Here is a 144,179-nt window from a genome sequence, read left to right on the forward strand (position 1 = left end):
TGAAAAGGGTGGTGACTGCCTGGGAGAGCCAGTTCCAACAGAACATGCAGTGACTGCAGGATATGTGTTGGGACCTTCACTCCATTGCCCTGGCCGTGAGTGCAGGACAACAATGGCTGGGTGAGGGGTGGGGTAGTTGGTGGTGAGTGGGCGAGGCAAAGACATCCGACATACTGTTCCTCAGTGAGGTTAAAGAACCTGAGTGGATAAGGCATCCTGCTGGGAGTTCTTCTCCTTCTACCTCTCCTCCTTCTATGGGGAGCTTGTTGTCCTGTGAGCCGTTTCTGCTCATTCTCCCTGATACAGGCCCAGGGAAATGGTGACTGCAGCGCTCATGACAGGGAACAAGTGGCCTGACCAGAGCCCAGGTTACAACCAAAACCTTCACCATATGCAGGAACACTCCCTGTCAGTTAGAAGATGGAAGAATTATAGCAGCTCAACAAATTCAGATAGAGCTTGTCAAATCTGCTACTAACCCACAAGTTGTTGATGATCCCTGTAAATAGCCCTGGTGCAATCTCCTCCCACTGCCCAATGCATGTTCAGTTTGAGCAATGAGTGTGAAAATGACAGTGTTTTGTGATGAATCAGTGTCACATATTGGTTGATGTCCCAGTCTGTTGGCTGTGTATATTTCTGGTGCATGCTGCTAACCCACACTCACACTAAAACATCATCCAGCACAGTCATGCCAATGGTACAGATGCCACAGGTACAATTTTCACATTGGGAAATGGGAAACAATGTTGAAGTGGAAATTTTCCTGCTTCTTGACTATGATAGAAAGACTCAACAAAATTCGTTCTGACCAAATAACCAGTCTTTATTTACAAAAGACTACACGCCGTATTGGCAAAAACTTGAGTTTGGAGAGCAGTCGTTATGACTTGCTAATTTCTTCTCAAGTCTGCACTTACATAAAGAATCAGATCAGTATTTATACATAATCTTTATCAATTTGCGTGACCAGAACTTATTCAGGAATTCAATCAGTGGTAGCATCACAAGCAATGTCATAAATCATGGTACAACCTGCTGACCTCCTAGAACTCTCTGTCTCATCATTCATACCTTTATCTTGTCCTTTGATAGAACAGAAGAAGGTTGGTGATTCCTTCATCCCTGACCTTATCTTGTCTTACTCATGCAGCCCTAGGTTTTGCGGAGTCAGCCTTATCAGGTCTTGACCTTCTCTGGTCTTATTCATGTCTTAGGTTATGCAGAGTCAGTTTTCCTTATTTTGTACCACGAAGTTGACCAATTTTCCCATCATGCCATTACTTCATTCGTACAACTTCACAACAAGAGTCAGGACTGTTTCTGGAAAAACAGTCAATGTCCTGGGGTTTTCGCCAGACGCTTCCTTCATTGGCATGGAGACAAGTTACCTGCCAATTAAGGGTGGCAAGTGGGTTTTCAAAGAGCCCAGGTGGTTCTCCAACTTCAGAGGAGCTGTCAGCTGCAGCGGAGGGTAAGGAACTGAAAGAATGCTTCAACAAGAACGGTCCTATCTTTCATCAACTTTTTAATAAATTCAAGTAAAGAACAGAAGGAGCAGACAGGTCACCACAATTGGGTAAATCACTTTACGGGGCAGCCTCTGGCTGTATCCATTCCCATGCAGACAGGACAGGTTTATAGACTTTCTGGAACACTGACACTCTGGCCTGCTGCTGGGAATGCACCCCCAAGCAGTTAAACTGGCCCCTGTTGCTCTGAGAAATGACTGAAAAAATCACAGTTGGACTCCTATAATTGCTTTTACCAAGGCTCTTAATGGGTCTCATGTCCTCATGGCAGACCTGCCGGGACCCAAGCCTGCTTCTCCTAAAATGGCCGGTGCAGGGATTGGGAAACAAACATGCCGGCTAATAATGGGATTTTCTGGCCTGCTCATCCCTCTACCTGACTTCAGCAGGGTGGGAGAATTCAGCCCCACTCTGCAGCCAAAATGGCGCATGTAGCTCTGAAAATACAGGCATGGGAAAGAGCCAATGCTTGATTAGTAAAACCAAGTATACAGTATATATATTTTTAAAAAGTCTTCATAACTTCTTCCAGCTCATTCAAAGATTTGTGCACATATATCCTTGAAATTTCTCTTGTTCCTGCACCCTATTTAAAATTGCACTATTTATTTGATACTGACTCTTAATCTTCCTATGAAAATACATCACTTGGCACTTCTCTGTGTTCTATTTCGTCAGCCACACGTCTGAACGTTTTAGCAGCTCTACCTGTTTGAAGAATGCATGATTTTCCCTTGTTCACTATAGGAATGATTAGACATCTTAGGAAAAGAATGATCAGGAATTCGGAATGTTTTGTTGGGGTGAATGGTGGGTCTTATGAAAAGGAGACATCCAAAGGTTAGGAAATTGTGAAATGAGGGGAGGCAATGGCCTGGTGGTATTATCGCTAAACTGTTAATCCAGAAACACAGCTAATGTTGTAGAGATTCGGTTTCGAATCCCATCACGGCAGATGGTGAAAATTGAATTCAATTAAAAAAATCTGGAATTAAGAATCTACTGATGGCCATAAAACCATTGTTGGAAAAACCCATCTGGTTCACTAATGTTCTTTAGGGAAGGAAATCTGTAATCCTTACCTGGTCTAGCCTACATGTGACTCCAGAGCCACAGCAATGTGGCTGACTCTAAGCTGGGGATGGGCAATAAGTGCTGGCCAGCCAGAAATGCCCATGTCCCACAAATGAGTAAAAAAAAATTCTCTGGAAAAGAATGGAGTGGAAGAGAATACAAGAGCAATGAAGATATTCTCAAGATCATGGAGAAGCAAGGATAGTTGGCGAATATCATCAAGAAAAGGCAACAAGACTTGACTGGTCATATTCCAAGGCAAGGGAAGCTGCCAAAGCAGGTGATTGAAAGAAGATTACAGGGATATAAACCAAGATGGAGAAAGAGATTGACAAAGTTTCAAGTTGAAAATGGGAGGTATTGAGAGCAATTGAAGAGGAACGTACAAGACTGTGCAGTATGGAGATAACCTGTCCTTAGGCAAACCATGACTACTACCATCGTTGCCCCTCTTCTTACTTCATCAAAGAATTCAATCAAGTTAGCAAACCACAATTTTCTTTGAACAAATCCATATTGACTTTTAGCGGTTAACTCAGACTTGGTCAGTGTCAGTTCATGTTATCCCAGATTAATACCATTCAGCTGACTGGCCTGATGTTACTGGGTTTATCCCTCTTTGTTTTTTGAACATGGGCATGACATTGGCAATCCTCCAGTCCTCTGGTTCCACCCAGATTCCAGGACTGGAAGATTGTGACCAGAGCCTCTGCAATTACCACCTTTGCTTCACTTACAAATTGAGGATGTATCCCATCCAGACTGAGTGACTTTTAAGTACATTCTGTAACAGGGTCGGGCGTAAGTGCCAAAATTGGCAGCCTGTATGCCATATTTAAGTCAATAATCAAGGATTACTTAGGCTTGTTACAAAGCCAGTTGACCCTAATAGTACACTGCCCATGCAATAAAATGTTTGACATGGGCAGTCAGATGGGAGTGGGGCTGCCTGATTTAAAAAAAAATTCTTCAAAGGGCAGGAAGATGGGGTTCCATCTTTGGGGGTTGCCCTTTGTCAATTGAGGGGGGCCAGTCACCCTAAGAAAGAACTCCCCCTCCTTTGTTGCTATTGGCCCACAGCCTTAAACCCACCGTCAGGCTGAAGATCCATGCGCTGCCTTCATCCTATTCTTCGTGTTCTGGCAGAACCCACTAACATGCTTTTGGACTGAGAGGGCTAATGGAGCTACCGACTAATTGGACCTCAATGAGAGGCAGAAGTCCCACTTAGCCCTTGTTTAGCCCTGCTGTGACTCCTTTGCATTATGAAACCCTCATTTCAACTTTAAATCATCCAGGAAACTGTAGGCCTGTCTCATGGAAGACTGGAAATCTTTAATCAGAGACTGAATTAATACAATCTTTAAATGTGTAACATCTATGGCCGAATATTTGGGTAGGGGTTGGACAACTGCTCCCACCCTCTCTCTAACACCCTAGAAACAAAACGACAGCCCACCCTGTAGCCATCTAGGAGATTTGTTCATGGATTGAAATCAGTTTCAATTACATGACTAATAGATTAGCACTGCTGCGGTCCACCCAGTCTAGTTTGGATGAGGTAGATCATCATGATGCAATGGTGGGTTGATTGTGGCCACTGAGTTTCAATCTTCCCTTTTATCCAGTTTGAAGCATGGAGACAGGTAGTCTATAGTGCAGGCTTTTTCAAAGTTGGGGTCACGAGATGTTGAAAATGTGTTGCCAGGTAAATTCTCACTGTCCTATAAACTGATCCTGTTCAAAACAACACAGGATGTTCTGTGATCCTATTAAAAAAAACATGCAGGATGCTCTGTGATCCTGTTACAAAAATGTGGTATGTTCTGTTGATAGCGTACATATTGTAGAAGGGGGTATGACAATGAGGAGCTCTCAGACAATAACATAGCCACTATGAGGAATTGATGTGGAGGAAAAGCTTACTGTTGCTTGATACAATTCAAGTTATGTGTACTTTATGAAAGATAAGAATTGGGAGAGAGGTATATTTCTAAATTTACAGTAATTAGATTGCGAATTGTGGCAGCAGTACTGCAACCTTCCTGGTCAGTGGAAACCATCCGAGTTTTACATTTTTTGCCACGAAGGCAGGCTATAACTTCAGTGTTTGACAAATATCTCACAATCCTACTCATTATTTTCCCCGTGTGCACAAAAATGTTTTACTGTTGAATCAAATTCAAAATGAGATGACTTCTGAGAAGCAGGAAAACCACTGAGGTGTTTTATTATTTTAAAAACATTACTGCTGTCTATGAGAAAGGATAATCGACGCATTAACTGCAGACCTCAAAGGATGCAGTAAAATTATTGATGTTCCATTTCCCATCTACCAGGGAGGTTTATTGATGGGATGGTAACAGAAAGAAAATTGACAACTGCCCTATTACATTTCCACATAAAAGCAGCACATTAATTTGGTGAGCTCTGCATTCCAAAGGTGCAACTTAAATGAGAAATCTGTCACAAATAAATGGCAGTCAATTTTCTGTGGATGCCTGATGCACATAAATGAGTGCATTGTCAAATTTTGGGCATTTATTCTGAATGTACATGTTGACAAGAGGAGTTTGCAAAATACTGACATCGATTTCCTTCTAGAATATGGCCCAAATAAATTTGAAAATGGATCTGAAATGGACCCTCTGATGTTTAATATAGTGTGCAATGTTAGTACAAAGTGGAAAGATCATATTTCATTACAGATCCCCATATGATGTGAGTCGTGAGGGGTGGTCATTTGGTGAAAGTGAGTTGCTGGAAAAGAAGTTTGAAAAACACTGCTGTAGATTTTTGGTATTGGTCCATCCCTAAACAATGAGATGTATGAAATGTATCCTCACTCATGTCCATACTTAATTAAGTATTCATTGGAGACTTGATGTTGCCTGAGGTCCAAATGTCAGAAGCCTCATGATTTGCAGCAGCCATTCTAACAGCTTGTTTAAGTATTGACTGAAAGTTCATACAAGACATACCTGCGCTGGACATGACACCAAGTTCCAATAAATTATAATCCTTTAGAAATCAATTTTATCTGCTATTCCTGAACTACTGTTTTACGCCAATAATGTTCTTTCTCCTCCATCAGCTGCTTTCCAGCACCACAGCATTCTAAACCTTTAAAATCTAGTTCAAGGATTTAGGCCCGTCCCCTATATATCATTCTCACAGTTCAGGAGTCACACAGCAAATAGCCTAATTACAACGCATAAATCCCACATCTTTATGCTATGGCATTGCATAGATATAAATTAATACTCCTCTCCCAAAAATCAGGTTTTCATGATACCTCCAGTCCTTTTTTTCATTATATAGTATATTCTTCTTATGAAACAATATATCTTCTAACATATTCTCTAACAAGAGTTTAAGTATTGTAATTAAAATGGTATGAATGTCCCATTCATTTTTGCCCTTCAGTCCTAAAAGTTAGACTTTTGACATTATAGTGAGAACTTGACTATTGTTGTTCTTCCCATTTCATCAATGCTAGAATCAATTTCTTAGCCCACTAGTGAAGATTAGTCTCTTGGGTGACATTTTGCTAACTCATCACTAACTTTTGATTGCATTGTGGATTTTTCTGTTCTTCCAGCTCAGTACCATACCTCCTGGGGAATATTCTCGCTGATCCACTGCAACAGCTCTAATGTTTTAGCCTGGATTTTAACACAGCTTAGCTGGCATGAGTAGAGCTAATGGGGCATTAATTCTTCTCCAAACACACCCCTGGCAAATGCTCATACTTTACATTCAAAAGTACAGCTCAATAATGTCATTGGCATTGCAATGCAATTTTAGCTCAGAAAATCTCGAGCCTCAGAAGGGGAGAAATCCAACAGCCGGACCTGGTGGGAGTGGATCAGCCCAGTTACCAGAAGATGCCCTGCAAGGAGAGTTTGGGTCTTCCCAAACCCTTGGCCTTGCCTGATCCTCCCAGCAAAGCACCTCGCTAGCCAAGTTCTCACTGTTATGTCAAAAGTGTAAACCACAGAGCTGAAGGGCAAAAGTTAATGGGACATTCATACCATTTTAATGACAATTCATAAAACTCTTGTTAGAGAATACGTTAGTGGTGACTAGTGGAGTGCCCCAGGGGTCGGTGCTGGGGCCTCAGCTTTTTACCATTTATATAGATGATCTGGAGGAGGGAACCGAGTGTAGACTGTCGAAATTTGCTGATGACACCAAGATTGGGGGAACGGCAAATTGTGCGGAGGGTGTGGAGAGTCTGCAGAAGGATCTAGATAGGCTGGGCGAATGGGCCAGGAAATGGCAAATGGAATTTAATGTTGGCAAGTGTGAGGTGGTCCACTTTGGTAGGAAAAATGGTAGGAAGGACTATTACTTACGAGGTGAAAAACTGCAGCAGGCGACGGTGCAGAGGGACCTCGGGGTCCTTGTGCATGAGTCGCAAAAACCCAGCTTGCAGGTGCAGCAGGTGGTCAGGAAGGCAAATGGGATGCTGGCCTTCATAGCGAGGGGGATTGAATATAAAAGTAGGGAGGTCTTGCTGCAGCTGTATAGGGCATTGGTGAGGCCGCAACTGGAGTACTGTGTGCATTTTTGGGTGCCGCACCTGCGCAAAGATATTTTGGCCTTGGAGGGAGTGCAGAGGAGGTTTACTAGGCTGATACCGGAGTTGAGGGGGTTGAGCTATGAGGAGAGGCTGAATAAACTGGGCTTGTACTCATTAGAGTTTAGAAGAATGAGAGGAGATCTCATTGAGACGTATAAGATGATGAATGGGATGGATAGGATAGAGGTGGAAAGACTCTTCCCGCTCAAAAAAGACAATAGGACTAGGGGGCACAGCCTCAAGATAAAAGGGGGGTGGTTTAGAACGGAGTTGAGGAGGAACTTCTTCACTCAAAGGGTGGTGAATCTCTGGAATTCTCTGCCCGTTGAAGTGGTGGAGGCTGCCTCGCTAAATATTTTTAAGACGCGGGTTGATGGGTTTTTGATAGGAGAGGGGATTAAGGGTTATGGGGAGAGGGCGGGAAAGTGGAACTGAGCAGCGACAGATCAGCCATGATCTTATTGAATGGCGGGGCAGGCTCGAAGGGCTGGATGGCCTACTCCTGCTCCTATTTCTTATGTTCTTATGTTAGAAGGTTTTGTTTTATGAGACCATATAATGAAAAAAAAGACTGCAGGAATCTTGTAGTCCATGAAATCTTACTGCATACTGATTTTGGGAGAGGACTCTTAAGAAAGAAGAGATTAAAATGGAGCACTAATCTTATGGCTCTTTGAAGGCATCCTCAGTAATCTGCCCTTCAAAATTTAGTTGTTGTGTACAGCCATGTTTTTCTCAGTGCATGGTTCATTTAAATATTTTTTTGCAGCTTCTCTGTGGCTGTGTACATGCAGTTTTTACTCCAGAAGAAAGCAGTGTACTGTACCCCCATGGTCTTACACTCATCCAACTCACTGCAACTGTTGATCCTCAGCAGAACCAGGCTTCTGCCCACTGGCCCTCATATCACTCCCGCTGGATTCTCTGATGAGGCCCAGGAACTAAAATGGCTTGGACCTCACATTCAGTTATCAATGGGAGCTTGCCATCCATCAGTTAAAGTTAGGACTGGATTCATTTTCCTTGCTATTCTATTTTATTAAAATGAATAAAATTCCCCATTTATAGCAGACATCAGAAACCTCAGCATGTACAATATTTAAATAGTGAATGGATAAGACTAAAGGAAACAAATCATTTATTCATCCACTGGGATAGATCAGCACTGCAATGCTATTTTAAATTCTGGGCTTGCCCAATCCTAACAGGCAAACCTTGTTCAGGGGCCAGATGATACTAAGGAGCATTGAAAAATATAACTTTTCCGTGAAATCCATCTCTATCGGAGATGGGAGTACTTCTTCAGAAGGAGTCCTTTGGCCGGCCCAATCCTGCCTGTTCAATCCAGCAACAGCTGCCAATTCCTCGTTTCCATCTGCAGCCCCTCCCTTGATCAGGTAGCGACCTGATTCCTGATTCCCCCTGCCAGTCATGAGGTGTGTTATACTCCTGTCAGTTTGGAGAGGAGATGGTCATGCTTCACTCAGATAAGGTCACAAGGTTTCCCTCCTGTCCTGGACCCTCTGGTTCTTGCAGACATACGCCCAGTTAAAAGCTACTCCAATGTTTCAGTACTGAGTCACATCACAGAAAAAGCTCATAATATTTCCATGTTTTCCTTTGTTGGTTTTAATACGAGAGCCTTACTGTCTCTATGTTAGATTTTAAAGTAGCTATCAGGCATCACCATCAAAATTGTGTACACCATAATAACCTTCAATGAACTGAAAGTTCTGCTGAGAGGCTAATCAGTTACATTCAATGAATGTACCATTGTAAAATCAAAGAATTTAATCCTTGCCAAATTATATATGTACTTCAAAAAAACTAGTTAAAAAGAATGAGTGTTTTTATACATATTTGCCATGGCTTTTTATAGCGTTGACCCTTTCTGCTTCAAAAACACAGAAGGCATTGCTGTAGAGAATAATCTGAATTCCAGTTAAATTAGTCCTACTAAGTTCCTCCTCCCTTTAAAGAGCATTTTTATGATGCACACAGTCCAAACAGACAAGAACTTCTGTGCCATAGTGATGGTGATCCTCCAACATCTAAAGTCTTTGAATGGTTTGATCTTTGAAATATTAACAACAGAGTATAGATAGTTAGTGACATCAACTGTAAAGGAAGATCTCCAGATTACTGAATGAGTTTAGTAATTTACTAATGTTGGATTAACCAATGCTTTCATTGAATACAAAACAGGTAGCCATTCTGATCTTGATCGGCACATTTAAATGTGTGTCTGTGTCTTTTAAAAACTTGCTTGAAAGAAAATTAAGTTGATCTTTTTCTAGACCCTGGCTGTAACAACACATTCTGCACCTTTTCCTTTCCTTCGAGAACAGTATGCTTTGTCTGTTTAGCGCACAAGAAACTCTCACCAACTTTTACAGATGTACCATAGAAGGCATTATTTCTAGTTGTATCACAGCTTGGTATGTCTCCTGCTCTGCCCAAGACCACAGGAAACTACAAAGAGTCATGAATGAAGCCCAGTCCATCACTCAAAGCAGCCTCCCACCCATTGACATTGTCTACACTTCCCATGGTCTTGGAAAAGCAGCCAGTATAATCAAGGGCCCCACGTGCCCTGGACATATTCTACTCTGTCTTCTTTCATCAGGAAACAGATACAAAAGTCTGAGATCACATACCTGCTGACTCAAAAACAGCTTCTTCTCTGCTGCCATCAGACTTCAGAATGGACCTATCTCGTATTAAATTGATCTTTCTCTACACCCTAGCTATGACTGTAACACTACATTCTGCACTCTCACCTTTCCTTCCCTATGTACAGTATGCTTTGTCTGTGTAGCATGCATGAAGCATTTTTCACTGTATACCAATATGTATGACAATAATACATCAAATCAAATCAAGTAGGACCCCAAGCAAAGTAAAAAAGAATTTTAAAAATGCAACTGCCATTCTTATTTATAAGTAAGATTTAGAAGCTACTTCAGGTAGCAATAAATTACATTCATTCTTTGCTAAAACTAGTCTGAGCTTGTTACTTCTATGGTTTGCATATACTGAAATTCAGCATTACCTGATGCACTAATTTACATACTTAACACATTTCAATATTTCTTCAGAAACAATGTAATCCAGTCGTCAGGTCAATGCAGAGCTCAATTTTATAATCACCATTTGGTTTCACCTAAAGCATGATAACATCAACAGTAATTAATTGTACTGAATGGTGAAAGTTTCCACAATCATTCATGACGATCCTCATGATCATCCTCAACAACAGTTTCCCACAAGGTTGTGTTCTCAGCCTCTAACTATACTCCTTATACACATATGACTGTGTGGCCAAATTCCCCTCCAATTCGATTTTCAAGTTTACTGACAAGTCCACTGTAGTGGGTCGGATCTCAAAGAATGACGAGACAGAGTACAGGAATGAGATATGACTGGTGCGACAACAATAATCTCTCCCTCAATGTCAACAAAATGAAGGAGATTGTCATTGATTTCAGGAAGCATAAAGAAGAACATGCCCCTGTCTACGTCAATGGGAATGAAGTAGAAAGGGTCAAGAGCTGCAGGTTTTTAGGTGCCCAGATCACCAACAACCTGTCCTCATGGCCCCATGCTGACACTGTAATTAAGATCACCAATGCCTCTACTTTCTCAGAAGACTAAGGAAATTTGGCATGTCAGCTACGACCCTCGCCAACTTTAACAGGTGCAACATAGAAAGCATTCTTTCTGGTTGTATCACAGCTTGATATGCTCCTGCTCCACCCAAGACCGCAAGGGTTACAAAAGGTTGTTAATGTAGCCCAATCCATCACACAACTCAGCCTCCCATCCATTGACTCTGTCTACACTTCCTGCTGCCTTGGCAAAGCAGCTGGTATAATTAAGGACCCCACACACCCTGGACATTCTCTCTTCCACTTTCTTCCTTCAGGAAAAAGATACAAAGGTCTGAGGTCACATACCAACCAACTCAAGAACATCTTCTTCCCTGCTGCTGTCATACTTTTGAATGGATTTACCTTGCATTAAGTTGATCTTTCTCTACACCCTAGCTATGACTGTAACACTACATTCTGCACTCTCTTGTCTCCTTCTCTATGAATGGTATCTTTTGTCTGTATATCGCACAAAAAACAATACTTTTCACAGTATGATAATACACAACAATAATAAATCAAATCAAAGTCAAGAAAGTTTAGGATACATGCCACTGTCTATTGTGCAAAGCAGTAATGAGCATTTGCTTAATAAAAGGAGACTATGGATATTCCTCCCAGTGTTACATATTTCAGGAAATTTGTCCAACTGAGGTTGGAGTTTTTTACTTGGCTTTCATCAAAAAAAGAAAATTTGTCATTATCAAATGTATTGTTTTCACAACAACATCAAATGTGTGATGCTTAAGTTTAAAATTTATTTATTAGTGTCACAAGTAGGCTTACATTAACACTGCAATGAAGTTGCTGTGAAAATCCCCTAGTCGCCATACTCCAGCGTCTGTTCAGATATACCGAGGGAGAATATAGCATGACCAATGCAACTAATCAGCTCAAATGTGGGAGGAAACTGGAGCACCCAGAGAAAATCCACACAGACACTGGGAGAACATGCAGACTCTGCACCGTCAGTGACCCAAGTCAGGAATCGAACCTGGGTTTCTGGTGCTGTGATACAGCAGTGCTAACCACTGAGCCACCACATCATTTTTGTGTGATCAGAGTTTCTGTTTTAGGTTGTTTCAAAAGCATCCATACTTCACCTGAACTGAAATGTCTCTGCCTCTCGATTAAAGGGCCCTATTTTACCATTTTGATTCTAAGTACTAGACAGACATGAAACAGGGAGTATTTCAGGCCTGTTCTGAGGCACCCCCACATGCACTGTGCCTGCAAAAATACCAGTGATTCTGAATCATGCTGCACAAGCCTGTGGGCGGGGCTTAATGCACCCAAAATCCTGTAGCTCTGATCGGTGCCTCCAACTGCACGTGCGCAGAAAAAAATCAATAGAATGCTGGACCCCTGCCATATCTCTCCCGGGCCGGATAATGCCTCCCCCAGCCCCCACAGACATAGCCCCACCCTCATAATATTACTGACCCCGTTATCCCCCCCATCCGTCATCCAGACCGATCAGGGACCCCTCCCCGCTTTCTCCCTCACCGATTTCAGGCAGAGAAGCAACGAACCCTGTCCCCTCCACTGATCTCAGGCAGAGTGGTAGCAGACCCCCTTCTCCTCCACCGATCTCAGGCAGAGTTGCATTGGATCCTCCTGTCCCTCTGCTGATCTCAGGCAGAGTGGCAGCAGATCCCCTTCTCCTCCACCGATCTCAGGCAGAGTGGCAGCAGACCCCCTTCTCCTCCACCGATCTCAGGCAGAGTGGCAGCAGACCCCCTTCTCCTCCACCGATCTCAGGCAGAGTGGCAGCAGACCCCCTTCTCCTCCACCGATCTCAGGCAGAGTGGTAGCAGACCCCCTTCTCCTCCACCGATCTCAGGCAGAGTGGCAGCAGACCCCCTTCTCCTCCACCGATCTCAGGCAGAGTGGTAGCAGACCCCCTTCTCCTCCACCGATCTCAGGCAGAGTGGCAGCAGACCCCCTTCTCCTCCACCGATCTCAGGCAGAGTGGTAGCAGACCCCCTTCTCCTCCACTGATCTCAGGCAGAGTGGCAGCAGACCCCCTTCTCCTCCACCGATCTCAGGCAGAGTGGCAGCAGACCCCCTTCTCCTCCACTGATCTCAGGCAGAGTGGCAGCAGACCCCCTTCTCCTCCACTGATCTCAGGCAGAGTGGCAGCAGACCCCCTTCTCCTCCACTGATCTCAGGCAGAGTTGCATTGGATCCTCCTGTCCCTCTGCTGATCTCAGGCAGAGTGGCAGCAGATCCACCCCCCACCCCCAACGATCTCAAACAGAGAGCCATGGGACGCTAGGCACCTACCTCCTCACTAACTGAAGCACCTGAAATCAGCGCGTCTGTTTTGTACTGATTCCGGATTGGTGAATGCGGCAATAAAGGAGAAGAAGTGTCAGTAAACCTGGGCGTGCAAGCCATTAAGTCAATGTAAATACATGGAAATGCATTTAAATGGCATGCCATTTCAGGCACAGTCCCGATCGCATTCATTTTCGGGCCTTTGTAAAGGCAAACCGATGCACAGGTGGACACAGATCGTGTTACTCACTTCACATCTGACTTTACCAAGTTTTTGCGCCCAAAAACGGGTGCAATGCAATGGCAAGATCTGGCCCAAATGTTCAGGTTTCTATAACCAGCAACAAGACAAAATATCTGTGATTTTACATGTTACAATGGAACACTATTTATGCTGTAAGATCAGAAGATATAAAATCAGGCTGCATTACCATATCCAGGAATGAACGTGTTAAAATATTATTGAAGTTTCTTTTCTCCTTAAAAACTCAAAAGGCATGCTGGATAATTTCAATTCGAATTAAAATATTTTACAATCACTTAAACTGTGTTTCAACTGTGCTCTGACATGTCTGCTGACTGTGACAAAAGTTACTGTTGTTTAAATCTTACCATTGTGAAAAAATTAGTTTTAATATGGAAGTTTTATTAAATGTGACCTTGAGAACCTATCTCACACTACAGACATGAAGATTCACATTTAAGTAGATGTCAGTGCTTAATACCCCAATTTTTTGTGATTGCATCAATGTTGTACAATGTCAGCAATGAGCAGCACTCCAGACACAAGTGATGAGTTACTGAGTGCTACAAATCATGGCAGGTTAAAAAGAATGACCCAACGAGACATTGTGATGTTGGCAAATATCATTCTCCTTTCAAATGAGGTGTTATAATATTGAAGATCCTCTTCACGTTGTTTTGCCTAGCACAACACCACAGCACTGCCCCTTTCCATACAAAATGCAAAGTTGCTGACTTGAGCTGCTGGAGTGTATTGTTTAAAATTAGGCCACCATTCCAATGCAATAGCAAAGTATTGAAACTCTGAATGTCTCAAGCAAAATACTGAAAATTCTCACCAGGTCAGACAGCATCTGTGTAGAGAGAGAAACCGAGTTAATATTTCAGACCCTTTCATCTGAACCATTCCCACAGTTTGGTCAAAACTCTTGCTTTGTTTGGAAGATGCAATTTTACTTCTATAGAAGAAAACCAACATCAAACATCGGCAGAAGACAATCCTGACCAGATTCCAAAGATTGAGGGCGGGATTCTCTGTTCTCATAAGTTGTGCCACCAATGCCAGCGAGAACGGAAAATTTGGCGTTTGGCCAAAACTCCATTCACCGCAGCAGGACTGGAGAATCCCAGCTGTAGGTGAGATCGGAGAATTCCAACCTTAATCAGGAAAAGTTTCGGACTTCAGTAGGTGACAACCTTTCACTAAGCAGCAGTACTACATGATGCACACCTGTAAGCGAATCCCATGTGCCTTAAACAAAAGTTTACCTTTGCTGCCCAATATCTCATTGCAGAATAAGATCATACCGGTGGTAGTTTTATATCCCATGTGTTTTCATGGGCACCTCACAATGCTCTAATGCAGGCTGACAACAATATGATACATTTTGCAATTATAAAGAATGAACTGTGAAGAGTGAGCTGTGAAACATTTGTAATAAGTTCCATAAAACTTCAATTTGCTTCTGCATCGCTCCTCATAATGAGGACAATACTACAGTATGCCACACTATTCCTCTCAACAGACTGAATTTTGATTTTCTGCCCAAAGCCCTGCTTTAGGTCCGCCTGGTTTTATTCTTAAGGAAGGCACCTCTCCTGCCTGCACTCAGCAAGCTTTTTACAAATCCTGACAATGCGTTCAGCTGGCTTTTCTTTCCTCAGTTGAACAGACAGCCAGCAGCCGGACCTCTGACATTATCCCAGATGAAGCTTTAAGGGCTGGTTGGTAGAACTATTAATTCAAGCTTTGAATGTGGCATGGAGTGGTTATATTGTTCTGATACATTTGGTGCCATTCTGAAATTGTTTTTGATAAATCATTGTTTCGTAATGTGGCACTGATTCAAGTTGATTTGTGTGAAAATATCACTGATGTGAATGACAGAAATGGTAAAAAAAAGTTGAGAAATATTGTTGAAAGCTAAATATTCATTGTGAGCCCAAAAAAAATCCACGGAGGGGAGAAAGCCTTCAAGACCAGAAAAGTCAGCAATGCAGGCTGAGACAGGAGCCAAAATTTTAATTTCCCATGGCAGAGGCAGAGGTTAAATTAGTGGTGTGCTTGTGGTGCGTTGGTCCTCAGACAGGAATGTGATGTAATACTCTCCCTTTGTCTGAATGAGTCAAGAAGCCTGACACCATTCAGGACAAAGCAGCCCACTTGACTGCTACCCCTTACACAAACATTCAGTCCCTCCACCACCATTGAACAGTGACAGCAGTGTGTACCATCTACAAGATGTAATACAGGAACTCACCAAGATTTCTTCGTCAGCACATTCCAAACCAGTGACCAATACCATCTAGAAGGACAACAGCAACGGACATTTAGGAACACAGCACCTGGAAGTTCCTCTCCAAGCCACTCATCTGCCTGACTTAGAAATATATCTTCACTATTGCTGAGTCAAAATCCTGGAATCCCCCCCTAAGAGCACTGTGAGTGTACCTACGCATCTCATGGGACTGCAGTTGTTCAAGAAGGTAGATCACCATCACATTCTCCAGGGCAGTTGGGGATGGGCAATCAATGCTGGCCTATCCAGTGATACCCATATGAATAATTAAAAATAAAGTCTGCAGTGAATAAGAATTTTGGGGCACCTAATCCACAGAACAATCAGCTTTGTGCAGTTGTGTCTGAGTTTTGTGTTTCTCATGAGGGAGAAGGGCAAGAGAAGTGCAGTTTGCATGGAGGCTCAGGACTGGCAAGGGTAGGTGGGCGGCAGGGTATGGAGCAATGGAGGAAAGATGAGCTTCGAGTTCAACTACATCATTTCAATTACCTTCACTGAGAGTGATCTTGGCCAATATCCATTACAATGTTTGGAAGAGAGGGCCAGCTGAGCCTGCAAGTTCAGCCATGTCCCACAGAGTGACAAATACAACACTGAACATTAATATGAGCATTCAATAAAGGGTGAACAAAATAACACATTGTTGTTTCTTCCACAATAAAGAAATGTCAGGTTCCCCTGTAACTATCAATGCATCCAACAGCGAGATGTGCCAATGCATTTAGTTCTCTGACTGAGTTCTCAGCAAGCAATAATGAAACACACATTAAGAAAGTGAAACTAATGTAATGACATATTTACAAGTGAAATTTAAATTAGGAAAAAACCCATGTCACCTTGTGCTCTCAGTAAGTCTTATGTTAATGACAATGGAGTTGACCAGGAAAGTTGTGGCCATTTTGATTTGATTTATTATTGTCATGTGTTGATATAGAGAAAAATATTGTTTATTGTACAGTATGCAGACCAAGTATACTGTTCATAGAAAAGGAAAGAGTGAAGAATGTAGCATTACAGTCATAGCTAGGGTCCAGAGAAAGATCAACTTAATGTGAGGTTGGTCCATTCAAAAGTCTGTTGGCAGTAGGGAAGAAGCTGTTCTTGAGTCGGTTGGTACAAATTCCCAGACTTTTGTACCCTTTTCCCGACGTAAGAAGTGGGAAGAGAGTATGTTCGGGGTGTATGGGCTCCTTGTTTATGTTGGCTGCTTTTCCAAGGCAACGGGAAGTGTAGACATTGTCAATGGATGTGAGACTGGTTTGCGTGATGGACTGGGCTGTGTTCACAATCCTTTATAGTTTCTTGTCGTCTTGGTCAGAACAGGAGCCATACCAAGCTGTGATGATGAAGCTGTGCTCTCCGGTTGACCAGAAGGTTCTTCTGTAGCCCGCTGGTACCTGCTGCATTGTCAGCTGACAGCAGGTGTCACCACAGAGAAGCATCCCCTGTTGCGTGGTAGTACATGTCGCCCATGCGCAGTGCTGGCACTTTAAATTTTAATTGTAGTCGTGTGGGAACAAGCAAAAAGCAAGAGAGCACATAAGACACTTCCTGTCCTGCTGTTGGAAAATGGTTAAAATTCCACCCCACATCTTTAATCAAATATGATTGAATCACAATCTTTCTATGACCTGCTATTGCAATTTGCTCATGGGGCTACTTGAAGGAAATGGAGAATTGTTCAAAATGGCTATCAGTTATGTGTAGGGGACGTATGAGGTAGCAATCTGAATGGGTGAGTTGTTATGAAAGAACTGCATATGTTGAATTAGCAGCAAGTTAGGTAAATTACCTGTTTAGTCTTCAGCTCTAAGGTACTTGAACCAAGGACAAATCTGTTCCATAAACAGATTTAATTACATTTTAGTACTTAGTTTGCCACAATGTACTTTCTAACTAGGGCAGCAATCTACCCAACTTTACACAAGCTGCTCATTCCTTATCATCTACTGCACTCGACTCCAGCCACTGCTCTTCCCTTGTTGTATTGTGTTTTACAACAAACATCTAAATCACATGGGGTTACATACTAGTCAATATGTAAACACTCAGGTTCATTTCTGGAGGAACTGATTTGAAAAACTAAAAGATTATCTTAAATTGGTCTCTATTACCGAAAGGATATGCAGAGCACTGGAGAAGGTGCAAAAAAAAGATTTATGAGGTTATAATTTTTGGGAAAGGCTGATCAGCCATGAACTCTTTTCTTGAGACTTAAGTGGCTCGGGGCACACCTATTGGAGGACTTTCAAACCATGAAAATACAATGGGGTAGATGTGGAGAAAATGTTTCCACTTATGGGAAAGTCATAACATCCAAAAGCCATAAATAAAATATAATCAGTAATAAATCCAAAAAGGAATTCAGAAGAGATGACCTTACTCAAGAAGTGGCTATGTGGAACCGTCTACAACATGGAGTAACTGAGGTGAATATCGTTGCTGTATTTAAGGGGAAATTACTAAGTACATGAGGTAGAAAGAAACAGGAGATTTTGATCGGTTTATGATGTGGAGACGCTGGTGTTGGACTGGGGTGGGCACAGTAAGAAGTCTCACAACACCAGGTTAAAGTTCAACAGGTTTATTTGGAATCACAAGCTTTTGGAGCATTGCTCCTTCATACTCAATTGATTTAGAAATTGTAGGGTGGGGGAGGGGGAAGCTCATTGGGAGCCTAAATGTCAGCATCTATCTATTGGGCTGAATGGCCTTCTCTGTGATGTACATTCTATGTAATTGAACCAACTACAGTTTTACTGAGCGCAGCTCCAAAAGGAGGTACTATAAGAAGAAAGGTAACATAATTAATCCATGGCCTGAATTTTTAAAAAATGGCTGGGTATCGCTTCCCATCTTCAAACAGTTAGCAGGGAACACATCCCTAATGACCCCTGGTGCCCCTTCATATTTGATCGAGTGTTAAGTTTCCACAGGTGGGACTTGCACTCCTCTCTTGAGAGGAAGCCCTCATCTCACAACAGCGCTGTAGTGGACAAAATAAGAAATGCAGGAGATCACCTGAGATGAAGTCTGGGCAGTGGAGGCCAGGTAATTTCACTCGGCTCCAGGATGGGGCTGACAGGGAAAGCCTGAGGTTGTTGGGGGAGAGGGGAGATGCACAAAGTGGGTGATCGGGGTCTGGGAGGTCAGGAAAGAGAGATCTAGAGGCCACTGGATCTTAAGAGTTAAGGTCCAACTTCAGAAGGGGCTTCAGATGGAAATGCCCCATCCCCCTTCCCACCCAAGATGTAATGCTCTTGGTTTTCTGCCTTCTCCCACACAAGTTCAATTCTCCCTGCAGCCTAGAAATTGAGACTGGGCAGTGGCCAATAATTGGAGGAGGAAGTGAACCAGATGATTAGTATCTACTTTGGTGATGGGTGTTTCAATACCTTCCTTGGATCAGTTAATGATCCAATGTGGGTGACATGGAGGGGTGGGGATGGGGGTAGCATGTAGTATTGAGAGCCATGGAATGGCCACGCACTCAGATGTCTACAGTTCAGTCAGGTGATAATACAACACTGCAAAATATGGCTGGGTGTTGAAGACAGTGGTCAAAGTGTGAGTTTATAACCGTCGGTCAAAATAACTAATCATAGCTAAATTCTACTTGTGCCTCTAACAGGGGGCAATGCTGGCCAGACAGTGGGTAGCTGGTGAGCTGCAGGAGCTTCACCTGTTCAGGGAGTGTTCAGGACCAGCAGGAAATCAGCTGGTTTCCACACTGAACCAGATGGCAAATCAGGTTTTAGGCCAGAGATCTTCTGGGCTGGGTACAGCAAGAAGAGTGAATGCTTTAAGGATCGCTGGGCCTCTCAACAGCTGGTACGATACACAAAGCACAAGATTCAGCCTCATTTAAATCTGAATTGTTCATTTGGCTGATATATTTTGGAGCCATCAGCTGTTTCAGGTGTGTGTCCTGAATGACTAGAAGTTACTTTTACCAACGTCCTGTCTAACGCAACCGGTACAGTTCAGCCATCTTAGATAATAATGTGACATTTAAAGGGCTACATTGGCTATATGTGGGGGGAAGAAAACGGTAGCTGTGAGTTGAATTCTCCCCTTAATGTTCCTGAAAATGACCAAGAAAGTTCGTAATGAAAATTATACAGTACAAAATGATAATTAGTTTAATCTCAATTATGAATTCTAACCTATTATAACAATGTTGACAGATTAAAAACAAAATTATATCTCACTAAACTGAAGCCGAATCTCTCTTCATCTGATAATTTTAAACTGTATTTCATTCCTGAGTTCAATGATTTATATGAAGGCTGGAAGCAGTTTTGTTTAATCTTACCAACTTACTTTGCTTGTCCTGTAATTCTGGCTTAATCATCAAACTTTTGTGTGGATTTATGGCATGTACACTTCTGTGTACATATTTAAAATTCACAAGGAGATATTTTTCTGGGATGACAGAAAGGTCACCTCTTGGGTTCAACACTTGCCACTCCACATCCCTACAGAACTGGTGTCTAAACATTGTGCAGCCTTTAATCAACTGGTAAATTTTCTCACCAATGTTTACACTGGCAACTGAACTTATATTCAGCATTGCATTCGTAACAGCATAAAGTGTTGTGTGTAAATAAGGCTGCAGAGTTGCTCAATAAAGCATTTTAAAAGCTATGCTAGTAGATTTCCTGTGATATTCCACACAGATCAAGGTTACGGAGCTGAGAGTGGAGCAAACAAGTGGTGAGAAAGGTACCGCTGGTGAATACAACACAGGGAAAACAACGAGATAGTGAATTGCAGCCTATTTCCAGGCGGAAACTCGGTCATTGCTGCTGATGCTGCCTACTACAGGGGAGAGCAAGAAGAGGTGGTAGCAAAACAAAAGGTCGTAACAGAGGCGGAGAGCCAAGGAGCAAGCAGGAAGCTGACTGGTGTTATGTTGCTATGGCAATTTGATTAGCTTGTAGTATCACACTTAGCATGGAAAAGTCGGCAATATTACAAGCTCATTGATACACTGGCACGTTACCACAATCTGCAGGCATGAGGTATTTATTATCATAAAATGATACAGGTTAACAGATGCCATTCATCCTATTGCATTTGTGCCACCTCTTTGGCAGACCTTTCCAATTAATTCAACTTACCTCCACTTTTTCCAGTACCCTGTAGTTTGTTTCCCTTTTAAAACATGTGTAGAATCCTATTATCTATATCTGCTTCCACCATTCTTTTGCCAATTACCTATAATTTGTGCCTTCTTACTAATCCTCCAGCAATAGTTTTTCCCTTTCTCTAATCTTTTCCAGCCCCACAACTCTCCAGGATATCTGCACTCCTCTAATTCTGATCTCTCAAACATCCCTGATAGGGTTGCCAAACCTTCTGAAATGGATGGAAGGTCCCTCAGAGTCAGCTTCATTCTCCCAATGGCCAAACAAAGCATTCTGTCAGCCATCGACCAGCCAATCACAGTCTGGGCTTGCGTACCACCTGACCTTCCCTAAGTCAGGTACCTACTCGTCCACCAATGGAAAAGTTGCATTGAGAGAGGCCACTTGATGGAAATAGCCAATATAGCCTCCACACCAAGTGATCAGTGCTCCAATCAGTTGAGGAGTTGTCCACTTGGGCTGCAGAGCTGGAGGAAAGGGCACTGATTATGATCCAAGATTAGGCTTAGCTGAGACTGGGTAGATGTTGATATAATGAGCAATTAGTGTTATTAATTAGTGTTAATTAAATTGGTGGTGGTCTTTTGGGTGAGTCAAACCAAGTAAACAAACTTAAATTACGTTCAGACAAAAAAAAGGGGGCAGCTCCCCAAAAGGAGGGGGAATGGCCCGAACAGAAACAAAAGGTACAAAGGAAACTTAAGACACGTCAAATCAAAATGTGATTATCGGGGTCTATAAGGCACCTCAGCCCCTGCGGTGCCCAACGGGCACGGAAGGCCTCGACAGTGCCCGCGGACACCGCGTGCTCCCTCTCCAGGGACACCCAGCCGCGAACGTAGCCGCAGTAGAGGGGCAAGTAAATTGGTGGTAGTTGAGTAGATTGGGGTCCGCTACGGATTCGCATACCCCATGAGAGTAACTGACAGGGAGAGGAATTGTTCCAACTAAGTTGTGGAATTTAGTGGAGACAGGTTCATTCCCCCTCACTCAGCGACACAGGCTTTTCTCAAGCTTCATATGCTCGTACCATACCACTGACATTCCATGACATCACTTCTGCTAGCTTCCCAGGACTTCACTTCCACGGATATGTCCCATAAGATGACAAGCCAGAGTTGGTAATGCTAATGTCTGATTTTAAGTGCTCCATCATTGGTGGCTACGGCCTTCAGCTGCCCTTAGCTCTGGAAGGGAAGATGATGGCCTAGTGGTATTATCACTAGACTATTAATCCGGAAACTCAGATAATGGGTTCAAATCCCACCATGCCAAATGGTGAACTTTGAATTCAATAAAAAATATCTGGAATTAAGAATCTATTGACCAAGAAACCATTGTTGTAAAAACCCATCTGGTTCACTAATATCCTTTAGTGTAGAAAATCTGCCATCCTTAACTGGTCTGGCCTACATGTGACTCCAGAGCCACAGCAATGTGGTTGATTCTCAACTGCCCTTGGGCAAATAGGGATGGGCAATAAATGCTGGCCAGTCAGCAATGCCCATGTCCCATGAATGAAAAAGAAATCCTTCTTAAAGCTTACCTCTTTGACCAAGCTTTTGGCTATCTGTTTTATTTGACTTGATGCCAAATTTTGCTTCAAAGTTTCTATGAAGTGCCATTCATTACTTTAAAGATGCTACATAAACACAAGTTGTTGCTGTTGTACCTTGTCGCCAGGAATATTATGTTCCCTTTCCCCTTCTAGCCCAGGTATTTGGTATTACCACTATGTCTAAGCCCCAGGGAGCAACTTGCAATTGAGCCTGCAGATCACTAAGTTTATTTACCACACACCATGCATCTGTCTACAAGCACATCCAACCCATCTCTGATGGCTCTGCATTTGCTGTCATCACAAAACTGAATGGAAAACAGCCTCAGCTCCTATCTATACTAATACATGCCCACTGAATAAAACTGACGTAAAACAAATTTATCATCGTAACATTGATGCATTTGTGAATTAAGTATTACTTGCCTGGTCCAGTCACTAAATTACAGGTTGCAGTAATCAACACCAGCTTGTAAAGAATAGAACAAACCCATTATGGTTTAATCCATATCTCTTTCCAAGTAATTAATAGTCTCTGTCAATTAAGTTATCTGCCAGCAGTACCTTTGATGAGGACAATCTCTGGCACGTGCCTGGAGCACTGAAAACCTGGAAAGTCAATGGCAGGAGTTCCAAAATATCACAGACATACTGATAATAGCAAGTACCTCGGCTTAGAGCAGAGGAAGGAGGACCATAACATTCCTATCTACAAGGTACAGCAACAATGTGTATTCCATACAAGTGACAGAGGTCTTGGCAATGACACAGGCTGAAAAGTCAGCAAAAGAAGAAATATGCATGAAGCTTAGTTGCTGCCATTTACATAAAACCTTTATGGGGATAAATGTTGAGCAGTTCATATTTTGGGCACAGACATGGGCCGAGATTCTCCAGCCTCCCAGCTGCACGGTTCCTGCTGGCGGGAGGTGGCACGTTATTTGCTAGCAGTGGGATTCTCTGATCCTGCCACTGCCAATCGGAATTCCCATTGATGTTACCCCACGCCGGCGGGAAACGCGTGGGCAGGGGTGCACTGCTGGCAGAACCAGAAAATCCCGCCGGCATAAATGGTCAGAGAATTCCGGCCAGAGGGTTCAGAGTCATGTCAGCAACTCCTGTTGGCCTGTAATGGCTACATTCATTCCAATATAGTCACAATTTTAACCCCAGATGAACTGGATGGTAACAGCCCTTTCGAAGGCAAATGTTCATTAGGATTGCAAGCTGGATAACTTTTTCAAAAACACAAAAAGTGAAACTTTGTTGAGAGCTATTATCAGTTAATTGTGGGCTTAAAAACATATTTCCATACAGTACAAATTCAATGGTTAAAAACTGTTTAACATTCTTATTACCCTGAAGTAGGGTTTAAATCATCTCTCCTTATCTAAGTTGCAACACCTAAAAAGTTTTTTTTATTTTATTTATTAGTGTCACAAGTAGGTTTATATTAACACCGCAATGAACTTATTGTGAAAATCCCCTGGTCATTACACTCTGACGCCTGTTTAGTTACACTGAGGGATAATTTAGCATGGCCAATGCACCAGGCGTGTCTTTCAGACTGTGGGAGGAAACCGGAACACCCAAAGGAAACCCACGTGGACGCGGGAGAAGGTGCAGACACTGCGCAGACTGCAACCTAAGCCGGGAATCGAACCCGGGTCTCTGGCACTGTGAGGCAGCAGTGCTCACCACTGTGCCTGCCATTGAAGAATTCAATTTATCTAGATTAAAAATGATGGCTCTCTAACTATTATAGTCATGGTGATAAAGAGTGTAGTCACATCGTGAACTCTGTGCAAACTGTTACATTTTTCAATGAGATTTTAACTTAGTTTTGCTGCATGGCATCTAATCTTTATTGCCAGCTATTCAAACATAACCTGCACAAGCCCAATTAAAAAAAAGAGTTTTTAATTTCATATTTTGGAGATAAATCAAAGACAGGAGGTCATTTAAATAAGTTGCAGCATCAAATCTAAATTATTTGGCTGACCACGTTCAAATCATTTTGAACACTAATCATTGAAATTATCAAGCAGATTGTTTGCAGTGGACATTAGTTGCCAGCATTCCTGAGTTTATACCTGAACCAGATGCTGCCAAATTTGTCACTAACCAACTTATGAGTACACCAAGACACTTGATACTGAACAAATTGGGTTACTGATCTCACTTTTGTCTCCATCACAAGGCCGCCGCTAATGAAAATGCTGAGTTTGGGGACAGCACCTCAGCCTACCACTTGAGGTTGCAGCACATAACTGGTAAATGCACAAAAAAGCTAGGTGGAAATGTGAGCTATAAGGAGGACACAAAGGGGCTGCAGAGAGACATAGATAGGATAAGTGAGTGGGGAAAAAAGTGGCAGATGGAGCGTAACGTGGGGAAGGGTGCAGTTATACACTTCGGATGTAAGAATGGAAAAGCAGGATTTTTTTAATGAAAACGGCATAAAACTTGTGAATGACAGTTAGAGGGATTTGGGTGTACTTGTACAAAGAACACAAATTTAGCAGGCAGGTACTGCAAGTGATTTGGAAGGCAAATGAAATGTTAGTCTTTGTTGCCATGGGATTGGAATACAAGAGTAAGGAAGTCTTGCTTCAGTCATATCTACATTATTGAGACCATACCTGGAATACTGTGTGCCGTTTTGGTGCCTATATTTAAGGAAGGATATGCTTGCACTGGAGGCACTTTAACAAAGGTTCATTGGATTGGTTCCTGAGATGAGAGGTTGAATGAATTGTTCTCTGAGATTTAAGAAAATGAGAGGTGATTTCATTGAAACAAGAGGAGAGCTTGTTTCAAAAAGCTGGGGAATCTACTCCACAGAGGCACAGTCTGAGGATAATTAGGCTATCACTTGGGACCAAGATGAGGAGAAATCTCTTCATTCAGAGGGTTGCACGTTTGTGGAATTTTCTACCGCAAAGGTTGTGGATTTTGCATTGTTTAAAGTTTGGTTTAAAGTTTATGTAATAGTCTTACAAGTAGGCTTACATTAACACTGCAATGAAGTTACTGTGAAAATCCCCTAGTTGCCACCTGTTCAGGTACACTGAGGGAGAATTTAGCATTGCTAATGTACCTAACCAGCATGTCTTTCAGACTGTGGGAGGAAACTGAAGCACCCAGAGGAAATCCATACAGATATGGGGAGAATGTGCAGACTCCACACAGACAGTGACCCAAGCCAGGAATCAAACTCAGGACCCTGGCACTGAGAGGCAGGAGCGATAACCACAGCACCACTTAATACTTGCAGAGTTGAGATGGGCAGATTTTTTGGTCTTTTAGTGAATTAAGGGATGGGGGAAATGGGTGGGAAAATGGGAGTTGAGGCTGAAGATCAGCCATGATCATATTGAATGGTGGAGCAGGCTCAGGGAGGCTGTGTGGTCTTCTCTTCCTTTTTCTTATGTAAAATGGATTCCAACTGGAGGAAGAGGCACTCTCCCAATAACACAGTTATTTTTGTTTTGTGTTGAGCAGTACACACTATTCTCAGACATCAGGAATGGGCCATGGGTCAGTAACAAAGTGAATAGCAATGCTCAGGCATGCACAATTATTTATTTGTTGGGCTGCTGCTGTGGAATCCAGCACACAGCATAAAAGGAATGGATTTGACTGCAGTGGCAGCCTTGGGTCATAATTCCAATGAAGCTGTTTTACAATATAAAGTGGATAGTCTTCTTCAACTATATTCGGCACACACATCTGATGTCAGCAGGGGAGTAGTTGTAAATCAACAACAGTAACTTTATCATAGTGCAACGTAACTGGCTATTTTAAATGTGTTAGTGCACGTTAATTAAGAATTAGGAGGAATAGGCCATAGAGCCCCTTAAATCTCCTTTGCCATTCCACAACACCATGGTTGATCTTTTGGCCTCAACTCCACTCTCCTATCTGATTCCAGGCTCCAAAAAATATAAATTGCCCTTAAAAGATACTCAATGATTGAGCACCCAGTACCCTCTCTGGGATTGGCATTTTAAAGATTCACAAACTTGAGTGAAAAAACTCTTTGAGTCTGTCTTAAATGATTTTATCTTATCCCGAGACTGAGATACCGTTTCTGCAAGTTGGAACGTCTAGAATTCAGTCTCTCAACATTTACAAAGAACAAAGTACAGCACAAGCTTGTGCCAACCATGATGCCCAAACTAAACTAAAAAAACTTGCCCTTCACTTGATCCATATTCCTCTATTCCCTCCCTATTCATGAACGCATGCTGAAGCCTCTTAAATGTTGCTAATGTGCTTGTGTCTATCACCTCCTCGGGCACTTACTATATTAAGTCCCTTCAGAATTTCCTGTGTTTTGGGAGGCTGATGGAGGCAGGAGGTATGCAATTTCCTGGCTTGTTTGCCAGTTTGCAGGCACCATCCTGCCTCAGAGTTAATTTTAGCAAGGCAGTAAGCCAGTTGAGATAAGCCCCTTTCCTGCATGGACTGGAATTTTACAGTTGGCAGGAGAACCCCAGGGAGCAGCTGAAGCACAGCCAGGTAAACAAGGTGGCCTTCTGGCAAGAGGTATTGTGGACCATGTTTCGCCCCAACTATTTAGCTTTTAGGCGCTCAGTTCATCGGAACATTTCCACAGCTACTAATCTGTTCAACCCCACCCTCACCATCTTTGATGCCGTAGACCCCTTAAAATAATTACTATGCCAAATTGAACTGGTAAGGCAGACAAAGGATATAGCCATTCATTGCCAGGTCTGGCTGGACCACATGGAACATTATCAGGTCCCGCTCGCGACCACTAAAACTGCTCATTATTCTAGGATCAACCTAGAATACATAGCTTTAACCCCCGTTTTCCGTTCCCCACTGCAAATCTATTTCTTCAACATGTATGGCAGCATGGGAGCACACTGGTTAGTACTGCTGCTTCATAGCTCCAGGGTCCTAGGTTTCTTTCCTCTCTCAGGTTACTGTCTGTGTGGAGCTTGCACATTCTCCTCGTGTCTGCGAGGGTTTCCTCTGGGTACTCCGGTTTCCTCCCACAGTCCAAAGATGTGTGGGTTAGGTTGATTGGCCATACTAAGAAATTGCCCTAGTGTCCAGGGATGCATAGGTTAGAGGGATTAGTGGGTGTAATATGTAGGGATATGGGGATACGGCCTGGGTGGGATTGTGTTTGGTGCAAACTCAATGGGCCGAAGAGTCTCTTTCTGCACTGTAGGGTTCTATGATTCTACCTCTGTCCTGCCTTGGTATTGAAATAGCTATTATCAAAGTCACAGTGACATTCAATATGACTGTGATAAAGTTAAACCTTTTTTTATATACAAGTTGTAGCCATCATTGATTGGTCCACATTTATTGTCCATCCCAAATTGTGTGTGAGAGACAGTGGTGGTGAGCCGCCACCTTAAACCATATAGAGTAGGTACAGCCATTTTGCTGTCAGGGAGGGAATTCTGGGATTTTGAGCCAGCAATAGCAAAGGAACAGCAATATATTTCCAAGTCAGGATGGTACAGTACTTCCAGGAGTTCCCAAAGAGCAGCTGCCCTTGTCTTTCTAGATGGTAGTAGTCATGGAAGGTTCTGCCTAAGGAGGCTTGGTGGGTTCCTGCAGTGCACTTTGTTAATAGTACACACTGGTACCACTGTTTGTCAGGCTGGAGGCAATCAATGTTTGTAAAAAGGAGTGCCAGACAGGCTGCTTTGTTCTGGATGTTGTCAAGCTTTTGAGTATTGGTGAAACAGCACTCACCCAGGCAAGTGGAGAACATTCCATCACACCCCCGATTTTTCACAGAATCATACAGTACAGAAACAGGCTTTTTGGACCCACTAGGTCTATGCCAACTATCAAATACCAATTGATACTAACCCCATTTACCAGCCCTTGGTCCATAGCCTACTATGCCTTGACAATTTAAAATGCTCATCCACCTGCTTCTTAAATGTTGCCTCCACCACCCTCTCAGGCAACATGTTCCATATTTCTATCATTCTCTTAGGGAAAAGGTTTTTCTTCAGATCCCCTTTAAACCATTTATTCCTCAATTTAAACCTATGCCCTCTGGACTTAGACACCTGTCATGGGGAAAAGATTCTTATGATCTACCATATCAATGCCTCTCCCCTCCCCCCTCAGTCTCCAGGGAAAACAAACCCAGCCTATCCAGTCTCTCCTCTTGCTGGAACTTTCCATCCCAGGTAACATCCTAGTGAATGTCCTCTGCACCTCCTCCAGTGCAATCAACCCTTCCAATAGTGTCGTGACCAGAACAGCATACAATATTCCATCTGTGGCCTAACCAATGTTTTATAAAGTTGTACCAAGACCTTCCTGCTTCTATATTCTATGCACTGATGGAGGCCTCCTTCACCACCCTATCTACTTCTGCTGTCACCTTCAAGGTTCTATGGCTTGCACACCAAGGTCCCTTTCATCCTCAATATACCCTAGGGATCTACTGTTCATTGTATATATCCTATCTCTATTATCCTCCAAAAATACATCACCTCACACTTATCAGGATTAAATCCCAGCTGCCATTTCTCTGCCCGATTTACCAGCTGATCAATATCAGTCTGTAGCTTAAGACGATCCTCCTCACTATCAACACCACCAGCAATTTTCATGTAATCGACATGAAATAATTTCACCTTCTACATTCACATCCAATCTTTACTATATATAACAAACCACAAGTGACCCAACACTACTTGTCACAGGCTTCCAATCACAAAAACAACTTTCCACCATCACCCTTTGTCTCCTACTAACAAGCCAATTTTGGCCTTGTAGATAGTGGACCAGCTTTAGTGAGTCAGGAGGTGAGTTACCCACTGCAAGATTCCTAGCCTTTGATTTGTCCTTGTGGCCACAATATTTACATGGCTAGTCCAATTCAGTTTCTGGTCAACGGTAACCCCGAGGATGTTAATAGTGGGGGATTCAGTAATGGTAATACCACTGAATGTTATGGGGTGATGGTTAGATACTGGCTTGTTGGAGATGGTAGTTGCCTGGCACTTATGGCATGAATGTTACTTGCCACTTTTCAGCCAAACTTATGTTCTTTATCCTCCTCGATCTGTCTTCAGCCCTTGATATGGTTGATCATACCAACCTCCTTCAATGCCTCTCCACTGTCAATGGTTAGGTGGGCCTGTACTCACCTGGCTTCCTTTATTATGTATCTAATCATAGCCTGAGACTCCTCATCCATGTCATCTCTTCCTTCTCGCACCATTTTTTCTGATGATGTAAATGGATAACATGTTAGTTTTCACATGCGTGCTAATGACACCCAGCTTTACCTCATTGCCAGATCCTCCACTGCAGTTACATTATCAGACTGTTTAACAGAGCAGAAGGTTCCTCCACATATTGGAAAGACTGAAGTCATTGTTTTCATCCCCATTCCAGACTCCATTCCCTAGCTACTGACTCCATCCCTCTCCCTGACAACTGTCTGATGCTGAACCAGGCTATTTACAAACTCTGCATCATATTTGACAAAGATATTTGACCACATATTTGCACCGTCACTATGACTGCCTATTTGCGCACCCATAGCATTGGTTAACTTTGTCCCTGCCTCAGTTCATCTGCCGTTACAACTATCATTCATACTTCAAAAACCTGTCTTCATTAATCCAACACGCGGCTGGCTGATGTCCCACATTCTACCTGTAAAGTTCTGTAAACATTGAGTCATCCAAAACTCTGTTGCCCATGTCCTAACGATTACCCCCAATCTCGTTGACTTACATTGGCTCCTGCCAAACATCTCAATTTTTAAATTCTAATTTTTGTTTTCAAATAACTCCATAACTGTGCCCCACTTGATGGATTTTCCAGTCCTGCCAAAGATTTCTGGGCTTTTGGCTACCCTTCAAATTTTCCAATCTCACCTTTGAGGATTCCCACTGCTGGTGGGAATGAAAAATCCCAGCCTCCCTTCCATTACAATCTCCTGCAATCCCGTAACTTGTCATGATAGATGTGCTTGTTTAATTCTGGTCTCTTCAGCACCACAATTTTAAAGTCAAAACTGGGGATGTTCACTGATGATTGCATAATGTTCAGCACCACTTACAACTCCTCAGATACTGAAGCAGTCCATGTCCAAATGCAGAATGGCTTGGGCTGAAAAGTGGCGAGTAAAATTTGCACCACATGAGTGCCAAGCAATGACCTTCTCCAAAAGGGAGAATCTAATCATCACCCATTGATATTCAATATTGAATCCCCAACTAACAACATCCTGGTGTGTGTTGGGGGCGGGGTAGAAGGTGAAACCAGGCATTAATCTAGGTCAAAGGCTATAAATTCTGCAGTGACCCCCTCCAAAGCCTGTCCACCAGCTACATGGCACAAGTCAGGAGTGGAATGGAAAAGTCTCCACTTGCCTGGATGAGTGCAGCTCCAACATCATCAAGAAGCTCAACACCATCCAGGACAAAGCAGCCTGCTTGATTGCTACCCCTTCCACAAACAAACTCACAAACAGTGGCAAGAACGTGTACCATCCTCAAGATTCACCACAGGAACACACCAAGGCTCCTTGGACAGCACCTTCCAAATTCATGACCATTACCGTCTAGAAGGATAAGATCACCATCTGGAGGTTCCGCTACAAGTCACTCACCATCCTCACTTAGAAATATACCACCATTCCTTCACTATTGCTTAACAGCACTGTGGTTTTATCTCAGGGACTACATTTTTTTTAAAAAAAGGCAGCTCATCAATATCTTCTGAAGGGCAACTCAGGATAGGCAATAAATGCTGACCTAGTCAGCACTGCCCACATCCTGCAAATGAATAGAAAAGGACCATGGAGTAGTCTAGCTTGGAATGAAACTACATGACAGCACTAGCTGATCCAAACATAGAGCACTGATGGACACTGTTTGGACTTCCTTAGCAGCAGAAGAAGCCTTGCAGTGATGCTGCATAGTGAAGCTCAGACTGAAATTTTGGCCTGTTGCCACGTGAGTCTACACTGCTGCCATCATGGCAAAAGCTCCAATGCTCAGAGAGACTTGCAAGCTCCCACGGCACCACTATCCTCATAGGATTGCAGAGGAGTCACTCGAGGATTAATAGCAAAAGTGGCACCAGAGAAAAATGATTGATTTGTGTTCTGACCAGTGCTATTCTGCCAGTGCCTTTGCCCATCATTCAGCCAGTCTAGACTGTTGACCTCCCATGCCAATGTGATGCAGTCCAAAGCTGGGCCTTAAGGCCTGCATGGCCAGCTGCAGTCTCCCCTGTTGATTTTATAGGAGCACAAGGACAGACAAAATCAGACACTAAAAATAAGTAGTCATTGTTGTTTGCATAATTTGATTTGTTGTTGGAGGCTTGTTGTTGTTGGATGGTGGTCAAAGGGCAGCTATAATGGGTCAGTTTATGGGGAGTAGTTTCACTGAACACAACATCGGTGACCTGCTCTGACAGGTCATCTGATTACAAGGGGTCAGGGGCCCTTTGCCTTTTTCACTCTCCGCATTGTTTACATCTTTCCACGGTCACGTTACAGACAGAGACACTGCTATCACGGTTCCTTTATCTGGATCAGGTACCTCTCTGACTTAAGCTTGATATTTTGACATGGTTGCTCATCAGTCCAACGTCCTCAACAAGATCCTAGGGATTCGGGAGAAGTAGAATAAGAAATGAGCAAGTATGGAAAAGTGCTTTAGAACCAAAGGGGAGTATGCCAATTTCACCTGGCTCTACATTTCGGTATTGTGATGGGCTGGGAGGGGCTTTTAATGTTAAGGGCACAATTTTACCCGCACATCCGCCCGAGGGTTGCACGATCACACCCAATGCCAACAAAGAATGCTATTCTCCAAGCCTTGCCCACTCCCAGAATTGGGGCAGGCCTGTCGATAAAATTCCAACCTATAAGTTAGACCAACGCAAGAACAAAAACAGTCCTGAGCAGTGCAGACCCTGTGCTAACGTATGAATCATTGGACAAGTATCAGAGAGGCCTTGGAAGCAAGGCATTGCCCTGCAAAATAAATATTTTTGCCTCCATTTTGCAGAGGCAAAACAAAGAAAAGATGGTGGAAGAAGAGGGGGAGGGAGTAGAAAAGATCAGAGTGGAAGACAGGAGAGCCAGTTACTGAGCGACAGACTCTCAGAAATATTTTTACATTTTATCTCCTAAGTGATGCCACAGGACGTGGACTAGTAAGGAATGAACACTTTCCCAAAACATTCAGCAATCAAATGAATACAAACCATGAGCAAACTTTAATTAACACAAAAGTGTTTTATGTACATACATTTGAGAACAATTGCAACTCACTGTGGTAATAAATGCTTCAGTAAATTTTGTGCAGAAGTTTGAACAATTAAAAAACTTAAACGCTCCTAAAAGTTTGGATGTGTTAAGAAATGTAGTTTAACTTTTTTTGCCCTTTTGATTTTACACTGACATTTGGTTAACCCACATGTGCAAGGCAATTGACAGAAGTGTATGTTTAGGAAATCTTCAAGTTCAAAATAATTTTTCAGATCAGTTCCCTGAAGGGAATATGTCAGATTCTTTTGACAGTAGAAATAATATTTCAAGAAATTATATAGGAAAAGGAGTGGTTTTTGCAACTGAGCACCATAATGTGGTAAGAGTGTGTCGTATCCAAAATTACGTTGACAGGAAATCACTCAAAATTTGGGGGGTGGGGGCTTTTTAAGATTAAAAATCCCTGATTTCTAATGAGTGGGCACAGCACAGATATATCCTTTGGAAGCGTGGTCTTAAATTACAGCCAGGTACACCCTGATAAGTTAGTTCTTATTTGGTAATTTAGTTCTGACAATGAGGTTTCTATTATATCTTTTTTTAACATTATTACATATCACTAGTGTGAAATCTAAACCACCACAAGAGTAAATTTCAATTGCTAAATGGCATATGGAGTTTTTTTAAAAACAAACAAACCAGTGAAAGTGATTCCGACTGGATTAACATTCTACTCACCACCCAAAAAAATGCAATCGCCATGCATACGCTTGGATCGTTTCTAAGGCTTTGTTACCCAAATCATAGAATCTTTATACGCGGGAGGCCATTTGGTCCACTGAGCCTGTGCCAACCTATGCCCTATCCCTGTAGCCCCGCATATTAAAACCTGCTAAACCCCCCTGACATTGAGGCAATTTAGCATGGCCAATCAACCTAACCCGCACATCTTTGGTCTGTGGGAGTAAACGGGCACACCCAGAGGAAACCCATGCAGACATGGGGAGAATTTGCAAACTCCACACAGTCGCAGCTGGGAATTGAACCATGTCCCTGGTGCTGTGAGGCAGCAGTGCTAACCACTGTGCCACCCATGTGAATTGACCATCTTAAGAATTCAATTTGCTGCTTCCTCATAAGAGAAAATTGCCAGAAGGAAAAAACATCTTTGTCATATTCTGCAAGTGTCAACAGCAAAGCCATTCAAAAATAGTTCAATTTCATGACTAAAGAAGTGTGGGGATGAAATTTGAATGTCTCAAACACATGCCTTGGATCTCAGCTCCTGTGCGCACAAAATTCCAGCAAAATCCATCAGGAAGTTAATTCTGATCTGGTGTATTTCAAAATGGCTGACTGGTTCATTGTATCATCTAAAACATTGATTATTTAACACTAAGTAAAAGACAAATGCACAATTTGGAAATCCGAAGTAACAAAGTATCAGAACACAGAATAGTTAACTCAATTGCCAGTGTATGTCTGATAGACACTTACAAGGATATCAAGGAAGAGATTCTCTGAAAACAAACGAACAGAATCAGGTGAACAGTTGGAGATCAGATAGTGGTTGTGATTAGTCATTAAAGTTGCAGGTTCAAGTGCCATTGTATAAACAGCCAATCCTTTAAACAAAATTCAACGCAAAATTAATTTAAAAATCCTAAATTTTACTGGAGAGTATTTAATTCAATTAAATAGTTGAAAAGACTTTTTGCAGTGTTACGGCAGTAATTCTCACTAAGTGACTTTGGCACTTGGCTTGTTTGCTAACTTGTATAAAACAAAACTGCATACACATCCCAAGCACAAAACAATTATTTGCTTCTTAATAATGTACCAGAGATGATAGAAAATCTGTGTTGTACTTGATAGTTTTCTCCCATTGAGGCTGTTAATTAACATGCTTCACTTATCCTGCAAGTGAGAGAGCAGCCATGTATGGCCATTGCACAGTTGTACAAATATTTAGAGGCCTAAATTTCCCTCCAGGGTAGGTTCATTGCCTGAGGAATGTATGAGGCTGGCCTTGCATTTTAATGGGTTCAGCAACGCAGGCATGGTTTCTGGCAGCAACAGTGAGCCTGCTACTACCAGGAGGGAATGATGATACTGCAGTGCACCAAGTGACAAAGTTAAAGGCCAAAGAAAGAGATGCTTCCACTACTGGGCCCCATTCCCTCCAGGAACAATTTCAACAGGCCTTGCAATGCTGCCTCAAAATCTCTACTATTAGCCATCTCCTAGCAGGCATCAGCATCTGTAGCAATAGAATCCAGGAAAATTGGACAGATTTCTTGGGCTCTTCTTCTGCCATCATTAATGTGGTGAGGTGATGAAGGGGCAGCCGGCTGCCTTCCCAGCTTGGGCAGGAGGATAATCCATAGTGTAGTTCAGGGCGGAATGGGCCTCTTTCACTCAGTTTCATTTTTCCATGCAGAGCTCCTAATTTAGGTCAGTTATCGAGGAAAGAGAGAAAGCCATCGATCTTATTCCCCAACTGCCCCTCAGCGTGCCAAACAGGAGGAAGAGACAACCAATAAGGCCCCTCATTCTGTGCCTCCGGTATAAGTAATAACATTGTGATAAACCTGGAAACATGTTTGTTTTTATAACTGCTTAACCAGGGATAAGTGTCTTCCACTGGAGTGCCAATAAAGGACTAGGCAATGAAAATTGTTAAAAAAAACAGCCCACCTCTGACCGTTTAAAAAATTTTTTAAAAAAGTTATAGTTCAAAAAAAATGTGTCGTATGTAGCAAGTGTAAGAAAATCAGGATTTACTGGGCAATGCTACATCACACGGAATTACTTGCTCCAGCAGCAGTCAACAATTTAGTCTGACCTTTTCATTGTTTCTTTAAAACTGCACTAATTGCAATCTCGCCTTAATTTGCATAAACTATACTGATGCCAAAGTAAATGTTTTTGTACCAAGATCAGATAGAATTGTACTGCACTGGACTGGGCTGCATCAAGATCAATCTTTCTTTAGGGTAAATTTCAACCCCTGCAAGTTCAGAGACAGTGGTTATTCCCTCTCAATAGGGTCTTGGGAATGCATTGCATATGACGGAACCTCTGCCCCTCTCTCTAAACGCTCCAGAAATAATATCTTCTGTTACAAGTCTGTATAGCAGTGAAACTATTGGTCTCCCTTTCGAGCCAGCCAGTCTTTTATCCACGCTTTCCAGAATGGTGTTAACATTGTTCATTTTACTGATTTCAGCCTTTGTAAGCAAGCTGGTTGAACTTGGCACTCTGCCCAAATTGATATTTCACTGCAACTTTGAACTTGAATACCACAGAACAAAATCCCCATCAACATTACTCCTCAAAAGGACAATATCCAGTTTACAGCCTTAACCCAAGGATAACCTGAAACCACAGTAATGGTGACTGACCAGCAGAGACCAAGGAAACGTCGCTGGTGTTTTACCTTCTCTAGGCAGAGATGGTCAGATGTTGAGAAACACTGGCAGTATCTCTAAAATATCACTTGCTGCACATAAGAAATAATTAACAAAAATCACACTGACATTCCCATAAAGTGTTTTTACCCCATTCGAATACCGGAACATGGCTTTTTTTTAAAAAAAACACAAAATTACAATCATTGCACATGTTAACATTCTAATAAAGACAGGACACCTCCTCAACATCTGCTTTTTCTTCCTCCCCAAATTGCAGACAGTAGGTAGTTTTTGCAGTTCATCCAATGGTCACCCTGCAATACTGCAAGAGATCGGCTCAGTCCGTGCCCATTGGGATTAACCTGTGTTGCTCGTATCTTGGTGTAATTTTCTCCCCAGTGCAGTATAGAGAGGCACACTTTCCGATTGCACAGGCGAGAATTCCAATCAATAAGGCGATACCAATCCCGTATATCAAAGGCATCTTAAAGGAATCTAGCACTGGAGGGGAGGAAAAGGAAAGGATGAAGCAGGAGAGAGAGAGAGAGAGAATATGTTAGTGAAAAAACAGTTAATGCTTTTATTTGGTCTGCCCTCCCGACCCCCACATTATGCAAATATTTTTTCTATTTTAGCATCATTTTTATGCAGTCTATCTGAATTGTATTTTTGAGCCCTATTTGTATTCACCCGTTCTCAGCTGCCTGATCATCCTGTTGGTCTTTAATATTGCCTTTACACTTCATTTCCCATTAAGTGCCTATGTTTTAACTATTTCTCACTGTTTTACTGGATTTCCCTTCTTTCTCAGCCATCTGCTTATTATCTGTTATTACTCAATCCTGATTGGAGGAGGAAGAACATGTTAACCAATGGCTTCACATTGACATGAAAAAGGCACTTCAGAATTAGGAATGTCTTGTACAACAATGTCTGATAATTGAATGATCACAGAATAATTATGGCTAAAAGGCAGCCAGTTGACTCATCCCCCTCTATATGCACTTAAGGTGTGCCATTCAGCCCTTTGAGTCTGCACCAACTCTCAGACAGAGCACTCCGCCCAGGCCCTCTGCAACCCCACACATTTTCCGTGGCTAATCCATCTAACCTACACATCTTGGGATACTAAGGGGTAATTTAGTGAATCATATGTACTGTCAGACAGGCCAGTTGGATCTAGGATTTTATCTGTGGAAAAACAACATGACAAAAATCAGAGAAACACAAAGGGAATCTTTTGTGGCCAAAAGCTGTAAATGTGAGGATTATGTACTTTATCTTGTGCGTATGAGCTCAATATCAATGTCACAGTGTAAGAAATCCCAGCTATGTAATCAAACCCGCTTTTATTACATGTTTACTTTCACGAGATGAGCAATTACTGTGTTGTCATAGGAACGTTCTCCTCACAACACTGCTTAACTAACTGCCTTGAGGATGTCACGATCTTAAAATAGACTGGGACAGAAAAAAAGGAGCTATTCTGCCACAAGTATCCTGAAGCACTAGACTGCCAGTGACAGTGAATTCCAGAACCGGGGAGAGGTTGGATTGGAAGACATTATTAAAAAAAAACACCCATCCTTCCGGCATTCACATTAACTGAGCAAAGAAGCATGCAGTCCAACCTGCTGGATTTTTTAGCTTTTGCTGCACTTGGTCAATTCATCGTTTATGGATTCAGAACATCTCGTTCCTAAAGTGGCAAACGGTGGCTCATAAACATTGTATTCTGCACAGAGTCAAATCTGTAGCCAATATATGCACCAATCATACAATCCCTATAGTGCAGAGGGGGCCATTCGGTCCTTTGAGTCTGCACCAACTCTCAGACAGACATTCCACCCAGGCCCTCTGCAACCCCACACATTTTCCGTGGCTAATCCATCTAACTTACACATCTTGGGACACTATGGGGTAATTTAACTTGGCCAATCAACCTAACCTGCACAGCTTTGGTCTGTGAGAGGAAACCATGCAGACACTGGGAGAATGTCCCACACAGTCATCCAAGGCTGGAATTGAACCTTGATCCCTGAACCTGTGAGGCAGCATTGGTAACCACTGCGCCACTCTATCCAAAGAAATCTGTAAATATTTTGAGCGTAACCAATCTCTGCTTATTTATAAAAGACACTTTTGATTTATGTTCTGAACAGCTTTTACAGATTCGTGAAGGGGAAGTCGTGTTTAACAAATTTACTGGATTTTTATGGAGACGTGACTAGTGTGGTAGACAGAGGGGAACTGGTGGATGTAGTGTTTTTAGATTTCCAGAAGGCGTTTGATAAGGTGCCTCAAAAGGTTGCTGCAGAAGGTTAGGGTGCACGGAGTTGGGGGTAAAGTATTAGCGTGGATTGAGGATTGGTTATCTAACAGGAAGCAGAGAGTTGGAATCAATGGATGCTTTTCTGGTTGGCAGTTGGTGACAAGTGGCGTGCCGCAGGGATCGGTGCTGGGGCCTCAACTGTTTACCATATACATAGACGATCTGGAAGAGGGGGCTGAGTGTAGGGTAACAAAATTTGCTGATGACACGAAGATGAGTGGAAAAGCAAATTGCGTGGAGGGCGCGGAAAGTCTGCAGAGAGATCTGGATAGGCTAAGTGAGTAGGCGAGGACCTGGCAGATGGAGTATAAATGTTAGCAAGTGTGAGGTTATCCACTTTGGTAGAAATGATAGTAGGAGGGATTATTATTTAAAGGGTGAAAAGCTGCAGCATGCTACGGTGCAGAGGGACCTGGGGGTCCTTGTGCATGAGTCGCAAAAACCCAGTCTGCAGGTGATCAAGAAGGTGAATGGAATGCTGGCCTTTGTAGCGAGGGGGATAGAATATAAAAAGTAGAGAGGTCTTGCTGCAACTGTACAAGGCGCTGGTGAGTCTGCAACTGGAGTACTGTGTGCAGTTTTGGTCCCCTTATTTGCGAAAGGATATATTGGCCTTGGAGGGAGTACAGAAAAGGTTCACCAGGCTGATACTGGAGATGAGGGGGTTAGCTTATGAGGAGAGATTAAATAGACTGGACCTGTACTCGTTAGAGTTTAGAAGGCTGAGGGGGGATCTTAGAGACTTACAAGATAATGAAGGGGCTAGATAGGGTAGAGATAGAGAGATTCTTTCTGCTTAGAAAGGAAAGCAGAACTAGAGGGCACAGCCTCAAAAAAAAAAGGAGGACGCCATTTAGAACGGAGTTGAGGAGGAACTTCTTCACTCAAAGGGTGGTGAATCTCTGGAATTCTCTGCCCATTGAAATGGTGGAGGCTACCTTGTTGAATATATTTAAGTCACAGGTAGATAGACTTCTGATAGACAAGGGAATTAAAGGTTATGGGGAGAAAGTGGAACTGATCCACTTCAGATCAGCCATGATCTTATTGAATGGCGGGACAGGCTTGAGGGGCTAGATGGCCTACTCCTGCTCCCATTTCTTATAGTTCTTAATGAAAAAAAAACTACTGCCTGAAGATCAAAAGGGTCAAGAGATGTAACATCACTGGCATAAGGGCCAACTGCAATCTGCTAAACCAGCCTTTGGAGGTTGAACTTGGCATTCTGAAGTGAATCATGGCCTTTTCTGAATCATTTGATGTTTAAAGGTACTGCCTGGTTTAACAACAGCTCCAGCCGTCTGAACTTTGATCTTTACCAAGTTAGTCATTCTCAGTCAGGTGTTACCATGGGCTTTAGAGTCCTCAAGCTGGGAAGGGAGAAGAGGAACAATTAAACAGGCTTGTTGCTCTTGCTTCCCATCCACAGGGGATTTTCACAGTAACTTCATTGCAGCGTTACTATAAGCCTACTTGTCACACTAATAAATAAACTTCAAACTTGACTCATCTGGCAAAGTAAGCATGTGTGTGAGCATCTATGAACACTGGGTAAAGAATTGGAATGTGGACGTGATGTCATTAACAGTCAGTAGCCTGTCCCCTAGATTCACACAAAGAAGCAGACTGGTTTCAGAAAAGGACATGAAACTTACACTAGAAATAAAACAATCATACTAATGACGATGGTAAGAACAGAACATTCACCACAAAAATCTATTTCCTTGATAATTTTACAACTGTAAGACATTTTCCCCCCTCAATTTGCCAACACATACAATTCCCCAAATATGAATATCATATCATTGCTGTGCATCTATCAGTATGGACTTGGATATATGATCTTATATAAAATGATGCATCTCATTTCCAGTTCCCAATGAAAGTCAGACAATAAGTTATACTGGAGTTCTATGAGGATGTGTCTAGGGCAGTGGATAGAGGAGAGCCGGTGGATGTGGTCTTTCTAGATTTTCAGAAGGCGTTTGACAAAGTACCTCACAAGAGGTTATTGCAGAAGGTCGAGGGACATGGAGTTGGGGGTAGGGTGTTAGCGTGGATAGAGGATTGGTTGTCAAATAGGAGGCAGAGAGTGGGGGTCATTGGGTGCTATTCGGATTGGCGGATGGTGACTAGTGGAGTGCCCCAGGGGTCGGTGCTGGGGCCTCAGCTTTTTATCATTTATATAGATGATCTGGAGGAGGGAACCGAGTGCAGGGTGTCGAAATTTGCTGATGACACCAAGATTGGGGGAACGGCAAATTGTGCGGAGGGTGTGGAGAGTCTGCAGAAGGATCTAGATAGGCTGGGCGAATGGGCCAGGAAATGGCAAATGGAATTTAATGTTGGCAAGTAGGAGGTGGTCCACTTTGGTAGGAATAATGGTAGGAAGGACTATTACTTACGGGGCGAAAAACTGCAGCAGGCGACGGTGCAGAGGGACCTCGGGGTCCTTGTGCATGAGTCGCAAAAACCCAGCTTGCAGGTGGTCAGGAAGGCGAATGGGATGCCGGCCTTCATAGCGAGGGGGATTGAATATAAAAGTAGGGAGGTCTTGCTGCAGCTGTATAGGGCATTGGTGAGGCCGCAGCTGGAGTACTGTGTGCAGTTTTGGGCGCCGCACCTGCGCAAAGATATTTTGGCCTTGGAGGGAGTGCAGAGGAGGTTTACTAGACTGATACCGGAGTTGAGGGGGTTGAGCTATGAGGAGAGGCTGAATAAACTGGGCTTGTACTCGTTAGAGTTTAGAAGAATGAGGGGAGATCTCATTGAGACGTATAAGATGATGAATGGGATGGATAGGATAGAGGTGGAGAGACTCTTCCTGCTCAAAAAAGACAGTAGGACTAGGGGGCACAGCCTCAAGATAAAAGGGGGGCGGTTTAGAATGGAGTTGAGGAGGAACTTCTTCACTCAAAGGGTGGTGAATCTCTGGAATTCTCTGCCTGTTGAAGTGGTGGAGGCTGCCTCGCTAAATATTTTTAAGACGCGGGTTGATGTGTTTTTGATAAGAGAGGGGAATAAGGGTTATGGGGAGAGGGCGGGAAAGTGGAACTGAGCAGCGACAGATCAGCCATGATCTTATTGAATGGCAGGGCAGGCTCGAAGGGCTGGATGGCCTACTCCTGCTCCTATTTCTTATGTTCTTATTTGTTTTGAAGATATGGCATAACTTTTCAACAAACCAATTTAACAGCAAAATGTTCACCAGGTTAAATTAAGCATTTTAATTCCTTCCCTCATCTAAAGACCATAAGACCAGCAATAGGCCATTTAGCCCCTCGAGCCTGATCTGCCATTGAACAGGATCATGGCTGATCTGACCTCTCTCACTTTCCTGCCCTTTCTCTGTAATGCTCGATTCACTCACTGATCAAAAATCTATCTATCTCAGCATTAAATGTACACAGGGACTTTGTCCCCACAGCTCTCTGTGGGGAGGAGTTCCAAAGACTCTCAATGCTAAAAAGAAATACCTCATCTTAAATTGGTACTTCTTTATTCTGAGACTATGCCCTCTGGTCCTAGACCGAGCTATGAGGGGAAACAGCCCTTCAGCATTTACCCTGTCAAGCACCTTAAGAATCCTATATGTTTCAACAATATCACCTCTCATTCTCCTAAATTCTAGTGGGTACAGCCCCAGCCTGTCTAACGTTTCCTCATAGGACAATCCCTCCATATCAGGGATCATCCTAGTGATCTTCTCTGAACTGTCTCCAATTAAATAACATCATTACTTAAATAAGGGGATCAAAACCGTGCGGGCAGCGCAGTGGCACAGTGGTTAGCACTGCTGCTTCACAGCTCCAGGGACCTGGGTTCAATTCCCGGCTTGGGTCACTGTCTGTGTGGAGTTTGCACATTCTCCTCGTGTCTGCGTGGGTTTCCTCCAGGTGCTCCGATTTCCTCCCACGATCCAAAGATGTGCGGGTTAGGTTGATTGGCCATGTTAAAATTACCCCTTAGTGTCCTGGGATGTGTAGGCTAGAGGGATTAGCAGGTAAATGTGCGAGGGTAGGGCTTAGGTGGGATTGTGGTCGGTGCAGACTCGATGGGTCGAAAGGCCTATTTCTGCATTGTAGGGTTCTATTCTATTCTATTCTCAAACTGATCACAGTGCTGCAGATGTGGTTTCACCACTAACTTGTACAGTTGCAGCAAGACATCCTACTCTTATATTCCAACCCCTGTGAAATAAGGGCCAACATTCCATTAGCCTTCCCGATTAACTGCTGTACGTGTATGCTGGATTTCTGTGTTTCATGCAGAAATGCCCTCAATTTCCTTTGTGTTGCAGCTTTCTGCAGTTCTTTTTTCCATCTAAATAATATTCTGTTTTGTTTTCCCTTCTGAAATGAACTTTACATTTTCCCACATTAGACAGCATTTGCCAACTTTTTGCCCATTTACTTAACTTATCAATATCTCTGCGAATTCTTTGTATCCCTCTTGCAACTTGCCTTTCTGCCTACTTTTGTGTCGTCTGCAAATTTGACTGCAGTATATTCGCTGCCTTCCTCCAAGTCATTAATATATACTGTAAACAGTTGCAGTCCCAGCACTGATCCCTGTGGAAACCTGTTGGTTACAGGTCGCCAATCCATGTCAATGTACTACCTCCAACACTATGGATTCATCTGGCACGTTTTTAAAAGAAACACCCAGGAAACCTGTAAAGTAGCCCCAACCACACTAAAGCACAAAGCACTTCATGTTTACCCAACAGCATGGCCTCAATGAGCAAAGCAAACTCACCTGAAATATCAACGCGTATGGAAAGTGAATCAGATTGCTGCGGGGGCATTTTCTGCCACATTCCAGTCTCTGATTTTACCCAAGGTGTGACTGCACAGAAATAATCCCCGGTAGCAGTCTTCTCAGAACAGTGTAGTCGCAGCCGGAATTCATGCGTACTGACTCGTTCAACACTGATGTCATTGGCGCTACCATCCTTCAGATATGTCACCACTGACCTCTGATCCACTGACACCAGAGGACTTTGGGTTGTGTCATTGGAGAACCGTTGGGCCACAAACCATTCGACCTCATACAAGACATCTAAGAGGAAGATTAATTGATCCAAACAAGTTATTATTGGGTCACTATAATCACTGGCATATTCAAATTCAATTCAACACTTTAAGATTCAATTCCTTCCCTGCAACCTGTTTCTATGCTTTCAGTAAAAACAGAATTTGACTGAAACATTGTGCTGTGTCAAAGAAATGAGTAGATACTGAAATTTAAAGGCTGTGAGTACTCAAAAGATAATCCTTAATGATTACAATCAAAAGAGAGAGAGAGAGAGAGAGGAACACACAGAGAGAAAATGATTGGACAAAAGCAAATTATTGCAGATGTTGTCAAAGCTTTGACAAAAGGCTCATCTGGACTCAAAATATTGGCTCTTTTCTCTCCTTACAGATGCTGCCAGACCTGCTGAGATTTTCCAGCATTTTCTCTTTTGGATAAAGAAAGATTAGTCTATTATGCAGGCAGAGGAAGGGAGTCAAAGCGAGGGTGTTAGTTCCCTGCAAAGAAACCAAGAAAACTGCACCATGCTCATAAAATGCTTTTCAGCAATTCTTCCATGCTAAATCAACATAATACAGACCAAGGGACACACACACACTTTGCTGCAGGAGCGAATCCATGTTGTGAGACCTACCCGTGCCTGTTTAATCTCAGCAACATTTTGTATGACAGGTTGGTCTAAGTGCGAGCTGGATGTTGCAGTGAGAAAAAACAGGCATCTTGGCTCTGTGTTAACAGAGCAAGCAACTGTATCTAGTCAGGGGGCACAGAGAAAGTGAAAAGTAGAGTGTGTGAATTCAGGTATAGAAAGAGAGAAAACAAAAAGATTGGAGTACAAGTGCTTTGTTAGTTTAAATTTCATATCTTTAAATATCTGACCATTAAATCCTGAAGGAATGGGACTGCAGAACTTCAACAGTTAATTTTTTGGTGCCAGAGATTAATTGGCAAGTAATTAACACATGGTTTTAAAAAAAATTGTTTCGCTAATCCGGGTTTACTTGTGTACGTGCTGAATTTAAATGGCCCCAAACAGACTTTCTGCTTCATTTCAGATCAATTCTAACTTTGAGGCAACTTTAGCTTGCACGTACCATGACAGCTGATGAACTTTTAAGCTGCTCAATGGATTGCAATTGGGAGCTTGGATAGAATGATAACATCATGTGAATGCTACGCTGGAATGACACACCTCAAGACAGCTACTTTGGGATTTCTGCTTTTTATTGTGCACCTGCCTTCATCTGCAATTGTTATAATATTTGCACATAAACATACAGTGAAGTTTAAGCCGTTTACATTGCACTGAATGAGCTCCAGACTGCTAATATCATCAATTTCCTTACCTATTGGGCTGCTGAATAGAAACATGGTATAGTTTTATATGTTTTGCATTAGCAGCAAGTTATTTTTGACAAGGCTATTTGAAAGTTAGAAAAGGTCAGTAAGTTTTTAAAACATCCTGACTGCAGCAACATAACTCAAGACCTCAAAAAGGTTACGTGGTGCCAGAGTGATTAAAGATTAAACTCGCACAATATCAAGCCAAAGTTAAATACTTCTACAAAAATCTCAAAGTCACAGGATTTACACTATAAATAGTCTGTTCATTGGTTGCAATGAAAATGGAATAGGATTTGAGTAGAAGGATTTGGAATGCAATGTACCTCTCCAGAAAGAAACCCTTATGTAGACAGCGTCTATGCGGGTGCTTGAGAAATACCACAAACAGGTGCACTGCCCCTCTCTCTGAGGAAGTATTTTAAATGACCTTTTGAAGCAAAGTTTTACCAAGGAAGGGGAGGGGTTAGGGTGAACAGGAAACTAGTTCACATAGAATCCCTACATAGAATCACTGAAACCCTATAGTGCAGAAAGAGGCCATTCATCCCACTGAGTCTGCACTGACCATAACCCCACCCAGGCCCTACTCCCATATCCCTACATATTTACCCACTAATCCCTCTAACCTACGCATCTCAGGACACTAAGTGGCAATTTTAGCAAGGCCAATCAACCTAACCCGCACACCTTTGGATCGTGGGAGGAAACCAGAGCACCCTGAGGAAACCCACACAAAACACAATGAGAATGTGCAAACTCCACACAGACAGTGATCCAAGCTGGGAATTGAAGCCAGGTCCCTGGCACTGTAAAGCAGCAGTGCTAACCACTGTGCTATGGTACAGTTCGGCCCATCGAGTCTGCACCAACTATAATCCCACAACTTTACCCTGCTAGCCCTCTTGACACTAGGGTCAATTTTAGCACGGCCCATCAACCTAACCCACACACCTTTGGACTGTAGGAGGAAATCAGAGCACGTGGAGGAAACCCACACAAACATGGGAAGAAAGTGCAAACTCCACATAGTGACCAAGGCTGGAATCAAAGCTGGGTCCTGGCACTGTGAGGCAGCAGTGCCAGCCACTGTGCCACCCTGTGCAAGAGTAAAGTATCCAGTGTTATCCTGCATAATAGTGTGATTAACAATAACTGACACGTGCCTGCAGTCAAATGCAAAAAATTATACTTGCATGGTGCCTTTTAACGTAATAGAAAATCCCAAGGCACTTCACTGGAGTATTATAGAACATTCAGCCACATAAGGAGATTAGGTCAGATTATCAAATTCTTGGCTTTTTTGGGAGGAATGTGAGACAGAAAGAAGCATAGAGGGTATTCCAGAGGTGGGGGCCTAAACAACTGAATGGATGAAGACACGGCCAAGAATAATGAAGAAATTAAAATCAGGGAATCTCAGGAGGCCAGAGTTAGAGGAGTACAGATATCCCAGACTGTTGTGGGGTTGAAGGAGATTATGGAAATAGTGACAGGCCAGGCCAAGAAGAATTTGAAACTAAGGATGAGAATGCCAACAATGTTTATCTAAAAAAGACTGATTATGTTTACAAAAAAAGGCAACTTCAACAATGTAACATTCTCCAAGCATCACAGACATTGACCTCAAGGGAACAACTCAGCCAAGGAGAAAAGACATTTTCTGTTCCCGTCTTTCAAGAATATCTCACAGGACGTTCCTGCACCTATTACCTCAACCATTACTATCACTCAATTTATATTTTTCCAAGACCCCACCAATCATTTGCCAAGAGATCAGACTGGAAAACAAACCATGTCTTTGCTTTTAAAAAAAAACTACATTTTTATTCAAGATTTAAATTTCCATTTTCCCCTCAATAGAGCGACATTTGGCTTCAATCACCTCTGCCATGGCTAGAACTTTGTCCCAACTACACTGTTTCCATCAGTTTTCTGTAAAATTTCAACAACATTTAATTTGAGATGCAAGACTGGAACAGAATAACTGAGAATCTGATGTACTATTAGCAGGGACCAAGCAATAGGATGGGAGACTTCATTTGAAGAATATTATTCTTTCAGTGAGGTGTTCCTATTCAATGTAGCACATAGGTACTGTACACAGAGGACAGGAGTCAGGCTGTACGAGTAACAAACCATAGCAGATTCCTAAGCAGAGGCAGCTGTTCAGTGGAAGCAGTCACCATGGCTGCCTAAAGATTTCAAATGTAATCTGCTTGAAACCTTGAGTCCTTCAGTCGAACCTATTCTTGGGAAATCAGTCTGCACCCATGATGCTAAAATTACCTGAGTTGTTAGGTATGTCAGACAGATCGACAGTGCAGTTCATTTCCACAGTCTCGCCTTGGAACACGTGAGGCCTCTCAGACAGCAAAGTCACATTAAACCGGGGAGCTGCAGAGATTGACAAGAACATTTATTATACTATTATCAATTTAAGTGCAGCTTTAAACTTTGAAACAGCACTTATGAGAAGGGGGATAGAAACTAGAGTCAAAAGAATTCCTACAGTGCAGAGGGAGACCATTCAGCCCATCGAGTCTGCACCAACTCTTCAAAAGAGTATCTTATCCAGGATCTTCACTCACCTTTACTCAGAGGGTAGTAAGGGCGTGGAATGCCCTGCCTGCAGCAGTTGTGAACTCACCAACTTTAAGGGCGTTCACATGGTCTGTGGATAGGCATATGGATAGCATTGGAATAGTTCAGGTTAGAGGGTCATTAGATTGGTTCCACTGGTCGGCGCAACATCAAGGGCCGAAGGGCCTGTACTGCGCTATAATGTTATATGTTCTATCCCCATAACCCGGAGCATTTATTATGCTTAATCTACACAAAATAGATATCTTTGGAACTACTTACTGTGTGGAATTTGCGCATTCTCCTCGTGTCTGGGTGGGTTTCCTCCCACAGTCCAAAGATGTGTGGGTTAGATTCATTGGCCATGTTAAATTGCCCCATAGCATCAGGGGGAGTAGCAGGGTAAAAATGTGGGGTTACACGAACAGGGACTGGGTGGGATTGTGGTTGATGCAGACTCAATGGGCTGAATGGCCTACTTCTGCACTATAGGGATTCTATGATACTTTACATGCATGACTCTTGCACTGAACAATTAAAAAGGAGGGAAGGTTCACTCTTTTTTGCCGTGCAGCAGTGAGCCCAGGTCACACAATGTCAAATTTAAAAATCTGTTTCCTCCTAACCTGCCCTGAAGGCACTGAACACTTGCTGGCATCAATTCTGTTGGCACAGGGTGAACTCCCAACACTTCATCTTTAAAAAAAAAAACACCTTTTCGGTAATTAGAACTGCAATATACCTGGCTATACTAAAAGTTGAAACTAAATTTACTTAAGAGTTTTAACATCGAAAGTCAATGGGTATCTCGTGGTCACATGAAGTGAAACCCATAATAAGCCATTTTGTATCAAATCTGCAACACTGGTGGCTTAAGAAGGATAATGAAGCATTAAGGTCAATACTTCTTCACCAAGCTTGTTTAAAACCCAGGCAGGGGGACATGGTTACTCCAAAATACAACATCTCCACAAGATGTGGAAATCTTTGTAAAAAGAGAGATAACAGCTGTCTAAATGGCAGTACTGGGATCCTTGGTCGAGTTTGGATAAATGTCTAAATTTCAGGCCCCCTAGTCTACATTACCATTTGGATGTCACAACAGCCCATGGACCTCGCACAGCACGGGTCAGGCCATTTAATTCTACCTGTGCTTCTATTTTGTACTCGTGTGTTGACTGACTTTTTGAAACCTGGGAGGAGAATCTCTTGTTATCTGACATTGTTCCGGGAATGGGTGGCACTGGTGCCAATTAACTCAGATGCATGGCGTGTTCCGCATTTTCATCCAATCGGAAAGCTCCGGGGGGACTGTGCAGGTGTTGAGCCTCCACAAGGTTTCCAGATTCTAAACTGCCAAACCATCCATGCAGAAGAAGTATTTTTTCACACAGTCAACCTTTTGTCAAACCAGATCTGAAAGATACGTACACCAATATTTCATCTGCTGATGACCCTTTCAATTGTTTGATTAAATTCAAAACCTACCTGTTGTTCTAAAGGCAACAGCTACAGTGTTGGACAAATTTCCAACTACTTTAGACCACTGCCCATTTGTATCTGGAGCCCAAGCTTGGACAATACAGTAGTACGATCCTTCATCAGAAAATTGGGTCCTGTACAGGCGGAAACGGAACTCATCATCACCAACTTTTTCAAGAACAACATCCTCCAATCGGTCCCGATCATCCCATTTCTCCAGTTTGACCACCGAGTCCTTGGTCAACGAGATGAGTGTTTTGCTGTCCTTTGCATCAGTAAAAGCTGGTTCATTCATCGCTATAGCTACAGAATATTGAGGAACTTCTACATGCTCTGCAAAAACACTGCAGATCATCTCAAAGGTGTTGCCTCGCGTGGATACTGGTTTCTCTTCTGTTGCTACAATATTCAGAATTGGGTCTAAAACAGTGAAGAGAATGTTATTAAATGCAATTTAAAAAAAAGGTTCATTGAAATCCTAAACCAGTGACTGCTATGACTCAAAGACAACACCACATATTATGCAAACTAATCATCGTCATGAATTATTCTACTAGTGATAGCAGAACTTAGTGCGCGATGAAGAAGTTTGAGAATTATTGCCTATGTCTTGTTCTCCCAATCAAAGCCACATAATCATGGAAAATAAGCAAGAGGTCAGGCAAATACCAAAGAGTTGATGGCATGGAAAAGGAGGATTGGTTAACAAAATCTGGCCCACATCAACCCCTATCGGAAAATAATTGTCAGATAAGGATAAACAATCTCCAACAGTAACATCGAGTCTGCAAAATGCCAGATTTTTAAAAATTTGAACAAGAACTGTGGGAGTATTTTACCTTCTGTTTTCCAGAACATTTCAATGGTGAGGGAAGAATTTTCCTGTTTTTTCAGCCATACATCACCTCGTTGTTTAGCCCAGGCAGTAATATCGCAAAAATATTCTCCTCTGTCTGCGGGAAGGGCATGTTGCATCTGAAACTTGAAAGCATGTAGCTCAGGTTTCATAAAAACAACCTCCCCCTTTTCTGCTCGTTCACGATACTTGTTGTCCAATTTTAGTGTCCAATCCTGGTCCATTGTTGCTACAGGCACAGTTGCTTCAGTAGCACCACTCTGTCCTTTTGGGTTGAAATACCAGGACACAGTCAGCTTTGTATCATCCGCGTTTTCTAAATTCAACACCCGGCACTCAAGCGCCGCTGACTCTCCTGAGGAACGAGGTACCTTGATGGAAGTTAGCTGAACAGTGTACGTAGGATCTGTAGATTGGATTGGAGCAAAGATTACCTCTAAGACAGACTGCAAAACTAACATAAGCTGATACAGTTCGACCACTAATCAGTGATACCATAGATAATTATTTTTAAAAAGTTGCAATTTGATTTTCAATAAACAAGTTGATTACATTCCTAAAGAACATTCCTCTTCCAATAACATGTTATATGCTGGTTTGAATTGCCAGACTTGAGCCGTTTTTAACAACACTCATGCAAAGGAATGTCGCGAGAATCTCAAAGCATCCCATCAACGTGCAGAAGCATGGCTAGCTGCGTAGAACATTTCCTCTTGGTTATCTCAAAGCAGCAAGGGAAAAATGGGGCAACATGTACAATTCGGCTTAACAAACTACTCCAGGCTAACAGTCAACTATTCCCTCCCAGGACAAATCAGGGTACATTCACACTGCAGCTGTATTTACAGCTGCACCAATCCCATGTTAGTCCAAATGTAGCCTGAATCTGGAAATCAATGGCTCATTGTCCAACAGTGTAAAAAGGAGGGCTAATATAACACTTTTTCAAGGGAGAGAGAGAGAAAGAGAAAGAAAACAGGGGACTGCAGGCCAGTATCAGTATCACATCAGCTGTTAGGAATGTGCTGCAATCTATTATTAATGGCGTCTTTGGGATGCACAGAGGAAATCATAGTGCAATCTGACAAAGTTAACACGCTTTAATAAAAGGCAAATCATGTTTAACAAAAGTATTATTGTTTTTGAAGATTACCTAGCAGGGTAAACGAATGAGAACTTGGGGTACGAGGAGTAAGCTTGGATTTCCAAAAGGCATTTAGTAAGATGCCACACAAAAAAAAAGGTTAATAGACAAGATAAGGGCTCATAGAGTTAGGGTAATCTACCAGCACAAATAGAGGATTGATTAACCGACAGGCAGCAAAGAAATCAGGATAAGTGGGGAATTAAGTTGGCAGGTTATGATTAGTGGAGTTCCATAAGGCTCAGAGCTGAGGCCTTATTTACAATCTATGACTTAGTCAGAGAGAGAGAGAGAGAGTGTGAGAATTTACTGAAAATACTAAGCTGGGTGAAAATGTAAGCTGTGGAGGGCACAGTGGCCGGAAAGAGATACATAGACAGGTTAAGAGAGTGAGCAACAAGGTAGTAGATAAATTATAATGTGGGGAAGTGAGAGGCTATTCACTTTGGTTGCAACAACAGAAAATCAGAAATGTTTTATAAGGTGTGGAACTTGTAAAAGATCTTTAGAGGGGTAAAGGGTGTTCAGGGGATTTGAGGGTACTCATACAGAGAACACAATGTTAATATACAGGTACAGCACGCAATTAGGAAGGGATAGGCACGTAGGACTTTATTCTTGCGCTCCATTAAGTTTTGCGATAACTGCACAGCAGTTCGGAGAGATTACTTGGAAAAATGGCCAGAAATTTTACAGCTCCCCTCTCCCCCAAGAGAGGGTATGGAGAAGCAGTAGGGGGAAGAGAGGAGATGGGGAGGTCAAGTGTAAAATTGCATGGATGGAACTCCTTCTAAGTTTCTGTTGCCTTGACCTGGTTGTGATTTCTTTCTGGCACAGGAAGGGTCTCCAGCAGAAAGCCTGCCTTTTTCCCCAGTTAAGGTCCTTAAGTGAAGGCCAGATAAATACGACATTCAATCTGAGGAAGGAGGGCCCTTCCGACTAGGGTCATCTTCTGGAAATCCCTCCATATCATCTCCTCTGCCCCCACCTCCCCCGAGACTCCAATATTAACCTTGCAATTCCCCTAAGCGTTCCTTATCCTTCCTTCCTTCTGGGGCCCAAGACTTACCTCCGCGCAGCGCCTCTTCCGACCACTGCAGCACTGTGCCTAGAGGGACTTCACAGCCACTGGCCAATTGTAAGATTTTGACAACTCTGAATTTGGAAGTCTCTAATATTCATAAATTTTATTCTTTAACCATTAGTTTTAAATTATGTTGGTTCAGTTTTGACTTTTTTGTTTGACAATTAACCATGGGTGGCACGGTGGCTAGCACTTCTGCCTCACAGCACCAGGGACCTAGGTTCGATTCTGGCCACTGTCTGTGTGGAGTTTGCACGTTCTTCTGTGTCTGCGTGGGTTTCCTCCGGGTGCTCCAGTTTCCTCCCATACTCAAAAGATGTGTGGGTTAGGTTGATTGGCCATGTTAAATTGTCCTTTAGTATGAGGGAGGACTAACAGGATAAACATGTGGGGTGACGGAGGACAGGGCCTGAGTGTGATTGTTGTTGGTGCAGACTTGATGGGCCAAATGCCCTCCATCTGCACTGTAGGGATTCTACGGTTTGTTTTAGGAAGGAGCTCCTTTGAGTCGTGAGCTAAAGCCATCTTAATGGTCACAATACAATTGTTTTAATCAGCTTGACGGCACAACTAGAAATCAGTCTGAACTTAAGATGACACCATGCTTAAACAAATCATGCGTTACTTCAAGTGATCGATATCAGAGAGGGAAACCAATAGCTTTAGTTTGGGTGGTGGGAGGTGCTTGAGTTAAGATATGTTGGCAGGAGAATGTGACTAGGAGCTTTTTTTTTTAATTTACAAAAAAGGTTTGATACAACTTACACAATACAATTGGCCAGCGGCTGTTCCAGGTAGGATTTCCTCCTTAGTACGGGCAGCAGTCCCGCCTTATGCCAATCAATACTCATTAGAAAGTAATACAACATCAGGTCGATGGAAATCAGCAGGAATACGTTCCCCTGACTGAGGGGGAGGGCCAAGACTCCGTCATCCTAAAAGTTCACGCCAAAGTGTGCCTTGGATCTCCACAGTTGGAGAGAGATATAATTACATTGGAAGCAGTATGTATAAGGTGCTGTCCTCTGATTAAAGGCTCGGTAAAATTGTATGTGTATTCTCTGGAGTTCAGAGGTAATCTCATTGAAACATTCAAGATTACAAAGGGGCTTGACAAGAGAGAATTCTAGAACATGGAGGCAGTGTCTCTGGATAATGAGATGATTGTGTCAGATTGAGATAAGATTGAGGACACGGGATGTTTAGAATTTTCTCCCCCAAAGATCATGGATGCTTATGGATCATTAAATGTATTTAAGGCTGAGATATATAAATTGAGACTCAGGTTATCAAAGGAAAAGAGGAGTGGGCAGAAAAGTAGAAATAAAACTATTATCATACTGAAAGGCAGACAGTCTCAATGGGTCAGAAAGTCTGTGTCTGCTCCTATTTTATCTTCTGGAGTGAGAAATGTCCCGGAATCTTTGAAATCAGTTCTGGCCTTAGAATTCCTACAGTGCATAAGCTTGTTGCCATCTGGCCCATTGCGTCTGCACTGACAGCAATCCCACCCCAGCCCTACCCCTGCAGCCCCACGTGTTTATCCTGCTAGTCCCCTGACACTAAGTGGCAATGCAGCATGTTTAATCAACCTAACCCACAAGTTTGGACTGTGGGGGGAAACTGGAGAACCCAGAGGAAGCCCACACAAACATGGGGAGAACGTGCAAACTTCACACAGACAGTCACCCGAGGCCGGAATTGAACCTGGATCCCGAGCACTAAGAGGCAGCAGTGCTATCCAATGGGTCACCATGCAGCATTGACAGCTGATTTAAACGATGAAGCAATGCTTTGGAGATGAATGGCAAGGACCATTTTCATTCATTGGGCGTATCTAAGGCCAATGTTTCATCCAAACACAGCATCAACACCACCAGGCAGAAGTTAGGCAAACACATAAGTGAGCCCTTACTTGGGAGCTGTGGGAATTAAGGCCAGGACAGGCAGAAGTAAGAGATTCAATGGCAGAGACAGAAGCACAGAGCGATCAACTTCGTGGAAGACCCCGGAAGAATGGGTGGCACAGTGTTTAGCACCGCTGCTGTGGGTTTTCTCCGGGTGCTCCGGTTTCCTCCCACACCCCAAAGATGTGCTGTTAGGCTGATTGGCAGGAATAAATTGTCCCTAAATCAGTTTCCCTCAATCTGGATGGCCATAAAACATCAGACAGGGGTCGTGGGTGGAGAGGGGGCTGGTGGTGGTGTTGAGATGGCGGTGTGGGCTCGTTGGGCCTAAGGGCCTGTTTCCCGGGCTGATTTTGTTCTTTGTATTGCCAGGGACCCAGGTTCAATTCTGGCCTTGGGTTACGGTGTGCAATTTTGCACATTCTTCCCGTGTCTGCGTAGGTTTCCTCTGGTTGCTCCAGTTTCCTCCTGCAGTCCAAAGGTGTGGGGGTTAGGTTGATTGCTACTAGGGTCAATTTAGCATGGCCAGAGGATTAGCAGGTATATTGGTGGGGTTGTGGGAATAGGGCCTGGGTGGGATTGTGGTGGGTACAGGCTCGATGGGCCGAATGGCTTTCTTCTGCACTGTAGAGATTCTATGAACACTAACTCTCTGGCCCATAAGTTACCAAGATTTTAAAAAAAAATGTAACTCCCATACAGATCACCATCTGGGCTTGCTGTTATTTTCACTGTGTCCCTGGCGACACTGACACCAGACATCAAACGTGACGGTTCAAATGATGTCAGGCTCCCAAAGAAATTGGGAGCCTGACATCAGGCTCTATTTTAATTAGGCTCTCACCTCTCATCTGAGCTTGTGTCCCCTAGTTTGTAGGATGCCAGTTTTTAAGTAGGTGTTCAGTGGATACTTTCTGTGCCAGGTTAGACTTGTGTGAATAAAACAAACCAACTTGTAACCACCATCTTTTTTAACAAAAATATGGTAATCTTGAATTAGCTTTACATAAATAGGTTGATTAAACACCATTCTATTTCAATATTGTACAATACATGTGCCTAAACAGGCAGGTGTAATGAGACACAAAAGACATTCTTGATAAATGCTCAAAACTTCATATTTACCACTGGATTTAATTAATTTCTCTAGCATTGAAGAATTGAATTACCTAAAAGAGCAACAGTGATAGCGACAGGGCTGGATGTTCTCTCCGCGACTTTGTGCCACGTCTCGCTGGTATACTTTATCCAAGCAGAAGCTGTACAGTAATAATATCCGTTGTCTGTTTCATCAATCTGTTGCACTCTCAGCTGGTAATCAGTACTACTAATCCTGCTCAATGTGACAAAACCTGTGTTGCTCACCACTGCCGTATGGTTCAAGTGCACCAGGACTTTATCGCTCTGAGGATGAGTTGCTGCAGATACGCTGAAATACCAGCTCACTTCAACTGCGGCGTCTTCAACTCCTGTTACACTGCAGATGAGACCAATCTCATCACCTTTGTTCAAAGTGTGGGTCCCTCCAACTGTAGAGACTTGTAGCAGCTGGGCTGTAACAAACACATTATATTATTTAGTATGGTTTCTCTGAGGAGCATTCCAAACATCCACTGTTGCCTCAACTGGCCCATTCAGACCAAAGAACATTGTAGAAGATGAGATAGGTGACTCATTGAATCCCTACAGTACTGAAGGAAGCCATTCGGCCCATTGAGTCTGTATCGACCACAATCCTAACCCAGCCCTATTCCCGTAACCCTCATTTACCCTGCTAATCCCCAAGTCGAGGGTCAATTTAGCATGGCCAATCAACCTAATCTGCACATCTTTGGAATGTGGGAGGAGACCCACACAGTGACACAGGGAGAAAGTGCAAACCAACACAGAAAGTGACCCAAGGTGGGAATTGAACCTGGGTCCCTGGCGCTGTGAGGCAACAGTACTAACCACTCCATCATGGTGCCACCTCATTGTGTTCCTAAGCTCAGTCTCAAAGGAATATCAAATATTCAAGCCAGATACTGCTAGTTTACATATAGTAAACTCCATAAGTAGTCCATAGTACCTCCTCCATTCCTATAAAGATAAAATGGTAGCATAATGATAATGACACTGGATTCGTGATCCAGAGGACCAGGCATGTGCTCTGGGGGCAGGGTTCAAATCCCACCATGGTAGCTGGTGGAACTTGCACTCACTAGGTCTTAAAATTAATGTTAGTCTCAGTTTTAGTAACCATAACAACTATCATTGATTGCTGTAAAACCCATTTGGTTCACTAATGTTCTTTAGCGATGGGACTCTGCGTCCTTACTTGCTCAGGCCTACATGTGACTTCAGATCCACAGCAATGGGACAGCGCCAGAGAACTGGGCTCAATTCTGGCCTCGGGTGATTGTGTAGTTTGTACGTTCTCCCGCTGTCTGCACGAGTTTCCTCCGGGTGCATGGGCTTCCTCCCACAGTACAAAGATGTGCAGATTAGGTGGATCGGCCATATTAAATTGCTTAGTGTCAGGGGGATTACAGGGATAGTGGGATTGTTGTTGATGTGGGCTCAATGGGCTGAATGGCCTTCTGCGCTGTAGGGATCTTATGAATGTGATTAATTCTTAATTGCTCTTTGAAATGGCCAAACAAGCTGCTGAGCTTAAGGGGCAACAAATGTTGGCCTTACCATGACACCCACATCTCATGAAAGAATAAAGAAAAGCTCCTCTCCCCATCAATCATTTACTAAACCTTATTTTTAAATGTTGACATTAAAAAATTCTTACGTGCTGTCCAGAGATAGTTACTGGCAGCCATATCCTTTATTTCAACCTAGTACCTTTTACAAGTTCACAGCCTTCTGTGAAGCATTTTTTTCCTACTTATAACGATATATTTTAATCTTGCACCTATAATCCCCCTTGTTCTGTATCCCTCAACTGTTAGAAAGAGTATGTTTCTACCTGTTCTCTCCACTACCTTAATTTTAAAATGGTTTGAGGACGCACTGCTTCTTCAACATCTTTCTTATGGAACAGAACACAAAACCTTAGTAAATGTTTTATATCCACGCATTACATCTCAGCTTTCACAGTTGAAAGTTCTTGCTGCACAACCCTGTATTCTCTTGGGGGACAACATGGTGGCACAGTGGTTAGCACTGCTGCCTCAGGTGCCAGGGATCTGGGTTCAATTCCTGGCTTGGGTCACTGTCTGTGAGGAGTCTGCACGTACTCCCACCGTAAAATCAGGAACTTGGATCATTCTCAATAACACCTTCTGTTTCACCCGCCCCGATACAAGTTTCAATTCTAATTTCATTACGTGTAGTTCTAATTTCATGTGTATAGGATGATTTTTAACGCTATGAAAGATTGTGGTGGTTGAATTTAAAATGATCCCGGTATGAATGTCAGAGAAAGAACAATGAAATTGTTCTACTATTTGGCAGAATACATGTGATAGCTATAATAGAGATAACAATGTGCACTTTGAAGCAATAATATTCCTTTTCTGTTGATTCAATTACACTCTACTTTTCATCTAGTTTCTGGCAAGATATGCATGTTCATCAAACTAAATGCAAGCAAAAATAAAATTCTAGTCTCAGGTTTCTATTTTGGGGAAACAAATTTGTCTTTACCCATGTACTGGCCAATGGAAATTGAATTTCCCCATTTATCTCATCATCTATAATTTTCTCTGACAAGGTTCCTTCTTGATCTAAAATGCCCCGATTTCTAATCTGTCTTTTGTCAGGTTTCCTCAGGGTGCTCTTGCCTCCTCCCACAGTCAGAAAGACATGCTGGTTAGATGCACTGGCCATGCTAAATTCCCCCTCAGTGAACCTGGAACAGGCACCAGAGTGTGGCGACTAGGGGATTTTCACAGTAGCTTTATTGTGGTGGTAATGTAAGCCCACTTGTGACACTAATAAGTAAACTTTAAACAAACCCAATTCATTTCATTTATTAGCCCAATATACGTGAGATGCTGCTTAGGTAATAAACAAAGAATGAACAAAAATAATCCAAGTTGCATTACCCATTGTTGAACAGTCGGCTGGAATTAAATAATGGATTTAAACCCTGTTTTTAGCACCTATGCTAACAATTCCATCTAAACCACCCTCAATCCTAGAAAGAGCCATTCAGTAATATTGGTGTGAAGACGTGTAATGGAATTATTTGCTGAGAATAACATACCCAACGGTAGTACTTTGATCGTTGCAATGTCTGTTTTTTTCTGTTGAATTTTTCTCCAGTTGGAGCCATCTTCTTTGATCCATTCAGCTGCTATACAGGAGTAAATGCCCTCGTCCTCCGGTCGCAAGCTGGTGATAATCAACTTGAAGATGCCATTTTCTTCCAATGCCATTCTAACATCACCACTTTGGTATCTACTTCTGTACGAATCACCGGGATAAAACCAGTCACGTTCAGTGAACGATAGAACGTCCCGAATCTCAGTGCCATTTACCTTCAATTCCCACGTTATGGCCAGATGTGTGGGAACAGATGAATTTGTCACTGCGACACACTGAAGTTCCAGAGGCTTCCCTTCAGTGTAGCTTGTGGGCTTTACACTTCTGGATTTGGCCAATGGTAAAGTTAGACCATCTGGGATCACTATTTGATGAAAAAATGCATCAGGATCACATACAAAACGAAAATGCAAGGGATACTTAAAGAAAGTCATAAAAAGTAAAATCAGGAACTTGGATCACTCTCAATAACACCTTCTGTTTCACACCCCCGATACAAGTTTCAATTCTAATTTCATGGGCGATTTTTAATACTTTAAAAGATTGTGGTGGTTGAATTTAAAATGATCCCGGTATGAATGTCAGAGAAAGAACAATGAAATCGTTTTACTATTTGATACATGTATTAACTATAATAGAGATAACAATATGCATTTTGAAGCAATAATATTCCTTTTCTGTTGATTCAGTTATACTCTAGTTTTCATCTAGTTTCTGGCAAGATATTTATGTTCATCAAACTAAATGCATTCAACAAAAAACTCTAGCTGCGGGTTTCCACTTTGGCAAAAAAAATTGTCTTTACCAACGTACTGGCCAATGGAAATTGAATTTCCCCATTTACCTCATCACCTGTAATTTTCTCTGAAAAGATTCCTTCTTGATCTAAAATGCCTCAGTTTCTACTCTGTCTTTTGTAGTTAAAAGTGATACCTGGTATCATCATAGTGAACCACACTACTCCCTGGGAGATTCCTAGAGTAAAGTGCAGAATATTCTAAATTGAGGCTGAAGCAATGATCTCTGAAAGTTGAACTCCACCTCTATTTTTGTACTTTGTACCCTGGAATGTCGAGACTGAAACAGAAAGCTTCTATGAACACTTTACAGACTTCATTGATTACATGTTTCTGAACTCACTTACAAAGAGCCATTCTGCACGACTAAACTGATTATGGGAACTGGCAGCTTCCCAGGACCTGGACTGCATTTGCAAGGATATCAGATAGATTGTTTGGAACGCCAAAACTGACAAGTGACAACAAAGCCTAGTGTCAGTAACTGTGAGACATTACAGGGCAGAAATACTTCACAATTCATTCAGTTATTAACATGAAACCTCCAAGAACCAATGCTCAGCCATGTACATGCTGAAGGAGGCCCTTCTTCCTACCATCCTTTAAAAGCACAATATAAATGGAAGTGACTATGGTTTTACCATTGCTACCCTATTCAGAGTACATACGATTAAAGAGCAACAGTTCATTACCCTGGAAAATACAACCAAAGTCTCTAACGCTGTTCAATCACAAATTCTGCCATTTTGAACTATTGTGCTTTTAGATTCTTTGCAATTTCACCCACTGTCATTCTCTTTAAATTACAGCACCCCAGAATCAAATCTTATTATGTAATTAATATTCTACTAAAAAAAAATCAAGCCAACACGGTGCATTGCACCAAATATTTTTGTATAGTGGAAAAAAGAAAACCAACTACAGCAATTCCAAATAGTTTCAAAATTGAAAATGCAATCAGATAAAAGAAAGCAAAGATCAGTGAAGCATAACAATTAAAATTATTATAAACATCAAGATTAAGGCGAGTATCTTAATCAGGATGATTATCTTTCATTCTAGAGTTCTACAGCCAAAGGGTCAGCACTGGCTCAATAGTAGTGCACTGATCAGAGTTAAAATATTGTGGATTCAAACCCAATTCAAAGTCTATAATCTGCACTGACTCTTCACTGCAATATTGAAGGAGTTGTGCATTGACAAAGGTGCCATCTTTCACCATCTTAGGTGGATGCAAGAGACTGAAATGGAGCTGGGGCATTTTGCTGATGCTCCAATAAACACTAATCCCTCGAAAGCTATCACCAGATTAAATTACCATTCAACATTTCGCTACTGCTGGCACTTGTTCTGTGCAAATATGTTGCAGCACCATTTTAACAATTCCCACACCAGCCTCAGCCAAATCATCTTAGCACCTAACTGCTCTAATACTCCACTCGGGAGTAGAGAAGAAAATGAAGGAGGTGTAAACAGCAGTGAGTAGAAGGTAAAACAACAAGTGTCCGGCCTGAGAGAGAAATGACTGTCCCCTGCAGAGGAGTCAAGGAGTCTGAAACTCAGATATTCATCTGACAACGTATGCAAGACCATAGAAGTGCTGTGAGCCATGAATATTTTTCTGAAGATGACAACTTGCGAAGTTTACAAGCTACATTATCAGCAACACAATGAAAGAAATGTGTCAAGTAATGCAGATCCCCCAAAACCAAGGACGATCTGCAGCTAAGCGACAGTCAAAGGATGACCACAGATAGTCACTGGCTCTGCAACAGAAGCTACAAATTGCTTCCATCGACTCCTGGCAAGACAGCCACAAGAGCACCAGAGCTCAGGTCTTCCAAGATGCATGAGACTGAGAGATCCGTTTCTGTGACCGACAATCCCCCACAATAGTGAGGTATTGGGAGTGAAGACTGAAAATGCTGTTATTTCTAAAGATTGTGATGATGGAGCCCCCCCAAGAAGAAGTTATGTCTCAAGTAGGTAAAGATTTAGGCACAAGGGGGTAAATACAGAATTAGGAAATAGCAAATTGATGGGGTAGGTGACACAGGCAAGAGAACCTGTTCTAGCTGCTCTATCTAGGGTTGTACTGCTGGCCTTCTCCAATCCTTGTGGTAATGGAGGCTTGAGAAAGGATTTAAGGTTCTGACCCATCATCGGAGGAATGACAATATATATCCAAATGAGGATTTCAGAGAATCTGGTCTCTGCACATAATTAAATAAATATTTTAAAAGACTCATTTTTTTGTAGAGGAATAGATTACATGTTCAAATATCCCAGTTGAAATCTAATCTTAATTCACAGCTGGCACAGTGAGATGGATAATCGTCTTCTAACGGTTTTTTGGTCACAACCTTTGAACCCAGCAACAGGACGTGGCACTGGCAATTTAAAAGTCGTATTTTTTAATTCTACAAACACACCAGAAAAATAACTAGGACAAAAACATGGGACATGGAAAAACTCAACAGGTCTGCCAGTATCTCTAACTAACTAAAATTACTAACCTTCCTTTTAGGAAATAAATTCTATACTAGGTAATGAGCAAATACAGGCCAGGACAACATCCAGTTCCATTTCTGGACCCTACCTATTTAATTGATTGAACAGCTAGGACAAGCGTAGGGACACATCTAACAACAGTATCTCTGGCTTTGTACGGGGGGGGATGTGTTGAGGTCAGGGACGACAGAAATAAGACCCCAGTGTTCCTCTCTCTGATTAATTGCCAGGAGCAGCCACTGAAGACTTGTGTGTGTGGATGTCTGTGTATGAGACAAGTAAAGATAGCAATAAGCTCAGTCCAGTTGCTTCCACAGTTGAAGAACCCATAATTTAAGGTCAAGATTTTCACATGAAAGGCTGATACTTGGGTGAGATACGAGTAAGTTGCCAGCAGATGCAGAAGCTTATCCTGGTATCAGGTAGCAACTAAAGTGGGGGAGGGAGAATATTGGAAAAGGTGAACTTATTTTGTGTTAAATTAGTAAATAACAAGGAAGTGGATACAAATAGAATTAGTAATGTCATCATGTGACAAATAGAATTAGTAATGTCATCGTGTCCACTTAAAATGAATTAAAGGCAATTGAAGTTAATGTACTATTTGCAAAGCTTACCTTTCAAAGTCACACGGTCTTTATAATTTCCAGAACTATTTTCATCTGTGCTCGGTGTTTGGCATTCATATTCCCCAGCATCCTCAAATTTCACGCTCTTGAAATGTAGCTCAACAGAGCTGTCACTGAGTCTCTTCACCCAAATCTCTCTCTTCTGGATTTTATCCTTGTATTCAGCATCTGAAAATTCAGGTTCCAGCGTGCTGACAAGATTCCTCTGTCTACCATTAAACACAATCCAATCAAAGTTTTGTTCAGATGGCCCTTCATAATTGCTGACATTGCAGGGAATGTTGACTGGAGTTCCAACGACACGGTACAGAACACCCGCTGGGACTTTCACAATACGTCCTGAGCTCAGTCCTGTGAGGAAAAGGAAAAAAAAACCCAAACATGAATACCTCACAGGAGCAGAATATTGAGTAAGATGGGAAATACCTGCATTCTTGCCAACATTATGTCAATCAATGTGTTCAAAGAAGCGTATGCATAGCTCACTATACTTTGCAGACAGTCTTTGGACTTACAACATATTGATTCCTGAAAACAGCACTTCAAAGTCAATATGCTGACAAGCCAGAATCAATTTTCCCATAAGAATAGTGTTATAAATCACTTCAAGTTATGGTCAAGAGCTTCAGATTTCTCAGTGTCCATATCATCAATCTGTCCTGGTTTCCCCACTATAGTTAAGAAAGCCAACCGACAACTCCATTTTCTCAGGTGGCTAAGGAAATTTGCCATGACACTCATCAACTTTTACAGAAAACATTTTTTCTGGTTGTTTCACAGCTTGGTATGGTTCCTGCACTGTCCAAGACTGCAACTACAATGCTTTATGAATGAAGCCCACTCTATCATTCAAACTAGTCTCCATCCATTGACTTTCTATACTTCCCGCTGTCTCAGAAAAGCAGCCAGCATAATCAAGGACCCCATGCACCCTAGACATATTCTCATCCACCTTCTTGTGTCAGGGAAAAGATTAAGTCTGAATCATTTATCAACCAACTCAAGAACAGCTTCTCCCCTGCTGCATCAGATTTTTGAATGGACTTACCTCATATTAAGTTGATCTTTCTCCACACCCTAGCTATGACTGTAAAACTACATTCTGCACTCTTTCCTTTCCTTCTCTATGCAGGGTATGCTTTGTCTGTATAGCATGCAAGAAACAATACTTTTTACTGTATGCTAATACATGTGACAATAATAAATCAAATAAATTGGGAATTGGTTCCTGTACAAAGGCTTCATACCCTTTTTTCACCAAAATAACCGAGACTATTTTACTTAAATCAATTATTTGGAAAGACAAAGATTCACCAATGAAAATGTCTTGGATCAGCAACCAAGTGTCTTGAGTCAGATAGGTGCAGATGTTAATACACAGGAATGAATTTGAGCTTATTCACTGGCATGTGCTGCAAGTCGACACAGACATCATAAATACGAAACAGGTTGACAATTTACAAATGTTACAAGTCATGACTTGAATGTCGTAAAGTTGAGGTCTGCCTGTGTGGGATAATGCGTCAATTGACTGAAATCCAGCTGCTTTAATCTCTGGCTTATCTGGTGAATGGCAGTGTAGCTCTTGAGAAGCAGATGAGAAGTGCATGTTAAAAGGGCACTTACTGACACTAATGATTCCAGTAATGTGATACGCTTAATTTCACTTCCCATCATGACCAATGGTTTAAATTTTGAGCTTCCATTTCTCCATACAAACATCAGGAAGGAAATGGATGCATAATGCCACTATTGTCCAATACATCAACTATCAACCAAGTGGTTATCTGAAAATCCAGATGTGACTAGTTGCATTACAGATTAATAATGGAGTAATAGACACTGTTCTTATGTTTGACCTCAATACTTGCATGGTATGTACAAAGGACATGTGTAAATCAATGCTTGTATGTGAATAGTTGTACCTTTGCTATGGTTTGATCCCCAGGGCCATACTTCATGAGTGCATATTACAATGTCTGCAGTTAGTCAGACTTTCCTTTTTAAATCATATTAATATGTTGCACAAGTTGCTAAAAGTGCAATCTCAATGTCACTGCAAGAGAAACTGGGCACTTGGGACCTGACTGAACAGGACAATCTCCTTAAATCAGACTGAAAGGGGCGATCTTATGAAAATAATTCCAAGTCCGGAACGAGTGTGAAAACGGAGAGTTTTAAATCCATTTTCTCAGTAAGTCCAAATGTCAAATCTTAAGCTTATTGCATGAATAAAATCCTGAAATCCGCTTCTCACCTATAGGGCGAGGGGGCAGAGCTTAAATTGCCAGAGAGCTACTGGTAGTGCAGAGGGTGCCATTGCACATGTGCAGGTCTCTGCTCTGAGAGCAACAGACATCTAACACAGCCTCAGCTAGGTATTACTGGCCTCTGTGGCCTAAAGTGCCTCCACCCCCACCCTACGGGCCATTCACAACCCCTCTCCCAGCCAGACCAATCACCCAATACACCCCGATCCCTGACCCTCTCCCCCTTCCAAATACCACCAGGACAAATTGCCATCCTCCCCCCTTCAAACGCTATTGCAGAGTGGCTGGGTTCCACCACCCCCCCACTAACCTGAGTCTGGCCCTATCACCTCCCTTCAGTCCCCATCCGGTGCCCGGTGAGCAGTGCAAAGATGCCAGACTGGCACGGTCCAAGGGGCACTTACCCTTGCCCTCAACTTCCCCATTGGGGGGGGAGCGCGGGAACACCTCAATGGCTTCCGGTTCTACCAGTGAGGCCATCAGGTCTGGTCCCCATATTGAACTTCGCCAGACGGAACCTGCTCTGGAATGGCAAGTGAGCCCAGGCTCACTAATTCCATTTAAATTAACATTATAACAAATTTAAATAAATATTTTCAGCCTCACACCAGAAACAGGGATGAGGCTGATCGCATTGGATATCCAGTACCAGTAAGACCATGAGATGCCAGAAATCGGGCACAAACTTGATTTCCTGGCTCTCTCGCAATCTTATCAGCTCACCCCACCCATCATGAAGTTAACAGCACAAAAATTAAGAGACTCGTAAATTAGAATGGCTGAATTTAACATTAAATTGGACCAAAGATCATCTTTCCGCCCCCCCCCCGCCATCCTAATCCAAAAAGAGAAAAAAAAATGTAACGCTACATTTTTCATGTAGCGATTCATTGTTTATACATAGAAGCCACAAAGAGAAAGTGATGGTACGTATTAAGGGGTCACTGTTCCATTTTCTTAAATATTAATCTTGGGGATTAAGCTTTGCCTTGCTCAAACAGAATTTGGAGCCAGTCTAGAATCATAGAATCGCTACAGTACTGGAGGAGCCCCTTCAGTTCATCAAATCTGTACCAACCACAATCCCACCTAGGCCCTATTCCCAAAATCCCACACATTTACCCTGCTAATCCTTCTGACACTAAGGGTCAGTCAATATCGCATGGCCATTCAACCTAACCTGCTCATCTTTGGATTGCAGGAGGAAACCAGAGCACACAGAGGAAACACACACAGACACAGGGAGAAGGTACAGACTTCATTTAGACAGTGACCCTGAAGCTGGAATTGAACCTGGGTCCCTGGCACTGTGAGGCAGCAGCGTTAACCACTGCGCAAGTCTTTTTTTAACGCTGCTAACGTACAGTTGGTGAACCTTGGTGGTTTGTCCTCAGGACTTGTCTCTGTCATGGATGGATTTAAAACATACCACCAGAAGAGTGAGCAGACCCATTAGTTTAAAGTGTGACTAACTAAAGTGTCCGGTCAGATACAAACCAGCCAATAGCAGCGAACAAAAGGAAAACTCAGTTAGCCTTCAAGGGATCACATACGGCACATTTCTATTATATCTATCTGACAAGGCCCATCTAATAGAACAATTCAATTATCCACCATTTCCAAACTTTTCCTTAAGATTACACGGCCATAAAGTGAGAACATTATCTGCAAAAGTTAACAGCTGTGTTTCCAAGAAATGCCGGTAGTCTTCTTATAAAGTAAATTTTACTGGTGTTCCTTAAGTGAAAGCTAGTGTGTTGTTGAAACTCATGGCATTAAACTAGGACTAAGCACATGATAAGCTGAAGGTCATGAAGAAGTCACTTTAAAAATTAGTAAGTAGGGAACTAAAAGCTTGTAAAATCAATCAATCTGGAACTTGCAAGCATTCTGAGTGATTTAAAACGATTGGAACTACCCCAGGTCGTAACACACCTTTTTGGGCAATGTTACCATCACTTTCTGCTGGCTGCTAGGTGCGATGAGCCAGCAAGATTGCGAGAGAGCCAAGAAGTCAGGTTTACGCCCAATTTCTCGCCTCTCACAATGTTATCAGCACTGGATATCCAGCACGATTATTTCAAATCAATTTTACAATAAATTTAAATGAAATTAGCAAGCCCGGGCTCACTTATCTGTATGGCCTTATCGTGGGAGGTTCCCTCCAGCAAAAATCACAACTAGTCCCCAGCAAAGGGGTCCAGACATGATGACCTTGCTGATAGAACCAGAGGCCATTGAAGCCCCACTGGTAGGTTGGGGGTAAGGGGGTGTGCCTTGGGCAGTGCCAGCCTGGCACCCTGGCAGTGTCAGCATGACTGTCCATTGGACACCAAAGGGTAGTGCCAAGCAGGAAGGACCTGACAGACCACTGCGCACTCTGCAGATGCAATCAGAAGGGGTGGGGGTGGGAAAAAAAAACAAAAATCGCTGCCACTCTGCATTGCAATCAGTGGGGAGGGGGAGTGGCTGGGTTTAGGCCATAGAGGCCAGCAGAAGCAGGACAGGCTTTGTGATAGGTCTCTGTTGCTCCCAGAGTAGAGACCTGCATAAACATAACTGAGCTCTTTTGCTGCTCTCAGCTGACTTCCTAACAATTTAAAACCCGCCCAATCCCTCTAAAGGCAGAAAATCCAAGATTTGCCGAAAAAAACAGACCCAAAACTCTCCTGTTTTCATGTTCATTCTGGACTTAGAATTTTTGTCATAAGATCACCCCCCTTTGTTTCTTTCTGCTTTGTACACGACCCCTTGGTGGATTAATAATAGGGCAACCATCACTTTTTCCAATGCAAGTAAATGGACAACGATAACAGCATCAAAAACACAAACATACAGGTCGTGTGCATACAAAGTTGCTGCGATGAACCAATTCATTAACATTTGAGTTTCATTTCTGTTCCATGAGAAATTGGTAGATTCCTTATATAATGCAGAGGCAAAATTTGTACAAGAAATTAAAAACAGGAATGTGCTGTAATTGGATATGAAATTTGTTTCACAGGCTACATCTGTTTGCAACACGACAGTCACAGCAATGTTGCATGCACAAACTTCAGAATTATGCAAATAGTCTAATGTGTGTCTGCTTTAGGCCAAGAGAACCATAACGATACACAGAAAGACTACACTTATTGAACAGACATTAATTTTGAGGATTTTCAGCATCATGTTATCTACCAACAATTCTACATGAAGTAATGCACTTTGTAGCCATTAGCTTGTAGTCAGTCAGGTCAAATCCAGCTATCCGTACAACCCCCACCTTCCTTCTACTTGCTGGCTTCAGGAACCTGCATTCCACAGCTGAAAACCAGCAGAGCTTGAATAGTGTAAAATATTTGTTATTGCCATAGTGACTCATTTATCAAGGCAAATTTCTCCAGATTGCTAGGAGCTGAAACAGGGACAACAGAAAAAAAACTGTTTGAAAAGACAGAAACATCCCTCAGAGAAATTGGGGGGAAAACAAGCAGAAAAGTAGAATTAGGTTAAATTGGTTCTTGAGGGAAAAACTTGGTATGCTGAATAGTCTATTCCTGTGCAGTGGAATTCAGCAAATCTGTAGCTGTGCACAGAACACAAGTGGGAATAGACGTATGGATGGATTCATATATCACAAGGTTGGAGTTAGTGTGGAAAAATATTTGGTGCAATTGATCATCTAGATACTTATTCTTCTATTGTATAACCTCTCTTAATGCAGGTGGGGCCATTCTGCTGCCTGAATCATGTCAATATTCTTCAATGAGCATGTGATTATCACACTTTGCTGTTTTCTCTGAAGATCATAGAATGGATCATTGAACCCCTATGGTGCAAGAGGCAGCCATTCGGCCCAGCAAGCCTGCACCGACAACAATCCACACCATGCCCTATCCCTATAACCCCAAGCATTTACCCTGCTAATTCCCCCAACACTAGGCACCAATTTAGCATGGCCAATCAACCTAACGTACACGCACATCTTCGGACTGTGGGAGGAAACCAGAGCACTTTGAGGAAACCCGTGCAGACACAGGGAGAACATGCAAACTCCACACAGGGACCCGAGGTTGGAATGGATCCCTGGTGCTGTGAGGCAGCCCGGTGGATACAATGCTACTTACTTTTCCAGGTCTGCTTTGAGATCACCACAATAACTTTAAAATCTGAAATAGCTCTCTCAGATTAAAATGAGTTTCTTTTTGATAAATAGCAGCTGTTTTGAACCAGTTCCTTTCTTTGCGATCAGGGTGGTGTTTGGTATCCAAGTCTCTCACATTAGGGTATGTTCATTATAACATTCACCTTCCAGAACGTTCTGTGTAAAGGGGCGACACAGTGGTTAGCACTGCTGCCTCACAGCGCCAGGGACCCGGGTTCAATTCCCGGCTTGGATCACTGTCTGTGTGGAGTTTGCATGTTCTCCCCACATCTGCATGGATTTCCTCTGGGTATTCCAGTTTCTTCCCACAGTTCAAAGATGTACTGGCATGGCTTGGCCATGCTAAATTGCCTCTTAGTGTCCAGCTAGGGTAGACTAGCTAGGGTAAATGCATGGGATTGTGGGGACACGATCTGGGTGGAATTTTGGTCAGTGCAGACTTGATGGGCTGAATAGCTTCCTTCTGCACTGCAGGATTCTATGATTCTAAAGCTATTTCTTCTGAATGGTGGTCACCTTCCAAGACACTGTAGACTTTGGAACAGTTCCTACACATTGGAGGTAGCTAATGTAACCCCATAAAGTTGAAATTATCGACCAGTCAGCCCAACATTGGTAGCGGTGAAAATTCTAGAACCCATTATTAAAGATTTTACAGCAAAACACTGACAGGATTGGACAGAGTCAGCATGGATTTATGAAAGGGAAAGTCATGCTTGACAAATCTACTGGAATTCTTTGAGGACATAACTAGAAGAGTTGATGAGGGAGAGTTAGTGGATGGTTTATTTGGGCTTTCAGAAGGCTTCTGACAAGTCCTGAGATTAGCATGTAAAATTAAAGTGCATAAGATTGGGGGTCGTGTATTGAGATGGAGAGAAAACTGGTTTGCAGACAAAAAAGAAAAGAGTAGGAATAAACGGTCTTTTCCCAAATGGCAGGCAGTGACTAGTGGGGTACTGCAGGGATATATAAATGATTAGATGAGGGAGCTAAATGTAAAATCTCCAAATTTGCAAATGACACAAAGCTGGGTAGGAGGGTGAAGATGCAGAGACCCTTCAGTGTGATTTGGACAAGTTGAGTGAGTGGGCAACTGAATGGCAGGTGCAGTATAATTTGGATATATGTGAGGTTGTCCATTTAGGTAGTAAAAACAGGAAGGCAGGTTACCATCTGAGTGGCCATAAATTAGGACAGGGTAGTTCTTTTCACGTGCCCGAGTATAATGTACTCAAATTAACTTAGGGACAAATTAAGGAGGGGCAGCCTCCCAAAAAGGAAGGGGGGAAGGCCCAAACAGAAACCAAAAGTCCAAAGGAAACTTAAAACATTAAATCAAAATGTGATTATAAGGGTCTATAACACACACCAGCCCCTGCGGTGCCCAGCGGGCACGGAAGGCAGCAACTGCGACCCTGGACACCGCATGCTCCCTCTCCAGGGACACCTGGCTGCGAACGTACCCACGGTAGAGGGGCAGGCAATTGGGATGGACGGCCCCGTTGATCGCCCGCTGCCTGGACCTATTGATGGTATGTCTTGCCAGGCTCTTCATTTTTTTATTGTGCAACGAGACCTGGGTATCCATGTATACCAGTCACTGAATGTAGGCACACAGATGCAGCAGGCAATAAGAAGAACAACGTAAAAAACGTATGTTGGCCTTCATAGCAAGACAATTAGAGTACAGGAGCAGAGACGTATCGATGCAATTATACTGGGCCTTGATGAGGCCACATCTGGAATATTGTGTGCAGTTTTGGTCTCCTTATTTGAGGAAGGATGTTCTTGCTCGAGACAGAATGCAGAGAAGCTTTACCAGAATGATTCTAGGGATGGCAGTATGAGGAGAGATTGGAGTGGGTTAGATTGTATTCACTTGAGTTCAAAAGAATGAGGAGGGATGTAAAATTCTAACACAACTAGATAGGGTAGATGCAAGAAGCATATTCCTGATGGTAGGAGTGTCCAGAACCAGGGGTCACAGTCTGAGAATACAGGGTACGCAGTTTAGGACAGAGATGAGGAAAGATTTCTTCACGCAGAGAGCAGTCAGCCTGTGAAATTCACAACCACAGAAAGTTGTTGAGGCCAAAATATTGTACATTTTCAAGAAACTGTTAGATATAGCTCTTGAGGAGAAGAGGATCAAAGGATTTGGTAGGGGAGAGGGAGCAGAAAGATGGCAGCATCAGGCTACTGAGTTTGATTATCAGCCATGATCATAATGAATGGCCCCCTCCTGCTCCTATGTTCTGTGTTTCTATGAATTGACAAGCAAACAAAATGTTAATGGTCCTTGTATCTTTTGCAAACTAAAAGGCAATGGTTAAGTGGTTGCTTCCATGTCCTTAATATTTAAACAAAACTAGCAATTACAAAAAGGGTGCATCAACATTCTAGGCATCATAACAGCAGATAATTCAGCCTGTAAAAGGGAATACCAGCCCCGACGTGATGTTCTATTAGGTGAAGCTAAGGATGTAAAGTAGTTCTTTAGATGTTTAAGACCAACTTTGATTAAAAGGCAGACTTAGCACCGTGCGGCATTTCTTGATGTCAAGTTGCCATACAAATGGAAGTGGTCATTAGCGAACATTGGGTCTGTCAAAAAGAGGATTGTTCTTTGATAATCTACTTCCTCACGGCCTGGAATAGTGTTCCTGCCAAAAACTGAGCTGAATTTTGGTTAGGTTGCCATCCTCAGCTTCAATGTCAGGTCAGGGCCTGGGAAGTGGACATGGCATCACCTTCCCAGAGATGGCCAATTAAGTCACTGCCTCCGGTAGCACTATCCAGTTAAGGACCAGACAATGGAAGCAGGTCGTCTAATAGGAGGGCCCACAGCAATGTTGAAGCTTGGTAGCCTCAGTGGGACAGGCAGGCATGGCTGCGATTCTGTCCAGTGCAATGAGTCAAAACATCAGGCAGAATGTTCCCGGTCCTGGGGAGGTGGTTTAGTCAGCAGAACTGGGAGCAAAACCACGGTTAGTGCCAGGAACTGCCTCCAGTTAAATCCCTGGCTCAGTCTGCCCACCATCAGGAAAACCCCAGCAACACTGTCACCTTTCAGTATTTTAGTCCCTTAATTGGCCAAATTGGCTGCCCGCCACTGCCAGTTTTTGCCATGTTCACCCCACCTCTGGTAAGATTGCTGAGGTTGGAACATTTCAAGTGGTTGGCCTGACGAGCTATTATACATCTTACTGCCTTCTAAACAGCATCCCTAGGACTGGGAAAATTCTGTCTGGTGTTTTGACTCATTGCACTGAACAGAAGTGCATAAAATATGGAGCAATGATTTCTGTCAGCCAATAGCACGTGTGGCCCAACTATTTTAATGTTATCACTGCCTCTAGTTAAGGGGTTAAATTGGCAATGGACTGGAGGGGTATGCGTTATACCCCTATTTTAATCAACTCCCAACATTCAAAGGGCATTATAAATCAAAGTATGGCGATTAGAGTTTGACGTTAAATCTTTCAGGTAATTATAGTCCATCAAACCGATATGTCGATAACCATGTTAGAAACTACATAAGGAGTGACTGGGGTGGGAGAGAGGGTGTGTGCGCAAGGGTTGCAAGGTGAATTTTCAAGCCTCCCCACCTGGGGGATCTGGACAATGACACCTGGAATACACAGCGGTCAATGACCTATTGTACCATTGCTGCTGTTGCCGCACGGACAGTGACTGAAGCTGGGAACGGAGCCCCTGGGACGGATGAGGGTGCATGCACACACGCACATTCCAGTATCAGGTAGTGTTCTGGCTGAAGAGGAATCTGTAGTCAGGTTCATCATGTTTGAGCCTAGATGGAGAAGTGCTTCCCCTGCTTTGATAACCCCAGCCTGAGCAACTCCAATTCCTTAGCCCCACTCAATGGGGCAAAAAGGAGTCATGAACGAAAGAAGGTACGCCATGAATAAGGCCCAGTAACTCCAATGATGAAAGGCATTTTAAAAGATACGACTTGTGAGTTGGTGATATGCTATTACTTTCAATCTGATGAGGGCAATAAATCTATTGGATTTCTTTCAGTGATACAGATGAATTTTCAGCCATTGTATGGAAAGGATAACAGCAACACTTATTCAAACCTATGCTGAACTCAATTAAGCCCAGAGATACTGGACTGGGTCAATGAAACTATTATGCCACAGGCGGCAAGCCAATTATTATTTTTTTTTCCTGCCACAATATCATGTCATCAAATTGGGAAAAATTTTAATTTGGAGTAGGCTTTCAGTGGAAAGCTATACCAGTGAGTAGATTTCCAGTCATGACATGCCTATTGAGGGCTTGGGCTCCTTTTTAGGCTAATCAAAGAACCTCTCCAGTCTTCAGACCAACTAAAAATGCTTCTGCCTAGGAGGAAAAGCACAACAGTCTTCTCAAGCCTCAGTGTTTAGCTTAGAATCATAGAATCCCTACAGTGCAGAAAAGGGCCATTTGGCCCATTGAGCCTGCACTGACAACAATCCCACCTAGGCCCTATTCCCATAACCCCACGTACTTAATATGCTAATGACCCTGATACTAAGGGGCAATTGTGCATGACTAGTCAACCTAATCCGCACATGTTTGTGCGGGTTAGGTTTGACATTCCTCATTTTCTTTTGGTGGGTGTCTCGTCTGCCTGACTAATCTTCCAGGTCAATATTGACTCAGACCCTGATCGAATAAGTATTTTGCTGTGTTGAAATTCACCGTTTTGATGGACAAGTAGGGTCAAAACTCACTGTGGTCTCTGACCATGCATATCTTCATTACTTAAATGAAATGTAATTCTACCAAGCTGCATGACAAAACCATCTGGTGTAAATATGAAGTGGTGGAATACTTAAAAAAAAAAGTAACCTAATATGGACTTGAGTCACATTGCAAATATTACTTGCTTTGTTCCCATGTTCCTAGCACACCCCCCCCACCCCACTGTTCTCATCAGATTCCCATATTCAAGAGGACATTTTTCCAAATACTGTATGTGGGGTGACTAGTAACTATTGAAGCCATTCAGCAACTGCAAAGAGTCAGTAGCTTACTGAAGGAGTTAGATTAGATTTTCTGATGGCCAGCAACAACGATGGAATCGTCTCCCCATTCCTTTCAGTGCTTCCTGTTTTCTACATTTCCTACAGAAACTTGATTATCAAAAATGCAAGTTTTAAGGAATAAAATTTACTTAAACTAATCCTAAAGCCAAGTGATGTGTGTGCCACATGTAACTATTAAGAACTCATTGCTATCTGAATTTTATATTTAATGACCCAAAAATTAATGACCAGATAATAACTAGGCCGCAAAAAGCATCCACAATAGGTTTTCATTTTATGCAAGTCAAGAGCTTCATAATGCTTGTACCAAGTCCCCATTTCACAGCATTGAAATCATGTATCAAAACTAAAACAGGAGCTACAGAATGATTCAACAATATAGTGCTAAAAAGCTGCCTCTGGCAATTAACATTTAACAATTCTTTATTCTCTAAGTAAGTATAGTGATGTTATTGAAACTGAAATTATTTTGCCATTTCCATATCTTGTATAGATCAGATTACGTTACTCACATACTTGCAAGTCACTACATGTAAACAGATGACTCCAAACATCTGCCCAAAGAGGGTGAAAGCTATTAATCATATCTTCATTTAACTGTATTTCCTGAAGCACCAGTGTAATTTTGCATAAGTGAGCAGCTGGAATAGAAGATCTCAGGAACAATTGCTAGCACTGAATCATCCAGATAAAGAATATAATCACCCCTTTCTTCCAAATCAAGAAATTCATCAAGCAGCCTCCACACAGCTCTTAAAATGAAAACAGGACTAAGTGTTTCCTCAATTGTATTTGGTCTGGATCTCGTTGCCCAATGCATTCCCCCTCTCCCCCCACCCTTACCTCCCGCCCATCCTAAATCTCTCGAAGGTGCTCTCATTTACCCACCCAGTTGTTCAATGCGACTCTGCTACTCCTTTTAGGGTCTTTCTGTCGGCTCAACATGGGAGTTGAGTTTCAGTGCTATTCCCTCTTTTATTGCCCTTCTCCAAAGTAACATTGAGGAAAGCCACTAGATACATTTTGTTTCATCTCACCCAGCAAGATCCACAAGTCATTCTGGTGTTGCAGTTTTTACTTCCTTTCGTCTCTGTGCATGTCTATTATTCATGCGGAATTACATGCCATAAAAGTCCCTATTTCTAGTTTGAACCCACGTGTTCTATTTTTGCAATTTAGTATGAAGTAACTTTTCAAGTTACGTACCCGTTAAAACCTCCTACATCTTTACGATTATCTTTCAAACCCTCTCTCTAGACTGAAAAACATATCTGATGTTGGCAACTAAACACGAGGGCCCTTTCTGAAATGCCTCCAGCAACTGAAAGTCTAACTCACTTGTCCATGACGAGAACTGGGTGCAGTACTGATTCAAGGTGCAGTGTAACATAAATCAGCCCCACCTAGTTGCATCACTCTTACTCAGCATGATATACAGCAGAAAGATGATAACGAGACCGGGATGGAATTTTCTTTTACATTTCAGTTAAGAAATTAATGTTTGATGAAAATTGTGGCATTCTTGGGATTCTCACATGACAATTTTGAGGAAGTTTGAGTAATTTCAAGGATTGCTCCATCTGCACATCATGTTCCGGCACTGAGTCAGGATGGTATGCAAAAGAGAAATTGGCACTTGAGGCATATTTGGAGCAAAATGGGTGAAATATAACCCTAATGAAGAGGCCTGGCGTCAGTATGAACAAAGGTTAGTAATATGGCTGGAAGAGAATAAAACAGGAGACAAGGACAAAGTAAATGTTTTGTTCGCCAGATGCTTTTGAAATGCAGGTTAACTACCCTTTCCGTACATCTGAAAACTGAACACGGCCAAAAACAGAGTGTTTTTGAGAAGTTATGCAGTTCATTTGTATGTTAATAAAGATATAAGAACTAGGAGCAGGAGTAGGCCACTCGAGCCTGCTCTGCCATTCAATAAGATCATGGCTGATGTCTTCGCGGACTCAGCTCCACTTACCCGCCCACTCACCATAACCCTTAACTCATTTAATGTTCAAAAATTTATCTATCCTTGCCTTTAAAACATTCAATGAGGTAGCCTCAACTGCTTCACTGGGCAGGGAATTCCACAGATTCACAACCCTGTGTGTGAAGTTCCTCCTCAACTCAGTCCTAAATCTGCTTCCCCTTATTTTGAGGTCCCTGGTTCTAGTTTCACCTTCCAGTGGAAACAACTTCCCTGTTTCTATCTTATCGATTCCCTTCATAATCTTACATGTTTCTATAAGATTTCCCCTCATTCTTCTGAATTCCAATGAGTATAGCCCCCGTCTAGTCAGTCTCTCCTCATAAGCCAACCCTCTCAACTCCAGGATCAACCTAGTGAATCTCCTCTGCGCCCCCTGCAGTGCCAGTATATCCTTTCTCAAGTAAGGAGACCAAAACTGTACACAGTACTCCAGGTACAGCCTCACCAGCATCTTATACAGCTGCAACATAACCTTGCTGTTTTTAAACTCCATTCCTCTAGCAATGAAGGGCAAAATTCCATTTGCCTTTTTAATTACCTGCTGCACCTGCAAACCAACTCCTTGTGATTCTTGCACAAGGACACCCAGGTCCCTCTGCATAGCAACATGCTGTAATTGTTTACCATTTAAATAATAGTCCATTTTGCTGTTATTGCACATGTGACAGTAATAAATCATGTCAAAAGAATCCCTGCACTGCAGAAGAGGCCATTCAGCCATTCGAGTCTGCACTGACTATCTGACAGAGCATCTTACCCTGGCCCTCCCCCCACTCTATCCCACAACCTCACATATTTACCCCACTAATCCATCAAAATGGATGACCTCACATTTACCAACATTGTACGCCATCTGCCAGATTCTCACCCATTCATTTAGATTATCTATATCCCTTTGCAGACTTTCAGCATCCTCTGCACGCTGTTCCACCATCCATCTTAGTGTCATCTGCAAATTTTATCACACTACACTTGGTCCCCAACTCCAAACCATCTTTGTAAATCGTAAATAATTTCAGTCCCAACACAGATCCCTGAGGCACATCACTAGTCCTTGTCACCAAACAGAAAAACACCCATTTATCCCCACTCTTTGTTTTCTGTTAATTAATCGATCCTCTATCCATGCTAATACATTACCCGTGATACTGTGCACCTTTATCTTATGTAGCAGTCTTTGGTGCGGCACCCTGTCAAATGCCTTCTGGAAATCCAGACACACCACATCCACAGGTTCCCCATTGTCCACTGCGCATGTAACGTTCTCAAAGAATTCCATCAAATTAGTCAAACATGACCTGCCCTTCATGAACCCATGCTGCGTCTTACCAATGGGACAATTTATATCCAGATGTTTCACTATTTCTTCCTTGATGATAGATTCAAGCATTTTCCCTACTATAGAAGTTAAGCTAACCAGCCTACAGTTACCTGCTTTTTGCCTATCTCCTTTTTTGTTTAAAACAGTGGCATCACATTTGCTGTTTTTCAATCTGCGGGAAAACCCCAGAGTCCAGTGAATTTTGGTAAATTACCACTAGTGCATTTACTATTTCTGCCACCATCTCTTTTGGTACCCTGGGATGCATTCCATCAGGACCAGGAGACTTGTCTACTTTTAGTCCAATTAACTCACCCACTGCCTCTTTCACGATAATGATAGTTTCTAGGTTCTCACCTGCCATAGCCTTCCTTTCATCAATTTTTGGCATGTTATTTGTGTCTTCCACTGTGAAGACCAACAAAATATCTGTTCAATGCCTCCGGCATTTTCTCATTTCCTGTTATTACATCCCCCTTCTCATCCTCTAAAGGAGGAATGTTTACTTTAACCACTCTTTTTCGTTTTATATATTTGTAGACACTTTTGCTATCTAGAACATAGAACATAGAAAAACCACAGCACAAACAGACCCTTCAGCCCAGAAGTTGTGCCGAACATACGCCTTTCTACCAGGCTTACCTATAACCCTCTATCTTACTACGTCCCATGGACTTATCCAAAAGTCTCTCAAAAGACCCTATCGAGTCCACCTCCACCACCACCGCTGGTAGCCGATTCCACGCACCCACCACCACCTGAGTGAAAAACTTACCCCTGACATCTCCTCTGTACCTACCCCCCAGCACCTTAAGCCTGTGTCCTCTTGTGGCAGCCATTTCAGCCCTGGGAAAAAGCCTCTGAGAATCCACACGATCAATATCTCTCACCATCTTATACACCTCTATCAGGTCACCTCTCATCCTTCGTCTCTCTAAGGAGCTCTCTCAATCTATCCTCATAAGGCATGCCACCCAATCCAGGCAACATCCTTGTAAATCTTGTCTGCAGCCTTTCTATGGCTTCCACATCCTTCCTTTAATGAGGCGACCAGAACTGAGCAGAGTACTCCAAGTGAGGTCTGACCAGCGGTCTGTTTTTATATTCTGAGCTAATTTATTCTCATAATCTGTCTTACTTTTCTTTACAGCTTTTTAACATGGCTTTCTGTTGACCTTTAAAGATTTCCCAGTCCTCTTGGTTCCCATTAATCTTTGCCACTTTGTATGCATTTTCTTTCAATCTGACACCCTCCTTTATTTCCTTAGATATCCTACGTGCAGCATTATATTACAGATGTAAGAAGCGTTATAAGGTAAGAAGCAAGCAGAGAAAGATTCGGTAAATGGAGAAACTACCTTGTGTTTGTAGGCTTAGATTGTTGTAATGCAAGTTGGCCTAGTGGGTATACGTTAGATCTGAAACCAAAATGTAACCAGCCCAAAGGGTTTCAGATAAAGGATACTTGGCCTGTAGCATTTAACCAATGTTGCCTGTGAAACCCCAGTATTATAAAATACACATATGTTAATCAAATTCTGGATTCTGACCGAGAAAAAAATTGCACTGATATTTATGTTCAAAAGTGCTAAGTCTGTGGGAAAGTTGGTGCTATCAAGATGGTATGCAGCAGAGGTAACTGTAATGCTCAGGGTTACAAGGCAGCACCAAGTCACAGTCATGCACCAGGATAAAGTTGTGGGAGATCTAAGGCTAGTTCAGGGGTCCTTGAACACACAGGAGAAATATGGAAACAGAAACAGAAAGTGATGTTATCAAGTAGAAAGGTCAAGAGTTCCACAAGAGCAAGAGGAACAGCACATGGACGAGTAGAATAAGAGGGTCGAAGATACAATTCCAGTGCCTCCAGTAAAAGCAAATATTGGAGATTCACAACTTACATTCACCAGAGATACAGCTGCAATGTCTGTTATCTCCAAAGAACATAGAAGAAAACCCTAAATTACATTCTCTTATGCAAAATCAGCATGAAGCTGATTATTATTGCAACAATAATATTCCTGTTATGTTAGGGTGGAATATGAAGAAGCATCCCATTACTTGCCATATGAAGTAGTAGGAGGGAATGAAGCCTCCCTGAATGGAAATGTTTTGACTTACGATATGGTTAAACTGGGCCAAGTTCTTTTACAGTAGGGATCAGGAAGTCATTTCACTGGGGAAGTGTTGAGAGAGCACAAAATGAACTTTGGCCGGGAGGACCAAATGATAAACCTAGCCATCAGTACAATATTAAGCACAATTCAGCAGATCACGCTAATATGAATGCAGCTCAAGATTTCCTGTGACCACTGATTCACTGGTCACTTAGTTAACTGGGAATTACTTCACATACACAAATGACACGTCAGAGTAAGATGGTGATGAAACCCACAAGGATGTGCTGCTCAGTAAAATGCTGAGGCACAGCGGTTAGCACTGCTGCCTCATAGTGCCAGGGACTCAGGTTTGATTCCTGGCTTGGGTCACTGTCTGTGCGGAGTCTGCATGGGTTTCCTCCGATTTCCTCCCACAGTCTGAAACAGATGCTGGTTAGGTGCATTGTTCATGCTGAATTCTCCCTCAATGTACCTGAACAGGTGCCGGAGTGTGGTGGCTAGGGGATTTTCACAGTAATTTCATTGCAGTGTTAATGTAAGCCTACTTGCGACACTAGTAAATAAATTTTAAATTTAAACTGAAGACCATGGTGATGACAAATTGCAGGAGTGGTTCAGACATAGAAATCAACTGAGTGCACATCACGACTGTCTCCTATAAGTCATTATTCCACCAAGTTTTAGAATAAGATTGTTTGCAAGCACACAGAGAGGTAAACAGTAGCAAGAAGCTACTTTAGGTATTCAACAGTAGATGAAAGTATTAAGAAATTGGTGAGTAGTATGCCTTGGAATGAGAAATTATTCAACCAAGTCTCTTTTTCTTTCACGGGCAAACACAAGGAAACTGTGGGAATGAGTACATATCAATGAATTTGAAATCATTAGGCAGTCGTTCCTTGCTTTTGTTGACAGCTATAGCATGTGGGTCTGTGACCAATATAAGTGCCAAAATTATTGCTGTTTTGGGAGATTGGATTGCAACTTATGAGCTGCCAGGAGGTGGTGGTGTCAGATAACGGTCCATTGTTTATGTCACACTCCAATGTCATCAGCCAGCATTGAATGATGCTGCAGAATGAATTTCACTGATCATGAAGAGATCTTTGCTAGGTGATGAGCTAGACTGCAATTTCCCTCTCTTCAATATACCAGACTATTTTCTGTTCCCTTATGGATTAACCTCTGTCTATAACGGGTTGTGCACCTTATGAGTTAGCATTTAAACATGCTCCAAGGACAAGTTTGAGTTTGCTCAAATCTAACACCAGTAGCAAACTAAGGGAAAAGCAAGACAAAATGAAGATGAATCATGAAACCTGAAGAGTTCAGAGTTGGTTAATAGGTCATGGTGAAAACCCAAGGTAATAACGGTGGTGATTGGAGTTGTTGTAAAGAGACCAGATGCTTTTACAGATTTAGTGAAGTTTAGAGGAAGACTACATCAGGATCATGTAGATTTGCTTGAAAAGAGGAAATCCGACAAAGGGGAAGCAGGAGAAACATCCTCCAGTCCAAAATACACTTACAATGCAAACTGAAGTCAGAAAGCAAGTCGGGGTCTTTGGTTGGGACAGTGGCATTGATGGTCAAAGTTCAGGTCTAATACAGTCAGAGAAACAAGGAGGTACTCAAGCAGAAAAGATGCCAGACTGATTATTGAAAGTATGTAGGAAGGAAGAAAAAAGTTATTCTTTTCATTATTTCTTCAAAAATGAAGATATTTTTGTTAAACACATACTGGTGTTAAGAAAAAACATTTTAACATGTGAATTACTCTGATAGTATCCGTCAGTAGCGCTTTGGTTGAGAGTACAGAAAAAACAAGTATACAAACAAATCCATTAAATTTCAGGTATTGATATCGATTTATACATACTGTATTCTGTGATAATATGTGCCTGCACCATTTTACATCAGTAATGTTCAAGTTCTTTTTAAATGGGGGGCATAGTATTTTCCAAGATATCAGCATTTTGTTATATTGCTTGTTGGGGAGGTGTAAATAAAAGTTGGTTCAATAATGACTGCCTGCAGCTGAGTATGTGTTCATCTGCAATAAACAATGTCAAGTTATTTATATAAATTAAAAGCAGTACTATTCTCATCGTAAAGCCCTGAGGTACTTCACTCAGAACAATTCTCTCAAACCCCCATTCTGGCAACTCCTCCCGCAATCATTTTCTACCCCTCAAACAAGCCATACCCAGATGTACCCTAAATTACAGAAGTAAACACTTGCAGAACAGTTATGGAAAGCCTTTTCAAGGTTGAGAGATGCCACAACATGGGACTATTCATAAATGGGTTGACAGTTGTTGTAAAGAAGTCATATAGGAACATGCTTACTACATCCACGTTGACTGCTGTTTACTAGATTGCGGTTGTACAGATGATGCTCACGTTTACTCCTGATAATTCTATTTTGTTACGTGAAATGGAAACAAGACTCGTGGGTCTTTAATTGCTTCTGCCGGCTGCCACCTTTTCAAATACGGGCACCACTCTGATACTTTTTTTAATGTCCAATGGTTCCTGTCAATGACAGCAGATGTGTTCACTGATTGCTTCAAATTCTCCAGGATAAATATCACCCATCCCTGAGGAATTATTTGTTTTGAGGCCAAATAATCTGTCTAGAACTTTTAAGCTTATTTATTGCAGATATTGATTTTACTTTTGTTATCGTTGGTTGGGAGCAGCTACGCTGCGTTTATCTTCCCTTGTAATCATTCATAGGAGAAGGGGGAGTGGTGGGGTGGGGGAGAGAAAGAGACACACACCATTAACAGCAATACCCAAGGGATTGCAGCAACAATGGCAGAATTCTGAAGAGAAACACCATTATCTTCAACACCTGGGGAAAACAGCAAGAAACATAAACTGATGCACTATCAGGAGTATCCATACATGTTAAAATTGCTGGATTAAAATTTTCTGAGCTCAGGGATGTATCACCATCAACCACTGCTGACTCACTAGGCATAGGAAATTTAACTCTCCTGATATTAAATGCAAACAGTGTACTATTGCCAGAGAGAACCGTACTGTTCCCCCATATTAAACACAATGTGCCAAACAGAGCTCAATCAATAATGATAAATCATTCATGCTAATGACGTTCTGCACCCCGAACATGGCAGGAAATGGTTAGGTTTTAAAATTGTCAGGGGATTTCTAAAATCCTGAGTGTGCTGCGCCGGGTGGGAACTGAAGCAGCTGTGTGGAAAAAATAAAATACTGGCCCATAAAACATTAAAAATGCCGTTTCTCTCAACATTTAGTTTGCATACAAGGAAGAGAATGTGTACACCGATGACTGGTTTCGAAGTGAAATAGTCAACATGCAAATTCAGGAGCTCAAAGGGGATTCCATAAGTTATGGACAACACAGGTTAGCTTAAATGTTGCAGTTCATATCTCCTAATTGGGGGCTCAGATCTCTGACTGAATAAGGGCTAGAGTCTTAATGCTCAAAATTCTAATTCACAAGACAGACCAGAGCAGAATTAGGCCATTCGGGCAAATGAGTCTGCTCCACCATTCAATCATGACTGGTTTGATTCACATCCCCATTCTCCTGCCTTCTTCCCGTAACCCTTGATCAAGAACCTATCTTTCTCTGTCTTAAACGCACTCAATCACCTGGTCTCCAAAGCTCTCTGAGATAATGAGTTCTAAAGATTCGCCCCCTCTGGCTGAAGAAATTCCTTCTCATCTCAGTTTTAAAGTTTCTCCAGCTTAATTGATAGAATCCTTATTTAGAATATGAATTCTTTATAATACCAGCTGTATCACTCTTCAGAGAGCCTTCCTTGAAAGTTCACAGCAGTTTATCAATAAGGTCAAAAATTTCGAAAGAGTTTGGTATGAAAAGTCCCTAGATTTCGGAAGAAATGTAGGAATCTCCCCCAGTGAGCAGTCCCTACATTCTTGCAAAATAAAAAAAATTCTTAAATTATCAAATAAAATGTTTTCTCAAATATATAACACCTATTCTGATCCTAAGGAAGGAACGCGTTAAAACCTGCATCTGAGATTTCTAAGAAGTGTCACAAGTCCATGAGTAGAATAATCATCAGGAATATCTCTCTTGCCAATCAAAAATTGTTGTGTGTTACTGAGGGCTGACTAACTTCTATATTTTTAAAACTGCTAATGCTCAGTCCCAAGAAACACCAATGCCTTTGTTACAGAGTGTCATTGAGTACAGAATGCCCTTAGAAGCCTTTTCTCCTATGTAATTATTTCGCTGGTGTCTGTTGAGAGTTCTGAACATGTGTGGGCTTTGGTGGTTTTTTTTTCAGGCTACACGAGGGTGAGCCGTAAGCAAGACCTGTTTTACTAGTGTTCTCATTTTCATAGTTATTGTTAGTACCATTCTGCCATTTTACTGTTAAACCTTTTTTTTAAATACAAAGAAGTTCCTTCAACTACCTTTTTCGTAGTTTATCACCACATTTTTTGACGATGGAGGAGAAAGTGCGAAGTAAAGAATATAAAGTTTTCCAATTTTCAGGCTTGCAACACGGGATTGTGTACAATGAGTAGCTAGTTTTCATCGTGGGGTTATACATTGGAAGTTCAAGTTAGCAGCACCATGGCCACATTTGGGGTGGTCGATGAATTTGATGAGAGAAGCAAGAAATGGGCTGTGTGTGGAGAGGTTGCAGCATTTCTTTTTTGCAAATTGAATCGAGGATCAGACAAAACAGCACTCCATTTTCCTAAGTGTATGTGGGGTGAAGATTAAAGTTGATAGGGAATCTGGCCACACCACAGAAGCCAGTGGAGATTTCATTTGCAGATTTAGTTGCTCTGGTCCAGAATCACCAGAACCTCTTGATAATTGTTCAAAGATTCAAATTTCATAGCCATTTTCAAAAAGCAGGGCAATTGGTAGCTAACTCTGTGGGAGAAATTTGCCAGCTTTCAGAACACACTAATTTCAGAGCGGTTTTAGAAGATATGCTCAGAGATAGGCTGGTCCATGGCACTAATGAGAACAGCATTCAGTGCTGGTTGCTAGCAGAACCCACACTGACTTTTAAATGGCTCTAGAAATTACACAGGGCATGGAACTGGCTGCCAGTATTGCTAAAGATATCCAGAAAGCTAACATTGGTGCACACCTCCGCCTGGGCACCAAAGAACTGGTGGTAAGCAAAAATGTGAAAGCAGTGGAGTGTTTTAGATGTGGTGGGCCACACTGTGTAAACCATTGCAAAATTATGGATCTGTTTGTCAGTGGCACAACAAGAAAGGGCAGTTAGCGAAGAAACATAGGGGTGTGAAGAGCAAGGTCAAGACTGAGCAAGGAAATTTAAATTTGAAGAAGCCTCAGCTATGCATCATCTAAACAGCTCAAAGTAGGCAGAGGGGCAAGCTTATGACATGCTTAATGTGAATGCTGCAGAAACACAGCCTATTTTTACCACAGTCAATATCCATGGTAAGCAATATGAACACAGGAGTCTCTGCATCCATAAGCAGTGAAGAGACATACAAGTTACCTGGGACTCTGATGAAACATGAGCCCTTAGACAATCTTCAGACAAACACCATAGAATCCATACTTTTGCTTGGGGCACATATCGTGTATAACAGTCAAGAAGCAGGGCACTCCTCCTTGCAGCCAAAAGGAAGGGGCTGATTTTGCTAGGACATGACTCAGCTCAGTAAAATTCCATTGAAGTGAAGTGAAATCAAGTGTATCAGGGTGACCAAGGATGTTAAGTAGTATCCAGATGTGATCAAGAATAAACTGGGTACATTGTGTGGTACTACTGTGAAATTGTACCTAGATCCTGAGGCTACTCCTCACTTTTCCCAAGCTCAGAAAAGTGCCCTACATCATGCGATGCAAAGTGGAAGAGTTGGAATGGCTGTAAAGGCTTGGGATCATTGAACCTGTTTAGTTTTCTCATTGGGCAGCTTCAATCATTCCTGTCCTTAAAAGTGATGGTACGGTGAGCATATGTTGTAACGACAAGCTCACCATTAACTAGGTTTCCAAGTTAGCTGCTTACCCATTATCTAGTTTGGAAGATTCATTTTCAACTCTTGTAGGAGGCAAGATATTTTAAAAACTGGACATGAGCCAGATATTTCAACATTTCTTGCTGGAGGAAGATTCAAAGCAGTATTTGACCATTAACATGCGTAAAAGATTGTTCAAGTACAATCATTTAGTTTTTGGTGTACCCTCCAGTCCAGTGATCTTTCAATGGATGACAGACAACCTGTTGCAAGGCATTCCTCAGGTTGCATTCTACTTGGATGACATCTTAATTACAGGCAAGACTGAGGAGGAGCATCTCAGCAATCTGGACCAAGTTTTAAAATGGTTTTCAAAGGTGGCACTGCATCTGAAGAGGCACAAAGTGAAGACCAGAATCACTACACAAGGCTCATCTCCTGCGGAAAAGGAAAATCTGAGCCATTCCACAGCCTGGAAATGTGTCAGAACTCGGGTAATTTTTGAACTCACTTTCACTCAGATTTGGATGAAGCAGGTCCAGATGAGACTTCAACCTTGGTAAACTACAATGGAAAGATTTTGTCAGACCTGTCTCTAGCGTTGGCTCCACTGTACCTTCTTCTGCACAAAGAAACCAAATAGAAGTGGGATCCCACACAGAAGAATGCATTCAAAGATGTGAAAGCGCTGCTGCAATCAACTAATCTGCAAGTCCACTTTGATCCAGACAGGGAATTTATCCTGTCGCGTGATGCCTCATCCTACACAGTGGGGGTGGGATCGGTACTCTCGTATTTAGCGGAGGATGGATTTGAAAAATTTCTGTTTTGCATTTAGGATGCTGAAAATAGATATTCACAGTTGGACAAAAAAAAAAGGGTACAGCTATTGTTTTTGCAATGAAAAGATTCCATCAGTACATCTATGGTCATTTGTTTCCCACATGTACTGACCACAAGCCGTTGATGAGTATTTTTAGTGAGTCAAAATGTATTCCTTCCACGGCCTCAGCAAGAATAGATAGGCGCTTACATTGTCAGCTTATCAGAACAATATCATCTATAGAGCAGTTTAAAGTTTATTTATTAGTCACAAGTAGACATACATTAAGGCTGCAATGAAGTCACTGTGAAAATCTCTTAGTTTCCACGCTCCGGCGCCTGTTTAGATACACTGAGGGAGAATTTAGCATGACCAATGCACCTAACCAGCACATCTTTCGGAGAGTGGGAGGAAACCGGAGCACCCAGAGAAAACTCACACAGACACAAGAAGAGCGTGCAGACTCCGCACAGATAGTGACCCAAGCTGGGAATCGAACCCTGATCTCTAGTGCTGTGAGGCAGCAGTGCTAACCACTGTGCCACCGTTTAATGTAAATATAGACACGTTGAACTGTCTCCCTTTAATGGATTTGCCATCTAAGGTATCGTATGCACCTGAGACAATTTTCTCACTCGAGAGACTTGCATATACTCCAGCAAGCGTGAAGCAGATCGAGCAGCGGATGGACAGAGACCCTATCCTGTCACAAGTTAAAAGATTTCTGATGCAAGGATGGCCAACTATCATGGAAGATGATGAGTTGAAACCCATTGTGAAGCTTAGAGGTGAGTAAAGTGTGTAGGATGGATGCATACTGTGTGGGGATCAAGAGTGATCAATTCGCCCTCTGGTCGCTTCTAATATGGATGAAATTCATGAGGATCATCCAGGTGCATTTACAAGTGAATTGTTTCAAGAATTCATGCAAAAGAATGGCATACGCCTTGTGCATATTGTGCCAGCTTCAAATGGTTTGGCGGAGAGAGCTGTTCAAACTCTTAAGGAGCGATTGAAGAGAATGGCAGGTGATACTGGAGTACAAAGCTCTCGATTTTTATTCCAATATTATATCATGCCACAACTGGGCTATCCCCAGTGGAATTGTTGTTTTGAGTGGAAGGTTGAAGTCTCATCTGGATCTGCTTCATCCAAATTTCAGAGTGAAAGTGAGCGGGAGAGAAGAAAAGTCGAAGGAGGGGTACGACTACACACCAAAGAGAAGCAATTCAAACCAGATGATCAGGTTTACATCAGGACCTTCAGTTTGCAACCTGAGGTGATTATCGGGAATAATTTTAACCAAAGTGGTCCAGTAGCTTGGATTGCAAGACTGCGAAACAAGAGAGTTGTTCACAGACACGAAGACCATGTTCATTTAGGTTATGACTCAAAGTCAGGAAAAGTTTCAGAATCAGCAACATGGCCGAAAGTTGTGCTACTGTGGGTGTTCACCCAGAAGTGGTTCTGGTATTACCAGGTTTGCCAGTTGGGGGTGTGAAAGAGGAACATTCACATACAGATCCTGTAACTACCTCTTCACCTCCGATTCCAAATCAAGATTCACCAGTGGTGATGCATAGATCGCAACACAACTGTAAAGCTCCTGACAGGCTTTCATATAGTTCAGACATTACCTTCGCCAGGGGCGGGCGGTGCGGAGAGGTGAGCAGAAGTGTCAAGCAGTGTCATTTTGAATATGTTTCTCCTACTGGCTTTACTGGTGTCTGTTGAGAGTTCTGAGCATGTGTGGGCTTTTTCAATCTGTAAAAGGGTAAACTTAAACAAGACCTGTTTCACTAGTGCTCCTGTCTTCCGAGTTATTACTCTTCTGCTGAGTTATTATTAAACTTCATTATTTGTTTACATAAAGTTCCTACTTTGAAACAATGCATTCAACTACCTTACTTATGCTCTCAAGTCACCACAATCTTCAACACCTTGGGGAAAGCAGCACAATTATCAGCACTACACAGAAGTTGCAGTACTGTCAGGAACAGACATACTTGTTAAAATTGCTGGATTAAAATTTTCTGAGCTCAGGGATGTATCATCATCAACCACTGTTGACTCACTAGACATAGGGAATGTAACTCTCCTGACATTAAATGCAAACAGTGTACTTTACTAAGAATTGAACTATCCCAGTGCTGGCAGAGAGAACATTTTGTTCCCCCATATTAAACATTTGTCTGACAGAACTTGATCAGTAATGATAAGTCACTTACACAATGACATTCAGCACCCTGAATATGGCAGGAAATGGCTAGGGTTGAAAACTCTCTGGGGCTAAAATTCTGGGTGTGCTGCTTATTCGATAAGTCACCTATGAAGGTTTCAATTCTGTTCTGTACCAATTCCCTTAGCATTATTATCTGGCATTCCCAATCCAGGACACAAAACCAACATATGCAGGGACTATAAGGAAGTTTGTTGCCTGAAGGCCTCAAAATGTGGACTGCAGCTCTGCCAACTCACCATTAACATCCTGGGGCTTACCATAGGCTAGAAACTGAACTGAACCGTCATTTAAGCACTGTGACTCCAACAGCAGGTCAGAGGCTGGGAATTCTGTGATGACGAACTCATCTCTTGACTCCCCAAAGCCTATTCACCATCCACAAGGACAAGTCAGGAATATGATTGAATTTCTCCACTTGTCTGGATGAGCATGGCTCCAACAACGCTCAATAGTGGCATGGTGGTCAGCACTGCTGCCTCACTGTACCAGGGATCCAGGTTCAATTCTGGCTATGGGTGACTGTGTGCACATTCTCTCCGCAGTACCCCACCTCGCTCATACCGAGGTCATACTGGCTCAAATGGGGTCACAGTGCGAAAAGGTTTTGGAAGCACTGATCTACAAGAATGCACTGCAGCAACTCCAAGGCTCCTTCAATAGCATCTCCTAATCATCTACCACATTCACAGAACGTGCACATTGCTGACAAAGCCATTTATTACTCAACGCTTCCTTGCGTAATACCATAGAATATTTACTGTCCACTTGAGGGGCATTTGACATCTCCATTTAATACCTCAACTGAAAAATAGCCTCTCCAACAGCATAACGCTCCTTAAGTGTTTGTGACTTAGCAGTAGATAAGGAAGGTCAAGGCTCGCTGGGAAGTGGGTACAAATGGCTATTTCCACTGTAACCGTGAAGTTCAATCAGTGAAGAAAGAGACTTATTCACACTATTTTCATCCATATAGCACATAGTGGAATCTATTACACTCCTTGTTTTGATAGAGGCTGAACACTTGTAATGGAAACAGTCACATGATGGTGGTGGCAGAAGGTAGTGAAGTAGTTCCTTAGAGCTTTGTGCTTGTTATCTCTATCCTGGGCTTAGTACATTAGCTAACATGGGCTCATGATACTGAGTGTAAGGACATGGCTTCACACAAATGATGTAGTTTGTTCTGCCAGCGCTTACAACTGAATCAGAATAATGAATAAGAGTCCAGACATTTATTGGGATTCAGTATTTCCAATTATCCACAAACTAAGTGCTTACATAGGAACATGTTTCCCATTTCAAATAGAAATGTGCAGATGCTACACCAATTTCAATCAAGGTGACCATAACCAATGTGCATTCCTAATCAAAGTTTTTTATCTATCTCGTCCAACAGGAGTTAGACTAAAAAATTTAATATTCAAAAATAAGACTCGGTCAGTGTTCCCAGCAAGTTCACAGATGGTTTTGTTTCATAACAAACAATATAGATTCCAAAAGAGAAGTAATTGTGACTAAGTATAAATTATGGTATTAATTTAAACATTGGGAGGAGTTCATTTTGCCAGCTCTTCACTCTAATTCTATTTCTGTGTTCTTTGTCCATGTATTACATTCTGTTTTTCAAATACTTATCCAATTCCCTTTTCAAATGATGTTACAATTGCTACGTCAAAAACAGTTAAACAATCCAAAATCTTATAACCTTTACTTCCCCCAGCTTTATTTATCTATGGTATAGCCATAATCCTGAATATAAGCCCCCCAGCCCCAATAAACAGTTTATCAACTAGCAGAAACACTACTTTTACCAATTACTGCTCAAAATCTTCTATAATTCTGAAAACTGCTACACCTACCTATAAAGCCTTCTACTCCCATTAAAAAAAAACAATATTCAAGGTTTTCATAACCTTGTTTCAAACATAATTTTGGTGCAATATTTCTATGATTTTGTATTTGCATGATCCCAAAATCCCAAAAAGGCTGCCCAGAATTGCACAAAATATTCTGTGTGGTTTCACCAATGTTCTATATAAATTCAAAATAATCCTTGCTTTTAAATTCAATACCCATGTACTAAACAGAATTTCTTTGGCTTTTCAGGATCTTTCCCAACTACATTCAAACTTCAAAGGCCTGGGCACCAGCAATGCTAGACATTCCTGATATGACCATTTTAGATAAAATCCCTTATATTCGCCCATCTTTGTCTGAACAGTCAAAGCTTTGTAAAGAAATGAATTAAAAAGTAAACTCATCCTGTGCTTTGAGTCAATCCTGTCTTGGTATGGTGTACTTGTTCATGACATGGAACCAACATTAACACAGTCATGAGCTCAGAGTCTGCAGATTGTGGGTGCTGTCACATGCCATGCAGGGTGAATAAATAACACTAACGGTACAAAGGTTGTACGCTTCAGTAGAAGGTTGCACAACAAGGAAAGTCAACTAGACATACCCCGTAACATTTGGGAGAGAAAGTCACATTCCTCCCCTCCCAGTTTACTAGGAGAGACAAGCCAGCAAGGGAGACTGGGAGGTCATGGGCAGTAAGCAATGGAGGAGGTTAGAAAAGGGAATCAACTTTGGAACTGGATTGGCCCAACAGGCACACACCTGTTTAACAGTAGCAACATGGACAACAATGGACAACAGCATGGAAAGTGATCAAGGGCAACACCACAGAGAGAGACCAAACACAATTTCTTACAGAGCTCTAAACAGTGAGGAGATGGATTAGTAGATTTGTCAGCACGTAACAAAAAATAAGACTAGGAGACAGTAATTACCCTGATACAGACAGAGAAAAACATGTTGCTAAGGGTAGGGATGGAGAAGAATTCTTGATAGGTCCATAGCACTCTATTGCTCAATGTACTTGCAGTCCACTGGTTCTCAGAAATGTAGAACAAATGAAGACTGTTACAGTCAGACAGCATTTAGCTATCAATGACCATAACACCATTTGGTTTAAAGTAATTATGGAAAGAAACCAGAACATACCATTGGTAAAAAGAGGTAAATTTCAGTGATTTAGGAAGAAATATAGCACACAGTTTTGGAAGAGATTATAGGATAAAGCATTCATGGAGCAATGGAGGATGCAGCAGGAAGGGATATTCAGGTAGAAATTAGGTAACACTTGAAGGTGAAAGGTAGATCATCCAAAGCTAATGAGTTCTAGATTAAAGCAAAGAGGCTTATGATAAATCTTGGGCAAGATTCAGCAACTTATTTTTGTTGTGTTTTTAACAGAACAACATTTATTAAGTTGTTTCACGGGAGCATTATAAATTAAAATTAGGCACACAAAGTGCTATACGGAAGATGGCCATGGGTTGGTCAAAGAGGTTTTTTTTTAAACTAGGGCCTTAAAGGAAGAAACGGGAGAGGTTTAGGGAGGGAATTTCTAATTCAATGGCAGAATTGACAGCCTGAAAGATCTACTCCTACATGCCCACTTCCCCAACACCCAGATAATCACTGAGAGACCATCTACTGACACATAAAGAGGCTTTATTTAAAAGAAGAATGAAAAAAAGACTTTGAACCAAGTACACTGGATCAAATGGTGGAATAATTTTGTCGATGGAGAATGGGCAATGGAAAAATCAGCATAAAAAGCCCAGAAGGAAAAGCCAAACCAAAGCCAAAAACAAGACCAGGAATAGCACTGCCAAGGTACACAGAGGCTCTAGGAATTTAACAGTACCTTCATTGCAGTGTTAACTTAAGCTTTCCTTGTGACTAATAAACAAACTTCAACTTTACTTTAAGACAGCAAGACAGCAAACATGAAATAGTAAAACGGCATAAGACAGTTTTCTTGTGGACTTTTGAATTCCATCAGCAAATTGTGGGTCAGGAACCTGCACTGTGAGAAGCAGTAATTGAGCGGTATTTCCCCCAGGGCAGCCATTTAATGGCCAGAAGGTCGAAGGCTCGCCATCCTGGCAGACTGCAGTGGAAATGAGGGGGAGAGGGAGAGGGTGCTTTCATTTTGGAACACTCTTTCCATCTTAACCAGGCCACTGAGGATAGGGGGTTGGGAGGGATGGGGACCTCTACAGAGTAGCTACCATGTAACTGGTACAGAACAAGGCAGACAGGGAGGGCCTCTTGGGCCTGCCTAGAGTGTTGACTGCATCCCCCAGCTTGCCACAGACATGCAGCCTCCAGGCACCTAAATCAACTTCCACTCCACTGTAGGAACCTGATGATCAACTAGAAAATCCTCATTGGACTCCTCAGTTTCATGGCTCTTAACAAGCTTTGTCTGTCATTGTCAGTAGGGCGAGAACTGGCACACCAGTAAGTGAAGCTACTTTTAACCCCCGCCAATTTTGGATCCCCGGTCCCGGGGTCCTCAAAAATCAGCCTTCATTCTGTGCACTCAGGAGGAAGGACTGGTAAAATGAATGAATATAGAAGTTGTTATCACATTGGATTTTATTTTATTCAGCATTTATTTATAGTTCTATTTGGTATTTGACATTAGATATGCTTTAATAAATAGTTAGACCCATTTCACAGAAACAGCACATGAGATGGATTGATGTTGGGGATGGTTTCTGTTCTTCCATATCAGGTGAAGTAACCAAACAAATTAAGAAGTTGCACTGGAATATTTTAGGTAGTGGCTTTGGACAGTGCTGCTGTCAGAATATATATTATTAACTAATAAAGGATTTGTTCTTCTAAACACCTAATCACAAAGCCAAGATACCACAAAACGTTTCAAATCTAATTAAATTCTTTGAAGCATGATCAATGTTTACACAACCAAGTCCCATCAACAGAAAATGGGACAAACAAGTTAATCTATCCTTTGTTCAAGGAAGAACATTTGTAAAGATACTGAGAGAATTTTCAACTCTTTCTAGATCGTGCCATTGAATACCTTACATCCACATGAACAAACAGGGCCTCAATTTAACATCCAATCCACTGAACAACAACTCAAACCATTGCATCAAAGTATCAGCTGAGCTGATGTGCTCAATTCCCTGAACAGAACTTGAAACCACAACTTCTTGAGTCAGACAAAAGTGTTACTAAACGAGCCAAATAATCCCCAGGGAAATCAGAGATCACATTGTGTCCATTTACAATCCATTCTAATTTCTGTAAGTGACATTGTAAAGTATCAAATTCCAGTAGATGATGAGCAGTATTTTCCAGTCTTGTCTGCCAGCAAGACCGTCCAGCCTTGGTGAAATGGCCCTGTCTACATGCTTTGCTTAGATCTACGATCAAAATGCCCATCTTCTGCAACTACATAGTTTTGGGCTGTGCAGGACATATTTTACTTTATCTAATGCACATTTTACCAGATCGAAGAATCAAGTTTATTCTTGCAATTGATAATCATTACATGAATGTGATCAGAGTATGAGAGCATTTTACAATATGGAGTTCAAGTGAGGGATCCGGTTAATATCACAAATGGGAAAAGACTTGGCATGGTGTTTACATGTTTTAGAATTTTGATCAGGTGCCTTAATCCGATGTTATGCCATTTATATACTTTTATAAGCTGTACAGTCCTACATGTGACACTCTATCAACTATTTGCCTGCAACTGACTTATACTTTGTCATGCCTGTGCATGTACACATCAATAAAGCATTTTAAATGTCAAATCAGAATTGCCAAGTTGCAGGTAGAAGCAGCCTTCTCTTTATCATTATTCTTCAAACTTAGACCATCTGTAACCTTTCCAGTTATTGTGTGTTTCATTCCAGATTCATCAAGCAGACCACCATTAATACTTGACAGTAATAATGTCCACTCATTCACTCCACAGAAACTCAACAATTCAACATATGGTTGTCAAATAGACCTAATAAAAGGCATTTTTCTTTAAAAGCAACTTCCTTTTATATAGAACATTTAACATAAGCAAACATTCCCAGGTTTTTCACAGGAATGCTATCAAACAAAATGTGATATTAGGGCAGATGATAAAAAGCTTGTAGGTTGCAAGTGTCTCAAATCTTTTTACCATTTCTCTTTTTAAGGATCAAGAGCCAAGGTACTAAGAGACATACGCAGCAATGCTGGAAAGATGAAAATGGGGATATGCAACAGGCCAGAACCGGAAGACCGCTGATGTAGTAGAGGGTTGTACACAAAGGCATAAGAACTAGGCCATTTGGCCTGGAGTCTGCTCTGTGATTCACACAATCAAAACTGATCTTCCATTTCCAATTCCTTCTCACGCCATCCCCAAATCCCTTGATTTCCAAAATAATTATTCATCTTTGAATTTGAGCAACAACTGAGCATGCACAGACCTCTCGGGTAGATTTTAAAGGCTCATCATCCTCAGAATGAAGAAATTTCTCACCACAATCTTAAATGACCAATTCTTATTCCGAGACACCAACCTCGAGATGGGGGGGGGGTGCACATGCGCAATATGGTAGTGTAGGTCCAGATTAGATGAGGATTTGAGGCACCCAGACCAATGATCTGGGGACAGAGACTCAAATCGCCACCACAGCAGTTGGTGTAATTTAATTTCAATTCTAATTCATCATAACATCTGGAATTGAAAGCTAGTCTCGGTAGCAGGGGCCATGTAACCCACTTGGCTCAAGGAAAGAAATGTACCATCCTTACCTGATTTGGCCGAGATGGGACTCCAGACCCACAGCAATATGGTCGACTCAACTGACCTCAAAAGACAATCAGGGATGGGCGAGAAGTGCTGGCATTGTCAGTGATGCCACATCCCATGAAATAATTCTTTTAAATTAAAAATTTTTTAGACTCCCCATCCAGAGAAATACCCTCCCAGCACAAACCCATGAAACCCTTAAGAATTTTAAGATTCAACAAGATTATCTCTCCTTATTTACAGGGAATTTGGTGGCAACTTACTTAATCTCTCTTCACTGAGACAATTCCATTATTCTAGATGTATAAGATATATTGTATAATAAAACTGCATGAAAAGGGAAAATATAGAAAGTAACCAGCTGGATTCTGCAATTGGGGCTGGGACTTCACTGTTGTTCTCATGAATGAACTAAGATGAACCATCTGACCACCCTCATTCATTGGCTTTATGAGAAGCAGAGCAGAAAGAAGCCCAGTACTGTACTGGCCATGTTTCTGTCTGTCTTGCCACACACCCTCCTTTAAAAATCAGTACTTTTTTTGATTTCACACTTGGAGAGTTAATTTCTCTTGAATGCAATTCTGAGCTACTAGATTGGAGTCTGGTATGTTAGGAATCCAGATAATTTTGCTTTTTTATATATAAAAGGAAAAATGGGTTCATTCAATTTGTTCTTCATCTGAAAGGTGTCCAATTTTTGGCAGAGGTCATCGAAACACAGCAATGCAACAAGGAGGGAACTATTCCATTGCTTTCTTGAACTGAGCTACATCACTGAGGTAATGTGTCATTCAGAAGCTGCATATTTCCTAATAAACAGGGACAGCACAAGAAAAAGAAAGAAAAACTAAGTGCACTGAGCAACTGGCTCATGGACAACTGCAGAGCCAAAGGGATAATTCTGGATGGGGATTTTTCTTAAACATAAAAGGAAAAACTGATCAATTCTCTTTGTTTGTTTAAACACTCAAACTTAGGGAGAAGCACTAAGGGAACAGGTATTTTGTCTAACATTTTCCTGCCAGCATCCTAAGTGAAAGCTTTGCTAAGCTTCCAAAAAGAACAGGACAACCTCTTACAGCTCACTGACAATTGATTTATTTTTAAACTTTTACTTTCCTACTCTTCAACGTTCCAACAGGTTTTATTCATTATTTTGCCACTGACACTAGTCCGCAAGTTCCACGCCTAATGGAGCCAAAGCAGCATGACAGAGTAAATCAAAAACAGAAAGTAGAAGCCCGCTAAAGTAAATCCTTATGAGAGAAGGGTAGCTGCATGTAGCCAATAACATATTAACTGTAACAAATGATACTGTGACATTCAAACTGGTGGACCATTATTTCTTCACACTCTCTGCACTTCTTGTCCATTGCCAAATTAATGGTTCATGTAAAAACTCCAAATACCAGCTCACTCCTGGCATAACCACAGTAATATCTTCCAATTCCAAATCAACTTCAGGCTTTCACAACATTCCAGTTTTACTTCAACAAATACCATCAATTTCTTGGTCAAATTCCCCTGACTGCCTTCATTGTTTTTCCATTATTGGACTGCAAATCCAACATCCAGTCCTAGACAAGTTGCAATGTCCTTCAATTAAATGGGGGGGGGGGGGGGGGGAAGACAAATTCATTGCCTTTGATCCCTGATCATAGCCTCTAAACGTTCAACACCATTTCTCCAGCCACCTCATCAGGGTCAGATTGCACGGCGACCTCACTGTCCTATCTGAATCAGCGTTGTACTCATAAAGCTTAATCTTCTCCATCACAAGAGCTATCTAAGTCCACCCGTGAAACATCACCCATCTTCGCCACTGCTCCAATGGATCTGTGCCAGAATCCTCATCCATGTCTCTGTCACCTCCAGAGTTGGCTCTCGCAACGTTCTCCTGGGCATCCTCCCGTCTTTCACCCTTCATAATCTACAGTGCATCTAAACCTCTGCTGCCCATATATGACAGAACTAAATCCCACTTGTCCAACACCCCTTCGTTCAATTATACTGGCTCCCAGTTTTTCAACACCTCAAATTTAAACATTTTCACCTGCTTGAATCCCTTCACTGACTTGCTATCTCTCATTGTCACTACACCCAACCCTACAATCCTCCAAGAACTCTGTATTCCTCCAACCGTGGCATCCTCTACATGCTCCGCTCTCTTCACCCTACCATTGACAGCTGTGCTTTTAGCCCCAAGCTCTCAAATTCCCTCCACCACACTCGCCTCCAAACCCACCTGCCTGTTCAGTCACCCCCTCCAAACTTTTATTTTTGCTTAATGTCAATCTTGGTTTACTGTGAAGGGCCTTGGATGTCTCTTTGCAAAGTTAAACTATAAAAATAAGAGTTGTTACTGCTGTGTAGAGTTACAAATTAACAATGAGTACACAGACAAAGTAATGGGGTGTGACTGATACAAGTGAAATCATACTTCAATAAAGAGGGGAGAAAACTAGCAAAAAAAACCAGACAAGTACAATCGGAAATACAATACCGCCCGTGATCACCAGGCAAATTGCTCACAGTAAAAGGTGTGGCTGCAAACGTTTGGAAAACTTTTTAGGCCATCACCATGGCAACAACGTAGTCTAAAACCGTGGTCAAAAAGTAACTGGCAAAAGTTTTTCCATTTTGGTCAGTTTATTTTCTACTGTAACAATTGTGTGGATAATAACTTGTCAGTTACCAGACTTCGTGTTTACTGTGATCCAGTTTAGCTGATTGCAAGTATTAAAAATGCCAAAGTGAAACAGAATGATCTCAAAGTTTACAAAAGATTAATCACCAAGACTGTGTTTAGTCTCCTCCTAAATACAGAGCTCAAAGTCCAGGATGACATTACCCTGTAAAAGGAAATCTTTTAAACTCACCGTACTTACAAAAACAGAAACAAGACTGCAATTGCCAATCTGGAGTGACAATTGGCACTTTCTCCCCCAGGAATGTGCTTATTACAGTCTGACCAGACCAAAGCATCAGATTGCTGATACTGAACATTATATATTTAATCAATTATGTAGTTCTGAAATACAACTTATAATGATAGGGCCCTGATAGCAATCAGCACAGGTAAAGAACACTTGCGAGCAAGTCAGAGAAAAGGAAAGAGGAATAAAATGTAAAAGTTTTAAAGTTTTATTTACTCATCACATTAACACCGCCATGAAGTTATTGTGAAAATCCCCCAGTCGCCACACTCCAGCGCCTGTTCAGGTACACTGAGGAAGGATTTAGCGTGGCCAATGCACTTAGCCAGCCTGTCTTTTGGAGTATGGGAGAAAACCGGAGTACACAGAGGAAACCCATGCAGATACGAGGAGAACATACAGACTCCGCACAGACAGTGACCCGTGCCGGGAATCGAACCGGGGTCTCTGACGCTGTGAGGCAGCACAGCTAGAGGTGAAGGTCAAGAGAGGCTATTATGCCCTGGGGTCTTCCCTGCCTTCCCGCCTTAATGAGATTCAGAACTAAATACATTTGAGCAGTCCCATTGTACCTTAGAGTCAACCAATACTCAAGCAAAGCGTGTGAATGTACTCGGAATCTGCACAGTAATTAAGTACCATATTCAATCGCTGCCAGGCTCGTTTTCTATGTAAATGTTGGCATGGAAGGTTTCAAAAACTCTGAACATTTAATCTGGGAATCACAGAGGGCAGAAGAGGGCGATTAACGACATGGTGCTTTGTGGACTGACACCATGCTTCGGGTTAAATTAATCACACGTTAGCTCTTACCAACCCTGCTGAATTTAAATGTTCCCTCCCCTCCCCCCAATTTACAAAAAGACAAGTTATAAAATCATCTCCAAAGCAAGGTTATTGGGCCTGGAGACACAAACCCACAGTATCAGTTCCAAGAAATGCGAGTCTGAAAAACTCATTGGATATTCATTCCCGTCCTCGGAGATCAGTCCGAGTCTCAGCAAACACTCACCCTGACTGATTGGAAATTTACTGTGAAATAAAGTCCAATTCTTCCACTTTTTCAAAGTCAAGTGGGACTAAAGCACCATTTCAACAGGACAAACTGCTGCTGAGAGTTTCAGTGGGGTTTGTATTCAGTGAAATGTACCCACTCTGATCCCCACTCAGTTAGCACTGGCCTGGGAATCAGAAGCAGTTCCCCTTCCTGCTCACTGCCCCGCTACCGAGGCCAGTCTCCCCGGGAGGCAGAGGGCAGAGTGTCCCCGGGTCAGTCCCTCTGTCCCCGGGAGGCTGAGGGCACCGTCTCCCCCCCCCCCCCCCCCGGGCCAGTCCCGGAGAAGGGGCACTGTCTCCCCCACCCCCCCGGGGAAGGGGCACTGTCACCCCCCCCGCCCCCAGAGAAGGGGCACTGTCTCCCCCACCCCACCCCCCGGGCCAGTCCCGGGGAAGGGGCACTGTCTCCCCCACCCCCCCGGGGAAGGGGCACTGTCACCCCCAACCCCCGGGCCAGTCCCGGAGAAGGGACACTGTCACCCCCCCCGCCCCCAGAGAAGGGACACTGTCTCCCCCACCCCACCCCCCGGGCCAGTCCCGGGGAAGGGGCACTGTCTCCCCCACCCTCCAGAGAAGGGGCACTGTCTCCCCCACCCCCCGGAGAAGGGGCACTGTCTCCCCCACCCCACCCCCCGGGCCAGTCCCGGAGAAGGGGCACTGTCTCCCCCACCCCACCCCCCGGGCCAGTCGCGGGGAAGGGGCACTGTCACCCCCCCCCCCCAGAGAAGGGGCACTGTCACCCCCCCCCCCCAGAGAAGGGGCACTGTCACCCCCACCCCCCGGGCCAGTCCCGGGGAAGGGGCACTGTCTCCTGGGTCAGCCCAGCCTCGGTAGATTTCCATGCGAGATCCTCCATAGACCCAGCGCCTCGCAACTTACCGCCAGTCAGCAGCAGTAACAGCAGCAGCGAGCACTCCATCCTCTCCAAAGATCTGCCTTCCTGGCAAACAGTCCTCAAACTGGGAACAAGTACCTCCTTCCCTCTCCTTCTCTCACTCTCTCTGTACTGGAGCCTTGCCAGCAGCTCACTCCCTGTCTCCAGGTGCCACTTTCTGCAGCATGAGGAGACTCAAGCTCCAAACTTTCGAATCAAACCAAAACTTTGCCAACTCAGGGGGCACAAAGTAGCTTCAGCAGTCAGACACTTTGCAACTTTCTGTTTCCTTGCTACAGAAAGCAGGCGGAAACACCCAGGAAGACTTTCCCCTCTCCCAGGTAATTGGCTCTGTTAAAGGGGAGGGCGCAGCTCTGCAGGCGGAGACATCTGACGACAAAAAAAATCAAATGATCGCAATCCTGCCTCGTGGGGGGTTTTTATTTTCCTTTCTGCAGTTGTGAGGCAGCTTCTTTCTTCATCAAGTTGCACCTATTTGGAAAGCATTGGCACCCTGGCACTATGCACATTCCGTGTTGTCACAAACGTTGCTGTGGGCTAGTATCACTACCTCTGGGTACCATTCCCCACTTTCTGCAAACAGTGTTTAAAAACATCTGAATCAAAATCGTCAACTGGCATGATTTGGCTGTGGATGAATTCATGCAACATAAAGCCAATTCATAGGAATTAAAAAAACACTTGGGACAGGACTGTGGCACAGTGGTTAGCACTGTTGCCTCACAGCACCAGGGACCCACGTTTGGTTCCCAGTTTGGGTCACTATCTATGTGGAGTTTGCACATTCTCCCTGTGTCTGCATGGGTTTCCTCTGGGTGCTTCAGTTTCCTCCCTCAGTCTGAACGTGCTGGTTAGGTGCATTGGCCATATTAAATTCTCCTTCAGTGTACCCAAACATGTGCCGGAGTGTGGCAACCTGGGGATTTTCACAGTAACTTCATTGCAGTGTTAATGTAAGCCTATTTGTGATACTAATAAATACATTTTCTTTCTTTTCCTTAAAAGAACATCATTCTGCCTTTGTGATCAATTCACACTACTCAGGCAACCCTGAGTAGTGTGAATTGAATCTGAATCAACAGATTTTAGCACACATTTTAAATTGATACTTCACTGGAACACTGAAGGAGTGCTGTATTGGCAGAGGTGTGGTGTTTCAGATGGAGACTCTTATCTGCACCCTCAGATGAACATAAAAGATAGCATGGTGCTATTTGGAGAACAGCAGGAGGGTCACTCCCTATGTCCTGCATAACCTTTGTCCTTCAAATAACACGGATCGGGAATGTCCCAACTTGTCGGGACTCTGAATTGGCTTTACTTTGACTTGATTGGATTGGAATAAAGTAAACAAAAAAAAGATAAACAAAGCTCATTTCATTGACTACCACATTTCAAATCACTTCCTTGGCTGCAAAGCTCTTTGGGACACAGGAAATGGTGTTGTATAAATGCGCGCTTTCTTAAATTGCAGTACTGGTGTAAAATGTATGTTTTATCATTGAGTGGAGACAGTGAGCAACGTTGGATACTGGGAAATTGTTGAGTAGATCATTTTGCTGAGCAGGTTATGGAAGCCTGTACAGATAACATTGCTGAAATTTGGCCAAGCTATTTGCCTGATATCAGTTTTGAATTTTTTCATATCATGATAACGTATGCGGGCAGCACAGTGTTTAGCACTAGGGGATTTTCACAGTCACTTTATTGACATAGGCCTACTTGTAACACTAATAAATAAACTTAAAAACTACTGCCCCACACCGCCAGGGACCCAGGTTCAATTCTGGTCCTGGATCATTGTCTGTGTGGTATTTGCACGTTCTCCCCATGTCTGTGTTGGTTTCCTCTAGGTGCTCTGGTTTCCTCCCACAGTCCACAGATGTGTGGGTTAGGTGAATTGGCCATGCTAAATTGCCCCTTAGTGTCAGGGGGGCGAGCAGGTAAATATGTGAGGTTACAGGAATTGGGCCTGGATGGGATTGTTGTCAGTGAAGGCTCAATAGGCTGAATGGCCTCCTTCTTCACATCATGGATTCTATACCTTAAACATATTTGAGGTCTACCATTCAATCCATCTTAAGTTCAGCCATCCCAGACAAATGTGACAGCTTCTCTATCACAGCATCACTGTTCCTAAACAATTGCAAATTTTCTGTGTTCACAACTCTATCCAAAAATCCACACACGGTGTTATTTAATTCTCGTCTAAACACAAAGCACTTAGCATGAATACTGAATTTGACTTTAATGAACATGAACCTAGTTCCCTCACTGCCACAGTTTAGGTTATATTTTCTATTTACCTCGTATACCTTTTACAAAATTATAAACCTCCAGAAGGTAATTTTTCATCTACGTCTTTCAAAGCTGAAAAGTGGATATTGTCTTTCCCCAAAGTTCAGACATCTGACATGATTGTGGGGGGGAATGTTAATTTTAATCCAATAGAGAATAACTATTGATTTTGCACCATTGGCTTCACTGGAGTATAAAGTCAGGCATGTTGTAAAACAGGCTGTCAACCCAATCCCAGTTTTCTGCTGGATGGATTATCTTGAAATTGCCTTTAAGGAATCAGTTTTATCTCTCTATTCTAAACTATCACCAGTGTTGTATTTTCTACTTTATGTTTAATGGTGAGGCTTGGACACATTCCACAAAGCATGCCTGACCAGAGTATTGTACAGTTAAGCATAGCTTCTTCTAACTTGTATTCTACTGCGTTGCATGTACAATGCAGCATTCTACTTGTTTTCTTGATTGCTAACACACAGTGATTGGACATGCATAATCAAGTTTACTAAAAGTCCTGGACCTCTTACCTTCTCCTTAGGTATTTCAACTAATCCTACCCCAATCGAATACTGAAATTTTTCAGTTTGTTTTCTTCCAATGTACAGTGCTTTACATTTGTCTTCATAGAACTTCATTTCTATTATGTTGCAAATATCTAGTTCATGGTTCATGTGTTTTGGTCTGTAACTTTCAGTTTTAGGAATTAAAGGTTTAATTGTAGAAAATGGGGTAAGTGCAATTTAAACAAACTTGGAGTCCATTTCACTTAAAAGTTTGACTTAAGAGCTTCAAGTTACTTGGTGTCCAGACCACCAACAACCTGTCCTGGTCTCTCCACGCTGATGCTATAGTTAAGAAAGCCCACCAATGCAACTTTCTCAGCAGGCTAAGGAAATTCGGCATGTAAGGTAAAGTTTATTTACTAGTCACAAGTAAAGCTTACAGTAACAGTGCAATGAAGTTAATTGTGAAATTCCCCTACCACCACAGTTCTCACCAATTTTCACAAATGCACCGTAGGAAGTATGTATCATAGATGTATCACAGCTTGGTGTGGCTTCTGCTCTGACTAAGGCCACAAGAAACTACAAAGAGTTGTGAATGTAGCCCAGTCCATCATGCAAACAAGCCTTCCATCCATTGACTTTGTCTACATTTCCTGCTGCCTCGGAAAAGCAGCCAGCATAATCAAGGACCCCATGCACCCAGACACACACTTTTTCACCTCCTTGCGTCAGGAAAAAGATACAGAAGTCTGAGATCACGTACCAATCAACTCAAGAACAGTTTCTTCCCTGCGGCCATCAGACTTTTGAACGAACCCACCTCTATTAAGCTGATCTTTCGCTACATCCCAGATATGACTGTAACACTAAATTCTACACCCTCTCCTTTCCTTTTCCCCATGTTCTCTATGAATGGTATGCTTTGTCTGAATAGTGTGCAAAAAACAATACTTTTCACTGTATACCAATACATGTGGCAATAATAAATCAAATCAAACCAAAAACAGTTAGAAAGGTAAGATCATAAAACAGCATGCAAAGAAACTGCACGGTGAGTGCTGCCTGACTATGAGGAGTGCTTTGGAGTTGGATGAAAACAGGGATTCAAGTGGTAAGTTATAAGGAGGTAAGTAGTCATTAAACTTGCTTTCAAGGTAAACTAATTTAGTTCTTATTTGGGAAGTTAAAAGCTGCACTTTAGTGCATTCCAGCAACAGGAATCAGCTGAGTCAGCTCTCAACTGAACTTCGCTGGTTGTTTGTACAACTAGTTAAACACAGTTCCAGGGCTTTGTAAGTTGTGCCTATAAAAACAGAGGCCTCAGAGTGCTGCTCCGACTGCATGGTGAGTGCTGCCTGACTCTGAGGAGTGCTTTTGGAGTTAGGCGAAAACAGGGAGTTAGGCGAAACAGGCAGTAGAGGCTACTAGGGAGAGTGCCGATTGGTAAGTAAATGTTACTCTTGATTCTCTGAAACTGACAGTGAGTTCGGACTGAAAGAAAACTTTAAAAAATGACATCACAGGAAGGCTATGATTTGATTGGCTAACAGGTAGCTGTACTAACTTTGAAACCACATTTAAATTATTGGTTAGACATTGAGTTGAGACTGAGGTAATAAGGAGACATATAATTTTTTAAAAATTTAAATACAAAAACATTTAAGCCCAAATTAAAAACTAATTAAATAAATTAGAGATGGAGGGTAGGGTGATGTGTTGTTCATGCACGATGTGGGAGCTGGTGGACCACATTGTGGTTCCCAGTGAGCATGTCTATATTAAGTGTTGGTTGCCTGAGGAACTCCAGCTCAGAATGAATGAGCTGGATTCGGATGCTGCTACATATCAGGGAGGGGGGAAAGTTATCTGGACACTGTGTTCCAGGAGACAGTTACATCCCTTAGATTAAATACCTTGAATTTGGACAGGGACAGGAGGGTGTGGCTATGAGTGAGGCAGGTAGAGGGATCCAGGAAGTAGGGTTGCAGGAGCCTCAGTCCCTGAGCTTGTCCAAGGTTCGAGATTCTTGCTCCCTATGTGGACAGAACGGGTACTGCAGGGAAGATGAGCAAACTGACCATGGCACTGTGGTACAGGGATCCATTCAAGTGGGGGGAGTAAAAAAAAATGTAGTTGTAATTGGGGATAGTATTGCTTGGAGCATTGGTACTGTTCTCTTTGACCAGGATTGAAACTCCCAAATGTTGTGTTGCCTACCTGGTGCTTGGGTTCGGGATATCTTGTCTGGGTGCAGAGGAACTTGGAATGGGAGGGTATAGACCTAGTTGGTATGGTCCATATTGGTACCAGTGACATAGGTAGAACAGGAACAAAGGTTCTACTAAGTGAGTTTGAACAGCTAGGAGCGAAATTAAAAAGCAGAACCAAAAAGGTAATTATCTCTGGATTACTACCTGAGCCACGAGCTAACTGGCACAGGATTGATAAGATTAAGGAGATAAATGCTTGGCTCAAAGATTGGTGTGGGAAGAATGGGTTTGAATTCATGGGACATTGGTACCAGTATTGGGGAAGAGGGGACCTATTCTTCATCTGAATCGTGCTGAGACCAGAGTCCTGGCAAATTGTATAACTAGGACTGTAGATATAACTTTAAACTAAATAGTTGGGGAGAGGGTTCAGTTGTATGGAGAATTAGAGAATCAAAGTTAAAAGAGAGGGTAGAAGTTCAGGTTATTGGAGCTGAGGGCTCAGGAAGAGTTAGTAAAATTTCCAGATCATGTAATAGAAGGTGGCAGGAATCTAACTGCAGGCAGAGCAAAAAAGATGACAAGTATGAGAAGGGAGGTGGTCAGTATAGGAGGATGTTGAATCTAAATGCATGCAGTACACGGAACAAGGTACTTGAACCTGTTGCGCACATTGAAATTGGCTGGTACAATATTGTGGGCATCACAAAGATGTGGCTGCAAAAGGATCAGGACTGGGATCTAAATATCTAATATGTGTCCTATTGAAAAGATAGACAGATAGGCAAAGGGGATGGGATTGCATTATTAGTAAGGAATGAAGTTAAATCGATAGCAAGCAGTGGTACAGGATCAGAAGGCATAGAATCTCTGTGGGTAGAGTTGAGGAATCGCAAAGGTAAAAAGGCCCTGATGGGAGTTATGTACAGGCCCCCTAGCAGTAGTCAGGATGTGGGGCAGAAAATAAATCAGGAGATAGAAAAGGCTTGCTAAAAAGGCAATACTACAATAATCATGCGGGACTTCAGTATGCAGGTGGATTGGGAACATCAGGTAGGTAATAGATCCCAAGAAAAGGAATTTGTGGATTGTCTAAGAGATGGAGCAGCTTGTGACACAGCCTGCTAGGGAACAGGCAATTGTGGATTTGGTGATGTGTAATGAAGCAGACTTGATTAGGAACTTAAGATGAATGAACCCTTAGTGACCATAATATGATAAAATTTACCCTGCAGTTTGAGAGGGAGAAGCTAGAGTCAGATGTAATGTATTACAATTAAATAAAGATAACTACAAAGACATGAGGGAGGAGTTGGCCAGAGTCGATTGGAAAGGGAGCCTAGCAGGGAAGACAGTAGAACAGCAATGGCAGGAGTTTTTGAGAGTTATTCAGGAGGCACAACAGGAATTCATCCCAAGGAGGAGGAAACATGCTAAGGGGAGGACGAGGCATCTGCATGTAAAAAAATACTTGCTCTTCCCAACTTTTCACCATTTTCTAAATTACCCTCAGCTTTTAATTTGAGTTCCTCATTGTTTAAGCCTGCAGTCTTTCATCTAGACCTTGATCAAATTGTTTTTGAAAATCAAATGCATCAAGTTGGAGGGTTAAGTTCACTTCTATTATCACTTTGTCAAACAGTCAGGAGATGCGCAAACTGAGAAGGCCTGTAAGAAGATAACAACTTGTAGAAGAAAATGAAAACAAGGCTCTTACTGTCTTAATGTGGAACGTGTCCATTGTGGAATGTATGTGGCCTTTACAATATATGCAAGGGTGATTGAGAGTTGTTAAAATATCTATGAAATAAAACAACCATAGGCTGTAGTTTTACTAAATCACTTTACAAAGGATTTTACTATTCACAAAACGACACACGCAAAGTTGCATTCAGGTATGCGGTGAGGAGAGAAAAAGATGATAAAATGAGCAGAATAAGTGAATGTATCTCTTTTCTTCTATTAAGGAAAAGTACATGCATGAGGAAACAATCACCTATATTAATATTACTTGGTCAACCTTGCAGCATGTGTGATACATACAGCTTTTCATTTTTAACAATGCTTATACTTTGGTGCAAACTGAGCTCTGATACTAACATTGCCAACAATCAGTCCAATGTTGATAATTCTGTTTAATATTCAAACAGTAGGAAAGCTGTGCAGTCAATGGCAACAACTGGTATCCTCAGTGTCAAGAAGCGTATGCCTTTAAATAAAACAATTGCTCCATTCAGTTTTACAATATGTTAACGATTGATCTGTTCACTAATTTTCAGCTGTAATCACAATGTAATATTCAACAGGATTAATAAAGAAAAAAACACCGCATTTCAACATTCACATTATTAATTCATGGACCTTCCAAGTTATTATTCAAGGCTCTTACCATGCCATCTTATTTCTCACAGAACAGGTTTCTACAAATCTTCAGCTTCTTGTAGATAATTAGTGTCAGAAAATTTCAGAATTAGATCCTCAAACATAATTCCTTTACACTTAGCAATACAGTTATCATTGGAAATTTCATTCAAAACGTGTAACTATAGGTGTTAGATCTACTTTTATCGGCTGGTTTATCGCCATCAAGAAATTGGATGTCATAAGCACCTACATACAGAAAGTTCTGTTCAAATTCACATTCAATTCCCAAAGGACTGAAGAAAGTGAATGGAGCAATTGCTTCTCACCCATATATAGTATTGGTCACTGAAGATCTATTTACAATGCATTTTGTCTGAAGTTTGCTCAAAGCCAAGTCACACCAGACAAAGACACAATCACTCTTTTTTATAGTGCTCACTTCCATCAATACAGAATGATGTGGTATAAGCAATGATATAAAGACCAGTATACTCCTCTCATCTTCCAGCCAGCATAACTTTGGAATAATTATGAAATTATGTAAGTTTGGTAAATAAATAACTTCAATGTTATAACATGTTGCACAATACTATAATATGAGAGAAATTAAAAATGGGATGATAGATAATGTGGCTGGGTGAGCAATGGCGAGTTTTTGCATGGAGGGTTGATGCTAACATTTTCAAGAGGACAAGGATAGTGCAGTTGGAAGAAGGTAAGAATGCCACGTCTCATGAGAACCAGAAAAGGCAGTTTAATTACCAAAAACGGCATGGTGAGAAGATCGAGACTATGCGAAATGGGTTGAAAAGCATAATGTGGAAGTCAGGAACAAATGCAAAATGGTCAAGGTGCAAGGTTGGCTGCTAGAAAACTGAGGGGATGTTGGCAGCAGAGGACAAAAGTAAGGGAAAGGTATAGCAGAGACATAGATTTGGTGGAAACAAGGGTGTTAAAGATTGATGTTGACAGCTGTTTAATATGTCTACAGAAGCACATCTGCCATGATGCATAGAGAGGCAGAAAAAGATGGAAGTTGGCAATTAGAGACATAATGCGTGGGAGAAGTAGACATTTTTCAATTCTGGCTGTTGAGGGAAGTGCCACTGTAGATTATAAGTGAGATGAGGAAGTGGTCAGACCAGGTATTCTTCTTGCTGGAAAAGTTACCTAATTTGGTGATATAGTCACTTTGGGCAAAATAGGTTGATTTCAGCTCTGTAATTATAGAATAATTTGTGTATTGTGCATTAGTGTATGACAATTTGTTTGCAAGCCTTGGTTTGACAACACAGAGATCAGAAGTGCAGGGGGAAACAATATAAACTACTGCAGATGCTACAATTTTGAAATAAATAACAGGAAATGCTGGAAACACTTAACAGATCAAACAGCATCTGTGAAGAGAGAAACAGAATTAATGTTTCAGGTCAATGACCTTTTGTAACAATTCCAAGGATAACTGGATCATTAACAGTTGCTCAAAAGTCCAGAACCTAAGCCAATGAAATCTGCCAGCATAATTAAGACTAGTTAGGTCAGTTCTTCACATACCATCAGTATAACATGTAGAATTTATTATAAAAGTCAGGCAGGAAAAGGGAAATTGGCATAGTGGCTTATGCAGCACAAGCCAGCAGTAAACTAAAATGGAAAAAATGCTGGAAAATCTCAGTAGGCCTGGCAGCATCTGTAAGGAGAGAAAACAGCTGACGTTTCAAGTCCAGATGAAACCCCTTTTGGTTTCAGATTCCAGCAATTTGCTTTTATCCAGTAAACTAAAATAACCCACCTAGACTAGAAGTGAGGAAAATCAGACACAAACAATTTATTTTTATGTAGTATCTTTCATGTAAAAATCTCAAAGTGCTTTACAAGTCTTGAACATCTAGTGACAAAATAAATCAGAGAAGGTGGCTGAAGGCACAAGCCGGAATTTTCCGCCTGTTCTCGTCAGTGGGATCTTCCCATCCCACTGCAGTGAACGGAGATTTGGCTTGTCGCCAAATTCTCCACCTTTGCTTTAGCAAGAGACTGAGATCATGCTCACAGTCTCAATGCAATCCTTTCAGGAGAAATTTTATGAAAGCAAAAGAGATGCCAAGAAAAAGAGGGCTCCAGTTCTGGATTATTTGAAGTTTTCTGTATGGTGGAATTGGGAAATTAATGAAAGATACTATGTGCCAAATTAATCTGAAGGTAATTTCTAAATGGGGATGGACATTTGGGAGGGGCAATGGAGTTCAATGGGCAAAAAAACAACTCAGCAGATCACAATTCATGGACACAATTCAATTGGGAGAAGACTGTGCAGCAGTGGTAATGTCACTGGACTAGTAATCCAGAGGCCCAGGCAATTCTCTGGAGACATGGATCAGAACCCACCATGGCAGCTGGTGAAATTCCAATTCAATGATTACATCTGGAATTGAAAAACAAGTCTCAGCAATGGTAATCATGATACCATCATCGATTGTCATAAAGAAATCTGGTTCATTAATGTCCTGGAAAGAAGCCAATCTCCTGCCCTTACCTGGTGTGGACTATATGTGACTCCAGATCCACAGCAATGTGGTTGACTCTTAAACGTGCTCTGAAATGGCCTGGAAACACATTCAGTTCAAGGGCAATTAGAGATGGACAACACATGCTGACCTTGCTGGTAACACACACATCCCATGAAAGAATAGAGATCGTTTTAAGTTCCGGGTTTCCATCTCTGATCTGCGCAGAAAGCATGGTGCACACTCATGATCACAGTTGGATTTAAAGGGACTATGTACAAATGGAAATTGGACATTTTCATGACAGACTGAACACCACAGACCAAGAGCAATACCCAGACACAATGAGGTATCACTGGGATTACTGTTAGGTGCAGTCAGGAGGAGGTGGAGGTGCAGACTTTTTCCCAGCCATGGTTGGCAGTAATTGAGGAGAGGAGCAGCAAGAACTTTGTGCTGTGACTTCAAGAGACTTTTAAAAAAATCGTGCTTTCTCAGCTCACAGCCTCAGCTGATGTCACTGTTGCTGAGCTGTCTGTGAGGAGTCCTTTTATTGCTTCTTAAATTGGGGCCTCAGGTACTTCCTGGGATTAGTTTTATGACCCTGCATTGTTAGGAGGAAAACTAGTTGGCAGGTCAGGTGACAGGAGCTCTTTGTTTTCAGTTTTGAGCTGCTGTTTAGTTTAGTTTTAGAAGGGACATCAAGCTGGAAAGAAGTGTCTCTCTCTCCCTGGTTTTGGAAATTCTGCTGGTTAGCTGGAAGCAATGCATCTTGCCTTCCTGAAATAAAGAATCTGCAGTTAGTGTCTTGCCTAGAGTCTCTCCGGTTTTCTGGGAAGCTGTTCACATGGTTCTGGTGTATCACAAGGACTCCAACCAAAGGGCTTGGTTCTGGTATCACATGAGCTTTTGTCTTTGCTGTGTTGAATCTGTTTAAAAGGCTTTGTCTATGGAAGGGTTTTTCATTTATTGGAACATCTTAGATATTTTTGTTAAGGGTTATACATTATCATGGTTGTTTTGTTTTCTTTTGTAATTGATAAAAGTTATTACCAGTTTTCTTTCTATACATGTTAACTAATTCTTAAATAAACTTTGTTTGATAAAAGCTCCCTACTGGGGTCATTTGAATCATACCCAAGGTGAAACATCTCATACTTATCCTAGCCGAACACAAGGTGCAAAACTTATGATCCAGGCGGGCTCCATCAAACACTTTGGAGTTTCTGACCTGAACCAAAAGAGTGCCCAGATCTTGAATAGGATGTAGGAAGCAATTTAATAACCTAACCAGGTCAGGAGTGAAAACATTCTCCACCATATCATTCTCATACCCAACAGGACCCAGCCTTCACTTAACCATTTATCCATATTCATTGTTGCCACTAACCTTGATCCTTGTGATGCATCTAATTGTCACCCCTACTAAATGCACTGCATCCATCTAGCAAACATCTAGTCGACTGTGAATCAATCTCAAGTCTGTTTTTTCACAACTTATAGGAAAAGGCACTGCAAAATGCAAGGTAGAGGAAAGGGCTGGATGTGGCTGGAAGAAATAGTCCAACTGAAAGGTACAATGGAGAAGGCTCCTGAGATAAATCTGTGTCCCTCTCAGTTAGGGATGGAGAGAAAGGGAACTCTTAGATACTAGTGACAGAATTACAAATATCTCTGGCACACACGCGGGCACGATCTTATTGGCTGTTCATGCCACGCTCCCGCTGCAGCAAGGTTGGGGAATTTGGTGCCCAGGGAGAGGGGCAGGGAGAACAAAGGGGAGCTCTGTAACAGGGTGGAAAATCCCAGCAGTGTGAATGGCTGTTAACACTTTATTTCATCAATGGCTGAACTAGAAGAAGGATGATTGTCAATTCTCAAGATTGTGTCTTTGCAACAACTAAATCATAACCATTTCTATTGTTTTCTAAAGCTGTAATATGAGCAGCAAATATCGCAGATTATCCATGAGGACCTCATTCCTCCTGAGATTACACCATAACAGGATGTACAGCCATGCTCCAGCACAAATACCCATGGCTTTACTTAGAGTCTCAGTTAATTGAATAGCTAATTCATATTTCACAAATGAGCATGAACAAACATTGGTGACAGGGAAAGCTGTAGCAAGTTGGAGAGACACAATCCTTTTCACATTCTGCTCAGCTGGACACAGATGCGGAACTCCAATTTTAATAATTAGAATGGCTAACTTGATGAGGTGTTGCTGCTCACATCTCCATGACAGCAGAGAGGGTGGACAAGCACAGCTGAGTTACCAGTGAATTGATGAGGATGGACAGGATTTTCCAGCTGTGTTCATCCCGAAACCGGAAAATCCCACCCGAGGTCAACAGACCTTTCCATGGTCTATCCCTTGCCCACTCTGATTCCCGTGGTGGACGAATGGGAAAATTGGTCCCAACGTCTCCATTCTCCTGGCAGCCGGGCAGGATCGAATGAGATCAGAGAATCCCACCCTTAATCTCCCCAGCCTTCCACTCCATTACAGAGCTCCACTTTGTTCTCCCTGCCCCTCCTCCCTCCCACTTTCTTAAAAACTCTTACACAGCCACCTCTCTTTAGTTCAGATGGAATGCCATTGCCTCAAACATTTCTCTCTTCAGTGATGCTGCCTGAACCTCTTGTCTTTCCAGTTTTTCTTTTCTTTTTGTTCTAAATTTAGCATCCGCAGCATTTTCCCTTCAAATTCTGGGAGTTATTGGGTTGATGTGCAATGCGTGTGTGAGTTGAAAGGCTGTTCAGTGCGAGAAGAGGGGTTTGGTCCTGATTGCAGCATTTCATTTCTTATGTTCTCCAGGGGGACCCTTTGCGATATTAGAGCTTCTGAAGAGCAATGTAGATGGTTAGTCAGGTGATGAATTTCCTATCTTCATCTCCTGTCCCTTGTCCTCCTTTACGCTCTCCTCATTTGAAGATGAGTGATGACCTTAATCCTCCTCCATCTGCAATCTCCTCCATGCAATGTTGTTCAGGATGCAGAAAACAACTATGGCCTAGATTTTCCCATCCTCCCCCATGAGAATGTCATAGGCAGGATGGAAAACTTGGATGGGAATTAATGGTCCTGCAGCAGGTGGGACCAGAAAATCCCATTCTAGAACTCTGAACATCCTTACTGAAGAATACTGAATGGTGTCTAAACCATACTTTTAACATTCTGCTGGCACGTTACTGGATGTACCAACGGATGGTCATAGGGCTCTTGCTGTAGTTCTTCTCTGAAGTGAGACTTATCACAGGCACAGTAAGCCAAGTTTGTAATAAATATCCCTCATCTCCTGTGAGCAGCCCTCATAGTCTTCTTCATTTCACAGTAAATCGGGAATGTTGGCCAGTCGCAGTGTCAATGTGAAATAACAAGTCCCAGCTGCACGCCTGCATGAACCTCTGCTTGTGGCTGCACAACAGTTGCTGATGGATAGGTTTTCTTGCAGTTCATAGAAACTCCTGGTTTGTAGAATGGTGCTCAGGTTGCTACACATGAGCAGACAACAGTAATGTGAACATGTAGAAATCTATCCAGAGAACTGAATCTGAATCTGCTCTTTCTATCAATTCTTATCACAGAGGAAGCTCTCAGCTCTGGCAAACTAGCTAGCTGTGACCATCTTCTCCACCACAGAAGTTGGGGTCAGTTCGTTAGATATGCTCAAAAGGGAGCTGGACATGGCCCTCATGACTAAAGAGACCAAGGGATATGGAGAGAAAGCAGGAGTGGGATACTGAAAGTGCACGATCAGCCATGATCATATTGAATGGTGGTGCAGGCTCGAAGGGCCGCATGGCCTCTTCCTGCACCTATTTTCAATGTTTTATACATTTATGAGTAGTAGCCCGATACTCTCAAGGTGACACGGTGACATCCAGTAAGTAGCCAGAAGTAAATCTGAGGCAATGGTGATCTTCACAGCTTCTGATAATGCATGCCTGCTAAGTCCAGAAAGAAACAGGTTTGTTTCTAGGAAGCTGCAGATATCTGGTGTCACCTGAGGTGACAACCTCAGCCTGTGGGAGTAACAATCTTTGAAGAGATCGAGGAAGTTGCACTTCTGCATATTGTAACACTCGATATAGTGAAGACTTGGGATCACATTCAGCTTCCTTGAGGCTCAGATGATGCCAGAGTCCTGCGTATTGATTTGATTTGATTTATTATTGTCATATGTATTGGGATACAGTGAAGAGTATTGTTTCTTGCATGCTATATAGACAAAGCATACCGATAGAGCAAATGGGGAGAAGGAAAAGAGAGGGTGCAGAATATAACCTTGCAGTTACAGATGGGGTATAGTGACAGATCCATTCAAAAGTCTGATGGCAGCAGGGAAGAAGCTGTTCATGAGTCCAATAGTATATGTTCTCAGACTTTTGTATCTTTTCCCCAACAGAAGAAGGTGGAAGAGAGTTTGGGGTGTGTGGGGGTCTTTGATTATGCTGGTTGCTTTTCCAAGGCAGTGGGAAATGCAGCCAGAGTCAATGGATGGGAGGCTGGTTTGCGTGATGGACTAGGCTCCGGGTCTGTCCAGGAAGCTGGACTGGGCTAGATCTGTAATCCATGTGACGTGGGTGGTGTCTGCTGTGACCTCAATCCTTGTCCAGTGCATTTTTTTCCTTTACATGTACTGCTCCCACCACAGCACCAAATTGCCACACACAGTGATGGCCCTGCTCTTCTGATATGTTGTTAAACACACTCAACATGTAATGCTGTTGGTTTGAAAGTCTCTTCCTACAGTATCCTGTGCTGTGAAATGATGGTTTGCACATTGATGGTTAATTCTATGTTAGGCATTGCCTTGTGTGGTGCAGAAACCCCAATCTGGCATTGCACCCAGTGGCCAGAACAGAACACCTTGGGTATATGTGCATCATCCATGTGAATAAGCCACTACAGAAATTGTTGGCTTAATAATGAGTGTATGCTGATGGAAGTATAGCATGCTCAAGGACCTCTGAATTGGTGAAGTTTTCCTGCAAAGAAATGAAAGCTGTATCCACATTAGAATTCTGCAAAACATTTGCCGGAAGGAGACAACAGTTATAATCAATGGGAATTCACTCAGATGGGACAGTGATCAGTTTAAATGCCCACTTGAATCTTGCTCTATTTCTTTGGTCTATTTTCTGAACACTACAGATATTACATTTTGAGCTAATTGAGATGACTTTACAAACATCTCACATATCTTCTAAAGACATTAATTGAGCCTGTAACTATCTGTCTGCCTGCAATAATTCAATCCCTGACTCTGGTGACTTGGCTTCTCGCTAGCACCCATAACAACCTTCGCTAAACCTGGAAGTGTTAAATGTGGACCAGGTTGCAGGGATGATCAGAAACTCAGTAATCTTAACTGGCACCTGCCACTAACTCACCCATTCTTGGGGTGAAAATTCTCCTCATCCCCACCTCCCAATTGAGGTTATGAAATTGAATGGTTAACAGTGTCAAAGGAGAAGGTTGCTTCAGAGGTGAAGTTAGCTAATGTGGCAATGGCAAAGGTTCAACCTCATCTCGAATCAAGCAGAACTTCATGTACAGTTTGCCTATTATTTCAGTGCAGTGCCAAGCAAATTACAGTGACCTCCCCATACTAGGGACTGCAAACACTATCCTGTGAAAGACTGCTTGTGTAAGAAACAATAAATAACAAGTATTGTAAAAATGATGACTATTGCAATTTTTTTGTAAGCCAATTTGTCGCTAAGGTGGCAATTTTAGATGTTTTATGTTGTCCCCTTGTTAGAATTTGCCTGAGCCCGATAGTCAATGTGCTTATCAGAATTTGAATTTGCTTTAGAATCAGTTATTGGCCAGAACAATGGAAGTAGAAGCTATAGCAGACATATCGGCTACAGCCCACATCAGGCGATAACGTTGGGTATTGTCTCGAACAATGGAAGCACCCAGGCAGTATCACTTAATATTTGAGATTAACAAGATCATCTGTTCTTTTTGTAATATTAATTGTTTCACAAATAAACCATCTAGGCTGTCATGTCTGGAGGTTGGGCAAGAAGGAACTCGCTTCAACATCCAATCTGGGTGTCATGTAATATAACTCACAAAAAAAGAGGTACACAGAATATCAGGGGCCAGTCGCTCTAAGCTCAGAATTCAAAAGATTGCCAGAGGGACAATATCTACCGTGGCCAAGTCTGCTCACCTTGGGTTTGTAGGAAATCAGGTCATATGAATCTACTGTATAACCTTAATAGTTATTATACTATTGGAGTCTGAGCAATAAGCTTACATTTGGAAACATGCCTAAGCCTAAGTCACAATGGATTGTTTAACTGTGTTTTAAAGATTTCCTTACAATCTCTTAGCTTCTGAATGGAAGCCACTGTGCTACATATACAGGAGCATACAGTTACTTTGTCACCCGCTCTGGAATTATGGGAGTGGTTCTCCCGCCCTGCCGCACTAATTTTCCAGCACAGCGTGGTGGGGGAATCTCGCATCTAGACATTTGCAGGATTCTCACGTGCATTCCTGCCACGCGCGCAATCTCCCAGCGCCGGATATTCGGCACTGTCTGATTCGCCCTGGAAACCAGCGGAACAACCAGGTAAGTATTTTGCATCTGATTTTAATGTTATCAACAGACCCGGGTCTGAATTCTCCAGGCCTGCTAGCTTCTCTCACACTGCCAGGAGTATTTCACTCCAGCGGCATTCAGACTAGCTCCCCACTTTTCGGGGAACTAGTGGGATGACCCCGCTGGAGTGAAGCGGGGGCAATTAGAGCCCCATCCAGGGTTGGTTGGTGGGGGGGTGGTGCCCTCAGAGCATGGGCGCACTAGCAGTGCCAACCTGTGCCCCTTGGCTCTACCCAAGAAGCAAGGTACCTATGCCCAGGGGCACCTTGGCAGTATTCAGTGGCAGGGCCTAGAGGGCGATCAGTGGTGGTGGAGTGCCCACTGCCACTCTGCCATTGTGATCGATGATGGGGGCTGGAGGGGGGCCAGCAATCAGGGCAGGCTGGGAGGATGGGCTAGTAGTCAGCCAGGGGTCTACTGTGGTGGAGGGGTCTGCCTCTTCAGGGATCTGCCAGGGGGGGGTGGGAGGGATCGTCACTGCTGGGGAAGAGGGAGCTGAAGATCAGGCAGTCCAGGAAGGGAGTGTGTTTGAGGCTGGCCCACGAGTGGATGGAGGGGCAGCACTGCGAGGATTGCTGGCCAGCAAAGAGAGAGACTGACAGTTAAGGGCCGTTGCGCACGCAGGAGTATCCTCAGTGATCAAAATCCAGGATGTTCAGAGGCCCTGAACTGTCAGCCTACCAGATGGGAATAGGCCCTGAAATCTAATAATATTCAAGCTGGTGGCCCCTGCATTGCACAGAGTGTGGGAGATTCTAGTGTGAACTCCCGCTGAAAAACAGCGTGATTTCCTCCATTTTTCCTGCAAGTTCGACACTTACAACTTTTTTGGGAAACTCCCGGCCTATGTTCTAGAACTGCATTTTGTGCATTATCAAAACAAGTTGTCAAAACAGACAGAACATGTGACCAAGGTGATTTCCATCAGAACAGCACCTTTAAAACATCATTTCCAGCTTGTTCAAGAAAAGTACAGCAGCTGAATCCACCTGTTATGGATACAAACGACAAGCAGTTAATCCTCAGTGATCAAAATCCAGGATGCTCACAGCCATCCCTTAATTAAAGGCAGCCATAGGAAAGTGCCCGTCTCTCTTCCTTTGGCTGCTGGCCAGAAACATGCAGTTCCTATGAGTGGAAACCAGTCTTTTCACACACCACTGCCAATTTCCACAGCAACACTTATGCTGATTCCTTGGCTGAAGGCAATTACTTGTGTAGAGCTTTTTGATGGTGCAAGCCAGAGACGCCAGTTGAAAAGTGGACACTTAATTACTGGACCAGACAAACATTCAAAAATGTTTGCATGGGCTCAGAGAGTTTGTGAAATTTTAAACCTTGAGAGAAAAGTAGAGCAATAGATTGTTGCTTAAGTGTTTATAGAAAAGTGTATAGTAGTACTTGGTTCGCATGGACCTAAACTGTGGAGTGCCTCTGAAATGAGAAATGTTAATAGCTGGATAAAGGAAACAAATCTGCTCAATATATCTCCAAAGATCTCTTTCGAATGTTTATATACATATCTCTTTAAGAAGCTGTGAAACCTATTGCCTCACTGTGCCATTATATTGGATGTTAAGAAAGTTAACATGAATGAAGAATCAATGGTTACCCATGTGGTTAACACTTCCAAACTGCATGAGCTCCCTCTGCTACTGCGGTGACGTGAAGTGACTTTAACAGTAGAGCTGTCCATCACATTTTACAGAAGATCTCAGTAGCAGAGTTTTGGTACTCAACTGAATGATTTTATTAGAAATACCGCTGCAAACATTCTCCAAAGATGAAAAGAATGCCGCCCGCAACCAGCCTGAAATATTTATCCTCTGATCTCCTTGGTGATATTTACATGTCTTTCGCACCAAATGAGGCGACGAACATGTTTTATATCACTTTGGGGAAGTCAGGGGAATAACAAAAAAACAAGTTGTGGTAACTAAAGGATAGCAAGAGTTTTTATAAATATATAAAAAGGAAGAGGCTGGCTAGGGTGAACGTTGGTCCCTTAGAGGATGAGAAGGGGGACTTAGTGGTAGGGGATGGGGATATGGCAGAGGTCTTGAATAACTTTTTTGTTTCGGTCTTCATGGAGGAGGACGTGAATAATTTGCCGGATGTTAGAGATGGAAAGGTGGTAGGACTGGAGGGTCTCGATGACATTACTGTTACTAGAGAGGTGGTGCTCGACAGACAGGAGGGGCTGATTGTGGACAAGTCCCCCGGACCGGATGGAATGCATCCGAGGGTCCTGAAAGAAATGGCGGAGGTGATAGTGGATGCCTTGGTGGTTATTTTCCAGACGTCGCTGGATTCCGGGGAAGTGCCGGAAGATTGGAAAACGGCTAATGTTACGCCGTTGTTTAAGAAGGGTGCCAGGCAAAAGGCGGGCAATTATAGGCCTGTTAGTTTAACATCTGTTGTAGGTAAAATGTTAGAATCCATCATCAAGGAGGAAATAGCGAGGCATCTTGAGGGGAACTGCTTGATAGAGCAGACGCAGCACGGTTTCGTTAAAGGGAAGTCGTGTCTGACAAATTTACTGGAGTTCTGTGAGGATGTGTCTAGGGCGGTGGATAGAGGAGAGCCGGTGGATGTGGTCTTTCTTGATTTTCAGAAGGCGTTTGACAAGGTACCTCACAAGAGGTTATTGCAGAAGGTCAGGGGGCATGGAGTTGGGGGTAGGGTGTTAGCGTGGATAGAGGACTGGTTGTCAAATAGGAGGCAGAGAGTGGGGGTCAATGGGTGCTATTCGGATTGGCGGATGGTGACTAGTGGAGTGCCCCAGGGGTCGGTGCTGGGGCCTCAGCTATTTACCATTTATATAGATGATCTGGAGGAGGGAACCGAGTGTAGGGTGTCGAAATTTGCTGATGACACCAAAATTGGTGGAAAGGCAAATTGTGCGGAGGGTGGGGAGAGTCTACAGAAGGATCTAGATAGGCTGGGCGAATGGGCCAGGAAATGGCAAATGGAATTTAATGTTGGCAAGTGCGAGGTGGTCCACTTTGGTAGGAAGAATGGTAGGAAGGATTATTACTTACGTGGAGAAAAACTGCAGCAGGCGACGGTGCAGAGGGACCTCGGGGTCCTTGTGCATGAGTCCCAAAAACCCAGCTTGCAGGTGCAGCAGGTGGTCAGGAAGGCGAATGGGATGCTGGCCTTCATAGCGAGGGGGATTGAATATAAAAGTAGGGAGGTCTTGCTGCGGCTGTATAGGGCATTGGTGAGGCCGCAGCTGGAGTACTGTGTGCAGTTTTGGGCGCCGTACTTACGCAAGGATATTTTAGCCTTGGAGGGAGTGCAGAGGAGGTTTACTAGGCTGATGCCGGAGTTGAGGGGGTTGAGCTATGAGGAGAGGCTGAATAGATTAGGCTTGTACTCGTTAGAGTTTAGAAGAATGAGGGGAGATCTCATTGAGACGTATAAGATGATGAATGGGATGGATAGGATAGAGGTGGAGAGACTCTTCCCGCTCAGAAAGGATAGTAGGACTAGGGGGCATAGCCTCAAGATAAAGGGGGGGGGGCGGTTTAGAACAGAGTTGAGGAGGAACTTCTTCACTCAAAGGGTGGTGAATCTCTGGAATTCTCTGCCCGTTGAAGTGGTGGAGGCGACCTCGCTAAATATTTTTAAGACGCGGGTTGATGGGTTTTTGATAAGAGAGGGGATTAAGGGTTATGGGGAGAGGGCGGGAATGTGGAACTGAGCCACGACAGATCAGCCATGATCTTATTGAATGGCGGGGCAGGCTCGAAGGGCTAGTTGGCCTACTCCTGCTCCTATTTCTTATGTTCTTATGTTATCCAGTTCAAAAGCATCAGCCAATCTTTAGGAGGAAGGGCATACAGCGTGGGATGAAGATAACAAATAGTCAAAATGGGAGAAGAGAAGAGCAAAATCCTGTGACCAAATTCTCACAGAATGAAGATATGCAGCTCATTTCCTTGCATTTGTTTTTACGAAAATTTTGTGTCACTTATTTGACGTCAGTTTAAACATTATTTGATTATTAACACTTATCCGGGTAAGTCTCTTAAGTGGATGGAAAAATGACTGGAATAACTCAATAACATAGTTTAATTAAATCTAGCCCAAGAACTTGTTTTGTTGCCTTCATTCCTTTCAGTGCCTCAAGTTTGCAAAGGCAATGCCAGTTCTGTCAACCTTCATCATGTCTATGTCCCATGGATAGACCTAAAAATGTTTGGACCGCCATCCTTTATTGCATTACTGAAGGACCGACATGGCACAAGGAGTTTAGAAGGAAACAAGCTGGAAAAAATAGCACAATAATGGAAATAATGTCAACGCACAGAAACAGCATCCATTCAGCTTTTCACAACATCACACAGCAAGACATTGTACTGCAGAGCACTGCCGTAGACTAATACTATTGTAAAGAATCAACATAAAAAGAAAGAGTTGTATGTATACAGCAGCTTTTTCAACCTCATGGCATCCCAAACACTTCACAGCTAATGAAATATCTTTGAAGTGTAGTTACTGTTACAATAAAGGAAACAAAGCAGCCAAATTGCACATAGTAAGATCCCACAATCAACAATTAAATGATGATCAGGTAATCTGTTTCCTTGTTGTGGTGATTGTGGTGATATTCCTTTTAAAGGCAACACAGCAGTTGACGGTCAGCTGGCTTGAGAGGGCCAACTAGGACTGAGACTGGGTAATCACCCCAGGCGGTAGAGCCCTCTCTCAGGCAGAAAACAGTCTAAAGACACGTAGAAGACATGTAGACACTGGGACAGCTGGCAGGCTGCACTCGAGCAGCCAAAAAGGGCTGCTATAGTCTCTATTCAAGCTTTTCTTTATTAAAAAATACCCTTTGTGTCCCTGACAAAGTCTGTAAATGTGTATCATTACATTGGCAATGAGGATAAGCTGCATTATGATGGCACTGTCTGTGGCTCGAGACATCGGAGTTAGTGAGATGTTGAGGTATTACCAGACCATGAAGGACAGACGCAGAGCAAACCTGAATTGGCCGGCAGTCAGAAGTTTAGAAACATACGGGAAAAAAAGAGAAAATAATCTTCAGAAGAAAGAGGTGAGATTTTGTGTTTAATGAAAAGTGGAACTTAAGTTTAGAGAAAAGGACAAAAAATTGCAGCAATTTCTTTTTCTTAAAAAGAAAGCAAAGAGAACACAGAGCAGTGTTTTGAGTGAAAACTAAAAATAATATCCCAAAGTGTTATAGCTTGGTCTCCAGAGTGCAGGAAAGTGAAGAGGGTGAGATTGCGGAACTCCTGATGGAGGCAGAGCCTGTGAGGGGGGGGGGGGTCTTCAAGTAGCAGTCCCAGCACTAGAGACTGCAAGCAGCAAGGTTCTAAAGTTTTAAAAAAGCTTCAACCTGTTTCAGAAGATAAGTTAAAAAGGTTTTAAAATGGCCCCTTGGACCTTGAAAGTGCTGGATTTCATACAGTCATACAGTGCAGAAGGAAGCCATTCAGCCCATCAAATCGGCAGCAACCACAATCCCACCCCCACCCTATCCCCACACATAACCCTATACATTTATCCTAACTAATCCCCCTGACACTAACGGGCAATTTAGCATGGCCAATCTACCTAACCCGCACATCTTTGGATTGTGGGAGGAAACCAAAGCATCTGGAGGAAACCCACGCAGACACGGGGAGAATGTGCAGACTCTGCACAGACAGTGACTCAAGCTGGGAACTGAACTCGAGTCCCTGCTGCTGTGAGGCAGCGCTACTAACCACCGTGCCAATTTGCCAACAAAATTGACAAAGGAAAGAGCAGCACATCAAAAGGAAGAGAAGAATGGACTCTCCAATTGGCCAGAGGGAAAAAAAAGTTTGCTGGGAGAGTTTTCTGTCAGTGAAAAGGCAAAGCTCTAATAGCTTAAAAAAAGGTTGAAAGGAGAACCTGGATAAAAACAAATTACCGTGGATGCTGGGATCTGAAACTAAAAGAGAAAACACTGGAAAATCTCAACAGATCTGGCAGCATCTGTAAGGAGAGAAAGAGCTCACGTTTCAAGTCCAGGTGACCCTTTGTCAAAGCTAAAAGGCGTAGAAAGTGGGAGATATTTATACTGCAGGGGAGGGAATTAAAGATGAATCGTAATTATAGAAACAGGAGGAAAGGCAGTCCATAGAGAGAATAAAAGGTGTGAATGGCCAAATGGCAAAGAGGCTGAAATCAGAGGACCAGCTGTGATAGATGAAGATATGAGAGGACAGAGGAAATGGGTGGGAGAGACGTATATCAGAGGAACCAAACGTAGATTGGGAGATCGCTTTGTTGAGCACCTTCTGTCTGTGCGCACTCAGGATTCTGGCCTTCCTGTTGCTTGTCACCTTAACACATGATCCTGCTCCCGTGCCCACATGTCTGTCCTTGGCCTGTTGCAATGTTCCAGTGAAGCTCGACACAAACTGGAGGAACAGCATCTCATCTTCTGGCTAGGCACATTACAGCCGTCCGGTCTCAACATTGAATTCAACAACTTCAGATGATGAACTCTACCCTACCTCGACCCCTTTGTTTTCATTTGATTTATTTTTAATTGTTCTTTACCTTTTATCTCTTTCATGTATTTCTTTATTTTTCTATTGCCCCACTCTTTCCCCTAATTTTATCCCCCTTTCCTTACCTCTTCTCCCCCTTTTGCTTCCCCTTTCCCCCTTTTTCTCAAATTTACATCTCTCCCACCCATCTGTTCCCCCCCCCGCCCCCCCCCGATATCTTCATTTGTCACAGTTTACCCTCTGATTTCAGCTTCTCTGCCATTTGGCCATTCACACCTTCTATTCTCTCTATGGGCTGCCATTAACAACCTTTCCCCTTGTTTCTTGTGGCTATAACTCATCTTTCATTCCCCCCCCCCCCCGCAGTATAAACATCTCCCACTTTCTATGCCTTTTAGTTCTGACAAAGCATCAGTTCTTTTCTCTCCTTACAGATGCTGCCAGACCTGCTGAGAGTTTCCAGCATTTTCTCTTTTGGTAAGGAGAACCTTTCATATTCATACTACAAAAGTCAGAAAAAACACATAGAACTGGCATCTGCTGATAGTTCAAAAAAGGTTGACAGTCATAAAGCAATAATGGATTTAAAGAGATATTGCATTTAAAGAGGTAATGCATTTAGAGTAGCAACTGCAAGAAGAAACAGAAAGAAAAGGACAACAAAATTGGAGAAGACACTAAATAGAGGGCAAGTCTCAAAAAAAAGGTACATAAGCAGTGCAAGATCTCAGAGCAAGCAATATGACCTCTGAAAAGAGGCAATGGTAGACCCCAGAGCAGGAAATGTAGACATCAGAGAAGAGGCAACGAAAGACCCCAGAAGGGAGTACTGAAAGATCCCACAAGAAGACCACTGGAGGGCAATGATGCAAGACTCCAGAAGGAGGGCAACAAAAGACAATAAATGACAAAATGAAGGTCAATGAGATAATTCATGGAATCATTCAGCGCAGAAGAGCATCTTCAGCCCATCGAGTCCACACTGACACATTTGAAACACCTGAACCCCCATGTAATCCCATCTGCCAGCACTTGGTCCATAGATCTGAATGTTATGATGTGCCAAGATACTTTTTAGAGGCTATGAGGCAACCCATCTCTACCGCCTTCCCAGGCAGCGCGTTCCAGACTGTCACCACCTTCTGGGTAAAAAGGATTTTCCTCACATCCCCCCTAAATCTCCTGTCCTTCATCTTGAACCTATGTCTCCTTGCGACTAACCCTTCAATGAAGGAAATAGCTGCTTCTTATCCACTCTGTCCATGTCCCTCATAATCTTGTATATCTTGATTAGGTCACCCCTCAGTCTTCTCTGTTCCAGCAAAAACAGCCCAAGCCTATCCAACCTCTCTTCAAAACTTAAATGTTGCATCCCAGGCAACATCCTGGTAAATCTCCTCTGCATCCTCTCCAATGCAATCACATCCTTCCTATAATGTGGTGACCAGAACTGCACACAATACTCTAGCTGTGGCCTCACCAAAGTTCTATATAACTCCAACATGACTTCCCTGCTTTTGTAATCTATACTTTGATTGATAAAGGTAAGTGTCCCATATGCCTTTTTCACCACCCAATTAACATGCCCTTCCACTTTCAGAGATCTGTGGACAATTGTGCCAATGTCCCTTTGTTGCACAGAACTTTCTTGAATACATTCTTGTCAAATTACTCCTTCCAAAGTGGCAGATGGAATTGAACCCAGGGTTAAATTCCATCTGCCACTTATCTGCCCATTTGACTATTCCATCTATATCTTCTTGTAGCCCAAGACACTCCGCCTCACTGTTAACCACCCATCCAATCTTTGTGTCATCCACATACTTACTAATCCTATCCTACATATCATCAATGTCATTTATATAAATGATGAATTGCAGAATAGAAAAAAGTGAACATTTTTCAGAGACAGATCTGACCAATGGTGAAGCCACAAAGTTTAGCTGGAGTTAAGAAATTTAGAAATGAAGATTCCGTTTGTGAAATGTATATGTCCAGTAAGAACTGAACAGATTTCCCTCAGGGAAAACACAGAAATTAAAGACTTCAAAAAAAAACTAGAAACTATTGAACATAAAGAGGAATCAGCAAAAAGAATTAAAGCTCTAGAGGAGTCATTAAAACTACAAGATTGACAGCAAACTTGAAAAAAAAGTTGCAAGAATTTACAAAATGAAATTAAGAAAAAGAAGAAGGCATTCAGCATACTTGGTTTCATTGGTCAGAACATTGAATGGAGTTGGGATGTCTTGTTGAATTTGTACAAGACATTGGTAAGGACACACTTGGAATACTGTGTGCAATTCTGGTCACCCTATTATAGAAAGGATATTATTAAACTAGAAAGAGTGCAGGAAAGATTTACTAGGATAGTTTGAGTTATAAGGAGAGGCTGGATAGACTGGGACATTTTTCCCTGGAGCGTAGGAGGCTTAGGGGTGACCTCATAGAAGTCTATAAAATAACAAGGGCATAGATCAGTTAGATGGTCATCTTTTCCCAAAACTAGAGGGCATAGGGTCCAGAGGGGCAATTTTTTCACACAGAGGGTGGTGAGTGTCTGGAACAAGCTGCCAGAGGTAGTAGAGGTGGATACAATTTTGTCTTTTTTAAAAAAAAGCATTTAGACAGTTACATGGGTAAGATGGGTATAGATGGATACGAGCTAAAGACAGGCAACTGGCACTAGCTTAGCATATAGAACATAGAACACTACAGCATAAACAGGCCCTTCAGCCCACTAGTTGCGCCGATCACTTCTATACCTACTAAGCCATAGACATATCTATAACCCCCAATCCCATTAGATCCCATATACTCATCCAGAAGTCTTTTAAAAGACCCCAGTGAGTTCGCCTCCACCACCACCGACAGCAGCCGATTCCATTCACTCACCACCCTCTGAGTGAAAAACTTACCCCTAACATCTCCTCTGTACTTGCTTCCCTGCACCTTAAATCTGTGTCCTCTCGTAGCGACCATTTCAGCCCTGGGAAATAGCCTCTGAGAATCCACCCTATCTATTCCTCTCAACATCTTATAAACCTCTATCAGGTCGCCTCTCAACCTTCGTCTCTCCAGGGAGAAGAGTCCCAGCTCCCTCAACCTATCTTCATAACGCATGCCTCCCAATCCAGGCAACATCCTTGTAAATCTCCTCTGCACCCTTTCAATAGCTTCCACGTCCTTCCTATAGTGAGGCGACTAGAACTGCGCACAGTACTCCAAGTGGGGTCTGACAAGGGTCTTATAAAGTTGCAGCATTACCTCCCGACTCCTAAACTCAATCCCTCGATTAATGAAGGCCAGTACACCATACGCCTTCTTGACCACATCCTCCACCTGCGAGGCTGATTTAAGAGTCCTATGGACCCAGACCCCACGATCCCTCTGCTCTTCAACACAGCTAAGACTCCTACCCTTGATATTGTATCCTTCATCCCATTGGTCCTGCCAAAATGGACCACTACACATTTATCTGCGTTGAAGTCCATCTGCCATTTCTCCGCCCAGTCTTGCATCCTATCTATGTCCCGCTACAACTTCTGACATCCCTCCAGACCATCCACAACACCACCAACCTTCAAACTTTAGTGGTTAAAACAAAAGGACAGTATAGACAAATTGGGCTGAAGGGCCTGTCTCCATGCCATAAACCTCAATGATGCTATGAGAATTTAATGAGACAATGGAGAATAAGCTGAATTCCTTAAATAAGTAACTCAAAAATAAGAATAAGTCCGCTGAAGAATTGGATCAGGAGAATAAGACAGAAGCTTGACAATGAGAAATTAACCGAAGAAGTAAAAACATTGAAATTGACAGTAGAATTAACAAATCAGATAGAGAAATAAACAGATTACGTGGCAGAACAAGATTGCTGAAAGAGTCAGCAAAGGGAAAAGCAGCAAGCTGGTCTGGAAAAGCTCCCTGAAAGGCCATATTTAAAACTGTACATAATTAAAGCATTAGAAGTGTTTATGTTGGGACACACAAGACTCAAGGTCTCATCAATGAGTCACCACCACTGCAACAATAAAAAAACCCGCATTCAGTATATAATATGACATGTGATAATAGGGGCAGGCGAGGCTCGCAGAATGGAATTCTCTGTTGGCCTCGAGCGAAGTTGAAAATTCCTGATGATGGTGTCAAGATATGAAATTTTGATAGCGGATCAACTTAGATCCCTGGGGTTACTGTCTCTGTGACCGGACTGCTGTTGTACCGAGTAGATGTGGAGGGATAGATCATTGAAAGCATGTCGGTCACCACAGGAATAGAGAGACACTCCAGCAATCAGTACTATCATCAAGAAATGTTTTCAAGCGTGAAAGCATTAAAGTACCTGATCAACCTGTTATAGACATAACTGATGTCTGTGTGGTAAGAAGTAGTAATGAACTAACTGTACCTCATGAGGTACCCGTTATTTGCAGCTCTTGTTCATGTCTGGTGGAAGCATCTCAGACTATAGAATTACACTATTCTTCAAGAAAGTGAAAAATCCCTCAAAGACCCCATTTATAATTGTCCAACTGGTTTAGTGAGAATTTGAGCTTGAGTAACTTGGTTATTGAAGATTGTATAAAATGGTTAAAGGAGGAGGGATACGGTGATTGACAGTAGAAGAGGGTCACCTGACTTGAGGGGCCAATTGGGAACGAAAGCAGGTATTCACGCCAGGGCAGAAGGCATCTTAAAGCCACGTAGAGGACATGTAGGCACTGGGACAGCTGGTGGGCTCCTCTAGAGCAGTCAATGGGAGCTGCTAGCCTCTGTTATTTTCTTATTAATAAATGTCCTTTATGTTGTTGACGAAGTCTGTAAGTGTGCATTATTACATTTCTCATGTTGGTTTCAGACTAAATGTCATGTTAATGTTTTGTCTCTTTTAATCCACAGGTGTCGGTCCACCTTGTTGTCAAACGAGGGGCATGCACACGGTGGGTCGTGTGTGAGCTGCTCTTGAAGGTTTCGAGAGTGGCCTAGTACTTCGTGAAATTGTGTGTGCTTAATCCTGGACCAGCAGACGGGCACCACAACAGCTCAGTGACTATCACTGCTAGCTGTGCAGATACATGGATTTGGGCCTGTGTCTGTGGGAGTTTGCACATTCTCCCTGTGGTTGCGTGGGTTTCCTCCGGGTGCTCCGGTTTCCTCCCACATCCCAAAGATGTGCTCTTAGGCTGATTGGTGTACCAAATTGACCCTACACTATTCTCCCCTGAATCTGGCTACATTAGGGGTACCATTCACATACACATGGGGCAGGGTAGGTGTAGGAAAATGCTTTGTTGAAATGGCAGCGTGGGCTCATTGGGCCGAAGGGCCTGTTTCCCGTGCTGGGTTGTTCTTTGTTCTTTGTCAGCTTGAGTGCTGCAGTGAGCAGCCCTGTTTTTCTCAGAAATAGTTGTGCAATATTTTGTATCTACCTGAAAGGATAGGCAGGGCTTCAGTTCAAACATCTTTGTCAAAAAGACAGGACCTCTAACAGTGAAGCTGCCTCTCTCAAGATACACTGGAGAGTCAGGCTACATATTATGCTCCAGTATCTGGAGTGGGCCTTGAACCACAACCTCTGACTCAGAGACAAGAGTGTTACCACATGAACCACAGCTGGCACCATGAACATGATGACTGGCAGTCATTTCAAAATACTGTCCATACTGAGTTGCTGCAAGCATTAATATCAATGGAACTTCAGACTGAGATATGCTCAAATATGGAACAGATACAAATACACTGCATGAATTGAATAGTTGAAATGAGTTTTTCTGAGAAGAATTTAGGGGGCATTAAGCCAATCCAAACATTTGACCTAATCGGAACAATAGGAGACCATTCAGCTTTTTGAGGCTTGTAGTTTTCTACAATTCGTTGTAATATTGACTGCAACAAGAACTGCAGTAACAACTTCATGTAACTAACTCTGCTGCTGTATGAAAACAGTTGGGCTCTGCACTAAGTTCTGGGCAAATCTGCTGTGCTCCTGCCACATGATGCTAGATGGGATTGCATCATAATCACGTGATGACCTGATCTACAAGCCTGTTCTATTATCTAGTTAAATTCCGTCTGATCAGTACCTCAACTAAATTTATCCACCTCTCCTCCAAATCCATTGATATCCTTACCTATCAAAAATTGATTAATCTCAGCCACAAAAATTTCAATCGATGAATCATTTACAGCCTTTGGGTAAACAAGTTTCAGATTGCCATGAACCTCTGTGTGAACAATACTTCCTGACTTCACTCCTACACAGTTCTAACGTTAAGACTGTGTCTACTTGCTCTGGACTCCTCCACCAGAAGATATAATTTCTCTGTATCTATTCCAGTGTATCCCATAATCATTCAAATTGCTTTGATCAGATCACCTTCAAACCTCTAAGCTCAAGGAAATACAAGGCAGCTTTATTTCATCTGTCCACAGAACTTGATCCCTCTTGACATGCGGCCAAACTTTCATGGTCCCTAACTGGAGGCAGATTGTAAACAAAAGGCTGCCAAGCAGGGCAGGCAGAGGTTGCCTTTTGTTCCCATGTACAATTATTTCTATGAGTGTGCAGGAAGAAGCAGACTGCAGAACAGACTTGCACCTATGAAGAAGGCAAGTGGCAGCATTGTAGGCTCATTGACAGCTTGCCCCTAGGTAAGATTTTTAATTTTCATGGAAGCAAGCAGTTTTGGATGAACCATGGATTGGATGTGCAACAAGTTTTAATGGTAAGCAAAATGGCTTTGCCTCCTTTACAGTTCTTCATCCAATGCCGTAACGTGAGTTGTATCTGTCATCAGTAAAACGTGTTGGGATAGTGCTGTGATTGGAAGATGTAGCTATCCCCTAAACTATGTCTTTGCTAGATTGTTACTCCTGCCAATTTGCGAGCTGTCAAGGAACATTGTAACTGTGGAGAAGTCTCCAGATTGGTTAAAGGTATTCATCCAATGGGTAAGAAGGTAGGGTACATCTTACATTATAAAGGGCAGCCTAATATGAGAACCAAGCATATATATTTCATCTTCTCTCATTGCCTTTATGTTTTCAGTCTCTACATCTGTTGAGATAGCAGATCTGAAGTCTCTTTGTTTCCCTGGGGAGTTTCATTGTTCTTGGCTGCAATTCAATTGCTTAATCATTTTCCATTTGATTGGCATTGTTTACACAGTTGGTTTGAAGAGTCTGTTTGTTTACCCAGGGACTTTTATGGGCTATCATGGCTTCCAGCTGTTCTAATAGGGCTTGTCAGTTCTGTTCATGAAGTGGTTAATGCATGAAAATTAAGGGGTTGAGTGTGAGGGGGTGTTGGGGAAGATTGTGAGGAGAGGGTCAGGAGTGATGGTGAGGATTGGGGTGGTCAAGAAGGTTTAAAGTGTTCAGAAAGTTCAATTATATACAGATAAGCTGTTGATTGCCTCAGAGGCACTGGGCTGAAGGTTTTTTGGGAATGAAAGTAAGTATTTTAACCAATTTCGGACTCAGTTCATGACAGGCCCACTGGTAGGGCCTGAAGTGCAACTAGCTCTCACCTACAGGCAATCCTGAGACACTGAGGGAATTGCAATGGCAGGATTAGTCCCATCTCTTGATTACTGCCTCTGACATTAGAATCTCTCCCTTGGTATCAATCCAGTGAATCTTTGCCATGAACCTTCCAATACCAAAAAACTTTAAAGAAAATTGAGATCATGAAAATTAAATGAGATTAAGGCAGGGATTAGAATCAAGGCACTTTCAGATTTTCCAAATTCCAGCTTGTCTTTGATAAAGGCTGTTTGATTGGGTCACCTTTAAATTTTTTAAAGACATTAAAATATCAAACCAGGACACAATTTACACAGTTAATGGTGCGGTCCTGGGAAGTGTTATGGGACAAAGAGACCTAAGGGTGCAGGCACAAAGTTCCTTGAATGTGACATCACAGGTAGGCAGGGTGGTGAAGAAGGCGTTCGGCACACTTGCCTTCATCAGTCAGAGCACTGAGTACAGGAGTTGGGATGTTATATTACAACCGTACAAGACATTGATAAGGTCACATTTGGAGTGCTGTGCACAGTTCTGTTTGCCCTGCTATAGAAAGGATGTTATTAAATAGAAAAGGATGCAAAAACGATTTATAAAGGATGTTACCAGGACTGGAGGGTTTGAATTATGAGGAGAGGCTGGATAGGCTAGGATATTTTTCCTTAGAATGAGGGGTGACATTATAGAGATTTATAAAATCAAGAGGACATAGACAAGGTTAATAGCCAAGGTCTTTTCCCCAGGATAAAGGAGTCCAAAGCTACACAGCATAGGTTTAAGTTCAGAGAGGAAAGATTTAAAAGGGACCTGAGGGGTAACTTTTGCACACAGGGGGTGGTGCATATATGGAATGAGCTGCTAGAAAAGGTGGGAGAGGTGAGTACAATGACACCATTTAAAAAAGCATTTGGACAGGTACATGGACAGGAAAGGTTTGGAGAGATATGGAGCAAATGCCAGTAAATGAGACTAGTTCAGCTTAGGAAACTGCTGTAGAACATCATGGACGAGTTGGACTGAAGGGCCTGTTCCCGTGCTGTATATCTCTAAGGCTCTAAACATATATTTTGAGAAGTCATGTTGTTAATGAAGTGGAAAAATCTATGCTGGAGTTGAACTATGGGTTCAGAATTGCATTTCTAATTCCGGTTTTGTCCCACATTTTCCAATTTACAAACAGTGGTATTGTATACATTTCGGTATGTATGTGATAATGGGCAATGGATGAATTTACTCTGTACCAGCAACTCCAGAGTAAAAGGCAAGTTTTATATATTGAAGTTCCCATACAGTCTTTCATGTGAATGGGAAGAACTGATTGAAGCAGCATTGTGCAGTGAGACACTGGAAGGTATTAGCTATTAGCTATCACTGGTGTACTTTAAAATCGGAGGATTCAAATTTCCAGTGCATCAGAGAGCTGATTCACCAATGGGACAACTCTCCAATTTTGCAATTTGAGTGCAGTCACTCCTAATGCATGTTTGTGTGTGGCCCACACGCACGCTGTCCTAAATAACTGCTTCCCTGAGGAGTCCCAATCTGCCCGATAGTTATTTGACAGTCGGACCAATAGCCAACCTTTGAATTATATAACAAACAGCAAGACCTCAAAGTTGGGCTACATGACCATAGTTTTTCTTCAGAAAAGACATTGCTGGACATGAATATTGAGATTTTGAGGTTCATTTGAATGTAAAATCCAGAACCTCACACCACTGCACTAGTGTTTAACACGGATGAACACAGCACTGTACAACATAATGCTTCATCACACAGCACTGAATTGTACAACACTGCGTCATTTACCCATGTTTCGTCTGTCTGTCCAGTTGCTGAGGTAACCACTAGATTGATAGCAGCCCTGCGCCATACAATACTGCACCAGTCCCAGCCTGTAATCTGAGCTGTTCTCTGTCTGCCATGCTTGCCACAGCATGTGCAATGAGTGATTCATTGTGCAGCTTTCTTATTGTAACTCATATTCTGTGTACACTTCTACTTCAATGTGATTAATCCACGGGAAGATAGGAATTCTAGTTAGAACTGTGTCTCAGCCATTTGTTTTAATACACATGCTTCTGATTACTTCTGAGTGTGTGAGGTGACTGGACAAATTTGACCTCCCCCATCCTCCTGCTAGCTTCTCAGGAGCATGATGTGGAGATGCTGGCGTTGGACTGGGGTAATCACAGTAAGAAGTCTAAACCTGGCGTTGTCAGACTTCTTACTGTGTTCTCAGGAGCAGCCTTGGCATCATTAAGGAGCAGAAGTAGGAGCGGCAGAGACTGGAGTAAGAGAGAGTTAGGCATTTAAAGAGAATGGACCTTGTCAGATAATGCTAAACAGATAATAGGAGATTGTTCATCTGCTGTAAGAACAGCGGGACTGAGTATTGGGGTCTAGGAATATTAGGCGGGTCACTGGCTGTGAGACTATCAAATGTGGGTGTTCATGTAATATTGTTCACCAAGAGAACTGCGTACCCATACTCTGGTATCCCCTCCTCTCTTAAATTTCCCAAAACCCCCTCCTACTGTTACAGATCCCAATATCTGCTTTCAACTAGCAAAGGACACAAAATCCTATCACCCACTTCACTTTTGTCAAATGACATTCAGGCTGTAAGCCCACCATCTTGTTATATATCTAAAGCCTTTAAAAAGACTCACTTTGAGCATGGTGCTCTGAGGTATGGGGGAAGCTAGAGGCCTGGTGTGTGCTTTAGACCTGAGAGAAAGCAGTAGGTCCACAGGTCAACTTTAGCTGTCACCACTCTAGTGAGTCTAGGATCTAGCACCCTCCTCTGTCTGTCTAATCTAAAGGGCGCGATACTCAACCATTCTTAGCTTCAACTTGTGATTCTTGTAGATTAATCACAGCGCAGGGAACTGCAGGGTCAAGAGTCAGAAGGATGAAGATGATTGATAATAAAAGGCGAGGAAAAGGAGCAGAGATAAAATGATTTCCTGCTGCTGCTACTGCTGCTGCTCATAACTACTCCTACCAGAAGATGTGTTGATTAATTCCTTGTGAACTATGACAAAGAAAAGGAATGATGTAAAAAAGATGAAATTGGACTCAAATTCACACATGGGGTTCCTACCTTTCACTTTTAAAACAGTTCACTCTTAGAACCTGGGCAATGCTGGAACAGTTTGATCCGTCATCCATACTGACCAGTTCTCATTCTATATTGTGGTGTCGTGGATGATATTGTTCAAGATGAATTGGTTTATAAGATGTAACATAAGGATATTTAATGATCTTTTTTAAAAGCTAAGATATATAGTGAGACAACAGTAAATACATTAAAATAAGGGAATTATAAAGGAACGAGAGCAGAGTTGGCTGGAGCAGACCAAGAAAGGATTTTAGCTGGAACAACATTTGATCAACAATGGCAGACATTTATGAAAATAGTTCATGATTCACAACACAGAGAAATCCCAATAAGGAAGAAGGATTCCAGGAAGGGGACAAACTAACCATGGTTAACCAAGGAAGTTAAGGGTAGTACTAAATTGAAAGAAAAAACATATAATGTGTCAAAGATTAGTGGTAATCCAGAGAATTGGGAAGGATTTAAAAACCAACAAAAGATGACCACAAAAAAGCTAGTATATTAACAAATAAACTATGTGGATAAACTAGCAAGTAAGGGGAGGAAATGGCCTAGTGGTATTTATGCTAGACTATTAATCCAGAAACTCAGCTAATGTTCTGGGGACCCAAGTTCAAATCCAGCCATGGCAGATGGTAGAATTTAAATTCAATAGAAATATCTGGAATTAAGAAACTACTAATGACCATAAAATCATTATCAATTGTCAGAAAAAAATCCCATCCAGTCCACTAATGTGCTTAAGGGAAGGAAATCTGCTGTCCTTCCCTGGACTGGCCTACATACGATTCCAGATCCATAGCAATGTGACTGACTCTCAACTGACCTCAGAAAACTAGGGATGGGCAATAAATGCTGGCCAGCCAGTGACAACCACGTCCCACAAATGAATAAAAAAAGTAATATAAAAAATGGACAGCGAGAGTTTATTTAAATATATAAAAAGGAAGAGACAGGCTAAATTGAACATCAGCCCATTAGAGAATGAGATTGGTGAAATAATAATGGGAACCAGGAAATGACAGAAGAATTAATCAAATACTTTGTATCAGTCTTCATGGTGGAAAATAACATTCCAAAAACACTAAGTAATCAAGGAGCAGAACAGGGGAAGGGTTGGAAATAAGTACAGTAACTATTACTAGAGAAAAAGTATTAGAAAAACTAACGGGGATAAAAGTTGGTTAGTCCCCTGGACTTGATAGATTGCATCCCAGTATATTAAAGGAAGCAGCTACAGAGAGAGTGGATGCACTGGTACTAAACTTTCAAAAATCATTAAATTCTGGAAAAGTCCTGGAGGATTGGAAAACTGTCAGTACAATACTCGTATTCAAAGACAGAGAGACAAATACAGGTAACTATAGGCCAGTGAGCTTAACTTCTGTCGTTGGGAAAATGTTAGAGTCCATTATAAAGGATGCAATAGCAGAGCACTTAGAAATACTTAATATAATCAAACAGAATCAGCATGGCTTCATGAAGGGGAAATCATGCCTGACAAATTTATTGGGGCGGCACAGTAGTACAGTGGTTAAGCACTGCTGCTTCACAGTGCCAGAGATGTGGGTTTGATCCCCGGCGTGGGTCACTTGTCTGTGGAGTTTGCACGTTCTCTCTGTGTCTGCGTGGGTTTCCTCTGGGTGCTTCGGTTTCCTCTCACATTCTGAAAGACGTGCTGGTTAGGTACATTGACCCGAACAGATGCCCGACTGTGGTGACTCGGGGAATTTCACAGTAACTTCATTGCAGTGTTAATGTAAGCCTTACTTGTAACAAATAAATAAACTTACTTATTTATTAGAATTCTGTAAGGTGGTAATAAACAGCGTAGATAAAGGGGAACCAATAGATGTAGTATACTTGAATTTCCAAAAAACATTCAATAAGGTACCACGTAGAAAGCTACGTGATAAGAGCTCATGGTGTTGGGGCAGTATATTAGCATGCACAGGGAACTGTCTAACTGAAAGGAGACAGAGTGTGGGATAAGAAAGACATTTTCAGATAGCTACCTGTAACGTGGATCAGTGCTTGGGCCACAATTATTTACAATGTAAATTTATGACTTGGATGAGAAAAGTGAATGTACTATTAACAAGTTTGTGAATGACACAAAAATAGGTGGGAAGGTAACTGTTGGGGACAGCACAAAGAGTCTACAGAGCCACATAGACAAATTAGGTGAGTAGGCAAAAACTTGCCAGATGAAATATAATGTAGAATATTGTGAAGTTATGTACTTTGATAGGAAGAATAAAGGAGATGAATATTATTTAAGTAGAGAAAGACTGCAGAAAACTGCAAACAGAGTGGTTTGGGAATCCTTGTGTATAAATCATGAAAAACTAGTGTGCAAATTCAGCAGGAAATTGGGAAGGCAAATGGAATGGTAGCCTTTATTTCAAAGGAAATGGAGTAAACAAATAGGGAAGGCTTGCTAAAACTATACAAGACACTATAGCTAGACTACACCTGGAATACTGTAAACAGTTTTGGTTCCCTTATCTAAGGAAAGATAGACTGGCATTTGAGGCAGCCCAGAGAAGTTCACTGGGTTGATCCCAGTATAGAAGGATTTTCTGATGAGGAGGGGTTAAGTAGGTTGGACCTATACGTATTAGAGTTTTAGAAGAATGAGAAATGATCTTCTTGAAACATTCTCAGGTGGCTTGACAGGTTAGATACTGAGAGGTTATTTCCCCTTGTGGGGGAGACTAGGACCAGAGAGCATAAAATCAGAGTAAGGGGTCTCCTCTTTAAGACCGAGATAAGAAGGAATTTCTTCCTGCAGAGCGTAGTGAATCTGTGGAATTCTTTACCACCGAGAGCTATAGAGGCTGGGTTGTTAAGTATATTCAATGCTGAGATAAAGCACCCCCCCCTTCCTGATGACCATCCCTGTATAGCCCCCCTCCATAACCTTCCTGTCACGATCCCTGTCATAGCTCCTGTCATGGAGTCCCTGTCATAGTACCCCCCCCCCCAACCCCCCTTTACAGCCCCCATTATAACCCACACTTAGGCCCTATAAACACTCAGGCCCCACTCCCTTGACACTGCCCCTGGCACACTGGCAATGCCCAACTGGCAGTGCAAAAGTGTCCAGTGGACACTGCCACGGTGCCAGGTGGGTAGTGCCCATGCCTAGGAGTTTTAATTACCTCTCGGTCCCCGAGCATGGCCATCGCGCTTGGTCTCTGTTAGTGGAGACTAGCAATTTGCACCAATGTGACATCCTGCTGGCGAGGTGGGAACATTCCAGAAGTGGGGACAATCATGATGAGCTTGCCATTGCAATTGATATCCAGTCAATCTTATGTTAATCAGCCTTGCATCCTTTCTGGGTGCAATCCGGTTTGTGTACCATTGTAACTGTAAACCACTTGGCCCTGGGAGTGGAACCAATTTTTAGGCCTGCACACTATTTTCCATGATCAGCGCGGTCTGCATCAGGCACAGTGAGCTCATAAAATCGCCCCCAATATTTCAAAGATTCAAGTTCTTGGCTCATATGAAGGAAGGCAACATTGACAAAATATCAGAGCAAGAAGGGAGAACATTGGAAATTAAGTAATGTGGATATCAATAAAACAGATGTTGGCACGTATACTGTCTGTGTGTGTAAATGGATTCAGCTGTTCAGGGTGAAGGAGTTTTGGATCTATGCTGCCCTCTCATGGTCAAATTAGAATTATAATTGAAATTGCAGCCACTTGTTAATAAAGTTAAGATCTGGGTGAACCCACAATGCAGCTAGATACTTCTTAAAGTAACTCTGAATTTCCATATTTATCCAAACATGTTTTAATAAACTAGGTAACTGCATTGAGAAGGTTAACAAAGCTATCCCCTGATCTGCTATACGTTCAATCTTGCCTAATGCCTATGTAAGATTCAATACCTTCATAATCGTGATGTGGAGACGCCAGCGTTGGACTGGGGTGGGCACAATGAGAAGTCTCACAATGCCAGGCTAAAGTCCAACAGGTTTATTTTGTAGCATGAGCTTTCGGAGCACTGCTCCTTCATCAGGTGAGTGGAGAGTTGGGTTCACAAACCAGGCATATATAGACAGAGACTCAATTACAAGATAATGGTTGTCTTAACAGGTAATCAAGTCTTTACAGGTACAGACAATGTGAGTGGAGAGAGGGTTAAACATAATCATGGCAGTGAAACGTAAGTTTTGAATAAATAAACTTTCTTCATTCAGCAATATTAAGAAAAAATATTTCAGACAACTATTGATTAATGTAGATTTAAACAATTTTAAGCTTAAAGTATGCTAAACAAATCAGCTGAATAATAAGCTTTAAGAAGACAAGAAATAGGAGAAGTGGATTGTTTGTCAGGCCTGTTCCGTCTGTTATTCGATATGATCATGGCTGCTCTTGGTTCAAGTTCAAGTTCTTTCCACTCCCTACATCTCACGATTCACTAAGAGACCAAAACCTCAACCTTTCTCAGCCTTTAATACACTCAAAGATATATTTCATAAAAATCCTTCCGTGTAAAGAGTGATTCGTCACATCTATTAATATATAGCTGAGTGACTGCAAAAAAAACTATAGTCAGAAAGGTACTAAACTAGAAGGATTTTAGAAAAGACAAAGTTTGATTTTTTTCACTTCTGTAAACTCAGTTTCTCTTGGTAATTTTTTGGCAAGTAAAACATCTTTAGGCAGAAAGTTACCAGCCCCTCAGATGCAGCTTTGGAAACAGGGGTATGGGGGACTATCTAAAGGTGTGCAACAGGTAGGCTCCCCGATACATTCCCGCCTTCAAGTGCTTTTATTGGAGGAGGACTCAATGCAGCAAAGGTTACTCATCCAAGTGGCAAGTAGCCATTTGGGCCAATTAAGCTTCCACTTAGATCAGCTGGCTCAGCTTAGACTAAATATAGAAAAAACATGGAGGTAGCTTATTAATCGGTTGTCTCTCATAAGCTTGTAAAGTGAGACACCGGCAGGATTGGGAATCACTGAGCTTTTACAACATTTTCTGCTTTTATATCATTCATTTTTATTTATTGGTCTTTCGGGAAGTAGGCATTTGTGAAATCTTCATGACTTTTTCTGCAAACAGTACTTCACCGCATTCCACCAGTCGCGTACTGAGTCCAGCAGCAACTTAAAGGCAACATCAGTGCTTCTTCTTATTGGCGACAAGAATGAAAAGGGCTCAGCCTTGGCCCGTACTATTCAACTTGAGGCGTTCCCCTTTCACATGTACGGCACCAAGAGTTCAAGGTCTTATTTTGAAAATTTGTTTCCAAGAGTACTTCCACCTGGAGTGCCCTCCCACTTGCCACAGCAGCATTCACCTCCCCCAATGGTAATCCAGTGTTGAATGCCCTCTGAACCTTTCACTTCAGGAAGCTGCCTCTGACCTCAATTAGACAATAAAACATGGAGACAGCCTATTAAATGGTTGTCTCCCTTAAGCTGGTATAGCGACAGACACTGGCAGGATTGGGAATCATTGAGTTTTTTACATTTTCTGCTTTCATATCATTCATTTTTATTTATTGGTCTTTCGGGAAGCAGGCATTTGTGAAATCTTCGTGACTTTTTCTGGGTTGCTGCTGGTTGCCAGCGCCTTGAATCTCACAGAACATAATATGAAAGTAACTTATGTCATACAGAATCACATGTTCCATATGTCGTCTAGGTTGAGCAAGCTGATCTTGGTGGGTGACTTGAGCACAGCACAAGCAGTGCCTGGGGCTATGAAAGGTGGGGGGGCGAAATCTGAAGGATACCTGATTTCTGATCTTGGCTCTGCCTATTCTGGTAGACAATGCACAAATCAGAGCCAATCTGAAGACGGGACTGGATTTCAAAGGTCACCTTCTGCTTGTCTTTGAACACATATAAGGAATGGTCACGTGGGTGAATTAGCACAAAGCTAACATACTGTTGCACAATTTGTGACCTTCTGAAGGGAAGGATTAAAAAAGTTTCATCAGTTGTACCATCCTTTTTATTGCTCTGAAACTTAATGTTTACAGTTCCAAACGAAAGTGTAACTGTGAGCAACTGTAACGCTGCATTAAATGGATATTATTATGAAAGATCACAGCTGTGTTGGTACAGGCTTTTACGTTTCTTTCGATAGAGAAAGCATTTTGTGTAAATTGACTTTTGTTACAGACACAGTTTGGAGCCTGGGTAAAAATCCGGAGACATCTGCTCGTTTGTAGCCAATATTACATTCTGTCACTCACCCCCTTCCCCCACTCACAGTAGATGAAAACGGCCGGAGACATTCTCCTAAACACGCCCGCAGCCATTTTCAAACGATCTGGATAATCAATGTTCCTGTGTAAATGTAACTTGACGTAAAGAGGTCAGATTGGGTGGGAGTTACTTCAGACATTTTAGGTGACTTTAATCACACTGGAATCTTGCAATGTTGAAGAGATTGGTATTGACAAAGTATTAGTCTGATACTAAACAGCCCTGCAACAGGAAAGAGCTGGGAACAATACAGTACAAGCAACTTGCTGAGATCAGGCTGCACATACTGTACATGGATTCAGCTCAACTTGTAGCTGGCAGTGATATGTGCGACTGCACTGGGCTCACTCACTTGGCAATCAGCTGAGCCAGAGTTATTTTAAAATCATTCAGTGAAGGACAGTTAAAATAATATGCATTTCTCATGAGGCAAATGCATTTAATTGGCGGACGGTAGTTGTTGTGCGTTTTGGGACCCTGAGTTTGAGTCTTGCCACTGCAACTGCTGGATGACAGCTTTCTCTCCCTGCCTAATGCCGAAGTGAAATACATTTGGATTCCTCCAAGCAGTACGAGACGATGCATAAAACATTCGCTGATTATCAAGCACAACCATTTGGTGAACAAGAATTAATGGTTGTGAATGATGGGAATAGCAGAACCAGGTGGGGGGGGGGGGGGGAGGGAGTTCTGTTTGAAATTGCTATTAAAGATTGAACTATATTGTTAAGTGCAGTGTAGCTTTACCTACATTATGCCTGTCCTGAAAGTACCTGATAATGACAGAAGGGGAAAATGTTGCATTCCCTAGTATCGAGATCCCTTGTATACATTAATAATAATGAGTAGCAGTTATAGGGTAAATTGGAGAGGTAACATTATTTTACCCTGGGGCCATTGTCTGAGACTCTGTTTACAATCAGTTTGGTGATATTAAGATGATGGAAATGCAATAATAGTGAAAGGATTGTGTCACATTCTAACATTGCTGGCTGCAGGAGAGGCAAGTGCCCAAGGCTCTCCTGCAACACCTTTTGCAAAGCAGAATCCCCAGTGTGGAAAACTCTACCTTTGAACATTGTTGAAAATGTTGCTTCCAAACTTTGTGGCTTAAATAATTGATTACCTATTGTAGAAAAGCATTATTTGATATCAGTAGTGGCAGCTGTTCCTATCCCTCACTGATTTCTGCATCCCAGCATAAATCACATAAAGCGTGGATTATTCAAATTTTCAAAGGCGATTAGGAGTTCATCCTTCAATTTGTGTTGCCCAGGTGCCTGGTAGTTTGTGCCACGCAAGAGAGCTGTGATTTGTTCTCAATTCTCTGACTTTAACCCCCATTTTAACTGGGGGCAGGAATCAGACAAGCCGAGGTGAAATGAGTAGCAAACCCTATGGTACCGTTAGTGTGAGTCATCTGCGTCTCCATCACAGACAGTGGGACGGCGGCGCGGGCTCGTTGGGCCGAAGGGCCTGTTTCCCGTGCTGTGTTGTTCTTTGTTCTTTATTATATATGACTGAAAAGCTGCCCATCCGATTGTATTGGGAAAATGGTCAGTTTGCTCATTCTGTGGGTCTCCTGAGACCTATTCAAAGCAGAGCTTAATGTGACGTTTTTCTGCAGTTCCTTGTGGAGGGGAAGGGTAGAGGTAGTGTTTGCCTATGTCTGCAGGAGCATCCCTTATCTGGCACAAGTAATAGGCAGGGTCAGAGTCAACTTTGGTTTAATGTAAGAAGAGACACAATAACCTCACAATAGCAACAAGAGCGAACACAGCTCTTCCTCTTTCCATGTTAATATGTGGCAACACTCCTGTTATCCGCAGTCAAACAATACTTGTGCCTTTGAGCTGAAAGCAGTAACAGTAAGGAAAATTTGTAATTGATTTAAAATGTTTGGGGACACTTTTTAAATATATTGGAAAAGGACTTTAAACAGTTTGTATCATTTGTAAAGGGATAGATTATAAATTTTGGATAATAAAAGATACTCATCCTTGACCTGAAAGCAGGATAAACAGGAAGGAAGTTCAAATACTGGGTATCAGACAGGCAATAAGGAAAGAGGAGACTGGATTTCTGATTGTCCTGAAAACACAGTTAGGACTGTTGCCACTGTTTCTTTCATTTCTAAGTGACTGAATACCTAGAATTAGTCATGCCTGTCCAGCCTGGGGCTGGCGTCTTCTCTGTCCCAGCTCCTATCGAATCCAATGGCCAGACCAGCAAGTCTGGAGCCGGAGCCTCCACCCCACCAGCCCCCAACCCCTCTGACCTGGAGAACTGTGACCTCCTGAAGGCCCCTAGCACTCCCCCATTCCCCCTTTCTGCAATCACCCCACACTACTAAAAATCAACTCCCACGGCCTAAAAATCACTAACCCTGCTCTTTTAAATTTACTTCCATGTCTAGAGATCCTTAGACCTCCCGATCTGACAGTGACCTAAAGGACCTTAACATGTGTGGACCTGGCCATCAACTCACCCACGACCGTGACCCCAGAGACATCATCTACTTAGCGGCCTTCGACCTGTCCTTGCCGGAGTGTGGTCTGGACATTCTCTGACCTCCGAAGTCAAACCGCAGCCTTACAGCATCCCAGAACGTCCAACCATGCAGACCCATTTATTGACAGAGGAACTGCAAACAAGGCAACAAATTCTCCATCCACACACTGACCAGAGTGAAGAACCTCATTGGACGCACTTATACTCTTAACTACTCTCACCGTCTCCCAGGCCTAAAAAGTAGTAGTTACTCCAGGAAGAGTGGAAAATATGCAGGCCTGCAGGTGAGAGTGAAACAAGACGGTCCCAAGGCGTCCCTTCCCAGCTTACTCCTGGCAAATGTCCAATCTCTGGAAAACAAGCCAGATGAACTTAGAGCCAGGCTCACTTTTCAAAGAAAACTGAGGGACTGCTATGTACTCTGTTTCGTGGAGACATGGCTTACTCCTGCTTCACTGGACTGTGCCCTACAACTAGAGGACTTCCCAATCCATGGAATGGACCATGCAGCAGCTTCGGTCAAGGCTAGAGGAGGTGGGGTCTGCCTCCTAATCAACACCTTGTGGTGCCTAGACGTAGCAACATTGGCGAGTTTCTGCTCCTCAGACCTAAAATACCTGACGCTAAAATGCCGCCCCTACTATCTTCTGCGGGAGTTCACCTCTGTTATTCTGACAGCAGTTTACATCCCACCCCACACAGACATGAAGACTGCACTGGATGAAATATATACCTATACACACTTGAGATAAAACACCCCGAGGCCTTGTTCATCATGGCTGGGGACTTCAGTCAGGCCAAGCTCAACAGCATTCTACCAAGGTATCATCAACATGTCTCCTGCTTCCCCAAAGGCCCAAATGTCCCAGGCCATTGCTACATAAATATCAAACACATCTACACTCTATCGCCCGTCCACATTTTGGCAAATCAGACCACAAGGCTGTGCTCCTGCTCCTGGCTTACAAGCAAAAACTGAAACAGGAGAATCCGTTAACGAACGTCATACAACATTGGTCCGAGGAATCGGATGATCTCCTACAGGGCTGCTTGGAGTCAGTGGACTGATCAGTATTTAGAAACTCTGCGACCAGCCTGAACGAATATGTCACTACAGCAACTGACTTCATCAGTATGTGTGTAGAAGACTGTGCCAAAGAAGCAAATCTGTGTGTTCCCCAACCGGAAACCATGGATGAACAGGGATATCCTCTGCTTGCTGAAGTCTAGGTCTGAGGCGTTCAAGTCAGGCGACCCTAACCTATACAAGAAAGCCAGATATGATCTAAGGAGATCCAAAGATGTCAAAAGACAGTACAGGACTAAGCTACAGTCCCAGGCTAGGCACGCGGATCCCTATTGACTATGGCAAAGTCTGCAAAACAAAACAGGCTACAAGATGAAGGCGTATAAAATCGTCGGCTCCAACACACTCCTCCCTGACGAGTGCAATGCAATCTATGCCTGTTTTGAGCAAGAGGTCAGCAAGAGCAGGCCCTCCACCCCTCAAAGTCTCAGACGAACCTGTATCCAAAGATATCATCGCAGATGTCAAAGCTGCTTTCTCAAAGGTCAACCCTCTGAAAGCAACTGGCTCGGATGGGGTACCTGGACATGCACTCAGATACTGCACTGACCAGCTGGCAGGGGTATTCACAGACATCTTCAACCTCTCTTTACAACAAGTCCCTGTCTGCTTCAAGAAGATGACCATCATCCCGGTACTAAAGAAAAGCCAAGCAGCGTGTCTTAATGACTATCGGCTGATGGCTCTGACATCCATCATTATGAAGTGCTTTGAAAGGTTACTCATGGCACAAATCAATTCCAGCCTCCTGGATCTACTACAGTTTGCCTACTACCGCAACAGGTCCAAACCAGATGCCACCTCCCTGGCTCTGCACTCAACCCTGGCGCACCTAGATAACAAAGACGCCTATGTCAGACTCCTATTTATCAACTACAGCTCAGCCTTCAACACCATTATTCCGACTAAACTCATTTCCAAACTCCATGGCTTGGGGCTCAGCTCCTCCCTCTGTGACTGGTTCCTGAACGTCCTAACCCACGGACTGCAATCAGTAAGGATCAGCAACAATACCTCCTCCACAAACATCCTCAACACTGGTGCTCCACAAGGCTTTTCCCTCAGTCCCTCACTATACTTCTTTTACACCTATCACTGCGTGGCCAAATTCTCTTCCAACTTGATTTTCAAGTTTTCTGATGATACCACCGTAGTGGGTCAAATCTCAAATAATGATGAGTGCAGAAAAGCGATGGAGAAACTG

The 144,179-nt window shown here is 42.5% G+C and overlaps 1 protein-coding gene across 1 annotated transcript; it reads right to left on the reverse strand.

Moving 5' to 3' along the window:
• Positions 1-32,628: 32,628 nt before the first annotated feature.
• Positions 32,629-99,744, reverse strand: LOC145353230 (prostaglandin F2 receptor negative regulator-like). The gene is made up of 9 exons (XM_080203777.1): positions 99,446-99,744; positions 61,983-62,345; positions 57,999-58,421; positions 54,970-55,353; positions 49,649-50,071; positions 48,816-49,229; positions 47,034-47,141; positions 43,125-43,427; positions 32,629-36,535 (listed from the first exon to the last, which is right to left on the reverse strand). The coding sequence occupies exons 1-9, from the start codon at positions 99,483-99,485 to the stop codon at positions 36,372-36,374; spliced, it is 2,622 nt and encodes an 873-aa protein (XP_080059903.1). The 5' UTR covers positions 99,486-99,744; the 3' UTR covers positions 32,629-36,371.
• Between the last annotated feature and the right edge of the window lie 44,435 nt (positions 99,745-144,179).

The sequence above is a fragment of the Carcharhinus amblyrhynchos genome, chromosome 15 (genome assembly GCF_965287045.1).
Source record: "Carcharhinus amblyrhynchos chromosome 15, sCarAmb.v2.hapA, whole genome shotgun sequence".
Lineage (NCBI taxonomy): Eukaryota > Metazoa > Chordata > Chondrichthyes > Carcharhiniformes > Carcharhinidae > Carcharhinus > Carcharhinus amblyrhynchos.

Bases quoted from the DNA above. Each gene is read 5' to 3' on its own strand.
- LOC145353230 (XM_080203777.1), bottom strand. From the start codon at position 99,485: ATGGAGTGCTCGCTGCTGCTGTTACTGCTGCTGACTGGCG. The intron at 62,346-99,445 runs GTAAGTTGCGAG...TTTTCCTCACAG, and splicing joins GTTACTGCTGCTGACTGGCG to GACTGAGCTCAGGACGTATT. The intron at 55,354-57,998 runs GTATGTTATTCT...TGTTTGTTACAG, and splicing joins GATCAAAGTACTACCGTTGG to CCCAGCTGCTACAAGTCTCT.